Source organism: Callithrix jacchus, chromosome 9 (genome assembly GCF_049354715.1).
Source record: "Callithrix jacchus isolate 240 chromosome 9, calJac240_pri, whole genome shotgun sequence".
Taxonomy (NCBI): domain Eukaryota; kingdom Metazoa; phylum Chordata; class Mammalia; order Primates; family Cebidae; genus Callithrix; species Callithrix jacchus.
This window is the reverse complement of record NC_133510.1, coordinates 24,067,601-24,211,779: the sequence shown is the minus strand read 5'-3', so window position 1 is coordinate 24,211,779 and position 144,179 is coordinate 24,067,601. Positions and strand designations below refer to the sequence as shown.

At 38.3% G+C, this 144,179-nt stretch overlaps 2 protein-coding genes and 1 pseudogene across 4 annotated transcripts; 1 reads left to right on the top strand and 2 right to left on the bottom strand.

Annotated features, from left to right (window-relative positions):
• The first annotated feature begins 28,314 nt into the window (after positions 1-28,314).
• Positions 28,315-58,694, top strand: KLRF1 (killer cell lectin like receptor F1). Its single transcript, XM_002752327.6, has 6 exons — positions 28,315-28,599; positions 48,451-48,549; positions 49,416-49,565; positions 55,644-55,783; positions 56,160-56,272; positions 58,564-58,694. Exons 1-6 carry the CDS (start codon positions 28,515-28,517, stop codon positions 58,670-58,672), a joined length of 696 nt encoding a protein of 231 aa, XP_002752373.1. The 5' UTR covers positions 28,315-28,514; the 3' UTR covers positions 58,673-58,694.
• Positions 56,067-82,111, bottom strand: LOC144577812 (dual specificity protein phosphatase 5 pseudogene; annotated as a pseudogene). The gene is made up of 2 exons (XR_013522429.1): positions 82,102-82,111; positions 56,067-67,396 (listed from the first exon to the last, which is right to left on the bottom strand). The product of XR_013522429.1 is annotated as a dual specificity protein phosphatase 5 pseudogene (transcript).
• A 70-nt stretch (positions 82,112-82,181) lies between these two features.
• On the bottom strand, positions 82,182-123,318 carry CLEC2B (C-type lectin domain family 2 member B). Of its 2 annotated transcripts, XM_009003576.5 has the most exons (6): positions 123,158-123,318; positions 115,717-115,789; positions 98,763-98,843; positions 86,814-86,977; positions 83,379-83,482; positions 82,182-82,382 (listed from the first exon to the last, which is right to left on the bottom strand). In XM_009003576.5, the coding sequence occupies exons 2-6, from the start codon at positions 115,745-115,747 to the stop codon at positions 82,274-82,276; spliced, it is 489 nt and encodes a 162-aa protein (XP_009001824.1). In that variant the 5' UTR covers positions 115,748-115,789; positions 123,158-123,318; the 3' UTR covers positions 82,182-82,273. The 2 variants fall into 2 exon arrangements, with proteins under 2 accessions (XP_009001824.1, XP_009001825.1); XM_009003577.4 differs by lacking the exon at positions 115,717-115,789.
• Positions 123,319-144,179: the final 20,861 nt, after the last annotated feature.

The window sequence follows — 144,179 nt, the reverse complement described above, 5'->3', positions numbered from 1 at the left end:
TAAGAGTTCTTATCTATTTTGGCTTATAGTTCTTTATCTGATATGTCTCTTGTTAAGTATATTCTTTTCATCTGTGGCTTATGTTTTCATTGTTTTTGTTTTTTGTTTTATTTATTTTACTTTAAGTTTGAGGATACAAGTGCAGAATGTGTAGGTTTGAAGTGTGCCATGGGGGACTGCTACACCTATCAACATGTCATCTAGGTTTTAAGCCCACATGCATTAGCCATTTGTCCTAATGGTCCCCCTTTCTGTGCCTCCCATCCCCCGACTCACCCTGGTATATGTTGTTTCCTTCCTTGTGTCCATGTGTTCTCATTGCTCAACTCCCACTTATGAGTGAGAATATGCAGTGTTTGGTTTTCTGTTCCTGTGTTAGTTTGCTGAGGATGACGGCTTCCAGCTTCATTTATGTCCCTGAAAAAAACATGATCTCATTCCTTTTTATAGCTATGTAGTATTCCATGGTATATATGTACCACATTTTCTTTATCCAGCCTATCATTGATGGGCATTTGAGTTGTTTCCGTATCTTCACTATTGTGAATAGTGCTGGAATAAACATACATGTGCATGTGTCTTTATCTTAGAATGATTTATATTCCTTTGGGTATATACCCAGTAATGGGATTGCTGGGTCAAATGGTATTTTGGTTTTAGATCCTTGAGGAATCACCACACTGTCTTCCACAATGGTTGAACTAATTTACATTCCCACCAAGAGTGTAAAAGCATCCCTCCATCTCCACAGCCTCAGTAGCATCTATAGTTTCTTGACTTTTTAATAATTATCATTTTAACTCATTAGATGGTATCTCGTGGTTTTGATTTGTGTTTCTCTTATGATCAGTGATGTTGAGTTTTTTCATATGTTTTTTGGCCCCATAATGTCTTCTTTGAGAAGTTTCTGTTCATATTCTTTACCCACATTTTGAATGGGATTGTTCGTTTTTTTCTTGTAAATTAATTTAAGTTCTTTTTAGATTCTGGATGTTAGACCTTTGTCAGATGAGTAAACTGCAAATATTGTTTCCCATTCTGTAGGTTGGCTGTTCATTCTGATGATTGTTTATTTTGCTGTGCAGAAGCTCTTTAGTTTATTGAGATCCCATTGGTCAATTTTGGCTTTTGTTGCAATAGCTTTCAGCATTTTTGTCATGAAGTCTTCACCCGTGCCTATGCTCTGAAAGGTATTGATTAGGTTTTCTTCTAAGGTTTTATGGTTTTGGGTTTTATGAGTTCATAATCATCCTGATACCAAAACCTGGCAGACACAACAACAGCAAAAAACTTCAGGTAAATATCACTAATGAACATTGATGTGAAAATTCTCAATAACATACTGGCAAACCGAATCCAGCAGCACATTAAAAAACATACATCACAGTCACGTCAGCCTCATTCCTGGGATGCAAGTCTAGTCCAACATATACAAATCAATAAGTGCAATCCATCACATAAACAGAACCAATGACAAAAACCATATGATTATCTCAATAGTTGCAGAAAAGGCCTTTGATAAAATTCAACATCCCTTCATGTTAAAAACTCTCAATAAACTAGGTGTTGATTGAATATATCTCAAAATAATAAGAGCTATTTATGACAAAGCCACAGTCAATATCATACTTATGGTGAAAAGCTGAAATCATCTCCTTTAAAAACTGGTGCAAGACAAGGATGCTCTCTCTAACCTCTCCTATTCAACTTAGTATTGGAAGTTTTTGCCAGGACAATCAGTCAAGAAAAGGAATAAAAGGTATTCAAATATGAAGAGAGGAAATCAAATTTTCTCTGTTTGCAGACAACATGATTTTATATTTAGATAACCCCATTGTCTCGGGCCCAAAAGTCCTTAATCTGATAAGCAACTTTAGCAAATCTCAGGATACAAAATCAATGTGCAAAAATCACAAGCATTCCTACAGGTCGTACCACCATGCCCAGCTACTTTTGTATTTTTAGTAGAGACAGGGTTTCACCATGTTGGCCAGGCTAGTCTCGAACCCCTGACCTCTTGATACACCCACCTCAGCCTCCCAAAGTGCTGGGATTACAGGCATGAGTCACCATGCCTGGCCAAATTTATTTCTAATGTAATCTTTCTATCTGCTTGCTTTAGGCTTAGGTCATTGTACTTTTTACTTCAATATTATTATTCCTTCAGGTAGAAGCTTAGGTTATTATTTGAGATTTCTTCTATTTTAAGAGTATAGCTTTATAGGTATAAATATTGCATAAGAATTGCTTTGTTTGCATACCATAATTTTATATGTTATCTTTATTTTTTATTTGTCAAAAAGTATAATTTCCCTTGTGATTTTGATCCATTGATAAACCTAGCTGTAAATTATTTAAGTTCCACACACTTGTAAATGTCAAAAATTCTATGTTTTTGATATCCAATTTTATTCCATTGTAGTAGGAAGACATAATTTGTATGATTTTAATATTTTTAAATTTGTTGAGGCTAGCCCAGGTCTCTTATATTGGCTGTTCATTTGGTATCATTTTACAGACTTTACTTTCAACTTATTTTTATATGAATCTGAAGTTTCTTATGTAAATGGCATAAGAAATTTCTGCCACAATTAAATGAATTGTGTTCATTTAATCTAGTTTGACAATCTGAGCCTTTTGATTGGTTAATCCATTTCCGTTTAATAGAACTATGAACATGGCTGGTTTTATGTCTGCCATTTTACAGTTTTCTGTGTGTCTCATGCCATTTTTATTTCTGTTTTCTATTTTTTTAGAAATGGGTTCTGATTCTGTTGCTTGGACTGGAGTATAAAGGTGTAATCATGGCTCCTTGCAACCTTGACCTTTTGGGCTCAAGCAGTCCTTCTGCTTCAGTCTTCTTAGTAGCTGAGACTACAGGCACATGCCACTGTGTCTGGCTAGCTTTTAAAAGCATTTTGTAGAAACAGGGCCTTGATCTGTTGCCCAGGCTGGTCTCAAACTCCTGACCTCAAGAGACTCTTATGCCCAACTTATCAAAGTGCTTGGATTACAAGTTTGAGCCACCATGCCTGGTCAATGTCTTCTGTTTTCTATTTACTTAATTATTTTTTGGCATTAATATAATACCTCCTAGTTTAACATTTTAATTTCTTTAAAGATTTTTTTAGTACAATTTTCAGATTTCTTTTTAGTGTGCATTATAGGGCTTCTAATGTACAATTAACTTATAAGAATCCATTTGAGGGCCGTTCAGAGGAACCTCTTGCTTCCCTGTCACCAGGTCCCCGAGGAGGAAGGGGAGGGACGAGGCACGGCTTTTCCTGTGCCGCCTGCCCGGTTTGACCTGCGCAGCCTGCAGCTTCTCGGGAACTCGAGGGCCGCTGCCAGGCCTGGCTCTGCCCACATCCTGGTGGGAGCTGGACTGGAGCAGTTTGGGACTATAAGCCGGAGTAAGAGCCTGCGGGAAGGGGAGGCGGGAGCGCCTCGGACCGTCGGAAGGGCCCTGCGTTGGGGCCAGGATCCCGGAAGCTCGGCGACTGGCAGAAAGCGAGACCCCAGCGCCGAGTGAGGAAGACGTTATGAAAATTTGGTTTTACCAGATGTAAAGGAAAAAACATTTAAGTCCAAGCTGAGAAGTCCTGGACATTTAAAGGACATTTTTCCCATTACTTTTCAAATTTAAGCAAAGAGGCTTTTAAAAAACCATGGCAGATGTGGACCCAGAAACTTTGCTGGAATGGCTACAGATGGTACAGGGAGATGAAAGGGACATGCAACTAATAGCCCTTGAACAGCTATGCATGCTGCTTTTGATGTCTGACAACGTGGATCGTTGTTTTGAAACATGCCCTCCTCAAACTTTCTTTTTTTGAGACGGGGTTTCGCTCTCGTTACCCAGGCTGGAGTGCAATGGCGCGATCTCAGCTCACTGCAACCTCCGCCTCCTGGGTTCAGGCAATTCTCCTGCCTCAGCCTCTTGAGTAGCTGGGATTACAGGCACGGGCCACCATAACCAGCTAATTTTTTGTATTTTTAGTAGAGACGGGGTTTCACCATGTTGACCAGGATGGTCTCGATTTCTTGACCTTGTGATCCACCCGCCTCGGCCTCCCAAAGTGCTGGAATTACAGGCATGAGCCACCGCACCCGGCTCCTCAAACTTTCTTACCAGCCCTCTGGAAAATTTTTCTTGATGAAAGTGCACGAAACAATGTATTAGAAGTGACAGCCTGTGCCATAACATACCACCTGGATGTATCTGTGGAATGTACCCGAAGGATTGTTGGGATAGATGGAGCTATAAAAGCACTTTGTAATCGTTAGTTGTAGTTAAACTTAGCAACGAGACTAGCAGAGACTTAGCTGAACAATGTGTAAAGGTATTAGAACTGATACGTACCCATGAGTCAGGAGCAGTCTTTGAGGCTGGCGGTTTGAATTGAGTGCTTACCTTCATTCCTAACAGTGGACATCTAGTTCATAAAGACACCTTGCACTCTGCCATGGCTGTGGTATCAAGACTATGTGGCAAAATGGAGCCTCAAGATTCTTCTTTAGAAATTTGTGTAGAATCTCTGTCTAATTTATAAAAACATGAAGATCATTGGGTTTCAGATGGAACTCTGTGATGCTTGGCATCACTGGCTGACCCATTTATCCATCGTGGTGTTGACCCAGCTCCATTAGCCAAGCATGGATTAACCGAGGAGCTGTTATGTCGAATGGCTGCTGCTGGAGGTACTGTATCAGAACCATCATCAGCATGCAAACCAGGTCGCAGCACCACAGGAGCTCCTTCCACAACTGCAGATTCCAAATTGAGTAATCAGGTGTCAACAATTTTAAATCTGTTCTCAACACTTTGCAGAGGCTCTCTGGTAGTAACACATGATCTCCTGAGGTCAGAGCTTCCAGATTCAATTGAAAGTGCATTGCAGGGTGATGATGTGTGCTTGACTCTAGGCGTTTGGTTGACCTTCTCTTGGTGCTCTATTTGAAGGACGAAAAGCTTTGCCAAAGTCTAGTACTGGATCTACAGGCAGAATCCCAGGACTCCGAAGATTAGATAGTTCTGTGGAGCGCTCACATCGGCAGCTTATAGATTGTATTCAAAGTAAAGATACTGATGCACTTATAGATGCAATTGACACAGGAGGTCAGAAAAAAATTTTTTTTTTAATGAAAAGAAGGTTGTGAGATAAGCATATATTCAGTTTCTAGTTTTTGGACAGTGCTCTTAGAAATTGTGCCAGATAAGAAAGTGGCACTCCTTCAATATTCTTCACTCTCCCTGTGTATAATTATATAATTATCAGCTTGGTTCATGTTGAAACCTGAATAAATGCTCGTTGACTGAGTAAAACTTCAAAAAAAAAAACAAAAAACAAAAAACAAAGAATCCATTTGAGATGTATGCTACCTTAATTTCAGTTGGATCTAGAAACATCACTCTTATACGATTCTAATCCTTTTGCCTCTTTTGATACTATATATGCATATTACGTCTTTCTATGTTACCAACCAAACAGTAAATTATTATGTTATTACTTTCTATAATTTTGTCTTTTAAAAAAGATAACAAGTATAGATTTACAGACTTTCCTATATTAACCTTCTTATTTACTATTCTGGGTTTTCCTTGTTTCTTCTTCAAGTTATTATCTATTTCTTTTTTACTCAGGTATCTGATACAATTTACTTATTCCAATATAAGTTTTTCTCTCATTTTCCTATATTGTGCAGCTATCATCAAACACATTACATTTCTATTTGTTAAATGCTCAACATTACCATTGTTTGCATGTTGTTTTGCACAACTGACTTCTAATGAGAGGAAAGAAATATGCAATTATACTATATTGTATACTTACCTACATATTTACCAGTATTCTTTGTTTATTCCTGTTGATTCAAGTTACTGTTGGATGTCACTTGCTTTCACTCTTAAGAATATTTTTTAGTATTCCTTATAAAGCAGATCTGCTATCAATGGCTTTTCTCAGTTTACTTTTTTGAGGGAAGAGGTGTTCATTTCACTGTCATGTTTGAAAGATAAAATAAATAGTGTAACCAGACATAAGACTTAGTTGACAGAGTTTTTTTAATTTTTAAAATTTAATTTAATTTTCATTTTTACTCAGCACACTGAATAAATATGTCATTCCCATGTTAACTATTATTAACTAATAAGAACAACAATCAAGCAAAAAGTAAAGATGGGTTGGGACATTTCAACTTACAGTACTAATTTCTCATTAGGAACTGGATTGTATTTATAGGTACTAAAAGGGATAATTATATTTCCCCTCCAATAATGATGCTTCTGTTTTGATATATTGGTTTATTTTGTATGTGTGTACTTCTTTTTTTAACTAAAGTAAAACTTTCATACATCTCAGTGTATAAAATGCACCAATTTGAATTGTGCAGTTTAATACATTTGATGTATGTATTAACCCATGTAATCACTATTCTGATACATTTGTGGAATAGATCCAGTACCATAGAAAACTTTTTTATGTGCTCCTGTCTGGTTAATACTTTTCCCCCAATGTATTTTTAGAAAATATATTCACTTAAAGTTAACCTGCTTAAAGATCAATGACAGGATGATAAGAAAATAGTAGGCTCAAAAAAGACTCACATCCTCCACAAAAGCAGGTGTGAAGGCTCATAGTTGTTTCTCCATGTACCACAGAATGCTGCAATCATGCAGACTTGGGTTGCGACACTTTTGAATCAAAGAGCTTTAGGCAAGAGTGGGCAGAGTGCAATTGTTGGAATTCACTTAGGGTGGTTGGCAAAATATTAAAGAAATATTAGGGAATTTTATAGATTAATCTGAATCATTTTGGAAGGCTGAAAGGTTTTATTGGGACAGGTTGAAGGCAGTCGGTCCATTAAGTTAGGGAGAAGATAGGGACAATAAGAGGTTTTCGGGCTGAGGCAATGGGGTCTTCTAGGTATACTATCATGTCGTCTGCAAATAGAGACAATTTGGCTTCCACCTTTCCTATTTGAATACCCTTTATTTCTTTTTCTTGCCTGATTGCTCTGGCTAGAACTTCCAGTACTATATGGAATAGGAGTGGTGAGAGAGGGCATCCTTGTCTAGTGCCAGATTTTAAAGGGAATGCTTCCAGTTTTTGCCCATTCAGTATGATATTGGCTGTTGGTTTGTCATAAATAGCTTTTATTACTTTGAGATATGTTCTATCAATACCGAGTTTATTGAGGGTTTTTAGCATAAAGGGCTGTTGAATTTTGTCAAATGCCTTCTCTGCGTCAATTGAGATAATCATGTGGTTTTTGTTTTTGGTTCTGTTTATGTGGTGAATTACGTTGATAGACTTGCGTATGTTGAACCAGCCTTGCATCCCTGGGATGAATCCTACTTGATCATGATGAATAAGTTTTTTGATTTGCTGTTGCAATCGGCTTGCCAATATTTTATTGAAGATTTTTGCATCTATGTTCATCATGGATATTGGCCTGAAGTTTTCTTTTCTCGTTGGGTCTCTGCCGGGTTTTGCTATCAGGATGATGTTGGTCTCATAAAATGATTTGGGAAGGATTCCCTCTTTTTGGATTGTTTGAAATAGTTTTAGAAGGAATGGTACCAGCTCCTCCTTGTGTGTCTGGTAGAATTCGGCTGTGAACCCGTCTGGACCTGGGCTTTTTTTGTGTGGTAGGCTCTTAATTGCTGCCTCAACTTCAGACCTTGTTATTGGTCTATTCATAGTTTCAGCTTCCTCCTGGTTTAGGCTTGGGAGGACACAGGAGTCCAGGAATTTATCCATTTCTTCCAGGTTTACTAGTTTATGCGCATAGAGTTGTTTGTAATATTCTCTGAAGATGGTTTGAATATCTGTGGAATCTGTGGTGATTTCCCCTTTATCATTTTTTATTGCATCTATTTGGTTGTTCTCTCTTTTCTTTATAATCAGTCTGGCTAGTGGTCTGTCTATTTTGTTGATCTTTTCAAAAAAACAGCTCTTGGATTTATTGATTTTTTGAAGGGTTTTTCGTGTCTCAATCTCGTTCAGCTCAGCTCTGATCTTAGTTATTTCTTGTCTTCTGCTGGGTTTTGAGTTTTTTTGATCTTGCTCCTCTAGCTCTTTCAATTTTGACGATAGGGTGTCAATTTTGGATCTCTCCATTCTCCTCATATGGGCACTTATTGCTATATACTTATAATAGACTGGATTGGAAAAATGTGGCACATATACACCATGGAATATTATGCAGCAATCAGAAATGATGAGTTTGTGTCGTTTGTAGGGACATGGATGAATCTGGAGAACATCATCCTCAGCAAACTGACACAAGAACAGAAAATGAAACACCGCATATTCTCACTCATAGGTGGGTGATGAAAAATGAGAACACATGGACACAGAAAGGGGAGTACTAAACACTGGGGTCTACTGGGGGGAAAAGGGGAGGGCCAGTGGGAGGGGGAGGTGGGGAGGGATAGCCTGGGGAGAAATGCCAAATGTGGGTGAAGGGGAGAAGAAAAGCAAAGCACACTGCCATGTGTGTACCTACGCAACTGTCTTGCATGCTCTGCTCATGTACCCCAAAACCTAAAATCCAATAAAAAATTAAAAAAAAAAAAAAAAAAAAGAGATTTTCCCAGTTTAAGTCTGTTTACCCCACATCCCTTTGCCTCTACTCTAACTGCTTACTCACGTAAACTTTGTGCTGGATAGTCCTCTCAGGGGGAGATCAAAGGGGAATTACTCGTTAATAGTGTTTACTCTGGGCCCTGAACCTAAAGCTTTTATCATTTGTAAAATCGCTCTTTAACCATGTTAATTATCCACAAGTGTGTTGTCTTATAAACTCTGTTTTAAAACCTTTTACTGAATAAAAGTGTGGGTGTACAGGGAGTCTTGGTCAATTGGCTGCATATTGCCCTTGGAAAGCAGCTAATGACCATCCCTAGCCCACTTGAATCCCTGTAATGGTGTGAGAGTCCATTCATTCATCCATCGTTGAATCAGGGTCTGCAGGCCAGAGCTCCACAGGTGGTGGCTGATGTCTCATGCAATATTAAAAATATAGTTAGCTAAGTCTTAGTATATATCTACATGTATAATATAAGTAAAGAGACAAGTCATGCAGGAATGACTTGGTGTTAAAAGAGTCATCACATTAATGGTTTTGGAAAACAATGAAGATATTATCTATATGGTTTTCATGAGATGTATGGCACAGGATACTATAATATCTACATGAAAGCAGTGTTACCTCAGGTTACATGTCATTAGTTGGGAGAGAGATTATTTTCTATACTCCAGAATGTTTTGCATTTGATTCCCTCTTACTCCACTTTTTATAAATGGTTAGGTAAATATATGAAATGTATAAATGAAATACAACTTGGATAGCTAATACACTGAGTAATAGAATCATAAACTCCAAACATTCTGAATTTCAGAGAAAATTTAGAATTTAACAAGATGAATATTGATGAATATTTTAAATGTGTATTGAAATCTAAAACAAAAACTAACAGGATGGGGAGAATTTCTTTTATTCATAGACGTATGCAAGAACACTAGGGGAAATTCAGTGACCAACAAGCTCAATAGAAGACAAGATTATGTGAAGTGGTAAATCTTAGGTAAAATCAAAAGAAGTATATCTAAAAAGAAAGAGTGGATTTTTTTCCCATCCACTCCTGGCCCAGTTCTTTGAAACAATTGTTATGTGATTGTTTCAAATTATCTTAACTTTCTCTTTGTTTTCTTCTGCAATTGTGCACATACGTAAATGCCTATTTTTTTAAGAGTCCAGAGGAGAACAAACAGGAAGTTGAATTAGTTGAAACCATAACTTAAGTATTATTTCCAGGAACTAAAGCTACATAGCCAGAATCAGAAAAAGGGCTGCTGGGAATAAGTTTGTTAACTTAAATTGTTCCAACAGCTGTCATATCAAGAAGATGTTACACTTGATTTACTGGCTCCAGAAGGGAAAACTGATACAAATTCTTGAAAGAAACATCCATGTACCCCAGTTAATCTTGATTATGTTGTGAGATTTTTATGTAATATTCAAAGAGAAATTATTATTATTGTTGAAAAGCTATGGTTAATTGAATTTAAGCTTAGGTTGAGAAAACTGATTTAAAAAAATAGTTTCCACTTTCCAAAGTTGTTATTCTATTGATAAATCTGTTTTTTAGAGAAAATGATTCTGTTTTATTGGATATAAAACTACTGTTTTAAAAAATGTTGACTGTAGCTATGGATTAATGTAAGTATCTAACAAAATTACCCCATGAATAAATCAAATATTTATTTATTTACTTGAAGTATAAGGAAGGAGAATGACATAAAGATTAATTAGCAAGGTTGATAAGTCAGCAAGAAACAAGCTTCTCAGGCCTACATTTCATCATTGAATTACTGAAACTCGAGTTGTGAATTACACCATCTCAATAGTGAGTGTCAAGATAGATTTTCTACAAGCATGAGGGTTTTTCTCTAGGAACAATTCTGTTTGTAGGTCATCCTGGATATATTCAAGGGCCCATTATTCTTGGAGTTATACAATATAACTTGATGTTCTCATAATTAAATGTGAATGCAATTCTCATACTTTATCTGAGTCCTCTCAAATTAACAACTTGGTCCAAGTATATTCACAAAATTAGAGTTTCTGAGCCTGAGCAGAAGTTAGGCTCCCAGAAATGGCAGGGAGCTGTGTTAATAAGCAGTTAGAATAACCAGGGCTTATCTTCTGTGTATCCTTTGATAAATTTAAACAAATTAGATTCTTCTCCAAAATAAGTTTGATTTGCAAACTTAACGACTGTATGCTTAAATTTTCACCTATAGTATAATGAAATTTTTGTTTTTAAAAGATTTTTAAAGTCTGAAATAGACTCCCAAAACAGTGTCTGACATGTAATAAGTCCTCAGAAAATAATTCATAAATATTGAATGATGAGTAGGATATTAAAATATGGTCATTCCTGTGGTTTACTTTTATCCGAGGGCAGAAATATCAAGAACAATTCTATAGGTGCTAGACCTCATATATAGGACATGCTAACAAACTTACAAACGTGTTTTTTTTCAAATTTTAGTCTATCATCTGCTTTCAGAGCAAATTAAGAATTTATGAGTGTTCAGAAATTAGGAAGTGAGAATTTTTTTTATGAAGGGACTTGCCAGAGGAGTTCACATTTCCCGTCACCTTTCTGTGTCAATAAACAGAACTTCTCTTTTATCTTAAGCGAAGTTCAGATTCTAACATATACTGGCAAGTGTCCTCTGGGAGCTGGAAGTTGCAGAGTTGAACACTTTCAGTGTGTGAGATTGTTAGAACTACACATAACCACAGAGTAAAAGTGGATGTGTAAAGTAAAGCCACACTTCCAGCAATGGTGAGGCTGAAGGGAGTGTTTCCTATGGGCTGAATGTGGATCTCACACAAAGCAGCCAGTCAGGAACCATCCCAAAATAAAATTCACCTGAGGGTGTCCTACCACAGGCAAGTCAACCTCAATGAAAACAAGCTGCAAGTACAGAGTAGGAAGAAAAAAAAATAATACATGGGAAGTTGTGTAGGGTGAGGTACAGTGATATGTAAGAGGATTGATAAAGAGGACATTATACATCAGACAACTGCAGAGTACCCCAGGAGCAGAATTTCTGAAAAACCCATGGAAGCAGTCCAAAAAAAAAAGAAAGAAAGAAAGAAAACACTTGGAGTGTCAGCATACAGATTAAAACTGCCCAGTCTGGTAGTATCTTTCATCCATGTTGATTTCCATTCCCTGTGTTTCACCTTCACTCATTCTGGGGATTAGGGTTGGGGAATGGGAAGAGATAGTAGAGAGGAAAAGAGTCATGCAGAGCCCATTACACTCACTTTCCCCCTTAATGGTTCCAAACTTTAAGCAGATCCAATCCAAGCTGAGAGAGAGGGAAAGGGTTAAATCAGATAAAAGTTGGACTTTAGATATTAGATGGAATTGGCACTTTTATTATCCTTGTTATCAAAAGACCATAAGATCCACACAGGAAAGAAAGAAGAAGACTTTATTTTTAGAGGGAAAAAAAATCCCCTAGAATTAGAGAAATGCAGCTTTCAAGGAAATCCGAAAGTGCACTCTCCAAAGAAAGGAGAGGGGGCTGGCATACATGTCTTACAGAATCAGTTTTATATACATACTGAGCAGGGTTGGGGATATTCTGTCAATATTTATGAATATTCATGAGGGAAATCAAGCACTTGTGCACTGGGTAAACAGATGTAGCATACACTCCATGGTCACTTTGATATGGTGTTTTAACATTAAATAGGGTGGAATTTGGCTCTTTACCTCAAAAGGTAAACTATAGGGCACAAAAATAGTTTGTGCATAGTCTCCACAAGCTGTTTGTAACTGGTTTAAGGTCTGTGGCCTTAAAGAATGCTTTGAAGATTCTCTATTTGTCCAATCTGATTTATGGCAGGACAGTCTGACTTACGGCAGAACAGCACGGCTAGGGAAGAAGGTTGTCTGCTGGCATCAGGCCACCTATCAAGATGTTTTGGAAATTTCCCAACTGTAGTTGTTTCGGCAATGCATTTCAGCATTTCCTTATTGCCTATGATGTGGGAAGAAATCAATATCATTTTCTAATAAGCAGGGGCAGTTTTGAGACAGAATATTGTTGCTGGTTTCTCCTTTAATGCAGTTTGACCCTACTTGTTAAATCAATTAGTTACCTATTCATTTAATTTTGTAGTGTTGTTTAAGCATTTCGAATGCCGTACACTTGGAGGCTCTGAGAGCATTCACCATCAAGGGGTAAAATTTCCATGGGGGATGGGCTGATCACAGAGTGGGTTGGCTGACCACTGGGTTGTCGCCTAGGCTTGGGGGAATGTCCTGCTGCCAGTCTCATGGCATTCCCTCTTTTATGTCTGAACTGACATATAAATCTAACCAAAAATTTCTTCCTAAAAACTTCGTAGGATTTTTAAATTAATTAATTATTTTGGAGACCGGGACTCTTTCTGTTGCCAGGCTGGAGTACAATGGCATGATCAGGGCTCACTGGAACTTACTGACTCCTATGCACAAGTGATCCTCCTACCTCAGCATCCCCAGTAGCTGTGACTACAAGTGCAGGCCCCCATACCCAGCTGGAATTTAAAAAAATAGAATAACAAATATACCATGTGGCAATTTAGACTTTTTTTTTTTTTGCACATCTCATGGTACCAAGGAAGAAAACATTCTTTTCACCCCTTCAGGGTTGCTGACTAGTGGCCCTCAGCACTTCCCTCCACAAAGAAAAACCAAAACAGCCAGTAGAAAATCACACTTGGAATATAGCATCTAACAGAACACACTCGAATTCAGCAGAGAAACGATAGCAACGCTCTGAGGCAGGAAAGAATCAGAAGAGAGGCAAGCAGCCCAGCTGACACTGTCTGGAAGATCTCCTATTGCAGGGAAAGTGTGTCCACATTCCCACTGCAGACTCCTGTGGTCCTAGCCATGGGAGAGTCCTGGGAGCCCCAAGACTAGGATAGGGAGCTTTCTGGAGCCTGCATAAGAGCTGTTCTAGGTCGGAGCTCACGCTAGTCACCAACATCCTGAAGCAGGCCATTTGGAGCCCAGCCCCCACAAGACTTCCTCCTGCCTTGGGTCTCAACAGCTTCTGCATCTCCATACCTGGATCCCCGCAGGCATCCTTCACCTCCCATACAACACTCCACACACCTGGAGGGCTGCAGTGGCACAGGCTGAGTGGAACCCGTCCTGCGGCCGGGTCCCTGGCCCTCTAGCCCAAAAAGCGCCCTACACCCCAGGGAATAGGCAGTGCAGTGTACTGGGGAGGCTGCCCCCAGTCAAAGGGAGCCAAATACTCTCCAGAGCCTGAGAGCCACTTTCATGAGGTCGCTGCCACTGACAGCCACCCAGACTCCCAATAGCAATGCTGCTGCTGCACTAACAGGCTTTCTCCGCCCACCTCCACCTCCACAGCTACCGCTGCTGCTGCTGCTGCCACCCAAGCATGCCACTAGGGGGCCTGGGGATTGTCTACTCTTCCTACCACAGCCTGAGCCCTGTGCACAACTTAGAGGTCTTGGGTGTCTGAGGACAGGGCCACATCACCAAGCGCAGCCTCTCCCAGTGCTTGAGCACACTGTACAGGGGGCCGCGAGATCCATGGCCCTGTCTCACCTGTAGCTCCGTGTATGCTCCTGCACCGTTAGGAGGCCTGAGGAAAGACCTAGCCTGCCTGCCAGCACACCCCACATAGGCCTGGGGATAGCCCCGCCCCACCCGGCCTGGCCCCACCTACCACAGCCTGTGTGCACCATCTGGAGGCCTGAGGTTGGACCCGCAAAGCCTGGCACCTCCCATAAGTGCCGAAGTACATCATTCAGTGGCCTGGGGATGGCCTTGTCCACCACCCGCTGACATCTGCACTCCTCTTGGGGAACCCAGGGCTGCTCGCGCAGCCCATCTTTTGCTGCTATCACAAAAAAGTTGTTGTAGGCTGGGCGTGGTGTCTCACACCTGTAATCCCAGCACTTTGGGAGGCTGAGGCTGGTGGATCACAAGGTCAGGTGTTCAAAACCAGCCTGGCCAACATGGTGAAAGCCTGTCTCTATTAAAACTACCAAAAAATTAGCCAGGCATCATGGCAGGCACCTGTAATCCCAGCTACTTGGGAGGCTGAAGCAGGAGAATCTGGGAGGCGGAGGTTGCAGTGAGCCGAGATCATGCCATTGCACTCTAGCCTGGGTGACAAGAGCAAGACTCTGTCTCAAAAAAAAATAAACTTATTCTAATGGTGATCAACAGTAGAATGATAGTTACTAGCAGCTGTGAAGGATATTTGTGTGTGGGGGGTGGGGGAGGTATACAAACACATTTAGGAGGAGTAAGTTCTAGTGTTCAACAGGACAGTAGAGTGACTATAGTTAACGATGTATTTTATATTTCAAAATAGTTATATGAGAAGATTTGAAACGTTCCCAACACATATCCTATGCATTTATCAAAGTACCACATGTACCTTAAAGATACATAAAAATATTTTATACCAATAAGAATATAAAAAAGAAATAAAACAAAAACAAGAATATTTGTCTTATAACTCATGATGATAACAATAACTATAAAATTGCACTTTCAAATTAACTTACAAGGGAAATCTACCTATTTTCTAATATACTAGTTTCTAGCTTAAATGTAAAAACACGGTTATTTCAATGATTCAAAATTTATTTGTGGAAGTAACAGAAATGTCTCAACATGCTATGGTTTGATTTATCATTTCTACACTAACTTCTGAGAGAATATTTGACAAGAGGACTCTGGGATAGGAAGTATCTTTATCCAGGATGATTCTTTCTGAGCCACAAATGGTCTTCCGCGGTCTTTTGTGTGGTTGAGTTCTTTTTCTCTGTCAGCAGGTACTTCTTGAGTAGCTGGAGACAAGATATAGATTGCTATGTGCTCCATCTTTCTTTTCTTTGTTTCTGTCCAGCTAATTGTACAAAGTGTTTGGCTCAATTAATGACCTAGATAATCATTATATTGCAACTAAGTAATTGGGGTGTTTATTGGTTTAGCTTAGCTTAGCGTTGTATTTACCAAGACTATCAGGAAAGTGGTGCTAAAATATGCTCCTGTAAGTCTCCTGGTGATAAAAGCTTGAGGCTGTCCAGTGGTCTCCATGTAGATAACCTGTGCCACATCAAGGGACTCTGATAATGGCACCTTACTTATTGGGTTCCCCATGGTAATCTTGTGTCTGCAAATCAGACTATTGGATTTGGGAGTCCCTCCAATAGTTGTATCACTTGGTCAGTGTATGGGTTTTCAGGACTAATATTACAGTTAAAAGGGAAACAAGCTTTAAGCCCTGCTCATACTTAAATTTGGAGATTCGGATTTCCCTTTTTTGAACAGGTTCTTTTGCTTGGTGAGTACACTACTAGTGGTGGCAACTACACCCTTTCCTTGCACAGTAATGTTACTGATATGGTCCTTATTTGTACTACACACTCCTGCATACTTCTGTTTTGGCAAGGTGTTCCTAACATAGAGCAGTACCAATCCTTTTATAGTATGACTGTCTCTTCCAGTAGATGGTATGCTACAAGCTTGTCTCATCAAAACATTACAGTTAAATATAACATATGTCATGATTTTAAAATATCTTGCAGAATTGTAGCTGCCTATACATTTAACCCAGAGCTGGGAAGGGGATTCTACCCTGCAGTTATTTAGAAAAGCATTGTCTCATACTAAAAAAAAAAAAAAGATTTCTGGCCACTTTAATTGCTTTTTTAGTTTCAGTTATTATGGTACTAGCAAGTGTCACTACTTACTGCAGCTGTCTCTTTGACAGAATCTATTCACACAGCCTCAGTAGTGGACCACATGTTAACCCATGAATTTCAAGAACAAGTAAACATTGATAAAACTATCCTGTCTCCCTGGAGGCTCTTGAAGCTGCTGTTGAATGGCTGGGAGATCAGCAGCAGGCATTTATTATCTGTCAAAATTTACACTGTGATTGGCAATACGATTCTATCTGTGTCACACCTCTACCATATAAAAGCTCCCAATATGCTTGGGAGAGCATGAAAGCACATCTGGAGGGGCTTATCATGACCACTTTTCTTCTCAAACTTCTCCTGAGTGTAAATTAAAGAAACAGCTTGAAGAATGGTCACAGCAATTACAAACGAATACCCTTCAGCAATTACAAGAACACTTTAATGGTCAAACCGGAACACTTGGTGGCCTGCATTAAACATGCGCATTTGGGTGATGGCTGCTATACTTATTGTTTTTTGTATATGTTTGCTAGGCATCTGCAGATGGCTCTGTGCTGCCACTGATGCATATATGACCAGGGAAGAACAATAGAAGCTTACCTTGCATTGGATCACCAGCATGCTATAAGAGGGTGAGAAAGGAAGCAAAACACACTGCCATGTGTGTACCTATGCAACTGTCTTGCATGTTCTGCACATGTACCCCAAAACCCAAAATGCAATAAAAAATTAAAAAAAAAAGAATTAAAGAATGGGGAGGTGTGGGGGGCGCACGACAACATATTCAAGCTTATGTACAAGGCATTTGAGGTCAGGTTATGGAAAAATACTGAGGCACTGTGTGTACGTTATTTGTGCCTGAGAATGTAACTCCTTGACCCTGAAAACAGGACCGGGAGAGGAGTGTGTGGTGTGATAAGGAACGCTGAAAACAACATCCTGAGAATGTGGTTTGAGTGCTTTTACAAGGTCATATGTGCTTCATGATCCGGCTCTAAAAAGCTATCTAGTGGATGTTTGTGCTTTAACAAGCCCTTTCAATAAATACTTGACGGACGGCTTCTGGAGCAGCACTCTCTCAGAAGAGTTGCTCCCTGCCCTGCTCAGCTGAAATGGTCTGAGTAATCACTCTCAACATTCACTGCAAGCTATAAGCTTCAAAATACAATATTGTGTGAGAAACCATGACAATGGATAAGACATTCTGTAACTCTGTGTACTGATGTTAGTAGAAGCGCTGTAGGCAGAGAAGGCAAATCTGTTCCTAGAATAGGTGATTATTCCTATGAAGACCATGCAGCACCTAGACCAAGATGAAAAGTAATAAATCTTTCATCAGGTGACTGGCTGGTAAACCTCCTGGTTCCAAGCATAGTTTATATCAAAATAAAAATATTTATTTCCCTAAATTCTGCTTTTATTTATTTATTTTTATTTTATATTTAGAATTAATCTTAGAATGCCAAAAAATTGTCAGTATTTCTTTTCTTCTTTAAGTTATCATACTGAGAAAGTGCAGGCAGATGACTAGAAACAGCTGTATGTGGTGTTCTCACAGGAGAAGTAAAAGGAGTGAGTAAATACAGCACCTTCAACTGAAGCATCCAGGTACACACATAGGGATTCACCAAGAAAACAACTCAATCCACGGAGAAAGAAGTCAAGCAAGGCAGGATGACCACCCACCCGGGAGCAACATGGAGCCAGGGAAGTCTTCTCCACGCAGGGAAGTGGTGAGTGGGTGAGCACCCTGGGGGCTCACATTTCTCCCATGGATCTTTGCAACCCTGGGTTAGGAGATCCCCTTGTGAACCTACCCCTCCCTGCAAGGCCTGCAGTCTGACACACAGATATGCAGGGAGTCCTGGCAGAGTAGCCTCTCCGGCACCTCACAGGATAAGATGCACTGGCTTGGAACTCCAGCCAGCCACTGGTAGAAGGGTTATACCTCCCTGAGATGAATCTCTCAAAAGGAGGTGCTAGACACCCTTTTTGCTGTTTTGCAGCCGTAGCCATTGTTGCCTTTGGGCTCTGAAAAATCCAAGGTGACTAAGGACTAGAGAATCTCCCAACACAGCAGTATACAGAGAGGCTGCCAGATTGCTTTTTCATGTGGGATTTGAATCCCATTTCTCTTCATTGAGCAGAATCTCCTGACCATGGTCCACAACCACCTCCACCATTGTTTCTGAGCTGGCAACAGGTCCCTACACTTCTGGGATGTAGCTTGCAAAGGCAAGGACAGACCACCATATTGCTGTCTTACAGCCTTAGCCATTGTTGCCTTCAGGGAGTCTGAAGTGACTGGGTACTGGACGAGTCCCCTGGCAGAGCACAACAGCTCTACAGAAAAATGGCCAGATTGCCTTTCCATGTGAATCCCAGACCCTGTTTCTCTTTACCGGTTGTAATCTCAAAACAGAGATCTATAACCACTGGGTGTTTTCCAGTTGGCAACAGGTTGGTACCTCCCTAGGATGGAGTCCTCAGAGGGAAAGGCAGGCTGCCATCTTTGCTGTTTCACAGCCTTCACTGTTGTCACCACTGGGCATTGGAGAGTCTCAGGCTAGGAGGGGGCTGGTCGGACCCTCAACACAGCACACCTGCTTTATAAGAAAGTGGCCAGACTGCTTTTGTTGTGGTTATTTATTTCTTCTTATTATTTTTATTATACTTTAAGTTCTGGGGTACATGTGCAGAAAGTGAAGGTTTGTTATATAGGTATACACATGCCACAGTGGTTTGCTGCATCCATCATCCCATCATCTCACCTCCTGCTAACCCTTCCCTACCCCTTCACCCTCCTACAGGCCCCAGTGTGTGATGTTCCCCTCCCTGTGTCCATGTGTTCTCATTGTTCAACACCCAGACTGCTTTTTTATAGCAGTCACTGATCCCGTTTTTCCTCACTGGGTGTGACCACTCAAGTGGGGTCACCAGCCACCCTCACTGGTGTGTGGGCCAGCAACAGGTTGGTACCTCCCTGGGATGGAATTCCCAGAAGGAGAAGCAGAGTGCTATCTTTGCTGTTTCACAGTCTTCACTGTTGTAACCTTCAGGTACTAGAATATCTGAGGTAACTAGGGACTAGAGCAGACTCCCAGCTTACTGCAATAGCCCTACAAGAATGGTGGTCAGACTATTGCATGACCAGATTGTTACCTTGATCCCATATCTCCTCACTGGGCAGGTCTTCTCAGCCTGGGCTTCCAGCCACCTCCTGTGGTGGATATTGAGCCAGTAACAGCTCTGCAACTCACTGGGCAGAGTTCCTAGTAGGAGAGGCGGTTTGCCATCCTTGCTGTCTTGCAGCCCTCACTCTGTCTCCAGGCTCTGAAGAGTCTGCAGGCACAAGGGGCTGATCTGGCTCTCAGCACAGAGAGCCCACCTCATGGATAAGTGGCTGGACTATTCTCCACCAACATCCTGGAGCTCACATATCCTCCCTGGGTACAGCTGCTGGACCTGGTACTGCAGCACAACCACCCTGCCCCCACCTTACCACTTCAATCAAAGGCAGCTCCGCATTTGTCTGAGGAGGAAATCACAGAGTCAACCCACAAGCTCTCCACCACTGCAGTTGCAGTGGTGCCACCTAACAGCCGTTGGGCTGGAGAAAGAACAAAGGACTTAGTGACCACACTGGCACCTCCAGCACACCACAGTCACCATACAGAAAGGAGTTCAGCCCCTTTTCCTTGGGAACCCCCACCTCCCAACTCTTCACCAGGCAGGGCCCCTGACTTATGATCACAGAATGGGTGCCCCACACATGGTTGACCATACCTACTAGGAGTGGCCCAGGGTTCCCCTGGGCAGAGGCTCCCAGAGGCATTCAACAGTTCCTCTGCCACAGGGATACAAACAGTGTTATCCCTGCTGCCCTCAGTCTGGGGAAAAACAAAGATCCTGAGAGCTACCACCTAGCTTGCAGAATGCAATAGACACCATACAGAGAGGAAACCAATCTCTCCTTTTGGTGAGCCCTTAATCCTCTGCTCCCTAAAAAGTGGAGTCCCAAGCTCATGCCAGCAATGCAGCCACCCCACCCCACTGGCTGAAAACTCCCAGTACTAGCAACTTTGCATTCCTCAGACATGAGACACCCAGGGGCAACTGAAAGCACATCTGCCACTGCCTCTGCCACGGCATTAATCCTATCTTCAGACTAATAAAGAAGCAAAGACCTGAAGTACCTTATCCATAATCCCAACCACCAACAGTCCACCCAAGGAGAGACCAGTCCATCCCACACAGGTCCTGTACACTCCTGCTCATCACCAAGCAGAGAAATCCTGGCTTGGACCCACAGCATGGATACCCCCATGCTGGGCTTACTGCATTGAGCAATTGCTGACCTACATCTCTCTGGGGTAGAGCCCCTAAGAGATAAGTAAAAGATGCTCAGCCACAAGCACTCCTAAAGTTCTGTCCACAGCTGCCTCCAAGTTGGAAATAAGACTTAAACACTGAAATCACCCCATAGCTGTAGGGGAAAAGCCTGGGAATGACAAGCCATGATCTACAGCCAACACTCAAGTGGAAGAGGAGCCCAAAATTTCAGATCATTGAGAGACAGCATGGCTACAACTGTGAAGAAATATAGGGAAGTCATACAACTGATCAAGAGCCAACCAGCTGAGCACTATACCTATGCACAACCTACTGGATCACACACCAAAGCTTTAACACCAAAATACTTTACTAACATACCCCCCCACTCTGCCATGAGACCAAAGACAAGTCAGCTATGAATAAAGACCCTGCACAAAGCCTCAGCTCTGTGACTACATCCTGAAAAGAAGTCTACCGACTGTACTCAATCTACATCACAGTTAAAGAAACATTTACATACAAATAAAAGAAAGGAGCAATACAAGAACTCCAGTAACTCAAATGGCCAGAGTTTCTTATGTACTCCAAATAACTGCACTGGTTATCCAGTAGAGTTGGCTGAAATAACAGAAATGGAATTCAGAATATAAATAGAAATGAAGATCATCAAGGTTCAGGAATATGGTAAAACCCAATCCAAAAAAACACCAAGAATCACAATAAAACAATACAAAAGCTGACAGACAGAATAACTACTACAGAAAATAATCTAACTGATCTGATAGAGCTGGAAAACACACTACAAGAATTTTACAATAAAATTCCAAGTATTAACAGCAGAATCAACCAAGCTGAGGAAAGAATCTGGGAATTTGAAGACTGGCTTTCTAAAATAAGACAATCAGACAAAAACAAAGAATCAAGAATAAAAAGCAATAAACAAAATCTTTGAGAAATATACGATTATGCAAAGGGGTCGAATCTATAAATCATTGACATCCCTGAAAGGGATGGGGAGATACAAGCTGGCATAATAACCAACAAATAACACAATGACAGGATCAAATCCACACATATCAATACTAACCTTGAATGTAAACAGCCTAGATGCCTCATTTAAAAGGTGCAGAGTGGCAAGCTGGATAAAAAAGCAAGCCCCAATGGTATGCTATCTTTAGTAGAACCATCTCACACACAATGACACACAGGCTTAAAATAAAAGGATGGAGGAAAGCCTATCAAGCAAATGAAAATCAGTTAAAAAAAAAGGTGGGGGTTGTAATCCTAATTTCAGACAAAGCAGGCTTTAAACCAACAATGATGAAAAAAGGCAAAGAAGGACATTACATAATAATAAATTCAATTCAACAAGACTTAACTCTCCTCAATATATATGTACGCAACACAGGAGCACCCAAATTCATAAAGAAAATTCTTAGAGACCTACCAAGAGCCTTAAGGGTTTACACAATAATAGTGAGATTCTTCAACACTCCATTGATAATAGATCATTGAGGGAGCAAATTAACAAAGATATTTGGAATCTGAAGTTAACATTGGGCCAAATGAATAATTTGAGAACCCTTAACAGAACTTCGAACCCTGAAAACTAGAATATACATTTTCGACTTCTTCCTGGCTTAGGCTTGGGAGGGTGCAAGTGTCAAGGAGTTTATCCATTTCTTCCAGGTTTACTGGTTTATGTGCATAGAGTTGTTTGTAGCAATCTCTGATGGTAGTTTGTATTTCTGTGGAATCAGTAGTGATATCCCCTCTATCATTTTTTATTGCATCTATTTGATTCTTATCTCTTTTCTTTTTCATTAATGTGCCTAGTGATCTATTTTGTTGATCTTTTCAAAAAACCAGCTCCTGGATTTATTGATTTTTGAAGGTTTTTTTGTGCCTCTATCTTCTTCAGTTCTGCTCTGATCTTAGTTATTTCTTGCCTTCTGCTAGGTTTTGAGTTTTTTTGATCTTGCTCCTCTAGCTCTTTCAATTTTGATGATAAGGTGTCCATTTTAGATGTTTTCTTCCTTCTCATGTGGGCATTTATTGCTGTATATTTTCCTCTAGACACTGCTTTAAATGTGTCCCAGAGATTCTGGTACATTGTGTCTTCATTCTCATTGATTTTGAAGAACAACTTTATTTCTGCCTTCATTTCATTGTTTGTCCAGTCAACATTCAAGACTGAGTTTCTGTTTCCATGAAGTTGTCTGGTTCTGAGTTACTTTCTGAATCCTGAGTTCTAATTTGATTGCACTGTGGTCTGAGAGACTGTTATGATTTCCATTCTTTTGCATTGCTTTATGAGGAGTAATTTACTTCTAATTATGTGGTCAATTTTAGAGTAGGTGTGATGTGGTGCAGAGAAGAATGTATATTCTGTGGATTTGTGATGGAGAGTTCTGTAAATGTCTGTTAGATTTGCTTGGTCCAGATCTGAATTCAAGTTCTGGATGTCCTTGTTAATTTTCTGTCTCGTTGATCTGACAAATATTGACAGTGGAGTAATAAAGTTTCCCACTATTATTGTGTGAGAGTACAAATCTCTTTGTAGGTTATTTAGAACTTGCTTTATGTATCTGGGTGCTCCTGTATTGGGTGCGTATATATTTAGCAACTCTGCTTTTTTTTTTTTTTTTTAGGCCTTCCATTTGCTTGGTAAATCTTCCTCCATCCCTTTGAGTCTATGTGTGTCCTTACATGTGAGATGGGTCTCCTGGGTACAGCAGATGGATGGGTTTTGAGTGTTTATCTAATTTGCCTGTCTGTGTCTTTTGATTGGGGCATTTAGCTCATTCACATTTAAGGTTAATTTTGTTATATGTGAATTTGATTCTGCCATTTTGATGCTAGCTTGTTTTTTTTTCCTATTAATAATGCAGTTTCTTCATTGTGTTGATGCTCTTTAACATTTGGTACGTTTTTGGAGTGACTGGTACTGGTTGTTCCTTTCTATGTTTAGTGCTTCTTTCAGGAGCTCCTGTAAGGCAGGCCTGGTGGTGATGAAATAGCTGAGCAATTGCTTGTTCATAAAGGATTTTATTTCTCCTTCACTTATGAAGATTAGTTTGGCTGGATATGAAATTCCAGGGTGAAAGTTCTTTTCTTTAAGGATTTTGAATATTGGCCCCCACTCTCTTCTGACTTGTAGGGTTTCTGCCAATAGATCTGCTGTGAGTCTGATAGGCTTCGCTTTTTGGTAACCCGACCTTTCTCTCTGGCTGCCGTTAGCATTTTCTTCTTCATCTCAACCCTGGTGAATCTGATGATTATGTGACTTGGGGTTGCTCTTCTTGAGGAATATCTTTGTGGTGTTCTCTGTATTTCCTGGACTTGAATGGTAGCTGCCTTTTTAGGTTGGGGAAGTGCTCCTGTATGATTTTCTGAAGAGTGTTTTCTAGCTTGCATTCATTCTCTCCATCACATTCAGGTATACCTATTGAACGTAGATTAGATCTTTGCACATAACCCCATATTTCTTAGAGGCTTTGTTAATTTCTTTTTACTCTTTTTTCTTTAATCTTGTCTTCTCATTTTATTTCATTGAGTTGATCTTCAATCTCTGATATCCTTTCTTCTGCTTGGTTGATTCAGCTATTGAAACTTGTGTATGCTTTGCAAAGTTCTTGTGCTGTGTTTTTCAGCTCCATCAATTCATTTATACTCTTCTCTAAGCTGTTTATTCTTGTTAGCATCTTGAGAAACCTTTTTTTCTAGTTTCTTATTTTATTTGCATTGGATTAGAATATGTTCGTTTAGGTCAGAGAATTTTGTTATTACCCACTTTCTGAAGCCTGTTTCTGACATTTCATCAGACTCAGTCTCCATCCAGCCTTGTTTCCTTGCTGGTGAGGAGCTGTGATCCCTCGGAGGAGAAGAGACATTCTGGTTTTGGGTGCCCCCTTTTTGAGCTGGCTTCTTCCCATCTTTGTGGATTTATCTACCTGTGGTCTTTGTAGTTAGTGATTTTCAGATGGGGTCTCTGAGTGGATATAATTTTTGTTGATTATGAAGTTATTTCTTTCTGTTTTTTAGTTTTCCTTCTAACAGTCAGGCCCCTCTGCTGTAGGACTGCTGGAGGTCCACTCCAGACCCTGCTCACCTGTGGACCACCTGAGGTGACTGCAGAACAGTAAGGGTTGCTGTCAGTTTCTTCTTCTGTTATCTTTGTCCCAGAAAGATACCAGCCAGATGTCAGCCTGAGCTCTCCTTTATGAAGTGTCTCTTTGGATATACTGAGGTTGAGGAGCTGCTTGAGGAGACAGTCTGTCCCTTATAGGAGCTCAAGTGCTGAGCTGTGAGCTCCATTGTTCCATTCAGAGCTGCTGAGCAGGTACGTTTTAGTCTGCTGCAGTGTAACTCATAACTGCCTTTTTTTCCCAGATGCTCTGTCCTGGGAAGGTGGGGTTTTATTTATAAGTTCCTGATGTGCTGCTGCCTTTTTTCAGAGATGCCCTGCCCAGCGAGGAGTAGCCTAGTCACAGTCTACCAGCAGAGGCATTGCTGAGCTGCCGTGGGCTCTGCCCAGCTGCTGTATAAACTTCCTTGTGGTTTTGTTTGTAGAGCTATAGTTATAACTGCCTCAGTAATGGTGGTGTGCCTCAGTAATGGCAGAGTGTCTCTGTAATGGTGGACTGCCTTGGTAATGGTGGATTGCCTCAGTACTGGCGGACTGCCTCAGTAGTGGTGGACTGCCTTGGTAATGTCAGATGCCCTTCCATTCACAGAGCTGGACCAGCCCAGGGCCAGCTGTGCTTGCTGTGAAACTCTCAATCCAGAGAGTTTCAGATTTCTGGTCTTTGTGAGGGTGGGACCTGCCAAGCCAGACAATCTGGCTCCCTGTCTTAGCCCCCTTTTTTTCAGTTGAATGGATGACTTTGTCTCCCAGGTGTTCCAGGTGCAAGTTGAAATGGTTACCCAGATTTGTGTGAGTTTTTGTGTGAAGACCCGCTGGCCAGCTGAAATGGCCCTGCTGGAGACTCATGGTGCTTTTCTGCTTGGAAATCTCCTGGTTTGTGGACAGTAAACATTCATTTGGAAATGCGGTGATCATTCACCCTCTGCATTTTCACTGGGAACTGTACTCCAGAGCTGTTCCTATTCGGTCATCTTGGATTGAATGACCCCACTGACATTCTTCACAGAACTAGAAGAAAACTATTTTAAAATTCTTCTGAAATGACAAAATTAGCCTGAATAACCAAGGCAATTCTAAGCAAAAAGAACAACACTAGAGGCATCACATTACCCACTTCAAATTATACGACAGTACTACAATATCCGAAACAACAAGGTATTGGTAAAACAGCAGACACATAAGCCATTGGAACAGAATGGAGCAATGCAGACACATAGACACTGGACAGAAAGCTCAGAAATAGTGCTGCACAACTACAACTATCTTTTTTTTTTCTTTTTTTTTGAGACAGAGTTTCGCTCGTGTTGCCCAGGCTGGAGTGCAATGGCACAATCTCAGCTCACCGCAACCTCTACCTCCTGGGTTCAGGCAATTCTCCTGCCTCAGCCTCCTGAGTAGCTAGGATTACAGGCACACGCCACTGTGCCCAGCTAATTTTTTGTATTTTTAATAGAGACGGGGTTTCACCATATTGACCAGAATGATCTTGATCTCTTGACCTTGTGATCCACCTGCCTCGGCCTCCCAAAGTGCTGGGATTACAGGCTTGAGCCACTGCACCTGGCCCACAACTACAACGATCTGATCTTCAACAAAGCTGACAAAAATAAGCCATGGGAAAGGGATTCATTGTTTAGTAAATGGTGCTGAGATAACTGGCCACCCACAGGCTGAAGATTGAAAGCGGACTCCTTCCTTATACCATATACAAAACTCAACTCAAGATGGATAAAATGTTCACATTTAAAACCCCCAAATATTGAAAACTCTGGACAATAACTGAAATACCATACTGGATGTAGTAAAAGGCAAGTATTTCATGACAAAGATGCCAAAAGCAATTGCAACAAAAGTAAAACAAAATAAAACAAACAAACAAAAAATACTAATTAAATGTGAGATCTTCTTCACAGCAAGAGAAACTATCAACAGTGTAAACAGACAATTTACAGAATGGGAAGAAATTTTTGCAGACTATGCATTTGACAAAGGTCTAATATTCAGCATCTGTGAGAAACTTAAATTAACAAATAAAAAACAAATAACCCCATTAAAAAGTGGACAAAGGACATTAGTGGACAGTTTTCTTGTTTTATTTATCAATTTTAATTTACTTCTTATCCATTTGAAGTGTCAAATAATTGCCAAAGAAACTGGAATTATAAATTAAAGAGCACAATTTAGCAAGGAAAAATAAAAATAACACAACAATGTATTATCTTTTACTTTTGTCATTTAGCAATAAATAAATTTCTGGTAATTTGTCACATATTTTCTCTTTGAATTAGTAGTTTATCTTATTTAAACGGGTATATTATGTTTTTTAAATTTTATTTTAAATTCAGGAGTACATGTGCAAATTTGTTACATACATAAACTTGTGTAATGGAGGTTTGCCATGAAGATTATTTTATCACCAAGATATTAATCCTAGTACCCATTAATTATTTTTCCTTATTTTTTCTCTCCTTCCACCCTCCATCCTCTGATAAGCATTAATCATTAGAGAAATGCAAATTAAGACCACAATAAGATACCATCTCAAACGAGTCAGAATGGCTATTAAAAAGTCAAAAAATAATAGACGCTGACAACTTAGTAGAGAAAAGGGAACACTTATACACCATTGATGTATAAGTTGTTATACATGGGAGCATAAATTGTTCAATGCCTGTGAAAGATAGTATGGTAATTATTTAACCACCTAAAACCAGAAATACCATTCAACCCAGCAATCCCATCACTGTGTACATATACAATGGAATATAATCTTTCTATCATAAAGACACATGCATGCATCTGTTCATGGCAGCACTGTTAACAATAGCAAAGACATGGAATCAACCTAAATGCCCATCAGTGGTAGAATGGATAAAGAAAATGTGATACATGTACACCATGAAATACTATGCAGCTATAAAATAAGAATGATATGATGTCCACTGCAGGAACACGGATGAAGCTAGAGGCTGTTATTCTTAACAAACTAATGGAGTAACAGAAAACCAAATATCACATGTTCTCGATTATATTTGGTAGCTAAATGATGAGAACACACGTACACATAGAGAAGAACAACAGACACTGGTGCCTACTTGAGGGTGGAGGATAGGAGGAGGGGTAGGATCAGAAAAACATAACTATTTAGTACCAGTCTTAATACCTCTGTGATGAAATAAACCCCTGTGACATGATTTTACCTTTAAAACAAACCTGCCATGTACCTCTGAACCTAAACATTAAAAAAAATCAAATTATGTTGTTAAATTATGAGCATGATTTGTAAACTATGTTGTTTTGGGATAAAGAATTTAATTGTTTGGCAATTGCAAATTATTAACTTAAGTACCAATATGTTAGGGAGTGTAATTCAAACAATATAAATAATTAGGCTACAACAAAAGGCAGCTATATATTATTTATCTCACCTCAAAAAGGGAGTTAATTTCCATTCCCTTGACTTTAAGGGTAAATTAAGAGAAATTTGTAAAGCACCTCAAAAAATATTCAATTCAATATGTGGTGGACAGTTGAGAAATAATGTGTTATCTGTTATGGGAAAGCAACTTTTAAGAAGAAAACATTTCCTTTGAGGTTTTCACAAACAAATGAAGCTGTGAACCATCATACATACTGAGAAAGAACAATTTGAAGTGCTTCTCTGACTAGCAGCAGGTTTACTATTCTTTCCTCATTTCATATTATACTTAATAAAACAAAACATATCTGTATACACACGCATTCACTCACATTGAAGATGCAAGATGAAGAAAGATACATGACATTGAATATACAGTCAAAGAAAAGGAGTTCTGCCCAAGCATCTCAACTTACATTTAAAGGTATGGAATTTCATTTTATTTTTCAATTGATGTGAATTAACAGTGCAGTTTCACATATTCTGTTCCAGAGTGTTATTGAACTGTTTCATTATTTGGAGCTTTTCTTTCTCTGTCTCTGTATCTCTCTCTCCTTCTCTTTTAATATTAATAATTATTTAAAAATTACAAACACTCTAACATTTAAGGAATTGCAGGCACTATACAGAGGGTTTTATCTATGTTTCTTCATTTACTCTTACAAAATTCCTGTGAGAGACTTTTGCTCCTATTTATCAATGTGGAGCTAATACATACTTGTATTATTTTGTCTGCCATAATTTCTTACGGACATTCTCTGAGGAAATATGTGCATTCAATTAAAATTAACAATTTCAAATTAGTAAATATTTGGTGCCATTCACCTCCTTATCATTCATAGAATATGGCGTTTTAATGCTTTGTTTTGTTTTGTTTTGAGGCAGAGTTTCACTACTCTCCCCAGGCTGGAGTGCAATGGCAGGATCTTGGCTCACTGCAACTCTGCCTTCTGGGTTCAAGCAATTCTCCTGCCTCAGCCTCCCTAGTAGCTGGGATAACAGGCACCCACCACCATGCCCAGCTAATTTTTTGTACTTTTAGTAGAGACAGGGTTTCACCATGTTGGTCAGGCTGGTTTCAAACTCCTGACCTCAGGTGATCCACCTACCTTGGCTTCCCAAAGTACTGGGATTAGAGGTGTGAGCCACCGTAATACTGGCCATTAATACTAATTTTTATTTTAACCTCTCAAAAGCTTTAAAATATGTTCTTCACCTGGTTAACTCAAAATAAAGTTTATAAGTCAGCAACCAACATTTAAATTTACTACTTCAAGCATAGCTTCCATAGTGCAACTCCATCATGCCACCTTAATGTGATATGGCAAAAGAGATAAGCAGACATTAAAGACACAAATAATCATAGTTATAGAGACTGTCTGTTCTGTGCTATTGCTTTCTAAATGTTTTTGTTTTGATAATTTCACCCATGAAAATATTACTTGTCTCTGGAGTCCTTCTGCAAGAAACATCCATCACTAATATTTTAGAGTTACATACATGCTATGTATACAAACATTTACTGCTTCTTTAATGTGAATTTTTACAGATTCCCATATTTTCAAGTCTTTCTTTCCTATACTCAATTTTCATTTTGTTTTTGGAAACTAGAGACATTAAACCTGAAAGACTTTTCTGCAGACTTTTTTCCACACTCTGTTCATAAATGTCTCTTTGAAGCAAAATGTGCAGATTTTAAAATAAATTTTATTTATTTAAATTTTAAAAGTTTAAAAAATATAGTAAAATACCTTCAGAGAAATTCACCTGGAGTAAATCTGACTCCCTTAATAAGATTGTATAATTTTGTATTTCTGTCTTCTCAGTGTTTACTTAGCTATTCTCACTCCTGTTCTTCCAAATAACCTTATAATACATTACTCAGGCTCACTCACTACAAACAAAAGAAATAAAACAAGCTGATGTAGCTTTTACATCTAAATTACTTCCTAGTTTGTCATTTAACTTAGGTAGAATTTATCTTTATGACTCTTATTTTTCTTATGCAAGAACATGATCAAATTAATGTTATTAAGTTTTTTGTCAGGTTTTTTTTTCTGTACTGGCTTGGGTCACTTGTCGAGTTTCTGTCTAGTTTTCTTTCTTTTCGTTTGTTAACTATCTGGATTTCGTTCATCTATGTTTTCACAGTGGTTACTGGATTTTATTGGACACTGATTTTAGTATGTTATTTTCATAAATGCAGCTACTATTTTTTGTTCCTGGAATTCTGGTATTTTCTTTAGGTTTTACCAAATCTGTACTCACATTATCTTCGAATAATTTTACCTTGTTTTTATAATATTTCTATCTGTGATTAGAATATTTTTTCTTTACTAAATTGTATATTACCTCTTTATATTAAAAAGTAGTGGAGATTTGAGGTATCTTTCTTTTGCTGGACTTCAGCAGAAAAGCTTCTTTCAGTTGTCTCAACTGAATAAGATGTTAGCTTCATTACACATAAAACTTATGTTGAACAAGTATTTATTAATGCCTCTTTTTTAACATAAAGGTAGAAAATCTTATTAATTTCATTTTTTTTTCATTTTTCTTTTATTGTACTTGAGGTTCTGGGGTACATGTGCAGATCTTGCAGGATTGTTGCATAGGTACCTACATGGCAAGGTGGTTTACCACCTTCATCCCCCCATCACCTATATCTGGTATTTCTCTCCACGTTATCCCTCCCCACCCTCCCCACTCCCCACTGTCTCTCCCCTAGCCCCCCCAGATAATCACAGTGTGTGATGATCCCCTCCCTGTGTCCATGCGTTCTCATTGTTCAATATCCGCCTATGAGTGTGAAGATGTGGTGTTTGGTTTTTTGTTCTTGTGTCACTTTGCTTTGAATGATGGTTTCCAGATTCATCCATGTCCCTACAAAGGACACAAACTCATCATTTTTATGGCTGCATACTATTCCACTGTGTATATGTGCCACATTTTCTTTATTCAGTCTATTGCTGATGGACATTTGGGTTGGTTCCAAGTCTTTACTATTGTAAACAGTGGCTCAATGAACATATGTGTGCATGTGTTTTTATAATAGAACAATTCATATTTCTTTGGGTATATATGCAATAATGGGATTGCTGGGACAAATGGAATTTCTATTTCTAGGTCCTTGAGGAATCTCCACACTGTCTTCCAGAATGGTTGAACTAATTTACACTCCCACCAACAGTGTAAAACTGTTCCTATTTCTTCACATCCTCTCCAGCATCTGTTGTCTCCAGATTTTTTAATGATCACCATCATAACTGGTGTGAGATGGTATCTCAATGTGGCTTTGATTTGCATTTCTCTAATGACTGGTGATGATGAGTATTTTTTCATGTTTGTTGGTCTCATATATGTCTTCTTTTGAAAAGTGTCTATTCCTATTCTCCACCCACTGTTGAATGGGTTTTTTTTTTTTCCTTGTAAATCTGTTTTAGTTCTTTGTAGATTCTGGATATTAGCCCTTCATGAGATGAGTAGATTGCAAAATTGTTTTCCCATTCTGTTGGTTGCCAGTTCACTGTTGTGGTTGTTTCTTTTGCTGTACAGAAGCTTTGGAATTTAGTTAGATCCCATTTGTCTATTTTGGCTTTTGTTGCCATTGCTTTTGGTGTTTTAGCCATGAAGTCCTTGCTTATGCCTATGTCCTGAATGGTTTTGCCCAGGTTTTCTTCTAAGGTTTTTATGGTGTTAGGTCTTATGTTTAGATCTTTTATCCATCAGGAGTTAATTTTAGTGTAAAGTGTCAGAAAGGGGTCCAGCTTTTGCCTTCTGCACATGGCTAGCCAGTTTTCCCAACACCATTTATTGAACAGGGAGTCCTTTCCCCACTGCTTGTTTTTGTCAGGATTGTCAAAGATCAGGTGATTTAGATGTGTGATGTTGCTTCTGAGGCCTCTGTTCTGTTTCATTGGTCTATGTCTCCATTTTGATACCAGTACCACGATGTTTTTATTACTGCAGCCTTGTAATATAGTTTGAATCTGGGCAGTGTGATGCCTCCATCCTTGTTCTTTTTGCTTAGGATTGTTTTGACTATGTGGGCTCTCTTTTGGTTTCATATGAAGCTTGAAGTGGTTTTTTTCCAGTTCTGTAAAGCGGGTCATTGCTAGCTTTACGGGGATAGCATTGAATCTATAAATTACTTTGGGCAGTATGGCCATTTTCACAATATTGATTCTTCCCAACTATGAGCATGGAATGTTTTTCCATCTGTCTGTGTCCTCTCTTATTTTGTTGAGCAGTGTTTTGTAGTTCTCCTTGAAGTCCTTTACATCCTTTGTTCATCGTATTCCTAGGTATTTTATTCTCTTTGTAGCAATTGTGAATAGCAGTTTGTTCTTGATTTGGCTCTCTTTAAGTCTGTTGTTGGTGTATAGGAATGCTTGTGATTTCTGGACATTGATTTTGTATCCTGAGACTATGCCTAAGTTGCTTATCAGTTCCAGGAGATTTGGGGCTAAGATGATGGGGTCTTCTAGGTATACAATTATGTCATCTGCAAATAGAGAGAATTTGACTTCGTCTTTTCCTAACTGAATACTCTTTATTTCTTTTTCTTGCCTGATTGCTCTGGCTAGAACTTCCAATACTATATTGAAGAGGAGTGGTTAGAGAGGGCCTCCTTGTCCAGTGCCAGTTTTCAAAGGAATGCTTCTAGTTTTAGCCCATTCAGCATGATATTGGCTGTGGGTTTGTCAAAAATAGCTTTTATTATTTTGTGATACATTCCACTGATACCTAGTTTATTGAGAGTTTTTAGCATAAAGGGCTGTTGAATTTTGTCGAAGATTTTCTCTGCATCTGTTGAGATGATCATGTGGTTTTTGTCTTTGGTTCTGTTTATGTGATGGATTACACTGATTGAATTGTGTATGTCGAACCAGCCTTGTATCCCCAGGGTGAAGCCTACTTCATCATGATGAATAAGCTTTTGATATGCTGTTGCAATCAGTTTGCCAGTATTTTCCTGAAGATTTTTGCATCTATGTTCATCATGGATATTGGCCTGAAGTTTTCTTTTCTTATTGAGTCTCTGCCGGGTTTTGGCATCAGGATGATATTGGTCTCATAAAATGAGTTGGGGAAGATTCCCTCTTTTTGTATTATTTGGAATAGTTTCAGAAGGTATGCTACCAGCTCCTCTTTGTACGTTTGGTAGAATTCAGTTGTAAACCTGTCTGGACCTGGACTTTTTTTGATTGGTAGGCTATTAATTGCTGCCTCAACTTCAGCCCTTGTTATTGGTCTATTCAGAGTTTCAACTTCTTTTTGGTTTAGAATTGGGAGGGTGCAAGTGTCAAGGAATTTGTCCATTTCTTCCAGATTGACTTGTTTGTGTGCATAGAGTTGTTTGTAGTAATCACTGATGGTAGTTTGTATTTCTGAGATTGGCGGTGATGTCCCCTTTACCATTTTTCATTGCATCTATTCCATTCTTTTCTCTCTCTCTCTTTTTTTTATTAGTCTGGCTAGTTGTCTATTTTGTCGATCATTTCGAAGAACCAGATCCTGGATTTGTTGATTTTTTGTGTCTCTATCTCCTTCAGTTCTGCTCTGATCTTAGTTATTTCTTGTCTTCTGCTAGCTCTTGAGTTTCTTTGATCTCACTACTCTAATTCTTTAAATTTTGATGATAGGGTGTCGATTTTGAATCTCTCCTTGCTCCTTATCTGGGCATTTATTGTTATGAACTTCCCTGTAGACACTGCATTAAATGTGTTCCAGATATTCTGGTGCATTGTGTCTTCATTCTTGTTGGTTTCAAAGAAAAACTTTATTTCTGCCTTTATTTCACTGTTTACCCAGTCGCCATTCAGGAGCCATTTGTTCAGTTTCCAAGAAGTTATGCAGTTCTGAGTTAGTTTCTTAATCCTGAGTTCTAATTTGATTGCACTGTGGTCTGAGAGACTGTTATGATTTCCATTCTTTTGCATTTGCTGAGGAGTGATTTACTTCCAATTATGTGGTCAATTTTAGAATAGGTGTGATGTGGTGCTGAGAAGAATGTATATTCTGTGGATTTGGGGTTGAGAGTTCTGTAAACGTCTATTAAGTTTGCTTGGTCCAGATATGCTTCAAGTCCTGGCTTTCCTTGTTGATTTTTTTTGTCTCATTGATCTGTCTCACATTGACAGTGGAGTGTTCAAGTCTCACACTATTATTGTGTGGGAGTCTACGTCTCTTTCTAGGTCATTAAAACTTGCATTATGTATCTGGGTGCTCCTGTACTGGGTGCATATATGTTTAGAATAGTTAGCTCTTGTTGTATTGATCCTTTTACCATTATGTAATGCCCTTCTTTGTCTCTTTTCATTTTTGTTGGTTTAAAGTCATTTTATCTGAGACTAGGTTTGCCACCCCTGCTTTTTTTGCTTTCCATTTGCTTGGTAAATCTTCTTCCATCCCTTTATTTTGAGTCTATGCGTGTCTTTGATGTGAGATGGGTCTCCTGAATACAACATACTGATGACTCTTGTCTTTTTATCCAATTTGCCAGTCTGTGTCTTTTCATTGGGACATTTAGTTCATTTACATTTAATGTTAATATTGTTATGTATGAATTTGATCCTACCATTCTGTTACTGGTTGGTTGTTTTGCCTTTTGCTTGGCATAATTTCTTCATTGCATTGTTGGTCTTTACTATTTTGTTCTTTTTTTGCAGTGGTTGGTACTGGTTTTTTCTTTCTGGGTTTAGTGCTTCCTTCAGGAGCTCTTTAGGGCAGGTCTGGTATCAATGAAATCTCAGCAATTTCTTTTCCATAAAGGATTTTATCTCTCCTTCACTTTTGAAGCTTAGTATGGCTGGATATGAAATTCTGGGTTGAAAGTTCTTTTCTTTGAGGATGTTGAATATTGGCCCCCACTCTTCTGGCTTGTAGGGTTTCTGCCAATAGATCTTCTGTGTGTCTGATGGGCTTCCCTTTGTGGGTGACCCAACCTCTCTCTCTCTGACTACCCTTAGCATTTTTTCTGTCATTTCAACCCTAGTGAATCTAATGATTATGTGTCTTGGGGTTGCTTTTCTAGAGGAGTATCATCGTGGTGTTCTCTGTATTTTCTGTATTTGAATGTTGGCCTGCCTTGCTAGGCTGGGGAAGTTCTCCTGGATAATAACCCAAAGAGTGTTTTCCAGCTTGGATTGATTCTCCCCATCTTTTTCCAGTACACTGATCAAGCGTAGATTAGGTCTTTCCACATAATCCCATATTTCTTGGAGGCTTTCTTCATTTATTTTCACTCTTTTTTCTCTTTGCTTGCCTTCCCATTTTATTTCATTGATTTGATCTTCAATCTCTGATATTCTTTCTTCTGCTTTATCTATTTGGCTTTTGAAACTTGTGTATGCTTCATGAAGTTTTTGTGCTGTGTTTTTCAGCTCCATCAAGTCATTTATGTTCTTCACTAAGTTGGTTATTCTAGTTAGAATTTTATTAAACCTTTTTTTCAAGGTTTTTAGTTTCTTTGCATTGGGTTAGAACATGTTCCTTCAACTCAGACAAGTTTGTTATTACCCACTTCCTGTAGCCTGCTTCTGTCAGTTCATCAAATTCATTCTCCATCCTGCTTTGTTCCCTTGCTGGTGAGGAGTTGTGATCTCGTGGTGGGGGAGAGGCATTCTGGTTTTTGATATTTTCATCCTTCTTGCACTGGTTTCTTCCCATCCTGTTGAATTTGTATAAGTTTGATCTCAGGTAGCTGCTTGGGAAGGCAGCCTTTCCTTTGTCTGCCTGCAGAGGTGCTGCTGGGCTGCCACGGCTTCAGTGGAACTGCTGTGTATTTTTCCTGCATCTTATATTTGCTCAGAAAAATTAGGACAGCTTCTGCAATGGCAGCTGTCCTTCCCCCACGCCGAGCTCATTCATTCCTGTTCACTCTCTAACTGATGTTCTGCATGCAAAACTCTGAAGTGAGTTTTTTTAGCCTCCTAGGCTTTGTGGGTGGAGACCCGTCCTGCCGTATGGCTTCTTTCTCCGGATTCAGTTCCCCTTCTCTCTGGGAAGGCAGGTACCTCTGTCCTACCGACTTTTTGGCTTTCTTGATTTCAGCCGGTGCTTCCACCTAGATCTATTCTTACAACCCCAGAAGCAGCCAAAGTTGCTGTTCTGCCCTGTTCATGCAGCTTGCTGAGGCTTTTCCACTCAGCAAAGATCTCCTGTTCTGTGGGTTGTAGAGGGCTTGGGTGGAGCACTGTGTCTGGATGCCACTCAGTTTCTGCATCTCTCTCCCTGGGAGCTGTGTTCCAGAGCTGCTTCTTATTCAGCCATTTTGGGACCTCCCCCTTGTTTTTTTAATATCTTCTGAGATGATGATAGATTTTTCTCTAACTTACTATACCTATTCAATAATCTTTATATTCCTAGAAAAAAACAAACATGGTTATAATATATTTTGGTTGTTGATAACATATTTAACACTTTTTATAGACATTAATATAGATTTTGCTTTTTTATTTTATTATTTCTGGTTTTGAGTGGTAAAAAAAGGCTTGTGTTTTAACCATTATAAGTCAAATTAAACCACTTCCTTACAAAAGAAACACAGGCTAATAAAAGTGCTATTTTCCCTGTTATTCAGAATCTTAATATGCCTTGAGAACGTACTGTGAAGATCACCTTGTAGTGCTTATAGGAAATAATTGAGTCAGAGTTGAATTTCAAATGCCTTCCATTCTTTTTTCCCCTAATGTTTTCTGATAATCATGTTTTAAGTTTTAAAATAAATGTATGGCATTTTTAACACACATGTTTGATCTCTTGGAATTTATTGCTTATGAATATATCAAAAATTCAAAAATAGTCTGAGAAATGTGGAGTATTCATTAAATAAATTTGTTACATTTTATTTTAATATTTTTGACAGTGTTATAAAAAGAGAAAACCTGCAAACTATTTATCTAAAATATCATTCTATAAGGTTTACCATGTGCTTCCTTGACAAGGCTTGACAACTTCAAATGAAATTTCTCTGTTTTCTCAGGTTTAAAGGGTATTTAGAATATAAATTTCAGGATTAGTAATTAAATTTATTGAACAATAAGAATAATTTCAGCCCTCTATTACAGAGGTGGGCAGGCTTTGCCAAGGCAGTTCTAACTACACCTGTATAAATGGGACTCCATGAAAGTTCACACAGCAGCTGGGAGGAGCCCAAAGCTGCTCAGCAAAGCCTCTGCAGACAGACAGTGACTAGGCTGCTCCCTCACTGGGCAGGGCAGCCCTGACAAAAATGCAGCAGCACAACAGAAACACATAAATAAAGCCCTAACTACCTGGAACAGAGCACCTGGGGGAAAAAAGGGAGGGTTATGAGTTCTGCTGCAGCAGACTTAAATGTACCTGCCCAGCAGCTCTAAATGAAAAATGAAGATCACAGCTCAGCACTTGAGCTAATATAAAGGACAGACTCTCTCCTCAAACAACTCCCTGACCCACATATATCCAAAGACTCACCTCATAAAGGAGAGCTAAGACTGACATTTGGTGGGTATCCTTCTGGGACAAAGATAGCAAAACAAGAAACTGGCAACCACCCTTACTGTTCTGCAGCCACTGCAGGTAATCCCCACGCAAGCAGGGCCTAGAGTGGACCTCAGCAGTCCTATAGCAGAAGGATCAGACTGCTAGAAGGAAAACTAAGAAACAGAAGGAAATAAATTCATCATCAACAATCTGGACGTCCACTCAGAGACCAGATCTGAAAGTCAACAACTACAAAAATGACAGGTGGATAAATCCACAAAGATGGGAAGAAACCAGTGCAAAAAGGATGAAAGCAATCAAAACTAAAACGCCTCTCCTCCTACAAAAAATAACAACTTCTCACCAGCAAGGAAACAAGACTGTATGGAGAAAGAGTGTGATGAATTGACAGAATCAGGCTTCAGAAAGTGGGTAACAAGAAACTTCTGTGAGCTAAAAGGATTTGTTTTAACCCAATGCAAAGAAACTAAGAACTTTGAAAAAAGATTTGATGAAATGCTAATGAGAATAGACAACTTAGAGAGGAATATAAGTGAATTGTTGGAGCTGAAAAACACAACACAAGAACTTCTCAAAGCATGCACAAGTTTCAACAGCCAAATTGACCAAGCAGAAGAAAGGATATCAGAGGTCGAAGATCAACTCAATGAAATAAAATAAGAAGGCAAGATTAGAGAAAAAAGCACAAAGAGGAATGAACAAAGTCTCCAAGAAATATGGGACTATGTGGAAAGGCATAATCTACATTTGATAGCTGTACCTGAATGTGACAAAGAGAATGAATCCAAGCCAGAAAATACTCTTCAGGATGTCATTCAAAAGCATTTCCCCAACCTAGCAAGGCAGGCCAATATTCAAGTTCAGGAAATACAGAGAACACCACAAAGATATTCCTCAACAAGAGAAAACCCCAAGGCACGTAATCGTCAAACTGAAATGAAGGAGAAAATGCAAAGGGAAGCCAGAGAGAAAGGTCGGGTTACCCACAAAGGGAAGCCCATCAGACTCACAGCAGATCTCTTGGCAGAAACCCTTAAGCCAGAAGAGAGTGGGGGCCAATATTCAACATCCTTAAAGAAAAGAACTTTCAACCTGGAATTTCATATCCAGCCAAACTAAGTTTCATAAGTGAAGGAAAAATAAAATCCTTTACAAACAAGCAAGTACTCAGAGATTTCATCACCACCAGGCTTGCTTTATAAGAGCTCCTGAAAAAGGCACTACACATAGAAAAGAACAACCAGTACCAGCCACTCCAAAAACACACCAAATGGTAAAGAGCATCAACACAACGAAGAAACTGCATCAACTAACAGGCAAAACAGCCAGCTAGCATCAAAATGGCAGGATCAAATTCACATATAACAATATTAACCCTAAATGTAAATGGACTGAATGCCCCAATCAAAAGACACAGACTGGCAAATTGGATAAAAAGCCAAAACCCATCAGTGTGATGTATCCAGGAAACCCACCTCACATGCAAGGTTATGCAAAGGCACAAAATAAAGGGATGGAGAAAGATTTACCAAGAAAATGTAGAGAAAAAAAAAGGAGTTGCAATTCTTGTCTCTCATAAAATAGACTTTAAACCAACAAAGATAAAAAGAGACAAATAAGGACATTACACAATGGTAAAAGGATCTATGAAACAAGAAGAGCTAATGATCATAAATATATACAAACCCAATACAGGATCACCCACATTCATAAGGCAAGTTCTTAATGACTTACAAAGAGACTTAGATTCCCACACAATAATAGTGGGAGACTTTAACACCCCATTGTCAACATTAGACAGATCAATGAGACAGAAAATTAACAAGCATATCCAGGACTTAAACTCAGACCTGGACCAAGCAAACCTCATAGACATTGACAAAACTCTCCACCCCAAATCCACAGAATATATATTCTCCTCAGCACCACATCGCACCTACTCTAAATTTGACCACATAATTGGAAGTAAATCACTCCTCAGCAAATGCAAAAAAAATGAAAATTATAACAAACAGTCTCTCAGACCACAGTGTAATCAAGTTAGAACTCAGAATTCAGAAACTAACTCAGAACCACACAGCTTCATGGAAACTGAACAACTGGCTCTTGAAAGTTGACTGGATAAACAATGAAATGAAGGCAGAAATAAAGAAGTACTTTGAAACCAACGAGAATGAAGGCACAACATACCAGCATGTCTGGGACACATTTAAAGCAGTCTCTAGAGAAAAATATACAGCAATTAATGCCCATATTAGAAGCAAGGATAGATCTAAAATTGACACCCTATCAACAAAATTGAAAGAGCTGGAGGAGCAAGATTTTTAAAAAAACCCTCAAAACCTAGTAGAAGACAAGAAATAACTAAGATCAGAGCAGAGCTGAAGGAGATAGAGACACAAAAAACCCTTCAAAAAATTAATAAATCCAGGAGCTGGTTTTCTAAAAGATCAACAAAATAGACAGACCACTAGCCAGATTAATAAAAAAGAAAAGAGAGAATAATCAAATAGATGCAATAAAAAACAATAAAGGGAATATCAGCACAAATCTCACAGAAATTGAAACCATCATCAGAGACTATTACAAACAACTCTATGCACAAAAACTAGTAAACCTGGAAGAAATAAATAAATTCCTGGACACTTGCATCCTCCCAAGCCTAAACCAGAAAGAAGTTGAAACCCCGAATAGACCAATAACAAGATCTGAAGTTGAGGCAGAAATTAAGAGCCTACCAGCCCAAAAAAGCCCAGGTCCAGATGGCTTCATAGCCAAATTCTACCAGACATAAAAAGAGCTGGTACCATTTCTTCTGAAATGTTCCAAATAAGCCAAAAAGAGGGAATCCTTCCCAAATCATTTTATCAGACCAACATCATCCTGATACCAAAACCCAGCAGAGACTCAGCAAGAAAAGAAAATTTCAGGGTCGACTCAAGATGGCGCTGTGAGAACAACCCAGGATCGGAGTTCTCGTTGTGTCTGCGGAGAGGTGAGTCTGAGCTGCATTTCCAGACTGATCTTTGTTGCCCACAGAATGGGGAAATTCCCAAGTGAAGAGGAGACCCAGGACGCCAGGCAGATATTCCGCCTGGCGAAGCCGGCAGCCGGGGTGGCGGCGGCCGGCCCTACCCAGCGCTCCCCACAGGGCGCACTTGTCCGGGTGCCCCGTTGAACTGGCAACCGGAGACGTGAGAGGGCTGGACTTGAGACTGAGCTAGACTTGGACAGTGGGCCAGCCCAGGGGATTGCAGGAACAGAGCGTTAGGATTGGCCCAGTGGGACGAACAAAACCACGATTTCAAACAAGCCCCGTGTAGACGGCCCGAGATGCTCTGAGGGGGAGGGGCGGCCACCATTACCGAGGCAACCCGCCCCAACTGAGATACACGCCCATTGCTGACGCAGCCAGCCGTTGCCGAGGCAACCCGTACCTACTGAGATACACGCCCACTGCTGACTCAGCCTGCCGTTGCCGAGGCAACACGCTACAACAGAGAGACTCCGCCACAGGGCATGGCAGAGAACAACAGAACAGCGGAGCCAGGGAGAGCCTCACAACAGCAGGGCGGAGCCTCAGCAGGCAAACAGTGGCTAGTCTGCATCCTAGCTGGGCAGGACCTCAACAGACATCCAAAAATAAAGCCCAAACCCCTCAACACAGAGAATTTTAGAAAAAAAAAGGGTTTTTTTAATGAGCTCTGTTGCAGCAGAATCAAACACAGCAGCCTAACAGCCCTGAATGAACAACACAGCTCACAGCTCAGCAATTAAACCCCTATAAAGTACAAACTGTCTCCTCAAGCAGCTCCCTGACCGCTCTATATCCAAAAGACTGACATTAGGCAGGCACCATCCTGGGACAAAGATAGCAGAAAAAGAAACTGGTAGCATCCCTCGCTGTGCCACAGCTGCTAGAGGTGCACCCCAGACAAGCAGCGTCTGGAGCAGACCTCAGCAGTCGTACAGCGAAGGAGCTAGACTGGTAGAAGGAAAACCAAGCAACAGAAATACTTCATCATCAACATTCAGGGTGTCCAGTCAGAGACCCAATCGAAAAGTCAGCAACTACGCAGACGACCAGCAGACAAATCCACAAAGATGGGAAGAAACCAGTGCAAAAAGGAGGAAAACACCCGAAACCAGAACACCTCGCCTCCTAGAAAGGACCAAAACTCCTCACCAGCAAGGGAACAAAGCTGGACGGAGAATGACTGCGACAAAATGACGGAATTAGACTTCAGAAGATGGATAATGAGAAACTTTGGTGAGCTAAAAGATCATGTATTAAATCAATGCAAAGAAACTAAGAACGTTGAGAAAAGATTTGAAAAAAGATTTGAGGAAATGATAACAAGAATGGATAACTTAGAGAGGAATATGAATGAAGTAAAGGAGCTGAGAAACACAATACAAGAACTTCGCGAAGCATGCACAAGTTTCAATAGCCGAATTGACCAAGCAGAAGAAAGAATATCTGAAGTCGAAGACGAATTTAATGAAATAAAACCAGAAACCAAGATTAGAGAAAAAAGTGCAAAAAGGAATGAACAAAGTCTCCAAGAAATGCGGGACTGTGTGAAAAGACCTAACCTACGTTTGATAGGTGTACCAGAAGAGGACGAAGAGAATGAATCCAAGCTGGAAAATACTCTTAAGGACATCATCCAGGAAAATTTCCCCCACCTAGCAAGACAGGCCAACACTCAATTGCAGGAAATTCAGAGAACACCACAAAGATATTCCGCAAGAAGAGCAACCCCAAGGCACATAATCGTCAGATTCAATAGGGTTGAAATAAAGGAGAGAATACTAAGGGCAGCCAGAGAGAAAGGTCGGGTCACCCACAAAGGGAAGCCCATCAGACTCACAGCAGATCTCTTGGCAGAAACACTACAAGCCAGAAGAGAGTGGGGGCCAATATTCAACATTCTTAAAGAAAAGAACTTTCAACCCAGAATTTCATATCCAGCCAAACTGAGCTTCAGAAGTGAAGGGAAAATAAAATCCTTTGCGAACAAGCAAGTACTCAGAGATTTTGTCACCACCAGGCCTGCTTTACAGCAGTGTGGCGATTCCTCAAGGCCTTAGAAATAGAAATTCCATTTGACCCAGCAATCCCATTACTGGGTATATATCCAAAAGACTATAAATTGTTCTACTATAAGGACACATGTACACGAATGTTCGTTGCAGCACTGTTTACAATAGCAAAGACCTGGAATCAACCCAAATGCCCATTGATAATAGACTGGATTGGAAAAATGTGGCACATATACACCATGGAATATTATGCAGCAATCAGAAATGATGAGTTTTTGTCGTTTGTAGGGACATGGATGAATCTGGAGAACATCATCCTCAGCAAACTGACACAAGAACAGAAAATGAAACACCGCATATTCTCACTCATAGGTGGGTGATGAAAAATGAGAACACATGGACACAGAAATGGGAGTATTAAACACTGGGGTCTATTGGGGGAAAAGGGGAGGGCCAGTGGGAGGGGGAGGTGGGGAGGGATAGCCTGGGGAGAAAAGCCAAATGTGGGTGAAGGGGAGAAGAAAAAAAGCACACTGCCATGTGTGTTCCTACGCAACTGTCTTGCATGCTCTGCTCATGTACCCCAAAACCTATAATCCAATAAAAAATTAAAAAAAAAAGGAAATTTCAAACCAATATCCATGATGAGCATAGATGCAAAAATCTTCAATAAAATACTGGCAAGCCAATTGCAACATCACATCAAAAAGCTTATCCACCATGATCAAGTAGGATTTATCCCGGGGATGCAGGTCTGGTTCAACATATGCGAGTCTATAAACGTAACTCACCAAATAAACAAACCAAAGACAAAAACCACATGATTATCTCAATTGATGCAGAGAAGGCCTTTGACAAAATTCAACAGCCCTGTAGCCTAAAAACCCTCAATTAACTCAGAATGTATCTCAAAATAATATAAGCTATTTATGAAAGACCAACAACCAATATCACACTGAATGGGCAAAAACTGGAAGCATTCCCTTTGAAATCCGGCACTAGATGAGGATGCCCTCTTTCACCACTCCTATTCAATATAGTACTGGAAGTTCTAGCCAGAGCAATAAGGCAAGAAAAAGAAATAAAGTGTATTCAGATAGGAAACGTGGAGGCCAAATTGTCTCTATTTGCAGATGACATGATAGAATACCTAGAAGACCCCATCTTCTCAGCCCAAAAACTCCTGACACTGATAAGCAACTTCAGCAGTCTCAGGATATAAAATCAATGTGCAAAAATCACAAGCATTCCTCTACACCAATAACAGACTTAAAGAGAGCAAATTCAAGAACAAACTGCCACTCACAATTGCTACCAAAAAAAAAAAAAAAATACAACTTACAAGGAATGTAAGGAACCTCTTCAAGGAAAACTACAAACCACTGCTCAACGAAATCAGAGAGGACACAAACAGATGGAGAAACATTCCATGTTCATGGTTAGGAAGAATTAATATTGTGAAAATGGCTATACTTCCCAAAGTAATTTACAGAATGAACACTATACCCATCAAGCTACCAATGACCTTCTTCACAGAACTAAAAAAAAAAAAAAACCATGAACTTCATATGGAACCAAAAAAGAGCCCGCATAGCCAAGTCAATACTTAGCAAAAAAAACACATCACACTACTGGACTTGAAACTATACTACAAGGCTACAATAATCAAAACAGCATGGTACTGGTACCAAAACAGAGATATAGACCAATGGAACAGAACAGAGGCATTGGAGGCAACACAGCATGTCTACAACCATACAATCTTTGATAAACCTGACAAAAACAAGCAATGGGGAAAGGATTCCCTATTTAATAAATGGTGTTGGGAAAACTGGCTAGCTATGTGCAGAAAAAAGAAACTGGACCCCTTCCTGAAACCTTACACTAAAATTAACTCGCAATGGATTAAAGACTTAAACAGAAGACCTGGCACGATAAAAACCCTAGAAGAAAATCTAGGCAAAACCATTCAGGACATAGGAGTAGGCAAGGACTTCATGAACAAAACACCAAAAGCATTGGCAACAAAAGCCAAAATAGATAAATGGGACCTAATCAAACTCCAAAGCTTCTGCACAGCAAAAGAAACAGTCACTAGAGTAAATTGACAACCAACAGAATGGAAAAAAATTTTTGCAGTTTACCCATCTGACAAAGGGCTGATATCCAAAATTTACAAAGAACTCAAACAGATTTACAGGAAAAAACAAACAAGCCCATTCAAAAATGGGTAAAGGATATGAACAGACACTTTACAAAAGGAGACATACATGAGGCCAACAAACATATGAAAAATTGCTCATCATCACTGGTCATTAGAGAGATGCAAATCAAAACCACATTGAGATACCATCTCACACCAGTTAGAATGGCGATCATTAAAAAATCTGGAGACAACAGATGCTGGAGAGGATGTGGAGAAATAGGAACACTTTTACACTGTTGGTGGGAGTGTAAATTAGTTCAACCATTGTGGAAGACGGTGTGGCGATTCCTCAAGGCCTTAGAAACAGAAATTTCATTTGATTCAGCAATCCCGTTACTGGGAATATATCCAAAGGACATAAATCATTCTATTATAAGGACACATGTACACGAATGTTCATTGCAGCACTGTTTACAATAGCAAAGACCTGGAACCAACCCAAATGCCCATTGATGATAGACTGGACTGGGAAAATGTGGCACATATACACCATGGAATATTATGCAGCAATCAAAATGATGAGTTCGTATCGTTTGTAGGGACATGGATGAATCTGGAGAACATCATTCTCAGCAAACTGACACAAGAACAGAAAATGAAATACCACATATTCTCACTCATAGGCAGGTGATGAAACATGAGTGCACATGGACACAGGGAAGGGAGTACTACACCCTGGGTTCTATTGGGGGGAATAGGGGAGGGCCAGCATGGTGGGGGGAGCTGGGGAGGGATAGCCTGTGGAGAAATGCCAAATGTGGGTGAAGGAAAGGAAGGCAGCAGAACACACTGCCATGTGTGTACCTATGCAACTATCTTGCATGTTCTGCACATGTATCCCAAAACCTAAAATGAAATAAAAAAGATTTATTTTCTCAAACAAATAAAGACAGAGTTTAAAATTTAAAAAAAAAAAGAGCCAAATTAAGAATGAACTGCCATTCACAATTGCTGCAAAGAGAATAAAATACCTAGGAATACAACTAATAAGGAATGTAATGGACCTCTTCAAGGAGAACTACAAACCACTGCTCAACAAAATAAGAGAGGACACAAACAGATGGAGAAACATTCCATGTTCATGGTTAGGAAGAATCAATATCGTGAAAATGGCCATACTGCCCAAAGTAATTTACAGATTCAATGCTATTTTCATCAACCTACCACAGAACTGGAGAAATCCACCTTAAACTTCATATAAAACCAAAAGAGAGCCTGCATAGCCAAGTCAATTCTAAGCACAAAGAAGAAAGAGGGAGGCGTCACACTACCAGACTTCAAACTATACTACAAGTCTACAGTAATCAAAACAGCATGGTACTGCTACCAAAACAGAGATATAGACCAATAGAACAGAACAGAACAGAGGCCTCGGAGGCGACACAGCATATCTACCACCATCCCATCTTTGTCCAATCTGACAAAAACAAACAATGGGGAAAGGATTCCCTGTTTAATAAATGGTGTTGGAAAAACTGGCTAGCCATGTGCAGAAAGCAGAACCTGGACCTATTCCTGACACCTTACACTAGAATTAACTCCAGATGGATTAGAGACTTAAACATAAGACCTGGCACCATAAAAACCCTAGAAGAAAACCTGGGCAAAACCATTCAGGACATAGGAGTAGGCAGGGACTTCATGACCAAAACACCAAAAGCATTGGCAACAAAAGCCAAAGTAGACAAATGGGACCTAATCAAACTCCACTGCTTCTGCATGGCTGAAGAAATAGTCATTAGAGTGAATCAGCAACTAGCAGAATGGGAAAAAAATTTTGCAGTCTACCTATCTGACAAAGGGCTGATATCCAGAATTTACAAAGAACTAAAACAGATTTACAAGAACGAAACAAACAAGCCCATTCAAAAGTGGGTGAACGATATGAACAGACACTTTACAAAAGAAGACATACATGAGGCCAACGAACATGAAAAAATGCTAATCATCACTGGTCGTCAGAGAAATGCAAATCAAAACTACATTGAGATACCATCTCACTTTAGTTAGAATGGCGATCATTAAAAAATCTGGAGACAACAGATGCTGGAGAGAATGTGGAGAAATAGAAACACTTTTACACTGCTTGTGGGAGTGTAAATTAGTTCAACCATTGTTGAAGGCAGCGTGGCTATTCTTCAAGGACCTCAAAATAGAAATTCCATTTGACCCAGCAATCCCATTACTGGGTATATATCCAAAGGATTATAAATCGTTCTACTATAAGGACACATGCACACGAATGTTTATTGCAGCACAGTTTACGATAGCAAAGACCTGAAACCAACCCAAATGCTCATCAATGATAGACTGGACAGGGAAAATGTGGCACATCTACACCATGGAATATTATGCAGCAATCAAAAACGATGAGTTCATGTCCTTTGTAGGGACATGGATGAAACTGGAGACCATCATTCTCAGCAAACTGACACAAGAACAGAAAATCAAACACTGCATGTTCTCACTCATGGGTGGGTGTTGTACAATGAGCACACATGGACACAGCGAGGGCAGCACTACACACTGGGGTCTGTTGGGGGGAATAAGGGAGGGGCAGCAGGGGGTGGGGAGTTGGGAAGAGATAGCATGGGGAGAAATGCCAGATATAAGTGAAGGTGAGGAAGACAGCACATCACACTGCCATGTGTGTACCTATGCAACAATCTTGCATGTTCTTCACATGTACCCTTAAACCTAAAGTGCAATAAAAAAAGAATAATTTTAGTTATGATTAAGAATTCTTATCAATTACCGCAATAGATTTTTGTAAATAGTTTTTGATAAGGACAAAGTGTTTCATAAAGTATAGATATTAACTTAATCAGTATAACATAATTATTCATGTAATTTCATAAGTGCCCAGCAGACCTAAATCCTCTGGAAGAGACTCTCTACTCTCTGTCCAATGATAGCAGTTTCTTCAATAATAGTCATTGAACTGACACTCTTATCTTGAACCTGGCAGTGTAGGTATATAAAAAATAAAATAGTTCTTAAAAGTTTACCACGTAATAGGAAGATGAAATAGTATTCATGGCTTAAGAAGGATTTTAGGATTTTTTAATTAAAATAGCAGGATACTGGAAGCCATATGTAGTCCTGGTTCATCCTTAGAAAATGAAAAAGACTCAAAAGATTTGTAAATATTATGTTAATTATTAACTAGAAAGTGTTTATTTGTGTGGATATACATGCATTATCTATAAATGAATGTGAATATACATGAGTGTGTGGGTCTGCAGTTGGAAAATTATTTGGTGTATAGATTAAAATTCTTTCTACCAGTTAATAATGTTAACATTAACAATTTCTTAAGATTTAATATGATATGTATCATAGCTTCTGATCATTCAGAATGTTATTATTATTAAATAAACGTATATGTTTTTCTATTTACTTAGACTGCATGCTTTTGATTGCCAGCAACCCTTGAAACCCAAAACTAATATTTTGTATAATCCTGTTATTACAATTGCTATTATATTACTTCTTGGAAACACTTTTCTAAACTAATTCATGTGATTAATGTCTCAGATTATTCAGTGATGTTGCACTGGTATAAAATCTTACTGGGAATATCTGGAACCATGAATGGTATTCTGGCTTTGACTTTGATTTCTCTGATCCTGTTGGGTAAGTTAGAAGATCTGAATTTCATAAAAATATGAAAGATGTTTGCTTGTCTCTCACAAATCTTTTTGTAATCATTCATTCTTCATTACATTAACCAAGATTGAATTAGAAGCTACTGCATGTAAAACTCTATTAGTATACTCCACAGTGGTATATTAAATATGCAGTAAAATCAGGTAAATATTTTGTTCTCAAGTGGCATACAGTCTAATACAGAGAAAAGTGTGTGTGTGTGTGCGTGTGTGTGTGTGTGTGTGTGTGTGGTATTTGAAAGCATTATTCTATGTTTCTTAGATACTTATCATAGATATAATTTTACTGTTTTAAATATTTTAATACATTTTATCTAAGGTTGTATTTAGTTTGCATTTCCTTTTGACCAACAAATACTTACTGAGCAACTATAACACTCTAAATATTATTACAAATTCCACAATTTTTTAAAAAAGAGAATAACCAGAGTGAGGAATATATATTCTAGAGGGGGAAGGAGGTATTAAGTAATTATGGTACAATGTACTGAATACAGCGTTGGAGGTTGCAGTTAAACATTAAGAAGGGATGAAAAAAGCCTATATACTTCCAAGAGAAGAAACATTGCTTTATTCACTATTGTATTACCAGTTCATAGGAACATGTGGCATAGAATAGATTCTCACCAAATATGTGTTGTATAATAATTTATTTTGTAATATTGTGAATTCTTTCCATCAGCAGACATAAAAATTTTAAAAAGATCTTAGTGACCCCTTTGATTATTTCTTCAAATCAAAGTTCCAATCATCAGAATAATTCCAGTGAATGTGTCTCTGAAACATTCCATAGAGAAGATATTTACCTAATCTTAAAATAGTCCTGTATTCAAGTTTCTCAGGGAATATTGCTAAAATGCCAAAAAGGAAGTCCTTCAAATATCACCCAGTATGAGGATACTGGAGACCTAAAAGTGAACAATGGCACAAGAAGAAATATAAGTAATAAGGACCTTTGTATTTTGAGATCTACAGACCAGACAGGTATGTCTCAGGCTTTGGCTTATCCTAATTTTAATCTTTTGGACTCTTTAAATGTGAAGTCTTATTGAACAGGTATGAAATAGATTAAACTAACAAGTAAAGATTTGGTATAAATCTACTTTTATTTTATTTTTCATACTTTAAGTTCTGGGGTACATGTGCAGAATGTGCAAGTTTGTTACACAAGTATACACATGCCATGGTGGTTTGCTGCATCCATTCCCCTGTCATCTACATTAGATATTTCTCCTAATGTTATCCCTCCCAAATTCCATATCTTTAAACTTGTTGCAGTGAGATAAGAATTCTCAAACAACATAAGAAATAGGCTCTGCCATCCAGGAGGTTAAAATCAAGTTGATACATATAAATATGGAAAGTTAGTTGTTATTGAAAAGTAGTATGTAAATAGCCCTTCTTGTTTGTCACTTATTTATTCTTCTTTTTCTGAAACACAAACTGGATAAAAGTCAATATTTAAAAAATTATTTGTTATGATTTTAAACTTAGACTTTTAACTTAGAAATTCCAGTCATACAGAATTATTTTGAAAACATAACGTTCTATTTTTAGACATCTAAGTTTAAGTTTTTAATACTTACCTCTGAGAATCTTGACATTTATTTTATTGTATGAGATAATATTTTATTGCTTTCCAGAGAAATGTATAATTATTATCAAAGGATTTTTTTCTAATCTACTGGTTTGTATTGCTTCCTTTATAATATGTGAAAATTTGATATATTTTATCTTCTACTTATTGACACTTTTTTCACTTGCCTTATACATATATTAGTCCCAAACCAACTGAAATTTTGTAGCTCTAACTCATATTTTATTGTCTGTCTGTAATATCTGTCATTATGGTGGGTATCATTGCAATGACACCTTAGAAAAGGTAAGGCAGCTTTAGAGGTAAACATGAAATCATGTACATGTCATTAAACGTTAATTAAAGTAGGTATAAATACTGTATATTAGCTATAATATATTTATTTCATATTCCTTTTCATTTTTTAACTGAGGTACAATTCAATATGTTGAACCTTTCAAAGTAAATAATTTTATGGTGTTTAGAACATTCAAACATTGTGCAACTACCATGTTTACCTAGTTGAAAAACTTTTCCCCAAAAGAAACCCTTTACATACCCACTTAGCAAATCACTCTCCATTCTCCCTCTCCTTAGCCTCTGACAACTACAAATCTTCTTTCAGTCTGTATGGATTTACCTATTCTGGATTTTCATGTAATAGAATCACACAATATTTGGCCTTTGACATCTTTCACTTAGCATGATATTTTTAAAGATCATCCACATTATATTCCTTTTCATGGCTGAATAGTCCATTGCATGTACACACATGCATATATTCATATGTATCTATATATCTATGAATATTTGTAGTTAGATGTATATCTGTAAATGTAGATATGCACAATGTTTGTGTGTACAGAGCTTAAAGGTCAGCCAGAGGTGAGATCTTAGGACCTTTTCAGGTAATTTCTGAGCATGCACTCAACCCAGGGCTTGTGCCTGGCCTTCCAGATTTTCAGGATTATGTGGGAGCTTTTCAAAGTCCTTATTCACTGAAACAGCTCCCCAGCTTTTTCCCTCATGCTTTTCAATTAGTCTATTGTTTGTTCCAACTGCTATACCTTGTCTCAGGTGGCAAAAAACTAACACACTGGTCTTTGATTCTACAAACATGCTTTGGTAGCCTTATGGCAGATATCTAAGTCTTTTTTACTGGCAGTGATATCTACTGCTAAAACAATTCAAGGGCCCATAGATGCTCTGGATTTCATAGAAACTCACGAAGGACTCAGTTACATGTTGTCTGCTAATTCTACAAATAACACCTCACCTGACTTCAGTCAAAATTACTACTGATAGCAAGGCTGCCTCTTTGCTAGGCCATACAAACCACCTATAGCCAGGCCCCTGCTTTAGGGTGAGCCCTGAGAACAAGAGAGTTTATATTGGACCTCGAAAGACAAGTGGGTCCCAGGTTGGATAATCTCTGGTAAATTGATCAAACAATTACAATACTTACTAGGGTTAGATGACAACAGTGGCAATCTTCTCCTTAGCTTCTGGAAGTAATCTTTCCTTCTGCCCCTGCCTCTGTATCCATGAGTTACAGGATCCCGCTCCACACAGGGATATAGTGGGCATGAAAGCAGGCCTCTTCTAGTAGATATTCACTCTGTTACCACATTAATTGAGGTTGAGTCTTCAAAAATTAAACAATTCTGACTGGCTCTGTTAGACACAAAGGCCCAAATTCCCCTTTTTCCATAAGTTAAAGTGATTTTTCTAGTAGGTGACTAGCTTTGCGGGAAGGTTAATTAAAGGGGCAATTCCCTACTCAGATATTAAAATTGGCACCATTTTGCTAAAAGATGTTTCCATCCATGTTGTCCCCCAAGATTATTCATTTGCTCACCCTTGGAATTGACCTTCTCAATCAGCATGTGATCTCATGGAAAGCTTTTACACCATCATCAGGCACCACATGGTGGAAAACTGTTAATCTTCCCCACCAGTGTGAGTGGTAAATACTCTAAGATATCAAGCAAGGCAAAGCACTGCAAGACAATGGTCTGTTATAGGTGACTTTTGCAAAGGAATTCTAGTCTTTACCACGTTGGTTTTTTTTCTTTCATTTTTTTTCTTTCTTTTTTTAAAATTGTGCTTTAGGTTCTGGGGTACATGTGCAGATCATGCAGGATTGTCGTATATGTACACACATGGCAACGTGGTTTGCTGCCTTCATCCCCCTGTCGCCTATATCCAGCATTTCTCCCCATGTTATCCCTCCCCGACCTCCCTACCCCCACACTGTCCCTCCCTTGGCACCCCCAACAGACACCAGTATGTGATGCTTCCCTCCCCATCTCCCTGTGTTCTCATTGTTCAACATCCACCTATGAGTGAGAACAACCATGTTGCTTTTTAACTTCCTGGTATGGCCTATGTTTTAAGCCACTACTAGAGAGTGAAGGCTAACTATAGACTACAGAGAAATAAGAAAAAATATTCCTTTTATTAGAGCACCTCTACTGGATAATTGCTTAAATGAATGACCTTCAAAACAACATGGGTAAATGGTTTGGGTACAGACTTAGCTAATATGTTCCATTTAGTAAAAATTTTGCAGGAAAATCAATCACAATTTGCCTTCACTTTTACTTGGTTGTTGCTATGGACTGAATTGTGCCCTCCCCCAAATTTATATGTTAAAATTCTAACCCCCAATGCGATGGCATTTGGAAATGGAGTCTTTAGGAGGTAATTAGATTTAGATGATGTCAGGAGGATGTGTCTTACTCAGTTTGGGCTGCTGCAGCAAATGACCCTAAACTAGGTGGCTTATAAACCACAGATATTTATTCCTCACAGATCTAAAGACTGGAAGTCTGAGATCATGGTGCCAGCATGCTTGAGTTCCAGTGAGGGCCCTCTTCTCTGTTGCAGACTGCCAGCTTCTTATTGTAATCTCTCATGGCAGAGAGCAGAATGACTCAAGTTATCTCAGGACTCTTACGGGTACTAATCCCATTCTGATCCTCATCTATTCTTAGCTCCCAAATGCCCACCTCCTAACACCATCGTATTGGGAGGTAGGATTTCAGCATATGAATTTTGGGGTATGCAAACATTCAGTTCATATAGTTTTACCTCCAACTTCCAAAATTCATGTCCTTCTAACATGTTAAATGGAAAAGACAACACACCAAAAGAGAAAGATATATTCATAAATTTTGTATCAGTTAGGGGTATTTCATTCAGAACATATAAAGAATGCTTATAACTCAAAAACACAACCCAACTTAAAAATAAGCAAAGAACATGAATAGACATGTCTCACAAAAACACTGTACAAAAGGCCAATAAGCACTTGAAAAGATGTTTAATATGATTAGTCATTAGGGAAATGTGAAATCAAAATCATGGTGGAAAGCCACTGCATACCCACCAGGATGGCTATAATCACACAAAAAGAGCAAGTGTTTGTGGGAATATGGAGAATCACTCATATATTGCTGGTAGGAATGTAAAATTGTATAGTACTGTGGAAAACAGTTTGACAGTTCCTCAAATGATCACATGACCCAACATTCAACTTTTAGGTATATATCCAATAAAAGGAAAGACACATGTCTTTACAAAATTTTGTACATGAATGTTTATAGTCACAATATTCATAATAGCCGAAAGTGGGAGCAGCTCAGTTGTCCATCAGCTGATGAAGGAATAAACAAAATACACCACATACATGTTATGAGATATTCTTACAGCCATAAAATAGAATGTAGTACTGATATATGCTACAACTTTTCTGAACCTTGAAGCATTGTGGTGAATGAATGAAAAAGCCAGATACAAAAAGCCATGTATTGTATGACTTCATTTATATGAAAAGTCTATCACAGTCAAATCTATGGAGACATAAAGCAGGCTAGTGGTTTCCAGGGCTGGGGGATTAGAAGAGGAATAGTGACTACTTAGTGCTTGTATGTGATGAAAATGCTCTAGAGTGAGATAGTAGTGATAGTTGTACAACACTGTGAGTGTGTTAAAAGCCACTGCATTTATACTTTAAAATGGCTACAATAGTGAATTTTGTGCTACATGAAGTAAATTAATCTTGATAAAAAATAAATAATTTAAAAAGAGAGAGATTGTAATGGGCCATAAGTTAAAATAGTTATATTAATCTTTATGTATATTTTTATATATACCTCACTTTTTCTCAATACTATGCCAAAAATTCTCAATATTTTCCATTTAGTTTAATTTAACTTAATTTTAATTTAGGAAAAGCAAAGAACTTCATAATATTGCAGTTATAAAGAGATTGAAAATAAAAAGGTTGAAAATAAATTATCACTCAATATTATTTAATTATTAATTATTTAATATTAAGAGGGAGAAGGGAATACACCTTCAAAACTACAGGGAGAGCAATTTTAAAACTCTGTCTTTCATTTGCATTTCCTCTAATGATCAGTGATGTAAACCATGATGAGGTACCAACTCACACCAGTCAGAATGGCTATTATTAAAAGTAAAAAAACATGCTTGTGAGGATGTGGAGAAAAATGAATGTTTACACACTGTTGGTGAAAGTGTAAATTGGTTCAGCCCTAATGGAAGACTGTGTGGCAATTCCTCAAAGACCTAAAGAAATACTCGACCCAGCAATTCACTGGGTATATATGCAAAGGAATGTAAATAATTGTATTATAAAGACATATGCGTGTTCATCACAGCACTATTCACTATAGAAAAAAACATGGAATCAACGTAAATTTTCATCAGTAGTAGACTGGATAAAGAAAATGTCCATATAAACCATGGAATACTATGCAGTCACAAAAAAAGATCGTTTCCTTTCAGGGACATGGATGGAGCTGGAGGCTATTATCTTTAGCAAACTAATGCAGGAACAGAAAGCCAAATATTGCATGTTCTCACTTATACGTGGGAGCTAAACGATGAGAACACATGGGCACATAGAGGGAAACAACACACACTGGGGCCTACTTGAGGGTGGAGGGTGGGAGGAGGGAGAAGATCAAGAAAAATAACTAATGAGCACTGGCCATGTTGCAACTTGATGTTGCAATAATCTGTACATAAAACACCTATGACACAAATTTACTTGTGTATCAAACCTACATGTGTACCCCTGAACTTAAAAGTTAAAAAAAAAAACTTTGTGTGGATAAATTCTAAGTGATACAAATTATATTTTATCTAATATCTTAAACAGCATTAATGCAATATACATTTTAATTTGTTCATGCTATTCTAGTCAATATAATAGATCTTGGCATTAAAAATCCCATTAAGTCTAGGTTTTCCTTCATCTCATTAAATTAATTGTCTTAGTCCCCAAGGCTTATCATTTGTGTTTTGGCCATCTTTTGAGTCTGGACAATTTGCTATGAATAATTTTGTTGTAGCTCAACTCTTGTTCATACGATATATAAGTATTGTTCTCACTGTCAATTTTCAGAGGTGCATGTGTAATTTAATTTCATTTTGTTTTCTACATTTCTCTGTAGTACTATGCCCATCAGAATGGCTCAAATACCAAGGAAAGTGTTATTGGTTCTCTAATGAGATGAAAAGTTGGAGTGACAGTTATGTGTATTGTTTGGAAAGAAAAGCTCATCTGCTAATCATACAGGACCAACTTGAAATGGTAATTGGCCAGTATCAGGGTTATGGCATTAGTCTTTTTGCAGTTAAAAATAGCTTTCCTTAAATATCTTTCCATCTTTGCATTAAATCATCATTTACCTTGATTATTGAGTTTTGGGCACCCTCTTAAAATTGGGCATGCCTCACTTCTCATGCTAGATATGGCTTAAATTCATATATTCAACTTGCAATTGTGTGTGTGTGTGTGTGTAACATATATATGATATAATGTGTGTATGAGTAAGATATGAATTGATTTGTGTAAGAATCCCCAAGCAGAGTGCTTTTCTTTTTTTTGCAGTGAAATTTAAAATCTTCAGTGCCTCTGAATTACTAAAATATTCTGCTCATTTAGTCCCTCATTGTCCACATTTCAGGCTTTTATACAGAAAAACCTAAGGCAATCAAACTACGTATGGATTGGGCTTAACTTTACCTCCTTGAAAATGACATGGACTTGGGTGGATGGTTCTCCAGTAGATTCAGAGATGTGAGTCTTTCATAAAAGGTGATATCTGATTTATTGTCTATTGTAAAATATGTCTCCAGAATGCACCTTTAGGTCCACCAAATTCAACCCTGAAATAGTTACTGGTACTACAAAATTTGAAAAAATGAAAATTAATTTAGTATTTATAGGAGTAATGATGAATATTTTGATTTGGTTTTTAAAGAAAAAGTATTTGAAAACAATAATGGTGATTTATGATTTTAGAATTTTTTACACTTTATATAGAAAAGTAGAATGTTGCAGTCTCTTTCTTTTTTAAATGGAGTCTTGTACTGTCACCCAGGCTGGAGTGCAGTGGCATGATCTCAACTCACTGAAACCTCTGCCTCCCAGGTTCAAGCAATTCTCTGCCTCAGCCTCCTACCAAGTAGCTGGGATTACAGGCACCCACCACTATGCCTAGCTAATTTTGTTGTAATTTTAGTAGAGACATGGTTTTACCATCTTGACCAGGCTGGTCTTGAACTCCTGACCTTGTGACCCACCCACCTTGGCCTCCCAAAGTGCTGGGATTATAGGCATGAGCCACCGCACCCAGCCACAGTCTCCTATTTTTAAAGTTCCTAATGTTTTCTTTAGCCATCTTCAGTAATAAAATAAAATCATTGTGCAATTTTTGTGTCATGTAATTATCATAATGTTAAAAATGCAAACAATAAATACAACATAGAACAAGATTATCCAAAAGTCTCTGAACAGATGCATGGAGTTATTGATTTTGAAAGTTCCATCAACATTTTTGTGTGCTTTATTTTATAATAAAATATTTAATTGAATATATAAATAGTGAAACAGAAGAATTCAAAATCCTATTATTACATTAGTAGGCAAGATAATGGTCCCCAAATGTCCACATTCTACTCCTGAAATGTTGTGAATGTTATTTCATATGGCAAAAGAGCCTTTGCAGGTATGATTAAATGAAGACTCTTGAGATAGGGATATTATGCTGGATTATCTGCGTGGTCCCAATTAAATCACAAGAGTCCCTAGAAGAAGGAGGAAGTAGAATTAGAGTAGGATTGGGAGATATGAAATGGAACACAGAGATTCACATGATGTGAAAGCGCCTCTGTTAGCCAAAGCACGCAGGTGGCTTCTGATTCCTCCCTCGTGCCCCCTGAAGGTGACTCTGCAGACACTTTGATTTTAGCCCTGTAGGGCAATCTTGGACTTCTGATATTCATAACTGTAAGATAATAAATTAGACTTGGTTTAGGCCACTAAGTTTGTAGTAATTTGTCATAGTAATGATAGAAAAATAATACAGTATCGTAATCAACTTAATGGTGCTATTGTGTTATTTTTCCCCTTATTTCAATTTCATCATTAAATATCACATATTTTCTATATGACTGCACTAAGTCATATAACAAGTGAATAAAAGCATTGTTTGATATGAAGTATAAAATTATGAATGTGTGTCATCTGAGAGCAGAGTTGTGTCACTGAACCTCATGAAGTTGACAAACTTGGTTTTGTCCTCTTGCCAAATCCATTCATCACTACCTTTAGGGTTGAGTTTTAACTCTAGATCATGCCTAGAAATTTTTGTCCATAATGTTTTCAATACAAAACTTAAATCTAAACTTGGACAAAGTGTATTTTCTAATGTAAAAATTCAGTACTTGTCCTTATCAATTTGGAAGCTTTGAAGACCATGCACATCTTTTCCAAGGTTCTTTCTTGAACTTTTTCCACAGGTCAAGCAAATTTATCACAGAATATATCATTAAAACTAAATTATTTTATAGATAACTTTGTTAACATTTTTAATATCTTACATTATAAGTAAATAATGCAATAAATGTGCAATTTATTATTTAGGTAGTACATAGGTTGATTTGTATATTGAATTATTTACAAACATCAATTCATATAACTGCTGTAACAATATCAGGAAATATTATCATTGCTATACAATCAGATATAAGAAGGCAAAAGAGGTTGTTAAGTGAGCTGTCCAAATGGAGTTAATCTTACTTTTTAATCTAACTGAACCATGTGGGCCAAGAAAAGAAATACTAGAATGGGAATGTGGAGGGAAATTTATTCTTACCTCTGTTATTTGAAGACTCTCTGGCAGTTCTTGACCAACCACAGGTAATAAGGCTAAGTTGCAGAGTGTGTAAGTGTTAATGAATCCAAGTATGTGAAAACGCTTTAAAATTTTGAATTACTTTTTTATTTAAAAGAGGATATTAGCAGAAGACACAAATGGATGTCTTCAGCAACAATGATTAACAAAGTATTTATTCTCTCTTCTCCAGATTCTTCATAAAGGGACCAGCTAAGGAAAACAGCTGTGCTGCCATTAAGGCAAGCAAAATTTACTCTGAAACCTGCAGCAGCGTTTTCAAATGGATTTGCCAGCATTAGAGTTCAACAAAATTCATAGTGAAATAATCAATGATCACTATTTTTGGCCTATTAGTTTCTAATATTAATTTCCAGGTGTAACATTTTAAAGTGCAGTTAAATGCAAAAATCTCTTCTCCCTTCTCCCTCCATCATCGACATTAGTCTAACCTCAGAATAACGTCTATTAACAAATTAAAATGTACCCTTCAAAATTTTTACTTGATAGTATAAGCCAATATGACCTCATATAATTATATCCAGGATATCTATTCATTGTTTATTTTATGCCAAATGTGATCAAATGATGCCTGTTTTTCCTGTATCTTGGCTTTTTAAATTCCTAATAATGTCCCAAGCAAAATTTCTTATATTTGTAAGGGTTGAATTATAATGTGGACTTATACATTTCTTACCCTTTTATCAAAGAGAATTAATTTTGTTTCCTGGCTTATGCTACTCTGCACTCATCTACAATAAACATCCTGAATATTTTCTTAAATATTTTTATTTCTTTGATATAAACCCTGAAAGTAGAATTTCTAGGTAAAAGTGTTAAATGTGTTGTTTATTTTATATTTTATACAATTTTTATATGTTGCACTTTTATTTCCAAAGTTAGAAGCTTTCAAAGTTAAAAGAAGGTATTAGGTGCAGAAAAAAGAATCTACTGCTTTTCTTGAACCTCTTGAGAATTAGTTGCCAAATCAATGCGTTTTATTATAACATTCCATTTGTTATTGGATACTTTTTGTGTATTTCCATCTGAAAAGGGGCCTTCTCCTACATATCCACAATAACATTATGAAAATCAGCAAACGTACATTGATATAGAACTATCATCTAATGTCCAGACTTCCTTCAAGATTTGCTGTTTATCAAAATAATGTTTTTTAGAGTAAAAGCATCCCACTCAGAATCAATGTCTGCATTTGATGACTATATCTCTTTAGCCTCCTTCAATATAGAAGAGTGCCTGAGCCTTCCTTGACATTCATGACCTTGACACTTTTGAATATTGCACATTGGTTATTTCATAAAATGTTCTTCAACTGAAATTTTCTGATTGTTTCTCATGGTGAGATTCAAGTTGTATCTTCTTGGCAGAAATTGCATAGAAGTGATGCAGTGAAGCTTTGTTCTATCTGCATCCTTTCAGGTGGCACACAGCTTTATTTGTTCCATTGATGATTACATTTATTTCATTCACATGATTGATACCATTTAATTGTTACCATTTCTGCTTGAATTCACTGTAAAGTTATTATTTTCTTACTGTAGTTAATTCATATTTGGGGAAGTGACTGAGATGGCTTTAATATTCCCTTCAGATTGGGGCTAAATTTTTTTGGGGGGGACAGGGTTTCACTCTGTCACCGAGGCTGGAGTGCAATGGCATGATCTCAGCACACTGCAACCTCTGCATCCTATGCTCAAATGATCCTCCTGCCTCAGCTTCTCAATAGCTGGAACTGCAGGCATGCACTAGCATGCTTGGCTAATTTTTATATTTTTTGTAGAGATGGGGTTTCACCATGTTTCCCAAACTGGTCTTGAACTCCTGGACTCAAGCAATCTGGACACCTCGGCCTCCCAAAGCGCTGGGATTACAGGCATAAATCACTGAGCCTGGCCTTGAGGTTAATTTCTAAACAGGTTTCTTCTCAACTATAGGCACCTAGCCTCCCTTTTCTTAGAGCATTTACTTTAGTAAACTTATAATTGTAAATTTTTACTCTGCCCCCTTGACATATCAAACTTTTAAAAATCCTCTAGCAGATTTTATAACCCGAAAATATCTTTCTAAAGGACCTGGGAGTCACCTTTTTGAGATGTGTTTCCCAAGGATGATAAAGCCCCTATTTTCCAGTCTCTGTGGGAGGGTAGAAGCCTAACTTCAATGGGACACCTTGCTTCACTTTATAAAACTACCACCTGGCCAGGCGCGGTGGCTCAAGCCTGTAATCCCAGCACTTTTGGAGGCCCAGGCGGGTGGATCATGAGATTAAGAGATCGAGACCATCCTGGTCAACATGGTGAAACCTCGTCTCTACTAAAAATACAAAAAATTAGCTGGGCATGGTGGTGCGTGCCTGTAATCCCAGCTACTCAGGAGGCTGAGGCAGGAGAATTGCCTGAACCCAGGAGGCGGAGATTGCAGTGAGCCGAGATTGCGCCATTGCACTCCAGCCTGGGTAACAAGAGCGAAACTCCATCTCAAAATAAATAAATAAATAAATAATAAAACTTCCACCTGTCACAGGATTTGTCAATGTCAAATAAAATATAGAGATGAATCTCTAAGTTTTAAAATGTTTTGATTAGAAAGTAAGAATTGTAAATTGGGGCATATATAGCAACTGGGTAGTCTTAAGTATATCCAAAGAATAAAGAGAAGTGTGGAAGTTTTATTAAGAAATGTCATGTATTGCTTTGAAAGAAAGCATGTTGGCCCTAGTAAAATTCTGGGGAGCTGGCAAGTTCTGATTGGTGAATGACAGTAGTAGGTGAAAGTAGTCTTAGAATCACAGTAGGTTATTTTAGTAGCTATTGGTAAACTGGTTTTAGGTTACACCAGGCAGTTTTAGCAGCCAAGCTTATAGAAAATTAAATTTTTGGAGCAATGATATGTACCTTGAGTGCTTTTTTCCCCCCCTGGCCTGTCTACTCTGCTTTGGTTGAGTATGACAAAATGACCTACTTTGTATGATCAACTTTTACATCTTTCTCTTTTATTCAAGATCTCTTTCTGAAAGCATTGTTAGTCAACCATTTTGAAGTTAGGCTTAATTGCCTCTGGTGCCAGGATAGACCTGTCTTCTTTGTCTCTGTCTCAGATGAGAGGAAGGTATGAAAGTCTATGTCAGGGATCTGGCTCATGTTTGCTCAACAGAAAGACCAAAAGAAAAAAAAAGTTTGTTTGGAGTCTAGCATCAAGTTTATGAGTATTTTAACACTTTGATTGGGATCAAAAATCATCTCAAAGCATTGGGCAAATGTTTTGTTAGGGCAGATGGCTTCATAATCATTTAATACGAAATAAGAATAAAGCTTTAATATAACAATAATTAACAACAATATAACAAGTTTAGTTTATTATTGTTATTATTATTATTATTTTATTGCATTTTAGATTTTGGGGTACATGTGAAGAATATGCAAGATAGTTGCATAGGTACACACGTGGCAGTGTGATTTGCTGCCTTCCTCCCCATCACCTATATCTGGCATCTCTCCCCAACTCCCCACCCCTGTTGTCCCTCCCCTATTCCCCCCAACAGACCCCAGTGTGTAGTGCTGCCTTCCCTGTGTCCATGTGTTCTCATTGTTCAACACCCACCTATGAGTGAGAACATGCGGTATTTCATGTTCTGTTCTTGTGTCAGTTTGCTGAGAATGATGTCCTCCAGGTTCATCCATGTCCCTACAAAGGACACAACTCATCGTTTTTGATTGCTGCATAATTTTCCATGGTGTATATGTGCCACATTTTCCCTGCCCAGTCTATCATCAATGGGCATTTGGGTTGGTTCCAGGTCTTTGCTATTGTAAACAGTGCTGCAATGAACATTCATGTGCATAGGTTTTTATAGTACAACAATTTATAATCCTTTGGATATATACCCAGTAATGGGATTGCTGGGTCAAATGGAATTTCTATTTCTAGGTCCTTGAGGAATCACCACACTGTCTTCCACAATGGTTGAACTAATTTACACTCCCACCAGCAGTGTAAAAGTGTTCCTCTTTTTAGCATCTGTTGTCTCCAGATTTTTTACTGATCAACATTCTAATTGGCGTGAGATGGTATCTCAATGTAGTTTTGATTTGCATCTCTCTAATGACCAGTGATGATGAGCATTTTTTCATGTTCGTTGGCCTCATGTATGTCTTCTTTTGTAAAGTGTCCGTTCATATCCTTCACCCACTTTTGAATGGGCTTGTTTGTTTTGTTCTTGTAAATCTGTTTTAGTTCTTTGTAAATTCTGGATATCAGCCCTTTGTCAGATGGGTAAACTGCAAAAACTATTTTCCAATCTGTTGGTTGCTGATTCACTCTAATGACTGTTTCTTTTGCCATGCAGAAGCTGTGAAGGTTGATTAGGTCTCATTTGTCCATTTTGGCTTTTGTTGCCAATGCTTTTGGTGTTTTGGTCATGAAGTCCTTGCCTACTCCTATGTCCTGAATGGTTTTGCCTAGATTTTCTTCTAGGGTTTTTATGGTGCCAGGTCTTATGTTTAAGTCTTTAATCCATCTGGAGTTAATTTTAGTGTAAGGTGTCAGGAAGGGGTCCAGTTTCTGCTTTCTGCACATAGCTAGCCATTTTTTCCAGCACCAACAAGTTTAGATTTTACAATGCTTTCAAATTAAAACTAGACAAATACAAAGATGTGAGACCTGTCTGCAGACAAGGAGTAGCATTTTGTGATTGGGTTGAATTAAACCAGAGGATGTCACCTTTGTAAGAGGGACTACTAATGCAATTTGAAGAAAAAGTTGTGTTAGGAATATTGTCAAAGATATTCACTAGATTTACTAAAAGGATTTCTTAGGTCAGATTTTGTCAACTTATCTAAAACAGTTACTAATTGTGAATTTTAATTACTATGTTATCTTGCCAAATGAAAAACCTTAAGGAGGAAAACGTGTAGCATTTTGTTCCTCATGGTGTGGCGTTTTGTTCCAATATCTTGGGGAAAGCATGAAAACAATCAACTTTTCATCCTGGTTTATAGTTTGAATATCTCTGATTATGGCATCAGGTGGTTTGGTAAACTTTTTGTGGTCCATACATTAGGCCGAAAATGTGTTTTTAAAATTTATCTAGTTTCAGCTTATTGGGCTTTAGGAACAGAAAAGTTCTCATTTTTGTACTTTGATGCAAGAGAGTTGGATTAGAGAAATGTAGAATAATCTATGGCTTTGCCTAATTTAGAGATGGATAACAAGAACTCAGAAACAATGTACAGAGTTATGATCTAACAACAGATGTATTATAGTTTTTTTCTAGAAACTCAACTTTTTTTCTACATTGATTATACAGAAATATCAGATTTTAAAACCTCTTGAGGGTAGAAAGCCAAACTAAGGCAAACTTTATATTTTATTTATAGTTTTAAGGTCTTTGGAACTTCCAGGAAGTAAGTGTTTATATACTCATTGTAAGGCTGTGAACCTTCAAAGTTAAGCATGTTATGAATATTGTTAAATATGACATTTCAGACAAAACCTTAGTAATGTAACCTGTCTTTAATTGTATTCTGCTATTAAGAGAGAGCAGAATTTTATTGGACTTATGTAAATAACTTTACTTAAATAACCATACCGACATAAGAATACTAAAAAGTACGTTTAAAATGTTGCAGGAATCAAGTAAGGAGAAAAAATAGCAAATGCTTTTATCTTTTTTCACAAAAGTATATTTTATCAAAATACTGTAAGTTATAGATAGCTCAAGAGAGAAAATTTCTTTATACCTGAAAGACAAAACATTTGAGTAAAAACAACCTTCAAATAAATGACGTAAGAACATTATCAGTTCTAATGTTCTATAGCAGAGTAGGGTGACTATAGTTAACAACAACGTACTGTATATTTTAATATATCTAAAGAGGATTTGAAATATTCTCAACACATAGGAATAGTAAACATTGAAGAGGATGGATACCCTAAGTACCCTAACTTAATCCTTATATATTCTATTCATCTACCAAAATATCACATGTATCTCATAAATGTATATAAATATGATGTATAAATTTAAAAACCACTTGATTAAAACAGAAGCACGGGTCACTGTAAAATAATAACTCATCAAACCAGAGTGATAATTAAAAGACTTCAACAATAATATAAAAAGTTACATGAATGGAAAAAATCTCAATTATTTTAAAGCTCAGTTTTTTAAGTAATTAAAAACCTAATAAAAGCAACACAGCATTTATTTTGATTAAATGTAAAATCTTTTTATTTTAAGCCAGCTACCAAAAGGGTAATCTTTTGCAGTGTAATTGTTTTTCCTTAGATAATCTGGAAGTTGGACCTGATTAAAAGGACAGGTGAATTTAATCAAACACAGAAAAAAATGTTTCTAACATTATAAGTGCAACAATTAGATATATCAAGAAAAACAGAGTACAAAATCAAATTACATTGGTGAAAAATACTGCTTTTCTAGGCTTTCATGGTAAGTATTTTACTGTCAGGCCATAACAGCAAAGTTAGAAGCAGAGGAAAAAAGTTGCTGGAGTGTACAACAAAGCAAAAAGGCCTTTTCAAGGTTCTTGTGGTATTCTTTTTTTTTTCCTTTTACTATTTTTATTTTACACTATAAAAAACAACATCAACATACTGCTTTTCTTCACATTCACATGGGTTTTAGAAAATTATTGCCTTTTCCCTTGGAGAAATAACCAACAGACTAAAAGAAAGAAAAAAAAAGTAGTAGCACATTGCAAAATCTGTAAATCCCAGAAGTCCACAGGTTGAAGACAATCTCGAGGGGCAGGGAGGAAAACAACTGTCACAAGAGACATAAGCACACAGGACAGGAAGCTGAGGAAACCAGTGCTCAACACTACTGACTCAGGATACACAGCAAGTACCCTTCTCCTCCAGGCATCTACTGCCACCACCTCGAGGGGATGACTATTTTTGGTCTATGATCTGAAAAACTCTTTTCTCAAATGAAGAGTTGCTCTGAGAAGAGGTGGAATGAGACAAGTTCAAGTATGAATAAGAATCATGGCAAAGTCCAAGAACCCACGGCCAAAAAAAACAACCAAAAAGAGACAGCATCTTGCTACTTCAACCAACTGCCTCACTGGACCCAAGAGGGTATCTAAAAAACATTTCAGGCTTCAAATCAGGATACTGATCATGTCCCTACAAACCCTGTAGGGTTACTTTCCCAACTAGACAGTGATCAGCTTATGCCCTGAAGCAACGGAGACAGACATTGAAACTACCAAAGTTCAAAAAATAAGGTGGAAATTGTGCTTCCTTCAGAATGAATTGGCATCATAACTGCCTTTTCTCTTGGTCCAGCAACTTCTTTCTCCCATGTTGCTGCAGGTATTTATTGCCTTATGCTTGAAATGAAAAGGCAAACTTTGAGGTGCAAGGACTGGGCAGTCTGGAGAGGGAAGGGAGTCTGGAAGTACAGTAGTCAGCACATGCTGTGCTCCCCTAATGGCTTGGCCTTCCTTCAGTCCTGAGAACCTAACCTGAGGTCCGTCTGAAGTTCATTTGCAAGCCTGGTGACCACTCACTATCTCACTGGGGCAGCATGACAGAGTGAGATCTTCAGTATTGCACAGGTATGAAATGTCCATGAGTCTTAAAACCAAAAACTACAGTTGCTCTTGGGGCTGGGCTGGTTCCTCCATCCCAGTTTTAGGGGGATGTGGCCATGGCCACAGGGCTTCTGCTGAGTTCCAAGACTGTCGACTGGGTGGGCACCGGCGCCAGCACCGAGGCAGGGAATGTGCAGTAGGCACCCTGCGTGTCAGGGCTCAGTGTCTGTAAATGGCCTATCAATGAAGAGCCTGCTGCCTCCCCTTGGCAGGAGGGAGGCTGGGGGTTGGGCGTGGAGGGCAGGATCTCAGATTTGCACTGCAGAAGCTGGGCCATGAAGCCAAAGTTGGGTGAGACCATATGCCTCCTCTGCTTGATGTAATCGAAGGCCTCGTTCAGGTGGACCTGCTTGGTCTTCCTGAGGTAAGCCATGCAGATGGTGGGTGAACAGGAGATCCCAGCCTCCCAGTGGACCAGGACCTTGCCTCCCTTTTCCCTGACACCGTCAATGAAGTCTATTGCTTCTTGAAAGTAGGAGCTAATGTCAGCTGTGTGGCTGTCTTTCACAGGGATCCATTTGTAGTGTAGGTGGGTCGTGCAGGCCTCGGAGGTCCGTCGGGAGACATTCAGTAAGGCTGTGATGTGCAGGTTGGCGAGGAACTCGCACTTGGACGCATGGTAGGCACTTCCAAAGTAGAGGAAGGGAAGGATTTCAACTGGGTTGAAATGGTTACCCAGTAACCCATGACCTGGGTTACCCTGGTCATAAGCTGGCCTGTAGCTGACTGGTTTTCCGCACTGGCTGATGAGGGCTCGCTCACTCTCAATCATCTCTTGTGAAATGGGTTTTACATCCAGGCAACACTCGGGATATTCCGAGTAGAAGGTCTCATATCCCCCTTTGAGGAAGTACATCTGCGGGCAGGCAGGCAGGCGACCAGCGAGGTGCACGCAGCGCTCTCCTCTCGCAGCTTCCGCCAGTGGCGGCTACCCTGGTCCAGCACCACCATGGCCGCCATGCAGCCACCGCCCTCCTGCAGGAGCCACGCGACACGCACGCCGCCCCCTGGGGCAGCACGGAGTCCGCCGACACCGTGCCGCCCCGTGCCCGCCACAGCACCACCGAGTTGAAGCTGACGCTGAGCGAGCCACGCTCGAGGCGGGGAAGGCAAGGTAGGGCGGGCAGTCAAGCAGCGAGCACCGTGCCACAGCCTCCTTGCCGAGCATCTTGCGCAGCTGGCGCCGGTCGAGCGATGTGACCTTCAGGCCGCCGCCGCACAGCGGCCCCGTGCCGCGCACCCCGCGGGTGCCCACAGCCAGGGTGCCAGCGGGCGAGGAACAGGAGGGTGACTCGCCCGGTGCCCAAGTGGCAGCGCAACTCCGCGTTCCTGCCCGGAGCGCTGGACAACCACGCTGGCTGCTCACAGCCCTGGAAGCTGCGGATTCCACTGGCCGCACAACATTTTATGTGAATGAGTCTCTCCATGGTATTAAAACTTAAGGTAGGAGGAGGGGACTCAAGATGGCGCTGTGAGAACAACCCAGGATTGGAGCCCGCGTAGAATTCGCAAACGGTGAGTCAGTGCTGCATTTCCAGACTGATCTTTGTTGCCCACAGAACGGGGAAACTCCCAAGTATAAAAAGACACGGGACGCCAGGCAGTAGGTCTGCCTGGCGAAGCCGGCAGCCGGGGCGGCGGCGTCCGGCCCTACCCAGCAATCCCCACAGGGCGCGCTTGTCCGGGTGCCTTGTTGAACCGGCAACCTGAGACTTGAGAGGGCTGGACTTGAGACTGAACAAGACTTGCACAGTAGCCCAGCCCAGGGGATTGCAGGGACAGATCGCTTGGAATACCCAGTGGGACGAACAAAACCGCGATTTCAAACTATCCCGGGCAGACGGTCCGAGACGCTCTGTGGGGGAGGGGCGTCCACCACTACGGAGGCAACCTACCCCAACTGATATACACGCCCACTGCTGAGGCAGCCAGCCATTGCCGAGGCAACCCGCCCCAACTGAGATACACGCCCACTGCTGAGGCAGCCAGCCGTTGCCGAGGCAACCCGTCCCTACTGAGATACACGCCCACTGCTGACGCAGCCTGCCGTTGCTGAGGCAACATGCTACAACGAAGAAACTCCGCCGCAGGGCGTGGCGGAGACCACAGCAGAGCCGGCAGGAACAGCGCGAATCACACAACAGCAGGGCGGAGCCTCGGCAGCCAAACAGTGGCTAGTCTGCCTTTGAGCTGGGCAGGACACCTGATCGGACATCCAAAAATAAAGCCCAAACCCCTCAACACAGAGCATTTGAGAAAAAAAAAGGGTTGCTTAATGAGCTGTGTTGCAGCAGAATCAAACATAGCAGCCTAACAGCCCTGAATGAACAACAGAGTGCACAGCTCAGCAATTAAACCCCTATAAAGTACAAACTGTCTCCTCAAGCAGCTCCCTGACCCCTCTATATCCAAAAGACTGTCATTAGGCAGGCATCATCCTGGGACAAAGAGAGCAGAAAAAGAAACTGGTAGCATCCCTCGCTGTGCCACGGCTACTAGAGGTGCACCCCAGACAAGCAGGGTCTGGAGCGGACCTCAACAGTCGTACAGCGAAGGGGCTAGACTGGTAGAAGGAAAACCAAGCAACAGAAATACTTCATCATCAACATTCTGGGTGTCCACTCAGAGACCCAAATGAAAAGTCAGCAACTACGCAGACGACCAGCAAACAAATCCACAAAGATGGGAAGAAACCAGCGCAAAAAGGAGGAAAACACCCGAAACCAGAACACATCGCCTCCTAGAAAGGACCAAGACTCCTCACCAGCAAGGGAACAAAGCTGAATGGAGAATGACTGTGACGAAATGACGGAATTAGACTTCAGAAGATGGATAATGAGAAACTTTTGTGAGCTAAAAGATCATGTATTAAATCAATGCAAAGAAACGAAGAACCTTGAAAAAAGATTTGAAAAAAGATTCGAGGAAATGATAACAAGAATGGATACCTTAGAGAGGAATATGAATGAATTAAAGGAGCTGAAAAACACAATACGAGAACTTCGCGAAGCAAACGCAAGTTTCAATAGCCGAATTGACCAAGCAGAAGAAAGAATATCTGAAGTCGAAGACCAACTCAATGAAATAAAACGAGAAACCAAGATCAGAGAAAAAAGCGCAAAAAAGAATGAACAAAGTCTCCAAGAAATGTGGGACTATGTGAAAAGACCTAACCTACGTTTGATAGGTGTACCAGAAGGGGACGAAGAGAATGAATCCCAGCTAAAAAATACTCTTCAGGACATCATCCAGGAAAATTTCCCCCACCTAGCAAGACAAGCCAACACTCAATTGCAGGAAATACAGAGAACACCACAAAGATATTCCGCAAGAAGAGCAACCCCAAGGCACATAATCGTCAGATTCAATAGGGTTGAAATAAAGGAGAGAATACTAAGGGCAGCCAGAGAGAAAGGTCGGGTCACCCACAAAGGGAAGCCCATCAGACTCACAGCAGATCTCTCGGCAGAAACACTACAAGCCAGAAGAGAGTGGGGGCCAATATTCAACATTCTTAAAGAAAAGAACTTTCAACCCAGAATTTCATATCCAGCCAAACTGAGCTTCAGAAGTGAAGGAAGAATAAAATCCTTTGCGAACAAGCAAGTACTCAGAGATTTTGTCACCACCAGGCCTGCTTTACAAGAGCTCCTAAAAGAGGCACTACACATAGAAAGGATCAATCAGTACCAGCCATTACAAAATCACACTGAATGCTAAAGAGCTTCAACATAATGAAGAATCTACAACAACTAACAGGCAAAACAGCCACTTAGAATCAAAATGGCAGTATCAAATTCACACATAACAATATTAACCCTAAATGTAAATGGACTAAATGCACCAATCAAAAGACACAGACTGGCAAATTGGATAAAAATCCAAAACCCATCAGTGTGCTGTATCCAGGAAACCCATCTCACATGCAAGGATACACAAAGGCTCAAAATAAAGGGATGGAGGAAGATTTACCAAGCTAATGGAAAGCAAAAAAAAGCAGGAGTTGCAATTCTCATCTCTGATAAAATAGACTTTAAAGCAACAAAGATCAAAAGAGACAAAGAAGGCCATTACATAATGGTAAAAGGATCGATACAACAAGAAGAGCTAACGATCCTAAACATATATGGACCCAACACAGGAGCACCCAGATACATAAGGCAAGTTCTTAATGACTTACAGAAGGACTTAGACTCCCACACAATAATAATGGGAGACTTTAACACTCCACTGTCAATACTAGACAGATCAACCAGACAGAAAATCACCAAGGATACCCAGGGCTTGAACTCAGACCTGGAGCAAGCAAACCTGGTGGACATTTACAGAACTCTCCACCCCAAATCCACAGAATACACATTCTTCTCAGCACCACATCACACCTACTCTAAAATTGACCACATAATTGGAAGTAAAGCACTGCTCAACAAATGCAAAACAACTGAAATCATAACAAACAGCCTCTCAGACCATAGTGCAATCAAGTTAGAACTCAGAATTCAGAAACCGACCCAGAACCGCACAGCTTCATGGAAACTGAACAACTGGCTCCGGAATGTTGACTGGGTAAACAACGAAATGAAGGCAGAAATAAAGAAGTTCTTCAAAACAAATGAGAACGAAGACACAACGTGCCAGAACCTCTGGGACACATTTAAAGCAGTCTCTAGAGGAAAGTATATAGCAATAAGTGCCCATATGAGGAGAATGAAGAGATCCAAAATTGACACCCTATCGTCAAAATTGAAAGAGCTAGAGGAGCAAGATCAAAAAAACTCAAAACCCAGCAGAAGACAAGAAATAACTAAGATCAGAGCTGAGCTGAAGGAGATTGAGACACGAAAAACCCTTCAAAAAATCAATAAATCCAAGAGCTGGTTTTTTGAAAAGATCAACAAAATAGACAGACCACTAGCCAGATTGATTAAAAAGAAAAGAGAGAACAACCAAATAGATGCAATAAAAAATGATAAAGGGGAAATCACCACAGATTCCACAGAAATTCAAACCATCATCAGAGAATATTACAAACAACTCTATGCGCATAAACTAGTAAACCTGGAAGAAATGGATAAATTCCTGGACTCCTGTGTCCTCCCAAGCCTAAACCAGGAGGAAGCTGAAACTATGAATAGACCAATAACAAGGTCTGAAGTTGAGGCAGCAATTAAGAGCCTACCTCACAAAAAAAGCCCAGGTCCAGACGGGTTCACAGCTGAATTCTACCAGACACACAAGGAGGAGCTGGTACCATTCCTTCTAAAACTATTTCAAACAATCCAAAAAGAGGGAATCCTTCCCAAATCATTTTATGAGACCAACATCATCCTGATACCAAAACCCGGCAGAGACCTAACGAGAAAAGAAAACTTCAGGCCAATATCCATGATGAACATAGATGCAAAAATCTTCAATAAAATATTGGCAAGCCGATTGCAACAGCAAATCAAAAAACTTATTCATCATGATCAAGTAGGATTCATCCCAGGGATGCAAGGCTGGTTCAACATACGCAAGTCTATCAACGTAATTCACCACATAAACAGAACCAAAAACAAAAACCACATGATTATCTCAATTGACGCAGAGAAGGCATTTGACAAAATTCAACAGCCCTTTATGCTAAAAACCCTCAATAAACTCAGTATCGATGGAACGTATCTCAAAGTAATAAAAGCTATTTATGACAAACCAACAGCCAATATCATACTGAATGGGCAAAAACTGGAAGCATTCCCTTTGAAATCTGGTACTAGACAAGGATGCCCTCTCTCACCACTCCTATTCAATATAGTACTGGAAGTTCTAGCCAGAGCAATCAGGCAAGAAAAAGAAATAAAGGGTATTCAAATAGGAAAGGTGGAAGCCAAATTGTCTCTATTTGCAGACGACATGATAGTATACCTAGAAGACCCCATCGCCTCAGCCCAAAAACTCCTGAAACTGATAAACAACTTCAGCAAAGTCTCAGGATATAAAATCAATGTGCAAAAATCACAAGCATTCGTCTACACCAATAACAGACTTAAAGAAAGCCAAATCAAGAGCGAACTGCCATTCGCAATTGCTACAAAAAGAATAAAATACCTTGGAATACAACTCACAAGGAACGTAAGGGACCTCTTCAAGGAGAACTACAAACCACTGCTCAACGAAATCATAGAGGACACAAACAGATGGAGAAACATTCCATGTTCATGGTTAGGAAGAATTAATATCGTGAAAATGGCTATACTGCCCAAAGTAATTTACAGAATCAACGCTATCCCCATCAAACTACCATTGACTTTCTTCACAGAACTGGAAAAAACCACCATGAACTTCATATGGAACCAAAAGAGAGCCCGCATAGCCAAGTCAATTCTAAGCAAAAAGAACACAGCGGGGGGCTTCACACTACCGGATTTCAAACTATACTACAAGGCTACAGTAATCAAAACAGCATGGTACTGGTACCAAAACAGAGATATAGACCAATGGAACAAAACAGAGGCACCAGAGGCAACACAACATACATACAACTATACAATCTTTGATAAACCTGACAAAAACAAGCAATGGGGCAAGGATTCCATGTTTAACAAATAGTGTTGGGAAAACTGGCTAGCCATGTGCAGAAAGCAGAAACTGGACCCCTTCCTGACACCTTACACTAAAATTAACTCCAGATGGATTAAAGACTTAAACAGAAGACCTGGCACCATAAAAACCCTAGAAGGAAATCTAGGCAAAACTATCCAGGACATAGGAGTAGGCAAGGACTTCATGAACAAAACACCAAAAGCATTGGCAACAAAAGCCAAAATAGACAAATGGGACCTAATGAAACTCCACAGCTTCTGCACGGCAAAAGAAACAGTCACTAGAGTGGATCGGCAACCAACAGAATGGGAAAAAATTTTCGCAGTCTACCCATCTGACAAAGGGCTGATATCCAGAATTTACAAACAACTCAAGCAGATTTACAGGAAAAAAACAAGCCCATTCAAAAGTGGGCAAAGGATATGAACAGATACTTTACGAAAGAAGACATATATGAGGCCAACAATCATATGAAAAAATGCTCATCGTCACTGGTCATCAGAGAGATGCAAATCAAAACCACATTGAGATACCATCTCACGCCAGTTAGAATGGCGATCATTAAAACATCTGGAGACAACAGATGCTGGAGAGGATGTGGAGAAAAAGGAACACTTTTACACTGTTGGTGGGAGTGTAAATTAGTTCAACCATTGTGGAAGACAGTGTGGCGATTCCTCAAGGCCTTAGAAATAGAAATTCCATTTGACCCAGCAATCCCATTACTGGGTATATATCCAAAAGACTATAAATCATTCTACTATAAGGACACATGTACACGAATGTTCATTGCAGCACTGTTTACAATAGCAAATACCTGGAATCAACCCAAATGCCCATTGATAATAGACTGGATTGGAAAAATGTGGCACATATACACCATGGAATATTATGCAGCAATCAGAAATGATGAGTTCGTGTCGTTTGTAGGGACATGGATGAATCTGGAAAACATCATCCTCAGCAAACTGACACAAGAACAGAAAATGAAACACCGCATATTCTCACTCATAGGTGGGTGATGAAAAATGAGAACACATGGACACAGAAAGGGGAGTACTAAACACTGGGGTCTATTGGGGGGAAAAGGGGAGGGCCAGTGGGAGGGGGAGGTGGGGAGGGATAGCCTGGGGAGAAATGCCAAATGTGGGTGAAGGGGAGAAGCAAAGCAAAGCACACTGCCATGTGTGTACCTACGCAACTGTCTTGCATGCTCTGCTCATGTACCCCAAAACCTATAATCCAATAAAAAATTAAAAAAAAAAAAAACTTAAGGTAGGAATGTGTGCCTGCAAATCATGTGCAGTGAGATACAGCAAAAGATGAACCACTAGAATATTGCTCTGAGAAATTTGGAAATGAAACTTTTATTTCAACAAGTGAAATTATCATGTAAATGAATAGGAGAGCATTTTTAACCTGTAGCTAGGGAAATTGAATAGATTTCCAGGAAAGAAATGGCAGAAACAGAAACTGTAGTTTAGAATAAGGATGTTAAAGACACAGATTTGTGCTTGTAAATCAAACCCCTTGCAACTTTATGAAGAGCAAATACATATTTTAAGAAAGTTTCATAGTTTCAAATGTTGAGGATCAGATTCTGGTCAGGTATCAGTGTACGCTTGCTACCAATGTTCACTTTTTAGAAAAACACATAGTTTTTCTTTTCACAACACGAGAACTTCATGAAGCATGCACAAGTTTCAATAGCCAAATTGACCAAGCAGAAGAAAGAATATCAGAAATCCAAGATCAACTCAATGAAATAAAACAATAAACAAAGATTAGAGAAAAAAACGCAAAAAGGAATGAACAAAGTCTCCAAGAAATGTGGGACTATGTGAAGAGACCTAATCTACGATTGACAGGTGTACCAGAATGTGACGAAGAGAACAAATCCAAGCTGGAAAATACTCTTCAGGATATTATCCAGGAAAATTTCACCAAGCTAGCAAGGCAAGCCAACACTCAAATCCAGGAAATACAGAGAACACCACAAAGATATTCCGCAAGAAGAGCAACCCCAAGGTACATAATCATCAGATTCACCAGGGTTGAAATGAAGGAAAAAATACTAAGGGCAGCCAGAGAGAAAGGTCAGGTCACCCAGAAAGGGAAGCCCATCATACTCACAGCAGATCTCTCAGCAGAAATTCTACAAGCCAGAAGAGAGTGGGAGCCAATATTCAACATCCTTAAAGAAACAAACTTTCAACCCAGAATGTCATATCCAGCTAAACTGAGCTTCATAAGTGAAGGAGAAATAAAATCCTTTGCGAACAAGCAAGTACTCAGAGATTTTGTCACCACCAGGCCTGCTTTACAAGAGCTCCTGAAAGAGGCACTACACATAGAAAGAAACAAACAGTACCAGCCATTCCAAAAACACACTAAATGCTAAAGATCATCAACCAAATGAAGAATGTGCATCAACTGACGGGCAAAACAGCCAGCTAGCATCAAAATGGCAGGATCAAATTCACACATAACAATATTAACCCTAAATGAAAATGGACTAAATGCACAAATCAAAAGACACAGACTGGCAAATTGGTTGAAAAACCAAAACCCATCAGTGTGCTGTATCCAGGAAACCCATCTCACATGCAAGGATATACAAAGGCTCAAAATAAAGGGATGGAGGAAGATTTTCCAAGGAAATGGAGAGCAAAAATAAAAAGGAGGAGTTGCAATTCTCATCTCTGATAAAATAGACTTTAAAGCAACAAAGATCAAAAGAGACAAAGAAGGTCATTACATAATAATAAAAGGATCGATACAACAAGAAGAGCTAACGATCCTCAATATATATGGACCCAATACAGGAGCACCCAGATATAAAGGCAAGTTCTTAATGACTTACAAAGAGACTTAGACTCCCACGCAATAATAGTGGGAGAATTTAACACTCCAATGTCAATATTAGATCAACCAGACAGAAAATTAACAAGGATATTCAGGGCTTGAACTCAGACCTGGAGCAAGCAAACCTGATAGACATTTACAGAACTCTCCACCCCAAATCCACAGAATATACATTCTTCTCAGCACCACATCACACCTACTCTAAAATTGACCACAAAATTGGAAGTAAAGCACTCCTGATCAAATGCAAAACAACTGAAATCATAACAAACAGTCTCTCAGACCATAGTGCAATCAAGTTAGAGCTCAGAATTCAGAAACTAACCCAGAACCGCACAGCTTTATGGAAACTGAACAACTGGCTCTTGAATGTTGACTGGATAAACCATGAAATAAAGGCAGAAATAAAGAAGTTCTTCCAAACCAATGAGAACGAAGACACAACATGCCAGAATCTCTGGAACACATTTAAAGCAGTCTCTAGAGAAAAATATATAGCAATAAGTGCCCATATGAGAAGAGTGGAGAGATCCAAAATTGACACACTATCATCAAAATTGAAAGAGCTGGAGGAGCAAGATAAAAAAAAACTCAAAACCTAGAAGAAGACAAGAAATAACTAGGATCAGAGCTGAACTGAAGAAGACAGAGACACAAAAAACCGTTAAAAAAATCAAGAAATCCAAGAGCTGGTTTTATGAAAAGATCAACAAAATAAACACACCACTAGCCAGACTGATAAAAAAGAAAAGAGAGAACAATCAAATAGATGCAATATAAAACGATAAAGGGGAAATAACCACAGATTCCACAGAAATTCAAACCATCATCAGAGAATATTACAAACAACTCTATGCACATAAACTAGTAAACCTGGAAGAAACGGATAAATTCCTGGACACCTGTGTCCTCCCAAGACTAAACAAGGAGGAAGCTGAAACTATGAATAGACCAATAACAAGGTCTGAAGTTGAGGCAGCAATTAAGAGCCTACCACCCAAAAAAAGCCCGGGTCCAGATGGGTTCACAGCCGAATTCTACCAGACACACAAAGAGGAGCTGGTACCATTCCTTCTAAAACTATTCCAAATAATCCAAAAAGAGGGAATCCTTCCCAAATCATTCTATGAGACCAACATCATCCTGTTACCAAAACCCAGCAGAGACCCAACAGGAAAAGAAAACTTCAGGCCAATATCCATGATAAACATAGATGCAAAAATCTTCAATAAAATACTGGCAAGCCGATTGCAACAGCACATCAAAAAACTTATCCATCATGATCAAGTAGGATTCATCCCGGGGATGCAAGGCTGGTTCAACATATGCAAGTCTATAAATGTAATTCACCACATAAACAGAACAAAAAACAAAAACCACTTGATTATCTCAATTGATGCAGAGAAGGCATTCAACAGAATTCAACAGCCCTTTATGCTAAAAACCCTCAATAAACTCGGTATCGATGGAATGTATCTCAAAGTAATAAAAGCTATTTACGATCAACAGCCAATATCATACTGAATGGACAAAAACTGGAAGCATTCCCTTTGAAATCTGGCACTAGACAAGGATGCCCTCTTTCACCACTCCTATTCAATATAGTTCTCGAAGTTCTAGCCAGAGCAATCAGGCAAGAAAAAGAAATAAAGGGTATTCAAATAGGAAAGGTGGAAGCCAAATTATTTCTATTTGCAGACCACATGAGAGTATACCTAGAAGACCCCATAGCCTCAGCCCAAAAACTCCTGAAACTGATAAGCAACTTCAGCAAAGTCTCAGGATATAAAATCAATGTGTAAAAAACACAAGCATTCCTATACACCAATAACAGACTTAAAGAAAGCCAAATCAAGAATGAACTGCCATTCACAATTGCTACAAAAAGAATAAAATACCTAGGAATACAACTCACAAGAAACGTAAGGGACCTCTTCAAGGAAAACTACAAGCCACTGCTCAACGAAATCAGAGAGGGCACAAATAGATGGAGAAACATTCCATGTTCATGGTTAGGAAGAATTAATATCGTGTGAATGGCTATACTGCCCAAAGTAATTTACAGAATCAATGCTATCCCCATCAAGCTACCATTGACTTTCTTCACAGAACTGGAAAAAAACCACCATGAACTTCATATGGAACCAAAAGAGAGCCCACATAGCCAAGTCAATTCTAAGCAAAAAGAACACAGCGGGGGCATCACACTACTGGATTTCAAACTATACTACAAGGCTACAGTAATCAAAACAGCATGGTACTAGTACCAAAACAGAGATATAGACCAATGGAACAAAACAGAGGCATTGGAGGCAACATAACATATCTACAACCATACAATCTTTGATAAACCCGACAAAAACAAGCAATGGGGAAAGGATTCCCTGTTTAACAAATGGTGTTGGGAAAACTGGCTAGCCATGTGCAGAAAGCAGAAACTGGACCCCTTCCTGACACCTTACACTAAAATTAACTCCAGATGGATTAAAGACTTAAACGTAAGACCAGGCACCATAAAAACCCTAGAAAAAATCTAGGCAAAACCATTCAGGACATAGGAGTAGGCAAGGACTTCATGACACATATACACTACGGAATATTATGCAGTAATCAAAAATGATGAGTTCGTGTCATTTGTAGGGACATGGATGAATCTGGAGAACATCATTCTCAGCAAACTGACACAAGAACAGAAAATGAAATACCGCATATTCTCACTCATAGGGGGCGATGTAAAATGAGAACACATGGACACAGGGAAGGGAGTACTAAACACTGGGGTCTATTGGGGGGAATAGGGGAGGGACAGCGGGGGGGGTGCTGGGGTGGGATAGCCTGGGGAGAAATGCCAAATATGGGTGAAGGGGAGGAAGGCAGCAAAACACACTGCCATGTGTGTACCTATGCAACTGTCTTGCATGTTCTGCACATGTACCCCAAAACCTAAAATGCAATAAAAAAAAGAAAAGAAAAACACATAGTTTTTTTAATTCAGTGTCACTCAATCACACACAAAACCTCTTTTATAACACCCATCTTATATAACTCTTCTTTAACTTGCCTAGACCTTTTATAATGTTTTTAAAACCTCCAGTCTTAGTCTTATAATTTATTTTTGGGGACAACCAATTATTTTATCTTAGGACAGAAAATTAAGTAAGATTTTTTTCATACAGAATGATATTTTAAAATTTGTATTTTGATTAAAAACCTAGATATCATTAGTCTTTTTATAAAAAAACTAATAAATCTTTTTTTAAAAAGACTAATTTTTTTATAAAAGTCTAATAACTTTATAAAATTTAAGATGTTAGAAGAAACTTATTTAACAATTTGTTTTAATTTTTTAACTTATTTGAATATTATCTGACATTTAATGAGTATCTAATATTTAACTTAACATAAGGTAACTTTTAAGATTTTAAGTTATATGAAAACTTAATTTACAAACATTATTTTATTAGTAATTATCCAGCTTATTTATTAACAATTATATCTGGATTACTTATGAAAATGTAGATATTAGAGCTACTCATTTTAAGTTATTTTTTATTAACCAATTTGTAGCTAGTTAATATCAGATGTTTAAGCAAGAAGATTAGAATTAAATAAGTGTACACCTCATTGTTAACTCAGAAAATATATTTTTATTATACTGTAATTAACTTAATTAAATGTATTATTAACTAATTATAATCCATTAAATTTTAATAATGCCTAAATATAACCCTAACCCTATTCAATTATTAAATTAATACTATTATATTATTAATTCAATATCAATTATTAAATTAATCTTATTTATTAAAAAATATACAAACATTATTTTGTTTGAAACTGGGTTTATAGGTTTATGACTAACATATCTAGTAGGGGCAGATATAAAACTGACCAGTTAACTCAGGCAAAAATGTATGTTGACAATTTTGAAAACATTTCTACTTTTATTTTATTAACAACTTAAAAACAATCTATTTATTTGAAATGTATTTAAGTCATGTGAACTAAATAAAACATTTGTGTAATTAAAATGTATTTTATATGCATGCCCATTTATCCTAATAAAATTTTTAAAGAAATTCCTGGCCAAAAACAGCACATTTTATCATTTAGACTTAATATATAATGTAATATATGTACATATGTAGAAACACTTCTAAACATATATCCATAGAGAGAAAGAGACCTTATAGCTTAGATTTTAGTCATAAAGTAGTAAAACATTTAACTCATCAGTTGATTACAAACATTTGAATCTAAATCTTTTTTTTGTTTGACAAAATGGGATAAGGCTAAACCTTAAGTTTTCTTTTCTTTTAGTTTGGCTTTGTCAAGACGCAGTTTTACAAAGGCTGTGAACCAAATTTTGGAGACAGACAGTTGAGTCAGTTACCAACATTCTGGATCAGACAAGGAATAGTTAACTTTGCAACTGTGACTCGATTATGTGAGGAGGCCCCCAGAAGATTTTAACAAGGTTCATACTGTATTTTCTTGATCTCAACTACTTGTCTTCAGTCATAATAATGTTGCTATTCCTTTTGGTACAAGAAAGGGTGTCTTTTACATGGGAATTTCACCTTTTGCTTTTAAGAAATGGCATAAAAGTAAAAACGATTTTATTTTATATTTTCTGACTTTCAAGTGTTCAAGTGTTTTTGTTTTGGTTTGGTTTATTTTGTTTGAGACAGTCTCCCTCTGTTGCCAGGCTGGAGTGCAGTGGTGTGATCTTGGCTCGCTGCAACCTCTGCCTCCTGGGTTCAAGTGATTCTCCGGCCTCAGCCTCCCGGGCAGCTGGGACTACAGGCATGCACCACCATGCCTGGCTAATTTTTGTATTTGTCGTAGAGAGGGTTTCACCGTGTTGGCCATGATGGTCTTGATATCTTAATGTTGTGATCTGGCCACCTCAGCCTTCCAAAGTACTGGGATTACAGGCGTGAGCCACTGTGCCTGGCCCCAAGTGTTTCTGTTTACATAACCAGTATACCAGAATATTTGAGGAGCTTGGAAAAAAAGTTTAGCTTAGAGAAAGATAAAGAGGAGGAATTATAAGAGAAGGGGAAAGCCCTGGAGAGGAAAGCATGTCAGCTAGCTTTGAGATACTGTTTTGTACCAAGGCACTCAATTAAGACATGAGGCTTATTTGGAGTACATAATTTTATAGCTGTGGTCTTTTAGTTGAGATTTAAGAATAGACTTTTGAATGATCTCTGCAAGTTTTGAATATGTTACCAGCTGGAGTTCCAGAAAATATGTTGGCATGGCTTTAAACTTTGAGAATCCATTTGTAACTAAATTTATCTAGGTGATTTTGTTTAATGCCAAATACACAAAAGCCAATTAAATGCAAGCACTGATTATGAAAAAGCCAAATAAACCCAAGAAGGAAGATCAGCTGCCTTCTCCAACTGAAGGAAAAAAGAAAAATGCTTTTGTAGAGGCTTCAGTCTGTAAAGAGAAATCCTGTCACCCAGACCTCACAGCTGAGATCTGCTAGGAGGAAAATAGTTCTCCCTAACAGGAGATCTTCCAATCAGAGGGAGAAAGACATCTCCAAGCAAAATCCAAATAAAACAGAAGTCAACTAAAATTGGGAGTTGAGTCCAAGAGACTCACCAGGGAGAAATGAGGCAACCTGCAGAAGCAGTGGAGTCATGAGAGTCAATGAGCCCCTGTGTGAGTACATCATGCCCTAGCACTGTGGACCAGTGATTCTCCCAAACTGAGTCAGCTTTGGAACTCAGCTTGACACCAAGTAGGTCAAAATCAAAATAAAATATAGAGACAGATCTCTGCATTTAAAATGTTTTACTAGAGAGTTGAGAATTGTAATTTGGCATAAATGCAGGGACCAGGGGGGTCTTTGGTTTGTCTAAAGAACAAAACAAAGATTGGAGGTGTTATTAAAAAAAGAAAGTTATGTATTGTTTTGAAAGAAAGTTTGCTAGCTCTAGTAAAGTTTTGAGGAGCTGGCAAGTTCTGATTGGTGTCTGACAGTGGTGGGTAAAACCAGTCTTGCAGTCACTAAAATAATAAAAGTTATTTTAGTAACTGTTAGACAAAACTGGTTTTAGGCTACAACAGGCAGTTTTAGCAACTAGGTTTGTAGAGAATTGTATTTTTGAAGCAACGCTATGTGCCCTGAGTGCCTTTTTCCCCTGGCCTGTCTACTCTGTTTTCGTTGCATATGACAAGAATGACCCCATTTGTTTCATTAACTTTTACAGATCAAAGAAAGTATAATATTCTTTTGGTTAAAGCCAATTAGCAAATGCAGATGGTGTATGATCTCCTTTTCACCTTCACTCTTAAAGCCCTTCCCCATTTTGTTTTGGCAGATTTAATTCAGACCGAACTAAAATTTTAGTTCAGACTTTTCCCTGTGGTAATAGTCTTGAAAAAAATAGCCATTGTCTGTGTGACACTGTTCAGTGCAATTCTTGCTCTGTCAGAAGGTACTTCATCTTTCCAGTTATATCTTTGTGGGCTCCAGTTTTACACTTTGTTCAATAGGTTATAATCTCCTATTCTGGTACTCAAATTGTTTCAAATTCAGACATGAAAGTCCTGTCAAAGTGCCATGTCTATCCTTGATCTCCAAAATCATTTTCTGGCTTAAAGTTTAAAAAAACTCAGCAGAATACCTGTAACCATTTTTGCCAGTGCTTGAAGTGGGTTTTATGTGTAGCCTGATTCATAAGAATAAATTAACCAGACAGATACAAAACTTCAACTTTGTTTAATTAAAAAAAATACTTTGTTTGTTTCATCCTTAATAATTTTATTTCTTGTTGCCCTATTATCTAAGACGTTAAATTAGTGTATTTTTTTCCTGCAAATCCATTTTCTTTCTGTGTAGCATCTAGCTGTTGCTGTACCATCGTCACTGAGGTAGGCACATCCTTCACTCCCTTTCATGACAAACCTGCAACAAAGGGATTAACCATTATGTAGTCATGTGATTTCTTCCTTGCCCACTGACAGCTTTAAACAAAGATTCTACTTGTTTAAAGTGCTGAAAGGTGTGCTATGGCACAGTTCTCTCTTGCTAGTGTTGAGATACCTATACTAGTTTGGAGCAAAAGAGTTTCTTTTCAAAGAATTTGTATATGTTAAACTGGCATTAGGTTAGTTACATGTAATCAGTGGAGCTACCAGTTCATATAAACCAATGGTTTTCAATTAGGGGTGATTTTGCTTCCAAACCAAGAAACACTTGACAATATCTGGAGATTTTTTTTTATTGTCACAATTGGAGGAAGAGGTTGAGTAGGGTGTATCGTTTCTGTCATCTAGTGGGTAGAATCCAGGGATGATGCCTACATCCTACAATGCACAAAGAAAAGTACCCCTTTTCCATGACAGAGAAGTATTCAGCACAAAATATCAGTAGTATTTCTATTGAGAAACTCTAACATAAACTAAGTGGCTGAGTGACTGAGAGTCACCATTTAGGGTGTGGACACACATTTTGCAAATTATAATGCTAAGATAGGAAGCCCAGAACAAATTGAATAATAGTGAAATTGCAAATGAAACCAGATTAAAATGAACATCAAATCTAAATTGATCTGTAAAAGACATCAGAAAATCAGCAATAAAAAGTTAAAAGAAGAGGCATATAATTGGACAGGATAGTTTATAATCAGACAAAAATTTAAATTGGGGTGGGGGGAATTGTGTATATGAATCTCAGGTCTTTATTTTCAAAATTGCCAACTAGGAGATTTGTTCCCTTATATCTTAATTTCCAAACTTCATGGTTGATTCCTTAAATAAATCTCAATATATACTCAATCTCTCCTTCATCTTTCTAACATGTACAAAAATACTGGGCTCTAGAGAAATTTAGTTAAAGCATACATTCTAGAGAAGGCTGCACTATCTAAATATAAGTAATTCCAGAAAGAAATAAACTCACGATTTCTTAAATTTAGCTCCATCTACCCATTGTCCTGTTTGATTTTTTGCCATCTTCAGCCCAATCCAGTGATCAGAACTGCATTTGTAGCGCCTAAGAAAATCCTTTAGAGACAAAATTAATTTCAAAATTATACATGTCAATTTTTACTACAACCTATTGTGTACCTCTTGTTTTGTAGGTTGTAAAGTGCAAGGCAACAACTGTTCATCTCCTGGCTTCACTAGAAAATAGCTATAGAATTTTTTTTTAACTACTTTATTTTTTCTCTGACCTTCATTTTTCTGATTTGTGAAACAAATATGTGAGATACATTTTCTTTAAATATGATTCTAAATTGATAAATGTTCAATTTGAATATCTATTCCTTCACAATTTTCAAACTGTAAGCTACAAGAAAGCCAAGGTTTGAAATTGAGCCCTTGCATAGCATTTCTAATATTTGCTTATTCTATTTGTCCACTTCCCAGTAAACAGTAGAAGCTTCATTGTAGTGTTATGTCTTACTTCAGTTTATCTCCCCAAACTACATACGTAAACACTCACAACACACACCCTCATATATCCAGTTTCTTTGTAATCTAATTATCAATTTTTATTTTTCTGCTAAACATTTAAATTTCCAAATACATTATTCAGAAATAAATACAATGTTTTTATCCTGACATTTCTCCTGCTGATGTATTGTTTAACTTACTAATACCCTCCAATTTTTCTTTAATCATAGAATTATATGAGAAAGTCCTTGAGGCTACTCTGCTGCTAAATAGCTTAGAAATTACAAGCTTCACATTGTATCACTCTACTTTTGAATTTAAGATACATATAAAGAAATTAAGCCAAATCACAACACTATGGTCAAATTCCGTCTACCCCAACAGTGACACCTGTAGCTTTTGGCGTTTTAATACACCATCTTCACAGCATTGAATAAACCAATTTGAAAAAAATTAATTAGTTGAGCTAAGTTTGGGTTTGCAAATAGACAGATTAATAAAAACACTGTCATACATTCAAAGGCCTTCATTTATAGTGAGGAAAATAATGTAAGCATAATGTTAGAAAATATTCTACTAGATATGGAGAAGTTACAAGTGTAATGAATACAATGTGAAATTGGAATTTACAGAAAAAAATATATGAGTCTTTAAGGGAAACTTTGATACAGGATGTGCTCCAAGAGAGGAGTAGAATATTCCATGTAAATGCAGATGCCCAAGGAAAAGAGGGTAATTCATAGTCTAGACTCAGGAAAGAACTTCAGGAAAGGCTTCAGGAGAGAGCTTGAGTGGTCCTGGTGACAGAGAACTGGGAGATTTCCTAGGCCTGCTCTATGAAAAGTGTTAGCATTATTTGCTCAGTGAAAGCTTGCCCCATTTTAGCCCTTTTTTAGAAGTGAAATAATTCTAAATAGGTGGAAATAGATATAAAAGTATTTTGTAAGACAAACTTTACTACCACATACTATTTTGTAATCAAAATGCACATTTAAACTATTTTAAATAATCCTTTAAAATTCTTATGTAAATTTCTTCTCCACTCCACAGACAGCTTTACTTCACTCTCTTTGTCACTTAGATTTTGCCAGTGTATATATTACATAGTAGTAACCCATGATATTCAAAATATATTAGGATATTTTATGATCAGTGTTTTTTCTTCATCCAAACAATACAAGCATTCTTCCCTGATAAATTTGAAGATTTCTCTTAAGTTTAAAACAAATTATTTTTATGTACTCCTGGTCTTTACATTCCATGATCCTCACTGTTTAGTCAGTCCTCACTGACAATATTCCTAGAGTGAATGTATTTATTTGAATATTGATTGTCTTTACATTTCTTCATCTTTCCTTTTATTAACATTCATTATTTTTCCATCTTGCTGCTTGTATAGCTTTTTTTCCCACCAAGAGGAACTGTAAGGAACAGAGGATTTCATAGAATGTTCATTTTCTTTCTTTTTCTTTTCTTTTTTTTTTTTTTTTTTTTGAGACAGAGTTTCGCTCTCGTTACCCAGGCTGGAGTGCAATGGCGCGATCTCAGCTCACTGCAACCTCCGCCTCCTGGGTTCAGGCAATTCTCTTGCCTCAGCCTCCTGAGTAGCTGGGATTACAGGCATGTGCCACCATGCCCGGCTAATTTTTTTTTTTTTTTTTTTTGTATTTTTAGTAGAGACGGGGTTTCCCCATGTGGACCAGGATGGTCTTGATCTCTTGACCTCATGATCCACCCGCCTTGGCCTCCCAAAGTGCTGGGATTACAGGCCTGAGCCACTGCGCCCAGCAGAATGTTCATTTTCAAAGGTCTTCCAAAATTCAGCAGCAACACTTTTGACTAAAGAAGCCCTATGATGTTAAGCTTGCATCTTAATTCTTGATTTACAGTATCTACTCCTAATCCATCTAGCTTTTAACATTTTATTACCTTTTGTTTCTTGCAAAATAATTTTGTTTCCTTGCACTGACCTATAAACTGGCCCTGCCTGATTCACATGCATTTAAATATGAACCAATCTTCAGGCAGATTGCATAAATAAATTTTGTTTACCACAAAGGCAACACACAACTGTCTTTTAACAATGTGGACTCTTGTGCTACCCTGCTTTTCATTGAAACGCTTAATAGCAAATTATTTGCAAAAAAAAAATATTTTTAATCAAGCTATACGACCTTTTATATTTTCTTTTCTTGCTTAAAGAGACCAAACAAAGGTAAGTAAAAATGTATGTTTACAATATAAGTGACTAGGGGAAAGAATAAATTTCACGAATGCAGAGGTGTGGTTTTATAATCCCATTTTAAAGTTCTTGGAGAGTCTCATTACTCATCAAGATTTTGTCATGTAAATCAAAATTTATTCGACAAGGATTCGTTAGACTTTTCATTTGTACCTGATTTTGTGCAGTAATGATATGGATAAAATTTCAGAGAAGACATGGCCATGCTCACTGAAAATTTATACTCTGGGATAGGAGGAAACTTTTGATTTTCCTCTTTATTGCATTACTGGTAGAAAGTGTTCCAACGGAAGCTGCATGGGACCTCAGAGACAGGCAGCAAAACAAAATGGGGAAGTCAAAGCAAAGTTTCTCTCAGAAAGTAGAATGGAGATTCCCCTCCTTCCTCAGACAATTTTCCATTCTTGGCAGACTACTGGCTTTTAAAAAGTTTCCAAACATTTTCAAGCTCTTCTATGTATGCTCTTTAAAATACAAAGATAGTTACTAAGTCTACTACTTGATGTCAGTCTTACATTCTTCAAACAAAGTATCACTAGGTTTTTAACCTTTATGTCACATGGCATATTCTGAACACCTTCAATATTCTGCATACATAGGCATGAGTGAAAAGACTTCAAAATTTTAATGGTATTTGAATATTTCTAATGTTTCAACTCAAGATAATTCACAAAGAATGTATACTAAATTACTTACCATTTCTTCTTTGCTGTCAATTTTAGTTAGGTCAGCATGTTGAGTAGAACACTTGTATTTACTTGAATTCCAATCTCCTTCTTCTTTGGAGAAATAATAGCATTTGTTTTGGAAACCAATCCAATCATATGGGCAAAATCTTTCAGAATCTGGAGTTAGTTTAACTGGCAATAAGACAAATATGTGTCTTAAGGACCATATAGAATAACATATATTTTGAGATCACTGGACACAGAATTTTAATGTAAAAGATTATGGTCACTATGAAATTTGTATAACTATCACATAACAGGTTGAAAAAATGTTATGTCTTGTCATGTTAGGTCAAATGACAGTAGTTTAGGATTCACTGAGGCATTTACATTTCTTTCAACTTCAACTTCAGTGATATATAGGCCTTTGAGAAGCCACCAGAATTATTCTACTTGTGTAGGGTACCCTTACCATTTCTGGGTAAATGAAATGAAATGAAATTCTAGCATTATTAAGAATAGTCCAAATAATAATGTATTAATCAGTAATGAATCTAGATACATGATTTAATCTACAAAGAAGTAAGAAAAATAATAAAACAAAATACAAAGTAAGGTGGATTGTTTTTGTCCGCTAGGTATTACCATCATTGTATAAATCTGTGCTAGCCAATGAATGGAACTTGCATGAAATTTGGAAGTAAAGAAGAAGATATAATTTCTGGAGACCATCAGCCTAGGAACTTCACAGGTCTTTCCATGTGTTTCCCTACTGCAGTCTTGTCAACTTCTTAGGCTTTCTTCCAAATGCATTAGTGTGTTATGCCAATATAATTAGTCATCATTTCTCTTTCAGTTACACAGCCCCAGTCTTCAATTATGCATCAGTCCCAGATCTCCCCACATTCATGTTATCCCTAATTTCTATATTAAAGCCTTATTCTCATAATATGTGTTTGTTTTTTGGAACACACCCAGACTGAACCAGTTTTTGGTACCAAACGTAATTCTAAGGAAACAGACCTTGAGGATGAGATACGGTGTTAGTTTTACCATATTCACTTTAAAGGCATTGATCCAACTACCAGTTAGAAATAGGATGCTGATGACAGTGGAGCACAGTGGCAAAATAATTAGTTGAATTATCACCTATAGTCATCTGGGGCCAAGAGTCTATAGAAGATAAAATTTTATATGTATATGCAGTGTGTATGTGTGTGTATATATATGTGTGTGTGTGTGTGTACAGATAAGTGTGTATATATCTACATACACACATATGCATATATATCTCTCTCATAGGCTAATAAAAATTAGTGTTTGTATTACTCTTAGATAATACTAGGATTTAATTTTATTTCATTTACCTAGAAATGGTAAAGGAGACCTACACAAGTAGAATAATTCTGGTGGCTCCAGGGAGGCCTATACATCACTGAAGTTGAATTTGAAAGGAATATAAATGCCCTAATAAATCCTAAACTACTGTCATTTGACCTAACACGACAAGACATAAAATTTTTTCAACCTATCATATGATAGATATACAAATTTCGTATTGATCATAATCTTTTACATTAAAATCCTGTCTGCCTTCCATGGTCTCAAAACACTGTAGCATTCAGACTTAACGGGATGCAACTACACTTGTGAGATACAGCAACTCTCTTAAAGCTTACAGGAAAATTTATTGCCTTAAATTTATGTTTTTGAAATGATAATTATTCTATTTTACAAATAATAGCGATAAAACCAAAGTAGAAAGGCACAATTAAAAAAACAAAAAGAATAGAAATCAATTGAATAAAAAGTTAATGCCAAATAGAAAAAAATTTAAGTCATAAGATGACTTTTGTTGAATACTCTAAAATAAGGTTGGGGCTTCGCGAGTTGGGGCAGCTCCTAGCGCTTGGAGGCGAGAGTTCCGCCCGGGCGCTGGGTTCCCACAGCCACGAGAGATGGCGGGTGCCAAGGGGAAGGGCCGACCTCCGCTCACCCTTTTCCGGCCCCAGGCGGGCGGGCGGGCGGGCGAGCGTTGAGCGCCCGGGAGAGCGGAGAGCCAGGCCAGCCCGGAGCGCGCCGGAGACACGCGGAGCGCCCCGCGTCCTGGCACCATGCGACCCGCCGCGCGTCCTCCTCGCGGGCCCGGGGCTTAGCTCTCCGCTCTCTGAGCCCCTGCGCTCGCCCCCACGGAAACTCGGAAAGAGGAGACGAGGCTGTGGGGAGCGGCACGCGGACAGACTAGACTTCCCCGCCGTCCCCAGGAGGCTGCCGGTCCCCGGTTCCCTGGGCTTCTCCAGCTTTATCATGAACCTGGCGCAAGGTTGGCTTTAGGAGAAATTCAGGAGCCGAAGGGAGAGTGAGGGCAATTCTTTGGTTGCTAAGTGTGAGTGAAGACACTCAGGATGGCTCAGGGATCTGGGGATCAAGGAGCAGCGGGGATTGCTGACCCAGAGGAGAGTGCTCCCAACGTGATCGTCTACTGCAAAGTAAGGCATCCGGTCAAGCTCTGTGCGTGCTGCCCCTGTAAACTGATGTGTTCCGTGTAGGGTTGACAAAAAGACAAATGTTTTCTGCCTAAACTGCCTTACTGATAAATGAATATTTTCTTCTCACATCCACTGCTTCTCTAGTTCTAAAATTCAAGAAAGTTCGTACTTGAGCAGTTGGTATTTAAGACTTGAAAAATATTATGCCATTTCGTTTTCTTTAAACCCAAAGGTTGCCTAAACTATGCAGATGGGGAAGACACATTCTCCTTCAGTGGAAAGTCCTTAGTGTAAGATGTATGAACTGAAAGTTCTTCAGACTTGTAGTATGTACAAAATCTGGGCTGAATGCTGTGGGAGATAATGGCTTACAGTTATGAGATGCTTACAGTTGGTAGGAGACATAGGATGTACCTAAGTAACTGTTATAGAGTCTAAATGTTAATTTCCAAAAGAGACATCCAAGTAGTGTTATATAATTTTAGAGGAGGAAGCCAGTTCTTCTCCCAGCCTCAGAGGTGAGAACGGGCTTGTGGAGGAGTGGTCTTTGAACTCAGTTTTAAAATACGTGCAGGATTGCTTTATGTGGAAAGCAGAGAGGAAGAACATACAAGGTGATGAGATGTTTCAGCAAGGGCATAGAGCTGGGGAAAGTAACAGCAACTGGAACTGGTTAGCTTGGACATAGGATACATTATAAGGAGTAAATGAAGGTAGGATTTTGGGAAGAGTGGCTGGCTGGAGCTAGACGTTATATAGGCAATTTAATTATGAAAAACTTGTGTGCCAAGAGTTGTAAGATCAACATCTCTTTGAGATTATGAATGTTGCCCCAGTGTATTGAATGATGGCTGTCAAGACAGAGCAGAGGCTCTCAAAGAGAGATTTCTGAGTCTGTGTAAAAGATAAGGAGAGAAAAGAGAGACACTAATATAGCCTGCGAAATCACCTTCAGAATTGAGAGGAACTAATAAGAGGAATTTAAAAGTCTGGATTAAAAATGACTCGGAAACTGAATGAATATAGGCGGCAAGTAGAGGGTCAAAGGTGACTGGGTTTTTAACCTTGGATGAATGAAAATCATTGGTGCTATTAATTTGAAATGGGATATTTGGAAAAAGAATACATTTTAAAGGAAGAAAATATGACACATAAGTTTATTTTAGTATATGCTGAATTTGAGGACATAATTGCTTCTTATTATACACCTTTTTAATGTTTGCCATGTTTGTGAAAATTTGCCCTATTGTATGTTAATAAGGAAATAAGTTAATGATCATTTATTTCACTAACTACTTGAGTTTCTGCTCACTTCTGTGCATTGAAAGGCTCTGTGTGCAGTCTACATTACTTATGTGGGCAAGTGGAAATAGATATTCCTGGATGATCGATACGGTGAATTTTTCTCTTTTCCTTGTAAAAATAGAGTTCTCAAATTATTCTTGCTTTGAGTGTAAAATTCTGTAATTCTTTGCTTTGCAAGAGAATACTTAGATAATCCATCGCTAAGAATGATGCTGGTTAAATTGCAGTAAAGAAAAAAATAGATTAATGGAGCTGAGCAATTAGTGAAGCATACAGAATAATAGAAAGACATTGAGTCATTGTTACTTTCTTGACCTATCCCCAAACTGGGAGACACCATGCCAGGCTGGTAGGAACATGGGCTTTGGAGTGAGATTTAGGTTAAAATTCCAACTTGACCACTCTTTAGCAGTGTGACTGTAAGTTAGCCCTTTAACTTCCATGAGCCTCAATTTTTTCATCAGTAAAAAGAAAAAAAATGTGGGAGGAAGGTAATTGTGAAGATCAATTTAGATAAATCGAGTGAGGCATCGTCTATCCTACTTGGACCACAATGTGGTCCATAATGAATATTTCTTTTTCTTTACATGTTTAGATCTTGTAGAGACAGTGACAGTTGGAAAGAAAATAAATCATAAAATTTCTAAATGTTGGTGCTTGTAATAAGTTGTCTAGAGCAAATTTATACAGTGTGTTTTTTTAAGACACAGGAAAACAATAAAAATGTTTCTATATGCTTCCAAAAAAATAAAATAAGATTGATCACTTGAAAACCTGATTTAGAACAATTTAAAAGTGAGAGATAAAAACATAAATTAGCAACACAAAGAATGAAAATGTAGAGAAATTTCTAAAATACAATTTAACACAACTGACAAGATAAAAGTAGTATATCTAAGTAATTCTGTATCTAATTAAAAAATTAAGTCTTTAATTTAAAAAATTACACTAAAAGAAATCTCCCAGTCCAGATGGCTTCTGTAGAAATATATCCAATCATTTAGGAAATGTATAACACCAAAGTTATACACACTCTTTCAGAAAATAGGAGAGGAAGGAATACTTTCCAACCGAATTTAAGAAGCCATTATAATCACATCAATACCTGACAATAGTATTAAAAGTCAATTAAAAGATTATAAGTCAATCTCTTGTGAATGTATGTGCATATATCTAAACAAAATACTATTCAGTTAATTGAAAAATGTTAAAAGGTTAATAGGTTATGATCAAGTTGAATATATCACAGAAATTGAAGATTATCTTAATATTATAAAAATCTGTGTAGTTCAACCTATTCGCAGAAAAAAGAGACAAAGTATCTCAATAGAACAAGATAAAGCATTTGATATTTAAATTAAATTAAAGAGAAGTAAAGAGAATACCTTTAATCTGGGAAATATTAAAAACTTTTTAATTGATATTCAGAATGAGACAAACACGTAAACTGTCACTACTTATACTCAACCTTGTACTGGAAGTTATAGCCTGTAAAATAAGGGAATACAATGAATAAAAAAGGCCTAAGGATTCCAACAGAATAAGTAAAACAATTATTATTGGGAGATAATCTAAATTTTTACATAGAACCTGCAAAAGAAACTGAAGACAACTTATGAAAATGGATAGTTAACTACAGCAAATTTGCTATACAAGGCTCATATAGATATATATTAAATACATATAGACAATTTTTATATGCCAGCAACAGACTGAATAGGAAAATAGAGTTAATAAAGATACTTCTATGCTACTTACAATTGCATTATAGAGCACTGAGTCTTTTAAAAATAAATTCTGAAAATGATATGTGTGAAATCTATTCTGAAAGCTATAAAAAATGCTGGCAGAAATTATGGAACACCAAATGAATATTTTAAATGTACGATTCGATGTTAAGATAAGGTTCCATGAAAATTGACTATGGTATATTGAAATTTCAATCAAAATTACAGATAGTTTATATGGCAGCATAAAGGATCTAAAATGCTCCAGCACACTTGAAAAAATAAAAATAAAACTTTTAAAAGATTTAAGCAACCAGACATCAAGACTTATTATAAACCTGCTGTATTAAGACAGAATGATACAGATACAAAGATAGATAAAAAAGAGTAACTTAATATAATAAAATTTTAGCAAAAATTATCTTCAGCTACAAAGTTGATTGATGACAAAGACCAGCTGCGGTTAAGTAGGGAAAGTATAGTCTTGTTAATAGTTGTTTCAGGTTGAAAGATTACCTAAATGGGAAAAAAATGCATGCTAATATCTGTCTCCTAATGTTTATAAAATTCAACTTTAAGAGGACTATATTTTGGAAAGTGAAAGGAAAGTAGAAACCCTATAAAAATATTTTTATATCTTTGAAGTGAAGAGAATTTCTTAGAATGAAAAATATAGATATAGTGACAATAGACAAGGACACTATTACACTACTTTAAAATTCAGAAGCTCTGTTGATTGAAAGGCATGATACGGAGGATAAACTTAAGCTTCATAATTAAAAAAGATATTTGCAATACCTCTAAACTAGTCTCATCTAGAATATTAAAGAATTCTTATGCTCTTATGAACCAAGCAGAAAAAGACAGCTAACACACTAAAATATGGGCAAAGTATTTAAACATTCCCATCAAAAATAATTCATCTAAATCAACAGTAATTATGAAGGTACTGAACAGTATTGATCATCAGAAAACTGTCAAAGCCAAAATTGGGATGGCAAAAATTGATAAAACCAACAATAAAGTAATGACATGGCATGGAGCTATTGGCATTGTCATACACTTCTGCTGAGATTATCTACTATTTGTGGTAAATCATACTTGGGTTAATCTATGAATATTCTGTGCTTAATAATTCTTCTTATAAGTAAATATGTTATATCCAGTATTCATTAAAAGCAAAAAATATATAAAATATGCAGTTGTTCCAAACCACCCTAATTGCAAGAGTCAAAATGTGGCACAATCCAAATGTTGATCAAAAATGGAAGATATATATGGTGGTATATGAAAGGCATAAATGGTGGTATATACGTCACAGTGAATGAACTTTAGTAAACATCTGCTAAAACAGCCTCAGACCAACAGCTTATCTTCTGCTTTTGTACAACAACAAGCTAAAAATGATTTTTTTTAGTTTAGATTATTTATTTTTTTTTTTATTATACTTTAAGTTCTGGGGTACAGGTGCAGATCCTGCAGGACTGCTACATAGGTATACACATGCCATGGTGGTTTGCTGCCTCCATCTCCCTGTAACCTACATTAGGTATTTCTCTTAGTGTTATCTCTCCCTAACTTCCCCACCCTCTGCTATTGCTCCCCTAGCCCCCAACCTCCCAACAGACCCCAGTGTGTGAGGCTCCCCTCCCTGTGTCCATGTGTTCTCATTGTTCAATACCCACTTATGAGTGAGAGCATGTAGTGTTTGGTTTTCCGTTCCTGTGTCAGTTTGCTGAGAATGATGGATTCCAGATTCATCTGTGTCCATGCAAAGGACATGAACTCATGCTTTTTTATGGCTGCATAGTACTCCATGGTGTATATGTGCCACATTTTCTTTATCCAGCCTATCCTTGATGGATATTTGGGTTGGTTTCAAGTCTTTGCTATTGTAAACAGTGCCACAATGAACATACATGTGCATGTGTCTTCATAATAGAACAATTTATAGTGCTTTGGTTATATATCCAGTAATGGGATTGCTGGGTCAAATGGTATTTTTATTTCTAGATCCTTGAGGAATTGCCACACTGTCTTCCACAATGGTTGAACTAATTTACACTCCCACCAACAGTGTAAAAGTGTTCCTTTTTCTCCACATCCTCTCCAGTATCTGTTGTCTCCAGATGTTTTAATGATCAACATTCTAACTGGCATGAGATGGTATCTCAATATGGTTTTGATTTGAATTTCTCTAATGATCAGTGATGATGGGCATTTTTTATATGTTTGTTTGCCACACAAACGTCTTTTTTAAAGTGCCTGCCTGTTCATATTCTTTGCCCACTTTTTGATGGGGTTGTTTGTTTATTTCTTGTAAATTTGTATTAGTTCTTTGTAGATTCTGGATACTAGCCCTTTGTCAGATGGGTAGCTTGCAAAAAATTTTTTCCCATTCTGTTGGTTTACTCTAATAATTGTTTCTTTTGCTGTGCAGAAGCTCTTAAATTTAACTGGATCCATTTGTCTATTTTGGCTTTTGTTGTCATTGCTTTTGGTGTTTTAGTTCTGAAGTCCTTGCCTATGCCTAAGACCTGAATGGTACTGCTTACGTTTCCATTTAGAGTTTCTATGGTATTAGGCTTTATATTTAAATCTTTAATCCATCTGGAGTTAATTTTTGTATAAAGTGTAAGGAATGGGTCCAGTTTCGGCTTTCTGCACATGGTTAGCCAGTTTTCCCAATACCATTTATTAAACAGGGAATCCTTTCCCCATTGCTTGTTTTTGACTGGTTTGTCAAAGATCAGATGGTTGTAGGTGTGTGGTGTTGTCTCTGAGGCCTCTGTTCTGTTCCATTGGTCTATATCTCTGTTTTGTACCATGCTGTTTGATTGCTGTAGCCTTCTAGTATTGTTTGAAGTCAGGTAGTGTGATGCCTCCAGCTTCGCTCTTTTTGCTTAGGATTGTCTTGGCAATGTGGGCACTTTTACAGCTGCATATCAAGTTTAAGATTTTTTTTCGGTTCTGTGAAGAAGGTCAATGGTAGCTTGATGGGGATAGCATTGAATCTATAAATTATTTTGGGAAATGTGGCTATTTTCATGATATTGAGAACCAGAAACCACTGCTCAAGGAAATAAGAGAGGACACAAATAGATGAAAAAACATTCCATGAACACGGAAGAAGAGGTCCTTCACATCCTTTGCTAGTTGAATTCCTAGGTATTTTATTCTCTTTGTAGCAATTGTGGTGAATGGGAGTTCACTCATGATTTGGCTCTCTGTCTGTTAGTGGTGTACAGGAATGTTTGTGATTTTTGCACATGGATTTTTTATCCTGAGACTTTGCTGAAGTTGCTTATCAATTTAAGGAGATTTTGGGCTGAGATGATGAGATCTCCTAAATATACAATCATGTCATCTGCAAATAGAGACGAATTGACTTCCTCTTTTCCTAATTGAAAACACTTTGTTTCTTTTTCTTGCCTGATTGCTCTGGCTAGAACTTCCAATACGATGTTGAACAGGAATGGTAAGAGAGGGCACCCTTGTCTAGTGCCAGTTTTCAAAGGGAATACTCCCAGTTTTTGCCCATTCAGAATGATTTGGCTGTGGGTTTTTCATAGATAGATTTGATTATTTTGACATACATTCCATTGATACCTAGTTTATTGAGAGTTTTTAGCATAAATCGCTGTTGAATTTTGTCAAAGGCCTTCTCTGCACCTATTGATATAATCATGTGGTTTTTGTCTTCGGTTCTGTTTGTGATGGATTACGTTTATAGATGTGTGTATGTTGAACCACCCTTGCATCCCAGGGTGAAGCCTACTTGATGGTGATGGAGAAGCTTTTTATGTGCTGTTGCAATTGGTTTGCGATTTTATTGAAGATTTTTGCATCTATGTTCATCATGGATATTGGCCTGAAATTTTCTTTTTTAGTTGAGTCCCTGCCAGGTTTTGGTATCAGAATGATGTTGGTCTCATAAAATGAGTTAGAGGGGATTTCCTCCTTTTGTATTGTTTGGAATAGTTTCAGAAAAAAATGGTAGCAGCTCCTCATTGTACGTCTGGTAGAATTTGGCTGTGAACCCATCTGGACCTGTACTTTTTTTAGTTGGTAGACTTTTAATCGCTGCTCAATGTTGGACCTTGTTTTCGGTCTATTCAGGAATTCAACTTTTTCCTGGTTTTTTCTTGGGAGGGTGTAAGTGTCCAGGAATTTGTCCATTTCTTCTAGATTCACTGGTTTATGTGCACAGAGTTGTTTGTAGTCATCTCTGATGGTAGTTTGTATTTATGTAGAATCAGTGGTTATATCCCCTTTATCATGCATCTGTTTGATTTTTCTCTCTTTTATTTTAATTAGTCTGGCTAGTGGTCTATCTATTTTGTTAATTTTTTTAAAAAAATGAGCTCCTTGATTTACTGATTTTTGAAGGGTTTTTTGTGTCTCTATCTCCTTTAGTTCTGCTCTGATCTTAGTTATTTCTTGTCTTCTGCTAGCTTTTGTATTTGTTTGATCTTTTTCCTTTAGTTCTTTTAATTTTGATGATAGAAGTGTTGATTTTAGATCTTTCCTCACTTCTTCTTTGGGCATTTAGTGCTGTAAATGATCCTCTAGACACTGCTTTAAATGCGTCCCAGAGATTCTGGCATGTTGTGTCTTTGTTCTCATTGGTTTTGAAGAACACCTTTATTTCTGACTTCATTTAATTATTTATCCAGTAGTCATTTAGGAGTGAGTCGTTCAGTTTCCATGTCATGTGGTTTTGAGTGTGTTTCTTAATCCTGAGTTCTAACTGATTGCACTGTGGTTTGAGAGACTGGTTGTTATGATTTCTGTTCTTTTGCCTTTGCTGAGGAGTAATTTACTTCCAAGTAAGCAGTCAATTTTAGAGTGAGTGCGATGTGGTGCTGAGAAGAATGTATGTTCTTTGGATTTGGGGTGGAGAGTTCTGTAGACTTCTATTAGGTCTGCTTGGTCCGGATCTGAATTCAAGTCCTGAATATCCTTGCTAATTTTCTGTCTCATTAATCTATCTAATACTGACAGTGGAGTGTCAAAGTCTCCCACTATTATTGTGTGAGAGTCTATGTCTCTTTGTGGGCCGTTAAGAACTTGCTTTATGTATCTGGATGCTCTTATATTGGGTGCATAGATATTTAGGATAGTTAGCTCTTCTTGTTGCATTGATCTTTTTACCATATGTAATACCCTTCTTTGTCTCATTTGATTTTTGTTGGCTTAAGGTCTGTTTTATCAGAGACTAGGATTGCAACCCCTGTTTTTCTTTTGCTCTCCATTTGCTTGGTAAATCTTATTCGATCCCTTTATTTTGACTCTATGTGTGTCTTTGCATGTGAGATGGGTCTCCTGAATACAGCACACTGATGGGTCTTGACTTTTTATCCAATTTGCCAGCCTGTGTCTTTGATTGGGGCATTTAGCCTGTTTACATTTAAAGTTAAAATTGTTATGTGTGAATTTGATCCTGCCATTTTGATACTAGCTGGTTGTTTTGCTCAATAGTTGATGCAGTTCCTTCATCGTGTTGATGGTCTTTCCCATTTGGTATATTTCTGCAGTGGCTGGTACTGATTGTTTCTTTCCATGTTTAATGCTTCCTTCAAGAGGAAGGAATGCAGGTTTGGTGGTGACAAAATATCTCAGCAGTTGCTTGTCTTAAAGGATTTCATTTCTTCGTTGCTTATGGAGCTTAGTTTGGCTGGATATAAAATTCTGGGTTGAAAGTTCTTTTCTTTAAGGATGTTGACTATTGGCCCCCACTCTCTTCTGGCTTGTAGGGTTTCTGTGAAGATATCCACTGTTAGTCTGATGGGCTTCCCTTGTGTAACCCAACCTTTCTCTCTGGCTGCCCTTAGCCTTTTTTCCTTCATTTCAACACTGGTGAATCTGACAATTATGTGCCTTGGGGTTGCTCTTCTTGAGGAATATCTTTGTGGTGTTCTCTGTATTTTCTGGATTTGAATTTTGGCCTGACTTGCTAGCTTGGTAAAGTTCTCCTGGATAATATCCTGAAGAATGTTTTCCAGCTTGGATTCATTCATCCCATCACATTCAGGTACATTGATCACACGTAGATTAGGTCTTTTCACATAATCCCATATTTCTTGGAGGCTTTGTTCATTTCTTTTCACTCTTTTCTCTAATCTTGCCTTTGTTTTTTATTTCATTTAGTTGATCTTCAATCTCTGCTATCCTTTCTTCTGTTTGATCAATTCAGTTATTGAAAATTGTGTATGCTTTGCAAAGTTCTCATGCTATTTTTCAGCTCCATCAAGTCATTTATGTTCTTCTTTAAGCTGGTTATTCTAGTTGGCATTTCATCATGTAATTAATAAAATGCAATCATTGGTACCAATTAATTGTTATCATGAATAATGGGAAAAGAATGAGATACTGAGAAAAGATCATAATTGAGACAGAAAGGAATAGGATCACACATAGAATACCCTGAAAAATAACATGAAGAATGTAACTTACCTATTAGTACAGTAATAGCATTAGATATTATTATCAAAATAGCACCCATTATGAAACACTTTTTATGTCTGCTCATAACACCTGAAAAATAAAAATAAAGACATTTAGGAGATTTCTGGCTCCAAAATGATGGCACAAAAACAAGTTGGCTTTAATGAAAGCCAACTTTTAGAAAACAACAACAACAACAACAAATTAGTGCTGTGATTGTCACCAGCAATATCCCAGAACTCAAATATGAGAAAGAGACAGTTCCTGGAGCCACAGAAAAGTGAAAAGACAAACAAACACAATACTCTGTACAAATAATAAGAGAATTAGACTTCCATATCCATAATGCCTCTCCTTGCAATCTACCCAGTACCAAAGTGCATGGCAAAATCATTTCTATACTGGAAAATGTGAGATTAAGTTGGATAACTAGCTTCCCCACAAGCTGGACTTCCCTGGAAGGAAACTTGCCCCTGCCCCTGCCTTAACCCTTGAGGAACATTAGGCATGCCTGAAGAGAGACATACCTCTGAGGACAAGCAGAGACAAAGTGATGAGGAAGAACTACCATCCCCAGTACCAGAAAGTCTGCTCTATTACTTGGCCAAAGAAGTTGTCAACTTAGAGAAGCTGCTGAGCAGCAGCATGCTATAGGAGGTCTGTTCCACAAATCCTGTGGGCTGGAATCCTAGTCAGTCTTCCAACACTACTGCCATAGCCACTTTGGAACCTCTCCCATTTGGTATAGGGGGCACTCTGATTGTTTACTAGGATCAAGGCAAACATGGGTTAAGGTACCATGTAGTCATAAAAAGGAGGTCAAAACATAGTCCCCCAACCCCCAAAAAATCAACAGGTAAATTACAAGGAATATTTAAACAAATATGTTCAATATAAACCAAAATAAGCCATATAAAATCCTTCAACACAAAAACATAGATGCATGCCCATAAGAAACAACAGCAAACAGGGAACTGTGATATCCTCAGATGGAGAAAGTTGGAACCAGAGACAGATGTTAACGAGATGGCAATATGTGAGCCAAGCATTCAAAATAGTAGTTTTAAGAAAACTCAGTGGTCTCTAAAATAACACATAAAAATTCAGAAATTTATCAGAGAAATTTGACAAAGCGATTGAAATACTTTTTGAATATCAAAAAGAAATACTGGAACTGAAAATTACATTTCCTTAACTGAAAATTTTATTAGAGTCTCCCAATAGGATAATAGATCAAGCAGAAGAAATAATCAGTGAGCATAAAGACGGGCTTTTGAAAATACACAAGAAAAGGAGAAAAAAGAATAAAGAGGAATGAAGAATACCAACATGTTATTTAAAAATTACTGTAAAAGACCACATCTAAGAATTATTGGTGTTCAAGAGAGAGTCCAGCCAGACCAAGGGGTAGAAAGCCTATCAAAGAAATAATAATACAAAGCATTCCAAATCTTGAGAAAGAGATAGTCAGGTAGATAAAGGTCAGAGAACATCAAACAGATTTCAACCCAAACAAGACTCCTCCTAGGCATTTAATAAATAATTTAATTATCAAATGTCAAGGACAAAGAGAGGATCCTAAAATCAGCAAGAGAAGAGAAGCAAATAACACCTGGAGCTCCAATTTATCTGATGACAGACTTCTCAGTGGAAACCATACAGGCAAGGAGGAACAGAGATGATATTTTCTTAAGTGCTGAAAAAAGTAAAAACCTGCCATCTAAGAACACTGTATTCCTACAAAGCTATCCTTCAAATATGAAGAAGAGATAGTCTTTCCCAGACAAGCAAAAACTGAGAGTATTCACCACCACCAGTCTTATCTTATAAGAAATGCTAAAGAAAGTTTTTCAACCTGAAAGAAAAAAATATGCCAAAAGAAAAAAGTGGAATATATATAGAATACACTGATAAAATTACATGTATGGACAAACCCAGAATACTCTAAAAACTATAATTGTGATGCACATCTGTATTATGAAGACCAGAAGATAAATCTATCAACAATAATAGCTGCAGAAATCTGTTATGAGGTAGGCAATAAAAATATGCAAGTTGAGACAACTAAAAAATGTGTGAGGGTAGAGTAAAAGTATTTGTTACCTTGTTTCTATACTTTTTGTTATAATGTAAGTTGTTATCTCTTTAAAATAACTTGTTATATCTATAAGCTGTTTTTATAAGCCTCATAGTGATCACAACACAAAACCTATGATAAAGTCACTAAAAATAAAAAGCACCTAATTAATATGTACTACCAGAGAAAATTATATGACCACAAAGAATGACCAAAAGAAATCAGAGATAAATTTAAAAACAACCATAAAACAAGCAACAAAATAGCCATAATAAGTATTTACTTAACAATAATAACACTGAATTTAAATGAAGTCAACTCTCCAATTAAAAGGCATAAAATGCAGGTCAGGTGCAGTGGCTCATGGCTGTAATCCTAGAATTTTGGGAGGCCAACGCAGATGGATCCCATGAGGTCAAGAGCTCAAGACTAGCCTGGCCAACATAGCAAAACCCCATTTCTACTAAAAAAAAAAAACAAAACTTATCTAGGTGTGATGGTGGATGCCTGTAATCCTGACTACACAGGAGGCTGAGATGGGAAAATCACTTGAATCGAAAAGGTGGAGGTTGCAGTGAGCCAAGATCATGTAACTGTACTCCAGCCTGGGCAACATTGCAAGATTGTTCCCACCCCCCACCCCACACCAAAAAACAAATGCATATCAGATAAAATAGACTACAAATCAAAGACTACTTTAAAAAGAGTCAAAGGTCACCATATAATGCTAAAGGGGACATTTCATCAAAAGATATGACAGTTCTAAGAATCTATAGACCCAACACCAGAGCTCCCAAAAATATAAAGCAAACTTCACTGATCTAAAGGGAGAGGTAGACTGCAATGCAATAATATTAGGAGATTTTAACACCATATTCTCAGTAACTGACAGATCATCTAAACAGGAAATCACCAAGAAAATATTAGAATTACACTGCACACTTGACCAAATATATCCAACTGACACATACAGACGCACTGTTGCAGAATACTCATTCCTTTTATCAGTACATGGGACAATCCACAGAATAGACCACACACTTTAGGCCAAAAACAGATCTCAATATATTTAAAAAAAAAAAAAAAAGAGTAGAAATCACATCAAGTATCTTTTCTTACCACAATGGGATGAAACTAGAAGTCAATAACTCCAGAAACCTCAGAAACTACACAAATACATGAAAATTGAATAACGTGCTCCTTAACAACCAAAGAGTCAATGAGGAAATTAAGAAGAAAATTTTTAAAATTTCTTGAAACAAGTGAAAATGGAAGCACAATAAACCAAAATCTGTGGTATGCAGATAAGCAGTACATAGAAGGAAGTTTAGAGTAATAAATGCTTTTTTAGAAAACGTAGAACGACTTCAACTAAATAATCTAATGATGACCTAAAAAGATTTAGAAGAGCAAGAACACACCAAAACCCAAATTAGTAGAAGAAAATAGGTAATCAAAATCAGAGCAGAAATAAATGAAATGAGACTAGAAGAACAGCATAGAAGATCAAGAAAATAAAAATGAAAAGCCACTTTTTAAAAAAGATACACAAATCAGCAAACTTTCTACTAGATAAAGAAAAAATAGAAAAACACTGAAATAAATAAAATCACAAACAAAACAATCAAACAAAAGAAAATGGAGACAAAACAGCTTATATCACATAGGGTCAGGCAGGGTGGCTCATGCCTGTAATTCCAGCACTTTGGGAGACTGAGGTAGAAGGATTGCTTGAGGCTTGGAGTTCAAGACTAGCCTGGGCAACATAGCAAGATCCTATCTCTATTAAGATAACACCACCATGAACAACAACAACTGATACCACAAAAATACAAAGAATCAGTAGAAATTATTATAAAAAACTATATGCTAAAAATTGGAAATGCTAGAAAAACTGAATAAAATGCTGCACAAATACAATCTACCAAGATAGAACCATGAAGAAACAGAAAACTTCAATTAACCAAGAATGGGTAATGAAGTTGAAGAGGTAATCTTCCTATCTTTAGTACAGCAAAGATCAAGAAAGGGAAGAAACAGAATATATGTATATGACTGTCATCCTTTTTGGGATTGTACACGCCTCAGTTCAGAACTTCTGTCATTGACATGGCATGCAGCAACTGGAATACTCACACACTTCTGCTGAGATTATCTACTATTTATGGTAAAATATATTTAAGTTAATCTGTGAATATTCTGTGCTTAACAATTCTTCTTATATCTCAAGTTATTTCAGTATTCACTAAAAAGACAAAAAAAATATAAAATATACAGTTGTTCAAAACTACCTAATTTGCAATAGTCAAAATGTGGCACAATCCAAATGTTCATCCAAAGTGAAAAGATTAATATATGGTAATATATACCTAGCAGTGAATGCACTGTAGTAAACATCTGCTAATACAGCCTGAAGCCAAATTAACTCACCTTCTGTTTTTGCACAACCACCAGCTAAAAATATATTCCGTATTTTAAAAATAAAGAAAATAATGAATAGAGGAGCAATATTTTGTGACACATAGAATTTTATAATACTTACATTCCCTTGTTCAATTTTATTGACACACAGCCATGGTCAATGTCTATGCATTTTCTATGGCTGTGTTTCTGTGTAGAATTCAGCAGTTGCAGCAGAGACTGGATGTTTAATAAAGCTTAAATATTTGCTATCTGGCCATTTTTATTTAAAAAATTCAATGCTTTCTATAATAGTGAGTTAATGAACTTCTGCTATATATTATGACATTGAAAAATCACACCAGCATGATGAGGGGAAGATGACACTGTAGGACCAACTCAGGATTGCAGCTCCCAGTGAATCTGCAGAGGGTGAGTGGATGCCGCATTTCCATATGGATCTCTATTGCCCACAAACCAGGAGATTCCCAGGTGTAAGGGCCCCACATGCCACCAACGTGGCAATTTGGGCTGGTGCGGCAGTTTGGACCGGCGCAGCTGTTTAGGCCAGTGTGGCTGTTTGGGTTGAGGCCGCAGCGCAGCGGCACACCATACAAAATACACTGGTTTGGTTACCCTGTTAAACTGGGAATTGGAGATATTGGAAGGCAGATTAGCACTTTCATCTGATTAAACAGGACTTAAACAGAAAGCCAGGACAGGAGATTCCCCGGCAGCAATGTGGTATGAGCTGGTGCAGTGGGTTGCTGCATGGGAAATCACACAGATTCCGGCAACCTTGCAGCAGGCGACTGGAACACCTGGGACAGAGTCAACCGTTCAACTTAAAAAAAAATTTTTTTAAAGGGGGGGAGCTCTGAGGCAGGGAGGCAGGTGATCAGGCTCAGCGGGTCCCACTGCCACAAAAACAAACAAAACAGCAATTGGAAATGCTCGGGATTGAAAGTTTCACGGCAAGCACAGCTGAACCCAGGAGAGTGCAGCTCGGTGGGGAAGGGGTGTCCACCACTACCGAGGCACACGACCCCTACGCAGATACTCTGCCATTGCTGAGGCAGCCTGATGTTGCCAAGGCAACCCACCATAACAGAAAGAGTCTGCCACTACAGAGGCGGGCCACCATCACCACTGCAGTTCTAACCACACCCATATAAACAGGACTGCAGGGAATTACACATGGCAGCAGGGCAGAGCCCATGACACCAGGGCGGGGCCCACGGCAGCAGGGCGGAGCCCATGGCAACAGGATGGAGCCCACAGCAGCTCATGATAGCCACTACAGGCAGGCAATGACTAGACTACCTCTTCGCTGGGCAGGAAAGTGCAACGGATAATCATAAATAAAGCCCTAACTCCCCAGGACAGAGCACCTGAGGGAAAAAAAGGGGGCTTTATGAGTTCTGCTGCAGCAGACTTAAACGTACCTGCTTAGCAGCCCTGAATGAACAACGGAGCTCACAGCTCAGCACTAGAGCTCCTATAAAGTACAGACTGTCTCGCAACAAGCTCCCTGGCCCCCGTATACCCAAGAGTCACCTCACAAAGAACTCATCAAACTGACATATGGCAGGCATCATTCAGGGACAAAGATAGCAGAAGAAGAAACTGGTAGCAACCCTCATGGTTCCGCAGATGCAACAGTAGTTCCCCAGGCAAGCAGGGCCTGCAGTGGACCTCAGCAGTCCTATAGCAGTGGGGACAGATTGGTAGAAGAAAAACTAAGAAACAGAAATACTGGGAGAGCACTCAAGATGGCGCTGTGAGAACAACCCAGGATTGGAGCTCTCGTTGAATCCGCAAAGAGGTGAGTCGGAGTTGCATTTCCAGACTGATCTTTGTTGCCCACAGAACGGGGAAACTCCCAAGTATAAAAAAGACACGGGACGCCCGGCAGTAAGTCTGCCTGGCGAAGCCAGCAGCTGGGGCAGCAGTGGCCAGCCCTACCCAGCAATCCCCACAGGGCGCGCTTGTCCGGGTGCCCTGTTGAACCGGCAACCTGAGACTTGAGAGGGCTGCCCTTGAGACTGAACGAGACTTGGACAGTAGGCCAGCCCAGGAAATTGCAGGGACAGAGAGTTCGGGGTACCCAGTGGGACGAACAAAACCGCGATTTAAAACTATCCCTAGCAGATGGTCCGAGACGCTCTGTGGGGGAGAGGCATCCACCACTACCAAGGCAACCCACCCCAACTGAGATACACGCCCACTGCTGACGCAGCCAGCGGTTGCCGAGGCAACCCGTCCCTACTGAGATACATGCCCACTGCTGACGCAGCCTGCCATTGCCAAGGCAACATGCTACAACGAAGAGACTCCGCCGCAGGGCGTGGCAGAGACCACAGCAGAGCCTGCAGGAACAGGGCAATCACACAAGAGCAGGGCGGAGACTCGGCAGGCAAACAGTGGCTAGTCTGCCTCCTAGCTGGGCAGGACACCTCAATGGACAGCAAAAAATAAAGCCCGAAACCCCCAACACAGAGAATTTGAGAAAAAAAGGGTTTTTTTAATGAGCTCTGTTGCAGCAGAATCAAACATGGCAGCCTAACAGACCTGAATGAACAACAGAGCTCACAGCTCAGAAATTGAGCTCCTAAAAAGAACAGACTGTCTCCTCAAGCAGCTCCCTGACCCCTCTATATCCAAAAGACTGACATTTGGCAGGCATCATCCTGGGACAAAGATAGCAGAAAAAGAAACGGGTAGCATCCCTGACTGTGCCACAGCTGCTAGAGGTGCACCCCAGACAAGCAGGGCCTGGAGTGGACCTCAGCAGTCGTACAGTGAAGGGGCTAGGCTGGTAGAAGGAAAACCAAGTAACAGAAGTACTTCATCATCAACAATCTGGGTGTCCACTCAGAGACGCAATCGAAAACTCAGCAACTACGCAGACGACAAGCGGATAAACCCACAAAGATGGGAAGAAACCAGTGAAAAAAGGAGGAAAACACCCAAAACCAGAACACCTCGCCTCCTAGAAAGGACCAAAACTCCTCACGAGCAAGGGAACAAAGCTGGACGGAGAATGACTGTGATGAAATGACGGAATTAGACTTCAGAAGGTGGATAATGAGAAACTTTTGTGAGCTAAAAGATCATGTATTAAATCAATGCAAAGAAACTAAGGAAATTAAAAAAAGATATGAGGAAATGATAAAAAGAATAGATAACTTAGAGAGGAATATGAATGAATTAAAGGAGCTGAAAAACACAATACGAGAACTTCACGAAGCATGCACAAGTTTCAATAGCCGAATTGACCAAGCAAAAGAAAGAATATCTGAAGTCGAAGACCAACTCAATGAAATTAAACGAGAAACCAAGAATTGACACCCTATCATCAAAATTGAAAGAGCTAGAGGAGCAAGATTAAAAAAACTCAAAACCCAGCAGAAGACAAGAAATAACTAAGATCACAGCTGAACTGAAGGAGATTGAGACACGAAAAACCCTTCAAAAATCAATAAATCCGAGAGCTGGTTTTTTGAAAAGATCAACAAAATAGACAGACCACTAGCCAGATTGATTAAAAAGAAAAGAGATAACAACCAAATAGATGCAATAAAAAAATGATAAAGGGGAAATCACCACAGATTCCACAGAAATTCAAACCATCATCAGAGAATATTACAAACAACTCTATGCACATAAACTAGTAAACCTGGAAGAAATGGATAAATTCCTGGACTCCTGCATCCTCCCAAGCCTAAACCAGGAGGAAGCTGAAACTATGAATAGACCAATAACAAGGTCAGAAGTCAAGGCAGCAATTAAGAGCCTACCACACAAAAAAAGCCCAGGTCCAGACGGGTTCACCACCGAATTCTACCAGACACACAAAGAGGAGCTGGTACCATTCCTTCTAAAACTATTTCAAACAATCCAAAAAGAGGGAATACTTCCCAAATCATTTTATGAGACCAACATCATTCTGATACCAAAACCCGGCAGAGACCCAACAAGAAAAGAAAACTTCAGGCCAATATCCATGATGAACATAGATGCAAAAATCTTCAATAAAATATTGGCAAGCCGAATGCAACAGCAAATCAAACAACTTATTCACCATGATCAAGTAGGATTCATCCCGGGGATGCAAGGCTGGTTCAACATACGCAAGTCTATCAACGTAATTCACCACATAAACAGAACCAAAAACAAAAACCACATGATTATCTCAATTGATGCAGAGAAGGCATTTGACAAAATTCAACAGCCCTTTATGCTAAAAACCCTCAATAAACTCGGTATCGATGGAATGTATCTCAAAGTAATAAAAGCTATTTATGACAAACCAACAGCCAATATCATACTGAATGGGCAAAAACTGGAAGCATTCCCTTTGAAATCTGGCACTAGACAAGGATGCCCTCTCTCACCACTCCTATTCAATATAGTACTGGAAGTTCTAGCCAGAGCAATCAGGCAAGAAAAAGAAATAAAGGGTATTGAAATAGGAAAGGTGGAAGCCAAATTGTCTCTATTTGCAGGCGACATGATAGTATACCTAGAAGACCCCATCGCCTCTGCCCAAAAACTCCTGAAACTGATAAGCAACTTCAGCAAAGTCTCAGGATATAAAATCAATGTGCAAAAATCACAAGCATTCGTCTACACCAATAACAGACTTAAAGAGAGCCAAATCAAGAACAAACTGCCATTCACAATTGCTACAAAAAGAATAAAATACCTTGGAATACAACTCACAAGGAACGTAAGGGACCTCTTCAAGGAGAACTACAAACCACTGCTCAACAAAATCAGAGAGGACACAAACAGATGGAGAAACATTCCATGTTCATGGTTAGGAAGAATTAACATCGTGAAAACGGCTATACTGCCCAAAGTAATTTACAGAATCAATGCTATCCCCATCAAGCTACCATTGACTTTCTTCACAGAACTGGAAAATACCACCATGAACTTCATATGGAACCAAAAGAGAGCTCGCATAGCCAAGTCAATTCTAAGGAAAAAGAACACAGCGGGGGGCATCACACTACCGGATTTCAAACTATACTACAAGGCTACAGTAATCAAAACAGCATGGTACTGGTACCAAAACAGAGATATAGACCAATGGAACAAAACAGAGGCACCGGAGGCAACACAACATACATACAACTATACAATCTTTGATAAAACTGACAAAAACAAGCAAGGGGGAAAGGATTCCCTGTTTAACAAATGGTGTTGGGAAAACTGGCTAGCCATGTGCAGAAAGCAGAAACTGGACCCCTTCCTGACACCTTACACTAAAATTAACTCCAGATGGATTAAAGACTTAAACATAAGACCTGGCACCATACAAACCCTAGAAGGAAATCTAGGCAAAACTATCCAGGACATAGGAGTAGGCAAGGACTTCATGAACAAAACACCAAAAGCATTGGCAACAAAAGCCAAAATAGACAAATGGGACCTAATCAAACTCCACGGCTTCTGCACGGCAAAAGAAACAGTCACTAGAGTGGATCGGCAACCAACAGAATGGGAAAAAATTTTTGCAGTTTACCCATCTGACAAAGGGCTGATATCCAGAATTTACAAAGAACTCAAACGGATTTACAGGAAAAAAACAAGCGATCCCATTCAAAAGTGGGCAAAGGATATGAACAGATACTTTACGAAAGAAGACATATATGAGGCCAACAATCATATGAAAAAATGCTCATCATCACTGGTCCTCAGAGAGATGCAAATCAAAACCACATTGAGATACCATCTCACGCCAATTAGAATGGCAATCATTAAAAAATCTGGAGACAACAGATGCTGGAGAGAATGTGGAGAAAAAGGAACACTTTTACACTGTTGGTGGGAGTGTAAATTAGTTCAACCATTGTGGAAGACGGTGTGGCGATTCCTCAAGGCCTTAGAAATAGAAATTCCATTTGACCCAGCAATCCCATTACTGGGTATATATCCAAAAGACTATAAATCGTTCTACTATAAGGACACATGTACACGAATGTTCATTGCAGCACTGTTTACAATAGCAAAGACCTGGAATCAACCCAAATGCCCATTGATAATAGACTGGATTGGAAAAATGTGGCACATATACACCATGGAATATTATGCAGCAATCAGAAATGATGAGTTTGTGTCGTTTGTAGGGACATGGATGAATCTGGAGAATGTCATCCTCAGCAAACTGACACAAGAACAGAAAATGAAACACCGCATATTCTCACTCATAGGCGGGTGATGAAAAATGAGAACACATGGACACAGAAAGGGGAGTACTAAACACTGGGGTCTATTGGGGGGAAAAGGGGAGGGCCAGTGGGAGGGGGAGGTGGGGAGGGATAGCCTGGGGAGAAATACCAAATGTGGGTGAAGGGGAGAAGGAAAGAAAAGCACACTGCCATGTGTGTACCTACGCAACTGTCTTGCATGCTCTGCTCATGTACACCAAAACCTAAAATCCAATAAAAAATTAAAAAAAAAAAAAAACAATGAACAGAAATACTTCATCATCAGCAAGCTGGACGTCCACTCAGAGACCCAATTGGAAAATCAGTAACCACTCAGACAATAGGCAGATAAATCCATAAAGATGGGAAGAAACCAGCGCAAAAAGGAGGAAAACACCAAAAACCAGAATACCTCGCCTCCTACAAAGGACCAAAACTTCTCACCAGCATGGGAACAAAGCTGGACAAAGAATGAGTGTGATGAAATGATGGAATCAGACTTCAGAAGGTGGATAATGAGAAACTTCTGTGAGCTAAAAGAACATGTTCTAAATCAATGCAAAGAAACTAAGAACGTTGAAAAAAGATTTGAGGAAATGATAACAAGAACGGACAACTTAGAGAGGAATATTAGTGAATTGAAGCATCTGAAAAACACAACACAAGAACTTCGCAAAGCATGCACAAGTTTCAACAGCCGAATTGACCAAGCAGAAGAAAGGATATCAGAAGTCGAAGATCAACTCAATGAAATAAAATGAGAGGCCGGGCGCGGTGGCTCAAGCCTGTAATCCCAGCACTTTGGGAGGCCGAGGCAGGTGGATCACGAGGTCAAGAGATCGAGACCATCCTGGTCAATATGGTGAAACCCCGTCTCTACTAAAAATCCAAAAAATTAGCTGGGCATGGTGGCGTGTGCCTGTAATCCCAGCTACTCAGGAGGCTGAGGCAGGAGAATTGCCTGAACCCAGGAGGTGGAGGTTGCGGTGAGCCGAGATTGCGCCATTGCACTCCAGCCTGGGTAACAAGCGAAAACTCTGTCTCAAAAAAAAAAAAAAAAAAAAGAAATAAAATGAGAAACCAAGATTAGAGAAAAAAAACTCAAAAAGGAATGAACAAAGTCTCCAAGAAATGTGGGACTATGTGAGGAGACCTAATCTACATTTGATAGGTGTACCTGAATGTGACGAAGAGAATAAATCCAAGCTGGAAAAAACTCTTCAGGATATTACCCAGGAAAATTTCCCCAACCTAGCAAGGCAGGCCAATATTCAAGTCCAGGAAATACAGAGAACACCACAAAGATATTCTGCAAGAAGAGCAACCCCAAAGCACATAATCGTCAGATTCACCAGGGTTGAAATGAAGGAGAAAATGCTAAGGGCAGCCAGAGAGAAAGGTCGGGTAACCCCCAAAGGGAAGCCCATCAGACTCACAGCAGATCTCTGTGCAAAAACCCTACAAGCCAGAAGAGAGTGGGGCCAATATTCAACATCCTTAAAAAAAACTTTCAACCCAGAACTTCATATCCAGCCAAATGGAGCTTCAGAAGTGAAGGAGAAATAAAATCCTTTGCGAACAAGCAAGTACTCAGAGATTTTGTCACCACCATGCCTGCCTTATAAGAGATCCTGAAAGAGGCACTACAGATAGAAAGGAACAATCAGCAACAGCCATTCAAAAAACATACCAAATGCTAAAGAACATCAACAAAATGAAGAATCTGCATTAACTAATGGGCAAAACAGCCAGCTAGCATCAAAATGGCAGTATCAAATTCACACATAACAATATTAACCCTAAATGTAAATGGGCTAAATGCACAATCAAAAGACACAGACTGCCAAATTGGATAAAAAGTCAAAACCCATCGGTCTGCTGTATCCAGAAAACCCATCTCACATGCAAGGATACACAAAGGCTCAAAATAAAGGGATGGAGGAAGATTTACCAAGCAAATGGAGAGCAAAAAAAAAAAAAAGCAGGAGTTGCAATTCTCATCGCTGATAAAATAGACTTTAAAGCAACAAAGATCAAATGAGACAAAGAAGGACATTACATAATGATAAAAGGATCGATACAACAAGAAGAGCTAATGATCCAAAATATATATGGACCCAATACAGGAGCATCCAGATATATAAGGCAAATTCTTCACCACTTACGAAGAGACTTAGACTCCCACACAATAATAGTGGGAGACTTTAGCACTCCACTGTCAATATTAGGCAGATCAAACAGACAGAAAATCAGGAAGGATATCCAGGGCTTGAATTCATACCTGGAACAAGCAAACCTGATAGACATTTACAGAACTCTCCACCCTAAATCCACAGAATATACATTCTTCTCAGCAGCACAACACACCTACTCTAAAATTGACCACATAATTGGAAGTAAAGCACTCCTCAGATAATGCAAAACAACTGAAATCATAACAAACAGACAATAGTGCAATCAAGTTAGAACTCAGAATTGAGAAACTAACTCAGAACTGCACAGCTTCATGGAAACTGAACAACTGGCTCTTGAATATTGACTGGATAAACAATGAAATGAAGGCAGAAATAAAGAAATTCTTCGAAACCAATGAGAATGAAGACACAACATACCAGAATCTCTGAAACACATTTAAAGCAGTCTCTAGAGAAAAATATATAGCAATAAGCACCCACATGAGAAAAGTGGAGAGATCCAAAATTGACAACCTATCTTCAAAATTGAAAGAGCTAGAGGAGCAAGATCAAAAAAACTCAAAACCTAGCAGAAGACAAGAAATAACTAAGATCAGAGCAGAACTGAAGGAGATAGAGACACGAAAAACCCTTCAAAAAATCAACAAATCCAAGAGCTGGCTTTTTTTAAAAGATCAACAAAATAGACAGACCACTAGCCAGACTGATAAAAAAGAAAAGAGAGAATAACCAAATAGATGCAATAAAAAATGATAAAGGGGAAATCACCATGGATTCCACAGAAATTTGCACCATCATCAGAGGATACTACAAACAACTCTATGCACATAAACTAGTAAACCTGGAAGAAATGGATAAATTCCTGGACACCTGTGTTCTCCCAAGCGTAAACCAGGAGGAAGCCGAAACTATGAGTAGCCCAATAATAAGGTCTGAAGTTGATGCAGCTATCAAGAGCCTACCACACAAAAAAAGCCCAGGTCCAGATGGGTTCACAGCTAAATTCTACCAGACACACAAAGAGGAACCGTTACCATTCCTTCTGAAACTATACCAAATAATCCAAAAAGAGGGAATCCTTCCCAAATCATTTTATGAGACCAATATCATCCTGATACCAAAACCCGGCGGAGACACAACAAGAAAAGAAAACTTCAGGCCAATATACATGATGAACATAGATGCAGAAATCTTCAATAAAATACTGGCAAGCCAATTGCAACAGAACATCAAAAAGCTTATCCATCATGATCAAATAGGATTCATCTCGGGGATGCAAGCCTGGTTCAACATATGCAATTCATCACATAATAATATAGTATAAATGTAATTTATCACATAAACAGAACCAAAAACAAAAACCACACGATTTTCTCAATTGATGCAGAGAAGGCCTTTGACAAAATTCAACAGCACTTTATGCTAAAAAAAACCCTCAATAAACTCGTTTTTGATGGAACATATCTCAAAATACTAAAAGCTATTTACAACAAACTAACAGCCAATATCATACTGAAAGGGCAAAAACTGGAAGCATTCCCTTTGAAATCTGGCACTAGACAAGGATGCCCTCTTTCACCACTCCTATTCAATATAGTACTGGAAGTTCTAGCCAGAGCAATCAGGCAAGAAAAAGAAATAAAGGGTATTCAAATAGGAAAGGAGGAAGCCAAATTGTCTCTATTTGCAGACGACATGATAGTATATTTGAAGACCCCATCTTCTCAGCCCAAAAACTCCTGAAACTGATAAGCAACTTCAGCAAAGTCTCAGGATATAAAATCAATGTGCAAAAATCACAAGCATTCGTCTACACCAATAACAGACTTAAAAAGAGCCAAATCAAGAATGAACTGTCATTCACAACTGCTACAAAGAGAATAAAATACTTAGGAATACAACTTACAAGGAACATAAGGGACCGCTTTAAGAAAAACTACAAACTACAGCTCAATGAAATAACAGAGGACACAAACAGATGGAGAAACATTCCATATTCTTGGTTAGGAATAATTAATACCGTGAAAATGGCCATACTGCCCAAAGTAATTTACAGAATCAACACTGTCCCCATCAAGCTACCATTGACTTTCTTCACAGAACTGGAAAAAACCACCATGAACTTCATATGGAACCAAAAGAGAGCCCGCATAGCCAAGTCAATTCTAAGCAAAAGGAACACAGCAGGAGGCATCACACTACTGGACTTCAAACTATACTACAAGGCTACAGTAATCAAAACAGCATGGTCCTGGTACCAAAACAGAGATATAGACCAATGGAACAGAACAGAAGCATCAGAGGAAACACAACATATCTACAACCATACAATCTTTGATAAACCTGACAAAAACAAGCAATGGGGAAAGGACTCCCTGTTTAATAAATGATGTTGGGAAAACTGGCTAGCCATGTGCAGAAAGCAGAAACTGGACCCCTTCCTGACACCTTATACTAAAACTAACTCCAGATGGATTAAAGACTTAAACATAAGACCTGGCACCATAAAAACCCTAGAAGAAAATCTAGGTAAAACCATTCAGGACATAGGAATAGGCAAGGATTTCATGACCAAAACACCAAAAGCATTGGCAACAAAAGCCAAAATAGACAAATGGGACCTAATCAAACTCCACAGCTTCTGCACAGCAAAAGAAACAGTCACTAGAGTGAATCAGCAACTAACAGAATGGGAAAAAGTTTTTGCAGTTTACCCGTCTGACAAAGGGCTGATATCCAGAATTTACAAAGAACTCAAACAGATTTACAAGAAAAAAACAAACAAGCCCATTCAAAAATAGGCAAAGGATATGAACTTTACAAAAGAAGACATACATGAGGCCAACAAACATATGAAAAATTGCTCATCAACACTGGTCATTAGAGAGATGCATATCAAAACCACATTGAGATACCATCTCAAGCCAGCTAGAATGGTGATCATTAAAAAATCTGGAGACAACAGAGGCTGGGGAGGATGTGGAGAAATAGGAACACTTTTACACTGCTTATGGGAGTGTAAATTAGTTCAACCACTGTTGAAGACAGTGTGGAGATTCCTCAAGGCCTTAGAAATAGAAATTCCAATTGACCCAGCAATCCCATTACTGGGTATATATCCAAAGGACTATAAATCATTCTACTATAAGGACACATGTACATGAATGTTCATTGCAGCACTGTTTACAATAGCAAAGACCTGGAACCAACCCAAATGCCCATCAATAATAGACTGGACTTGGAAAATGTGGCACATATACACCATGGAATATTATGCAGCAATCAAAAATGATGAGTTCGTGTCCTTTGTAGGGACGTGGATGAATGTGGAGAACATCATCCTCAGCAAACTGACACAAGAACAGAAAATGAAATACCACATATTCTCACTCATAGCTGGGTGATGAACAATGAGAACACATGGACACAGGGAAGGGAGCACTACACACTGGAGTCTATTGGGGGGATTAGGAGAGGGACAGTGCAGGGGAAGCTGGGGAGGGATAGCATGGGGAGAGATGCCAAGTGTGGGTGAAGGGGAGGAAGGCAGCAAAACACACTGCCATGTGTGTACCTATGCAACTATCTTGCATGTTCTGCACATGTACCCCAAAACCTAAAATGCAATAAAAATAATTTATAAAAAGAAAAATCACACCAGCATAATGTTGAATGAAAGGAAAAAGATACAAAGATGCATGCAAATTGCATGCTTGTATTTATGATACATGCAAATTGCATAAAGTATTTTATAGATATTTAACTTTGATCATATTTATATAGTTTTTTAATAGCCAAAACTAACCTATAGTAATAGAAGTCAACATACTCATTAACATTGACAAGAAAATGTTGAACAGAAGTGAGATTATCATGGTAAATAATTTTATCATAATAATTTTTGTATATCTGGATGCCTTACATAGGTCATGTAATTAATAAAATTGATTAACTGTAAATGTTATGAATAATGGAAAAAGAATGAGATACCGAGAAAAGATCATGATTGGGACAAAAAGGAATAGAATCAAACATAGAAAGCCCTGAATAATACAATAAAGGATGTAACTTACCAACCATTACAACAATAAAATTAGATATCATTGGCACTGATTATAAAACACTTTTTATGTCTGCTCAGAACCCCTGAAAAATAAAAATAAAAACATTTAGGAGACTTCTTGTTCCAAAATAATGGTATAAAAGCAAGTTGGCTTTAATGTTGCCCACAGAAAACAACAACAACAAATTAGTGCTGTGATTATTACCAGCAATATCTCAGAACTCAAATATGAGGAGACAGCTCCGAGAGGCACAGATAAGTGAAAAAAACAAACAAAAAATCTGTACAGATAATGAGAGAAGTAAACTGTCATATCTATGATGCTTCTCACTGTAATACTCCTGGTACCCAAGTGCATGGAAACATTGTTTCTATACTGGAAAATGTGAGATCAAGATGAATAACCAGCTTCCCCACCAGCTCAAGTTCCCTGGAAGGAAACTTGCCCACCTGCCTCAACACTTGGGAAAATCAGGGGTGCCCTGTAGGGAGACATATCTCTGCAGAGACAAAGTATGGTGGGATGGCAAGACTACCATCCCCAGTACCAGAAATTCTGCTACTACTTGGCCAAAAAAGATGCCAACTTAGAGTGGCTGCCAAGCAACATTATGCTATAGGAAGTTTGTTCCACAAGTCCCGTGGGCTGGAATCCTAATGAGTCTTCCAACATTACTAGCATATCCCATTTGGATCCTCTCCCATTTGGTATAGGTGGCACTCTGATTGTTTACTAGGATCAAGGCAAACATGGGTTAAGGTACCATGTAGTCATAAAAAGGAGGTCAAAACATAGTCCTCCAACCCCCAAAAAATCAACAGGTAAATTACAAGGAATATTTAAACAAACATATTCAATATAAACCAAAATAAGCCATATAGAATCCTTCAACACAAAAACATAGATGCATACCCATAAGAAACAACAGCAGACAGGGAACTGTGATATCCTCAGATGGAGAAAGTTGGAACCAGAGACAGACATTAACAAGATGGCAATATGTGAGCACTTGTACCAAACATTCAAAATAGTAGTTTTAAGAAAACTCAGTGGTCTCTAAAATAACACATAAAAATTCAGAAATTTATCAGAGAAGTTTAACAAAGGGATTGAAATACTTTTTGAATATCAAAAAGAAATACTGGAACTGAAAATTACATTTGCTTAACTGAAAATTTTATTAGAGTCTCTCAATAGGATAATAGATCAAGCAGAAGAGATAATTAATGAGCATAAAGATGGGCTTTTGAAAATACACAAGAAAAGCTGAAAAAAAGAATAAAGAGGAATAAGGAATGCCTACATGTTATAAATAAATTACTGCAAAAGACAACATCTAAGAATTATTGGTGTTCAAGAGAGAGGCCAACCAGAGCAAGGGGTAGAAAGCCTATCAAAGAAATAATAATACAAAGCATTCCAAATTTTGAGAAAGAGATAGTCAGGTAGATAAAGGTCAGAGAACATCAAACAGATTTCAACCCAAACAAGACTCCCCCTAGGCATTTAATAAATAATCCAACTATCAAACGTCAAGGACAAAGAGAGGATCCTAAAATCAGCAAGAGAAGAGAAGCAAAGAACACCTGGAGCTCCAATTCGTCTGATGACAGACTTCTCAGTGGAAACCATACAGGCCAGGAGGAACAGAGATGATGTTTTCTCAAGTGCTGAAAAAATAAAAACCTGCCATCTAAGAACACTGTATCCTTCAAATATGAAGAAGAGATAGTCTTTCCCAGACAAGGAAAAACTGAGAGTGTTCAGCACCACCAGACATACGTTGTAAGAAATACTAAAGAAAGTTCTTCAACCTCAAAGAAAAAAACACACAAAAAGAAAACAGCTGAATATATATAGAATACACTGATAAAATTGCAAGCATCAACAAACCCAGAATAGTCTAATACTATAATTGTGATGCACGATCTACTGACATCTGTAGTATGAAGACCAGAAGACAAATCTATCAATGACAATTATAGCTGCAGAAACCTGTTAAGAAGTAGGTTATACAAATATGCAAGTTGAGACAACTAAATTAGAAAATGTGTGAGAATGGAGTAAAAGTATTTGCTACCTTGTTTCTATTCTTTTCTTTATAAGTTGTTATCTCTTTAAAATAACTTGTTGTATTTATAAGATGTTTTCATAAGCCTCATAGTGATCACAACACAAAACTTATAATAGAGTCACTAAAAATAAAAAGCACCTAATTAATATGTACCACCAGAGAAAATTGTATGACCACAAAGAATGACAATAAGAGAAAAAAAGATTTAAACAACCATAAAACAAGCAATGAAATAGCTGTAGTAAATCCTTACTTAACAACAATAACACTGAATTTAAATGAAGTCAACTGTCCAATTAAAAGGCATAAAATGCAGGCCAGATGAGGTGACTTATGCCTGTAATCCCAGAACTTTAGGTGGCCAAGGCAAGTAGATCACTTGAGATCAGAAGCTCAAGACAAGCCTGGCCAACATTGCAAAACCCTGTTTCTACTAAAAATACAAAACCTAGCTAGGTGTGGTGGTAGAGGTCTGTGATCCTGGCTACACAGGAGGCTGAGTCAGGAGAATTGCCTGAATCCAAAAGGTGGAGGTTGAAGTGAACCAAGATCATGCCACTGCACACTAGCCTGGGCAACAAAGCAAGACTGTCTCAATAAATAAATAAATAAATAAATAAATAAATAATAAAATTTATAAAAGGGGCTGAATTGGTAAAGAAAAAAACCATGACTGTATGCAGCCTACTAGAAATCCACTTTACCTCTAAAGGCACACAGAGAATGAAAGTGAAGGGATGAACAAAGATATTTCATGCAACTAGAAACCATAAAAGCAGGAGTAGTTATATCAGATAAAATAGACTACAAATCCAAGACTACTTTAAAAAGAGACAAAGGTCACTATATAATGGTAAAAGGGTCGATTCAGCAAGAGGATATGACAGTTTTTAAAATCTATGAACCCAACATCAGAGCTCTGAAGTGTATAAAGCAAACATTCATTAATCTAAAGGGAGAGGTAGACTGCAATGCAATAATATTAGGAGACTTTAACTGTCAGTAATGGACAAATCATCAAAACAGGAAATCACAAGGAAATATTGGGGTTACACTGCACACGAGAGCAAATATACCCAACTGACGTGTACAGAAGCACTGCTGCAGAATACTCATTCTTTTTATCAGTACTTGGGACAATCTGCAGAATAGACCACAATTTTAGGCCAAATAAAAGCCTCAATAAATTCAAAAGAGTAGAAGTCACAGTATCTTTTACCACAATGGGATGAAACTGAAGTCAATAACTCCAGAAACCTCAGAAACTACACAAATACATGAAAATTGAATAACGTGCTCCTTAACAACCAAAGAGTCAATGATGAAATTAAGAAGAAAATTTTTAAAATTTCTTGAAACAAGTGAAAATGGAAGCACAATAAACCAAAATCTGTGGTATGCAGAAAAGCATTGAAGGAAGTTTATAGTAATAAATCCTTTTTTAAAAAAGGTAGAAAAACCAAATAAATAACCTAATGATGACCTCAGAGGATTTAGAAGAGCAAGAACACACCAAAACCCAAATTACTAGAAGAAAAGTAATCAAAATCAGAGCAGAAATAAATGAAATTGAGACTAAAAGTACAACATAGAAAGATCAAGAAAATAAAAACAAAAGGTATGGCTTTTGTTATCAGTGCAGCACAAAATAGCAGAGCTATTATAAATCACCAAAGAGGTGATTTATTTTGGAACATGGTCTTCTCAGACATACTTAGTGGAAACTGATGACCAAAGACCATTGTAACACTTTGGTGTCTTATGAAAAGATAAACAAAATATAAAAAAGATAAACAAAATCAACAAAACTTTAGCTAGACAGAGAAAAAATATAAAAAACTGAAATAAAAAAATCAGAAACAAAAACATGGAGACATAACAGCTGAAATCATATAGGGCCAGGCATGGTGGCTCATGCCTGTAATCCCAGCACTTTGGGAGGCTGAAGTAGGAGGATTGCTTGAGCCCAGGAGTTCAAGACTAGCCTGGGCAACACAGCAAGACCCTATCTCTATTAAAAACAAACCACCACCACCACCATGAACAACAACTGTTACCATACAAATACAAAGAATCATTAAAGATTATTATAAAAGAGTATATGCTAAAAATTGGAAATTCTAGAAAATATGAATAAATTGTTGCCCAAATACAATCTACCAAGATTGAACCATGAGGAAAAGGAAACCTCAAGGAAATGATAAAGAGTAATGAGATTGAAGATGTAATCTTCCTACCGTAGTACAGCAATAATCAAGAAAGAGCAGAAACAGAGTATGTATGTATGACACTCATCCTTTCTTGGGATTGTACATGACTCAGTTCAGAACTTCAGTCCAAGCTCTTTCTGATGATGCTTCTTATCATCTTTTATATATGACCTTATTAATTTCATGAATTATGTATTAGTTTTCTTTAAACCTCAGGTATCAAAATGACAGGAACTTGTACCCCCTATTCCATGCCACAAATCAAGTAAATATGTCAGTAAATCATTCCATTTTTCTGCCCATAAATTGGCATAATGTAGAAAGGGGTTTTAATGTTAGAGAAATCATGATTTCAAAATCTTGATCAAACATTTGTGGCATATAATTGAATTTTCTTACCCCCATCTGATCCTATGTCTCTTCATCCATTAACTAGTACCACTTCTATTTTTTTTTTCAAATTAAAGAGCATATGCGTGTTGTGTTTTTAGAAAATCTAGTTAAAATGGGAAGTAAAAGGTAACTTTTGCTCTTTTTTTTCTTTTGTTCTAGTTGTCCTGTTTTTAAATATTTAATCATTGTGTGTATGTTAAGAGTGTAAAGATTACTGATATTTGCAGCAAGCAGAAGTATTTTTTTTTTAGTCAGTTTCATGTCCCTTATTTGTAGAAGGTAGTCAGGCCATTTTGACATTCTTTCTTACAGAATGACTTTTGAAAAGAAAACCCCAAGCTGCTTACTAAATCAACAGCCTTTTCAACTTAAAAAATCTAGCTTATTGAAGTCATGTTTCTGAGAATTGTGAAGGGATTTTAAAAAGAGGAAATAACTCTGAGCTAAAAGGAAGAAAGAAGGGCAATGCACATCCTGACCATGTGAGAAATTACAATTTGCAAAAAACGGGAAAATAGGAGCCCTTTCCACTCCAAAGTTGGCTAGATATTAGTGTATAAAAGGCTTGGTGCTGTCAACAAAGATGCTAGATCTTAAGTACAGATGACCCCCAGCTTCAAAAAAAATGTATTTTTAATGTGGCAAAGAGACAGTGTGGCTTTTGTTGTAAGCGCAGCACAAAATAGCAGAACTAGACCCAAAGAGGTAATTTATATTGGAACATGGTCTTCTCAGATGTAATCAGTGGAAACTGATGACCGAAGACCATTGTAACACTTTGGTGTCTTATAAAACCTGGGAAGCTTCATATAACCTTGAAGAAACCTCTCACTCTCAATACCACCAAATAACCGAAAGTAAGTAACCTGTTCTGTCCACTCAGTGAGATGGAGAGTTGAAGTGACATTTAATTTTATTTAAATAACTAATGAATTGAACATTATTGCACTTCTGAACATGTAGGTCCAAATTTAAATCTGCTATGTGTTCGTTCTCTATATAACTTACTCCTGAGCTCCGAAATCTAGTTTTTAATCTCAGTAAAAATTATTTTCACTGCCATTATTTTTATTATTTCCCAGAATCTTTTCATTGTCACTGAATTCTCAGTACACATTTAGGAGGCTGCAATTATTTACATGAGTTATCAAAAAAATTAGTTGCATTGGTAGAATGTGGTGAGCATAGCTGCCTTTCGAAACAATGAAAAAATCGTGATTTCCCTCTATGAAGCTGATATTGAAACATAAATTTCAAAGTTGCTGAGCCTTATTAATGTTTGATGAAGCTATGTATAAAAGGACACATCCCCAAAGAGTTCAAGAACAGTTTATTTAATTAACAGTGTAGCTAAAATAGTTCTATATTCAATTTGATAATCTAAACAGCTAAGGACTACAACTGTTTTTCCCATAGAGAAGTTTCAATGACTCAACCATTTTCTGTTTGATTCTGATCTCTAAGGAAATATAAGAAAGATACAGAGTGACCAGTGCATTTAAAATCAAACAAAATATTATTTTTCTTAGCTAATAGCTGTAGAAAAATTCATAAATGATTTTTTATGATAAGCAGAGCAAATAAAATATTTGTTAAAATGTATATAAAATTATTATGCTGCCCTAAATTACTACTATTAAAATGATGTTTATAATTTCAGATTACATATGTACATATAATATATACAATATTATACAGAATATATTATATTTAGTAACTTTTAAAATATATTCACATATAATAAGATACATTATATTACATAATGTATTTATATACAAATGTATAAATTTATACAATTGATTAAAAGTAGAAAATTACACTGGCATTACTAGTGGCTGGAAGGCATTCTTAAAGCTTTTGATCAGGATGATATTTTGTGCTACCATCAAATATTCATCTTATACCCCCAAACCTCTTTTATTTAATTTTAGGCAGAATTATAAAACTGGCTAAAATAAAGGAGGAAGGATAAATATGCATTCTAATGTACCACAGCATAATTTTTTTGACTGTAGCATACACTGGTAGGTTGACATTCAGCTAAATGGGAAATGCTTAAAGCTCATCATAGTCCCTAAATCATAGATTGTTGTATTGAATGCATTTAGTTTCAGCCATTCCTCCTTCATATATTTTGACATAAATAAACCCTGTTGAAATCCCAAAGATTTAGTTAGGATCTTACATAATCTGAATTTGCTATTTAATAAATCCAGTGCTACCAGGGTGTTTCGTAAATGTATTTTGTCGAATATTTTTTTTCTGTGTCTTTCCTAGGGTTGGTAAAGACATCTCTGTGGATATTGGAGTACTAGCAATTACTTAGTAAGAGTAGGAAAGGGATATATTTTTTTCTATTAAGTACTCCTAAAGCCTGGTCTATCTTTACACTATCTAATAAAGCAATCTTTAAAAATATTAGAAATATTGGCTAAATTTTTCATATTATGTATACATTCCAAAAATTATGAGTGTCAGGATCTTATTTAACATATTTGCAAGTATTTTATAAAATATTTGGCAAAAGTGAAACTAAATCTTGAGCAGTTTTAAGTCACGGTTAACCCTTCTCCATTATAATTCAGACAATGTAAAGTAAGTGAATTTATTAAGACAAAACAGTCACATACAAATCTCAATCTTGTTATAAGAAGGAATTTTCTAGTTTCCCAAAATAAAACACAAAATTTAATTCTTTTCTTCAAAGGCTTAACATTACACATTACAATTTCAATAAATAACAGTCATTCTGAACAACCAGAAATGTTCTTACCTTTCTTCTTTTAATCAGTTTCTTGATTTGCTGCTAGCAGCTTTGTGTCATATCTTCCAGAACCTCTCTTAAAAGCTATAACTTTATTTAATATAAAAATGTTACATTTGTTTTTACAGCACAGCTGCAAACTAGAGTTATACCACTTTTAAAGAGTAACTGAAAGTTTAAGCAGCATTTCCCAAACTAGAAGTGACCATGTGACTATCTATTAGTCATACTGTTGTTAGTCACAGTTTTCTTCCTGTTCGAAAAGGCTCGCCAAAAAGGAGGAAAGTTGGGGAAATAAAAATTCAAAGTTGAAGAACAAACACATACTTTCTTTCTTATCGGGGATTCTCATCTGAACAACAGAACACAAAATTACTCACGTGGCTGTTTTCTGATTCATCTACTAGCGGTTCATAACTGGTGTCCATCCAAAGCTGTAGGAGAGGCTGAGACTGATTAATTAAACAGCATTCTTTAGGACACTACTGCTTTATTAACTTGTGTTAAGAAAGATCACCTTAAAAGTGATAGAATCAAAGAAAAAGCAATGCTTAAAACTTTGGCTACTGAAAGAAAAACAAAAACTATTCTCTGTCTCTCAAAGACAGATATTTGCACAGTCACACATGTAGGTGTGGGAACACACATACACAAGCATACACAGAGGGAGAAAAAGAAAACAGAAGTAACAAGGTGCCCAGAATGTTATCATCAACATACAAGACGAGGCTACTATGTTTTGCTAAGTTACGAGGCCACAATTTTTTTTTCAGATCTGCTCCAATCAGTTTTCCAGTGATTTTGTATTCCCCCTCAACAAATAGAGAGGAAATGAGAAGCAGCCAGCGTCCCACAAGCAGCTTTGGAATTAACACCGCATTTGTTCTGAGAGAAAAACTTTAAGAGGAAAAGGAAATGAAAATAGAGAAGAAACTGTAGTACGAAGGAATTAAAAGAAAGAAAATGTGAAGAGAATAAAAAACACAGGTTTAATCATTTCTGGGTGTCCTTACACATACCTCGGGTCACTTCCGTCAGCTCTCAGAAAGAAATTATGCAAAATAAGCTGCAGAAGGAAAGGACAGATAACAAAATTGCTCTTTTCATTTTTGGACAGAAAAAGAAAATTTTGGAGGAAATGAATACATTCTACCTTTGCTGTTAACAAAAGATTGTATCCAAAGAACTATTAGAAATGCATGTAAAGAAAAATATAGAGATTACACAGTTATAGTTAAGTGAAATTTAGTTTCATTCCAAAAAGGAAAAGGTCAAGATATAACAGTCAAGATATAAAACATTTTCAACATGGCAAAATGTTCTCTACTGTTGCTTTGCAGTTCGTTCTCACCCCTGAAACCAGGCAGCAGCCAACTAGTAAGCTTTGCTGGTTTTAGACATTTCTGTAAATAGAATGACACAATTGGCAATTTTGGTAAGTCTGATGCTTTTCACTGAGCACATTGTTTTTGAGTTTTATCCATGTTGCTGCACAGATCAGCAGTTAGTTTTTATTACTGATTAGTATTTCATTGTATAGACATATAATAACTTTTATCCATTTTATAATAAAGTGTATCCATTACTACACTGAGCTTTTTCCACTTCATGGATATCATAAGTAAGGTCAAAATAAACCTTTATGCAAAAGTCTTCCTATTGACACATTTTTCAATCCTTTGAAGAAATATTTAGAGGTGAAACTGCTAAGATAGATAGAAAATAAGTGTTTTATTTTATAAGCATACATTTTTCCAAAAAGTTGTGCCATTCCCAACATTAATATTGAGTGGCTCTATTTGCTTCACATCAATAGCAACATTAGATATGCCCAGTCTTTTTAAATTTAACCATTTAAATTTAACCATAGGTGTGTAGTAGAATCTAAATGTGATTTTAACTTGTACATCTCTGATGTTATATTGAACATTTACTCATGTGCATATTGGCAACTCATACATCTTTTTTCAATGACCTATTTAAATATTTTGCCTATTTTATGGATTTATTTGTTTTCTTATGGTGATTTGTACATATATGCAAATATATAGAGAAACACAGATACACATAAAATGTGTATCTAAAAAAGTAAAATGGGTTGTAAAATAATACAGAAAAAAATCCATTTTTAGATATATGTATTAAAAATACTTTCCCTCATTTGTAAGTGCATTCTCAAATATTTAAAAAATCTAGAATCTTCTAAATGTTGTACTCTCCAATCCTGACAAATTTACATATTCTTCCTTGTTGAGGTCATGCGTTTTTCCTTACTTAAAGAAAATACTGAGTCCTTCACACCCTTCTTACAACTCTCCCTTCCTTTCCTTTCTTAGTTATTGGTCATAAAGCCAGTAACTATGGTGATGTGTTAAGCTTATAAGAAAGATAAAAGGCTATACTAAGAATGAATTTGGACCTAATTAATATATAATAACAACTTGGAGTGCATACAATGGGACTGGATTCTGAGAGTGGCTAGATCATAAGAGAAACATAAAGCTGGATAAGGGAGATTTTATCAACATTGGGAATTCAGTTGCAATATAGAATTTGATAACTTGGATAAATGCTGTGAACAGTGCTGATACACTGCCGAAATAACTCGAAGAAGATTAGAGAAAGCAATGGCTCACGTTAAATAGAGTAACATTCCAGATTTCCCATGGCAGGTAGCTGAAGAAATGATAAAAATGCTTAGAGAAGTGGGCATGCTATAGTGGATAAACTATATAAGGACAGAAAATCCACCAGTGGACTCTGTTCTATGGGATGGTATAATGGGCACCATAAGGAAGGCACTGGCAAAATGACTTAAGTCCTACATAAACATCACTGAGAAGCTTAGCACTACTCTCCTCTGCATGCCAAAGATTACAGTAGGAGATGTTCCCACAGAAGTGGATTCAGAGAGTATTGGGAACGACAGGGTTTAAAGTAGGAAAGGCCAAGTGTTAGAGCTCCACTATGAAACAAGCTGGGCCCCATTATGGTAATAAGGGTCAAATTGCAATAGCAGCTGGGATTACTCACCCACAGAGCTATAGCAATATCAGATAAAGCTCAATGTTTGCAGAAGTACTACAGAGAGCAAAAAGGTGCTTCTACTTCTGTGCTTTCCTTTAACAACTGGTGGCACAGAGAAAAACACACACGCAACAAGCCCTGGTTTGTAACACCAGCTGATTTCCATGATGTGATTATTCCCACCATTGCTGATTTCAAGGTACCTAGGTGACATCATTGAACACAGAGTTGGAAATTAATGTGCAGTGGTACAGCATTACTTATTATTTTCACTATACAGACATAACAGATGCTAATAATTTCATGCGTGGATAATGGCAAAATGCACTACAAATCATCGCATATTAATGAGTTCTAAGCAATTGTTTTATTAGCTCGGTGTTAGGTCCACAACTATGCTAAATGTCATGACCTGGGTTAGGTTCCAGCCAGCGCTGAGGTCTGAAGGGAGTGGGTGGATGGACGATAGCTGAAGGAACACTTGGGGGCCATAGGCAGGTGAAATGGAGTTTAATTTAGCAGCTCTCTCATCTCACAGTCTGCCTTTATCTGGGCTGTCTGCTCCGGCTCTGTGGCTCCTGCCACTCCCACACCTGCAGCAGCACTCGCTGGCCTGCACGCCCAGCTCTGTCAGGGCCAGCAGCTGAACCCTTTCCCTCTGGGCACAAGCTAGTTCCTGGTTCCCCTCTGCTCGCCTTCAAGGCGACTGGCTCTCCCCTACAAGGGTCAATACTGTTACTCTCTCCTTGGGCACCAGTGTGAGCCATATCATGACATGCCATGCAATGCTGAGCCAAGCCAAGCCAAGCCCAAGAGTGCCTGTACAGCATCAGCAGGGTTATTGTATTTTTTCCATGGCTTCCAGGCAAGCATGAACTTATACAAACAGGCTATACGACACGTGGAGTTACATGTCTACGCTCCAAACTCACTGAGTCACTTGTCTGGATGTCTGCCTCAGCCTGCTTCTTGACCAAAGCACATTCATGTACCTTACTGTTGGTGAAAAGTACCTTTTAATATTATTTTTATATTTTATGTTTTTGCTTTTAATATTATTAATTCAAAGTTTAGATAACGCAATTTTTCAAAATAACTATGTTTAACAGTAGGCTCGAAAACCCTTGGAAATTTAACAATCAGCTCTTGCAAATATACCACTGGCTTTGCTGGACGTGTGCAACAGGAAAGAAATCAAAGGTAGATTACTAGTAGGCTAAGGGCAACCATGTCCTCAAAACTTATAAACTATTACCCCAATCTAGTTTGGCCAAAGCCATTTTTTGACAGAGGACCGAATAATGGGAGAACTCATTGTTAAAAGGAGGCCCTCTTCAACACCAAGACTAGAGTAAATGGTAAGTTTTCCTCCAGTCCATCCCTGGTGGGACTTACATTAGTCTTCTCAAACTGCCATAACGAAATAACATAGGCTGGGTGGCTTAAACAACAACAAGAACTTAGTTTTCATCATTTTGGAGACTCAAAGCCTAAGATCAAGGTGCTAGCCAGGTTAATGTTCAGTGATGTCTCCCTTCCTGGAGCCGACTACTGCCTTCTTACTGTGTTCTCACATGACATTTTCTCTGTGTATATGCAGACAAAGAGAGCTCTCGGATATTTTCACCTCTATCTGTATGTACACCAGTCTTATGAGATTAGGCCTTATCCCTACGACCTTATTTAACCTTAGGTTCCTCCTAAAGATACTCTCTTAAAATATAGTCACATTGGAGTTAGGTCTTCAGCATATGTGTTTGGATGGGAGCACAAATCAGTTCTCAACAAGATTCAAGGCCATTTATTTGAATAACTGGGAAAAAATCTAGGACATACATTTCTAGGATTACAGAATGCAGGGATAAGTTGACATTGATTCCCAAGAAAGGATCATGACCCTCCTGTTAGAGTAGAAGCTTATAGAGTCCCAGTAATAGAGTACTTGTTTATGCCTCGTTCACAGTAGGTCCAAGGACTCACCCAGTAGACATTCTTTGGCCTTCAAATACTCAATTGGGCATCACATAATTAAGAATTGGTATAAAGTTTACATTGGTTCCTTGGCCAGCTTGGTACATACTGTAGTGAGAAAAACCAGGGCTCCTGAAACTGTTCTCCTCCCCTCCACTGGGCATGATAGTAAACCCAAACTAATTTTGAATTATAGAGTGAATGACAAAGGTTATTTCCACCCATAAATACCTCAAAGATGCAAGGATACTGGTATCCATTTATCTCTATTTTATTAACCAGTGTAGCTCTTACAGAAACTATATGGATTCTGGATGATGACAATTGATTATTGCAAGTTCAATCAAACAATAATTCGAAGTGTAGCTGCTGATTCAAATGTAGTATACTTGTTAAAGCAAATTACCCTACTCTCAGGTACAAAAAATATGGTCACTAATTTGGTGAAAGTTTTATTTTTTAATCTCTTTAAGAAATGAGTACCAGAAATATTTGGTATTTATTTAGGGCTGACATGAGTAAATCTTTTTTATATTCTTACCCTAGATCTGTTAATTCTCCCACTGTATATCATAATATAGCGAAGAGACCTGGACTGCTTTGACATCCCACAAAATTTAACTCTGGTTCACTACGCTAATGACATTATACAAATTGGACCAGATGAGAAAGAAGAAGAAGTACATTGGAGGCATCAGTAAGATGCATACACTGCAGTGAGTTGTGAATACAATAAAGATTGAATGGCCACTGCATCACATCAGTTAAATTTTTAGGTTTACATGGTCTTGGTGCATGCTGGGGCATCTCTTTAAAAAAGCAGAGGACACAATGTGTGGTAGGCCTCACTGGATACTGAGGAAGCATTGTTCATACCTGGAAATAGAATTCTGACATATATATTAGGGGATATAAAGGGCTGCAAGGCTTCTATCATGGCTCAGAGAGTAAGTGTGGACTCCTCAGCGAATCTGCTGCAGTGGAAGAATCTCTACCACTGGAGCCATGCAACTTATGGCACACTGTGGTACCAGAGGTATCAATGGTGAGAAAAAACTTTGTGTAATTTATGGCCAAGTCCTAACAGGGGAAACAATTTCTACTGATCCCTTGAGCCCTAGAGCAAGACCAGATCAATTATATCTAAGCATTTATAGAGCTTTTATAAATAGCTCCTGGCATGCTACTGGACCTTGTAGAAAGTGGATGTGAGTCATCAGGCATACATACGTTCTGAGCTGCCGTTAACAAAGTGAAACCCAGCCAGGCACAGTGGCTCACGCCTGTAATCCCAGCACTTTGGGAGGCCAAGGGAAGCAGATCATTTGAGGTCAGGAGTTCAAGACCAGCCTGGCCAACATGGTGAAATTTCGTCTTTACTAAAAATACAAAAATAGATGGGCTTGGTAGCAGGTGCATGTAATTCCAGCTAGGGAGGCTGAGGCTGGAGAATCACTTGAATTGGGAGGCAGAAGTTGCAGTGAGCCAAGATCCCACCATGGCACTCCAACCTGGTGACAGAGCGAGACTCCATCTCAAAAAAAAAGAAAGAAAGAAAGAAAAAGAAACCTGTAAGACTCACCAAATAAGTTCAAGCACTCCCGGCAGCAATTCATTATAAGATGAATTGGTACATTCAGAATCAGCACAGGCAGATTCTCAATGCAAAGACAAGCTGAAGGCCCCTATGCCAACCAGAGAGGACAGGCAAGCTTCAGAAATAATACTATCCAACTGTCTCACTGGCACCTCTCCCTTGGCTCATGTTTATGGCTGTTTAAGATATTTCCTATAACCTGCAAATAAACAAGGAATAAAGTTGAGTTGGTTCTTAGAAAGGTCTGTTTCGGATATAGATGAAAGCTCTAAATGGACTATGGTTACACTATAGCCCCACTAACTGAGATTCATAAGGCAATAAAAGTAACCCACATTTAAAACATATATAAACTCTTGGGCAGTGAGTAATGTGTCTCTGCTACTGGAATGAAAGCTCTATTAAGCTATGAAATCAGAGGTGTTTTTCTGTTTTACTTGTTGATGTCTTCTCAGTAGTTAGAACAGTGCCTGTAGCATAACATGTTCGAAAAGTCTTATTGAATGAATTAATATATGAATGAAAATATATGGTGGAATAGTCATAAATACATTAGTAATAGAAAATGAACATAGGCACAAATAGTTAACCCATAAAAAGGCATACATAGTGAATGTATCCAAAGTTGTCTAAAAACAATGAAAATTCAAGAACTCTAAACTGAAACAGGCGGAGCGCAATGGCTCACACCTGTAACCCTTGGGGAGGCTAAGGCAGGTGGATTACGAGGTCAGGAGTTCAAGTTCAGCCTGACCAAGATGGAGAAACCCCAATCTCCACTAAAAATACAAAAAATTAGCTGGGCATAGTGGCAGGTGCATGTAATCCCAGCTACTAGGGAGGCTGCAATCGGAGAATTGCTTGAACCCAGCAGCAGAGGTTGGAGTGAGCCCAGATCACACCACTGCACTCAGCCTGGGTGACAGAGTGAGACTCTGTCTCAAAAATCAAATAAAAAATAAAGTGAAACAATACAACAGCCTATCAGATTGAAAATGTGTCTATAATCACTTGCGCTCAGGAGTTTAAGGTTACAGTGAGTTATGATCACACCACTGCATCCAGCCTGGGCTGTCTCAGTTAAAAAAAATCCTATATAAGACAAAATAATAATCTCATATAGGTCTTGGAAATTCTGAATTTCAGAAATGTAAAGTTGTAACATTTCTGTAGAGAATAAAGACTTCCTTTTACTAACCTATTAATACATGAGGATATGAATTTTGTAAAAGATGCACATTTTCTATGTCTATTTTGGATTTTCTGGGCATCACATTTATTAAGCATCTCAACCCTTAAAAATATTCTTTTGTTTTTCATGGGACAAGGGGAGAGGGCAAAAGGAGATTAAATGCCATGAAGGAATAGTGTCAGCCCACATGGTGGTTGAGCCAAGATGACGGCTTTTAAAATGGGAAGTAATGAATTTACTAGGGAAATGCGCAGGGAGGTAAAAGGACAGAATTTCATTACTAATTATGTAGGAAACACTGGATAAATCTATAGTTTGGGAAAAGCATTAAGATGTAAATTTTAGACATTTTCAAGTTTTGATACTCTAAAATACTTCAGCATTCAATCCCACCAAATGTGTTAGACCCATACTGAGAGAATCCGACTCATACTGAGAGAATTAGCCCAGGCATAGAAGGTAAAGAAAAGAGAAGTTTCTGAAGCTACTTGATGGCCCTGGGGTAGAACTGAGGGGTCTGGAGTTCAGCATGGGCATGGGGGAGCAGTTTCAAGGTCACCACCTTTTATACAGTGAGGAGGCTAGGCAGTCGTTGATCTTTCTACAGCCTCCTCTAGGCTTTGATTTCCTCTCCTCGAGGCCAGTTTTGTGAGTTGATTTTTTGGAAGGATAAGGGGTGGAGAATGCTGTGGTGAGAGAAACTTGTGACGGTCTGTTGTGGCAACTGTTCTCTGTTGACTACAGATGTAGTGGGAGATGCTATAGTGGAAATCAGGTAATAATTTGATTCTAGAGGTCAAGGGGTTGAATTTGACACAATAAGCCAGAGGGAATAAGCCAGAGTTTTCATCCACAGAAATCTGTGACAATGATTAGCTTATTTTTGAAGTTTGGGGAAAGGAAAAAAAAAAGAAAAAGAAAAAGAAAAAAGAAAGGCTATTTCACTAAGGAGCTGCTGATATGCTAAGGAAAAATCCATGTATGTTGGCTGGAAACTTAACACATATTCTCAGAGAGCAGACTCATTGTGTTTTACCCAGTCCCCAGACTTCAACGCAGTTAGTAGGGAAAGCTTTTCCCAGACCAGGAACCACTCAACTGGAAAGGAGATAGGTTTGGTCTCTTGGTTAAGGACATTGTTACATGGTCACAGATATAATTATGACATTTATTCTCCAACACCTGAACCAGAGGAAACTTCAGTCATTTTCTTAAACGACTATATACTGGGAAAATGCTGAGAACATGTGATGGTTTCCGGCTTGTATTTACAAACAAAAATAACAAATACTTCTTTGCTGCCTTGCCCAGGTGTATGTCAGCACTCCTGATCTCTATTATAAGATGGACAGAGAGAACTAAATCATCTTGATATAGCTCCCAACATGATATACCTCAGAACTGGTTGCATACAGTAGCTTCATTACATTGATGCAATCATGCTAACTATTCCTGGTGAAATGTAAACAGTAAGCATTCTACATATTTTTATAAGATAATATGTCCACCAGCATGAAATTGATCTAACTTGACCACTTTGACCCAATGAACCCTAAGTTTACAACTGCACAGAAGCATTTTATCATAAACATAATTGTGGCATTTTGGAGGCCAGGCCTGAAGAGTTCCAAACAAGCTCAGTAAATTGCATGAGCAGATGACTCAGACTCCAATGGCACATGTTCACATTCCTTTGCTGTCTCCACCTCAAACATACCTATGGTCCAGGTTGGGGAATGGGGAAGAGCATTCTGTATGATCTTATACTGAAGTAGTTGAAAAAAGAGGTTTAGAAGTGGATATGTAAAATATGGCAACTGGAAATAGATGCCGTAGTATAATCCCATTCAGAAGAAGACTGTGAAAGACAGAAGTGAAGGTAAACCTTCCCAATGAACTGAAGTTTGGGTGATATGTCTGGTTGTTCACCTGACAGAAAGGAAGCACGCAGAGAAGTAATCTAAATTGTCTCATCAGAAATTAATAGGTGAGATGCCTTATCAGAAACTCAAAAAGAACAAAACAGAAAAATTAATGAGAAGCTAAGAGGTACATATAGAGATCATGCAGAAAGGACATGGAGTGCGTAAATATTTATTCCCATGTACATACTGACAAGTGACATCTAGTGTTGAGGAGGAGACTCAATAACCAGGTGGACACATGTGCTATGGGAAAAAGTCAGTCATTTTCCCCAGATACTCTGGTGTTTAATCAATGAATTGATATTGAGTGGCCATGTAGCAGAAACTTAACTCACATGTATGTGAGTTAAGTAAAAAAAAAAAATATATGTGTATATATGTATATATATATACACATATATATAATAAGGAATGTGATTATGGAGGCTGGTAAGTCAAAATTCTGCAAGTGGGCGTGGACATACTGGGTACCTAGGAAGGCCTGTGTTTCAATTCAAGTGAAAAGTCTATTTATTGTCTGTAGAATCAGGAAAAGCCAAAGTAGCAGATAAAGTCTAAAGGCCATTGCTGGAGAATTCTTTCTCACTCAGGGAAGATAAGTCTTTTTGCTCTATGCAAGCCTCCAATTGACTCAATGAGGCCCAATCACATTACAGCAAGGCAAATCTGCTTTACTCAAAGGCCACCAATGTAAATATGAGTCCCTTCCAAAAACACCCTCACAGAAATAAACACAATGATGTTTGATCAAGTATCTGGACTCTTTGTGACTTAGCCAAGTTGGCACAAAATAAACTGTCACATCTACTGAAGGAAAATCTGTCAGGCATTTTCTGAAAAACAAACAAACAAACAAAAAAATTAAATTCTTTTAAAGCAATTCCTATTTTCACTAACTTGAGACTTGCTGATCATTTGTTTTACTACTTTGGCCCATCTAACCATTGTTATCTGGATCCTGCAAGTCAAATATGTCCCAAATAACAAAATGGCTATTTTAACTTTTTTTAATTTAAAATTTGAATTTGTATTTACCTAGAAATTTGTGTTTTTTTTTAGATTATTTGGTTTAATTTATTTTTCTCTTACTTGGTTACAAAAAATATGAAGGAAGGAAGGAAGTACATCTATCTTGTTCACTATTAAGTTTCTAATACACTGCATGCAAGTGGCAAGTACACATAAGTCCATTTGTTGGAAAGAGTAGAATACACTAGCTACCTTTACCTTGAGATACACAGAATAACAAGCTTATGTCCATTTTCATTTACCAACACATCCTGTGTGGTTTTAGACATCTGAGTCTGAATAAATTTTTACTATTTTTGGTCTTCCTTTTAGTTTCTTTTGGTATCTTGTGCCTAAGAGACATATCCAAGGTTGAGATTAGTTTCCATTTTCTTTGTACTATCTTCTGGATAATAATACATTAAACATTTGAAGAGACGGAGAATGAAGATGGGTATATGATGCTGAATTTCAAGGATCGTAAATCCAAGCAGAAATCTAAAGGTAGGAATATTGTCTCCCAGCCCCCCATTTAGTTTAAAATTGCATTATTCTACTAGAAGGATTAAATAAACACCAAAGGGTACTATTTATTGCTGCTTTCTTTCTACAAAAAATGTGCTACAGACTTGAGCAGTTGACAAGAAACCTTATAACCTGAAAAGCTAAAAATTCTTATTGTCTGGCCTTTTACAGAAAAAATGTAGCCGATTCCTATGCCTCACAATTCTTAAATTCTATACACTTTAAAAAAGTAAAAAAAAAAATCGCATTATTCTTGTAGGAAGAGAATTATCTTTGAATATTTTTAACATCTTAAAATTGATCATAAGAAGAAACATAAAAATGGTCATAAATTATCTGAGATAGATTATTTAGATTCATGAAAGCATCAACAATAAAAATGCAGCATTTTCAGAGCCATGAAGTAAGAGAAATGCTAATATGACAATGTATAATCCTGCATGTTGTAGCATGCAAAAGAGTATAACTTTCAAAGAAAAGGCTGAAAAATTATGTTTTTACAGAAACTTCCTCCTAAAAAACTTAAAGTTTATGGAAACACTTATGTTGGTATGGTATCTATGAAAACATGTTTCATGAAGTTGCCTATTACAGTTGGAAGGTAAGATCTAGCGGTGGTGGTGGGAGTAACAGTGGTCCTGTAGTGTTTTACAGCTTAAAAAAGCATATATATATTAGTTTTAGTCTTCATAAAAGCTCTATAGGATTGGTAGAACAATCCACTGGGAATGAGAGAAGAGGGAGAAAAGAAAAATGTTAATCTTTGCTCCTTAGGGCTGCTCTGTGGTTGGTTTTTGCTTTTAAGGTCTGTTACAGGTTCTATAGACAAGTTTGATAAACAACAGGCTCGTGCCTGAATTCAATTTGTCTAAAAGGAATTTTGAAAACAATCTTGTTGAAATAGTCAAGACCTAAGTTAAGATGACATAGGCCAGAAATTCAGAATTACCAGCCACAGTGGCAGTTCTGCCATATGTATCAAACATTCTGGTGTACTACCTCATTTTATATCTAGCAAACGCAAACACCGCCGCCCCCCAAAATGACACTTTTGTCATTATCTGAAGACTCGGGATCTTTTTGTGTTTTAATATCATGAAACAAATGTTAACTTTTTCAATAGTAACCTACTTCCATGCAGCAAAAGCTAGTACCAATGGTATTAAATTGACTGAGTCAGGCCAGGCACAGTGGCTATTCCTGTAATCCCAGCACTTTGGGAAGCTGAGGCAGGTGGATCACCTGAGGTCGGGAGTTCGAGACCAGCATGGCGAATATGGTGGAACCCTGTCTCTATTAAAAATACAAAAAACTAGCTGTGTGTCATGACATATACCTGTAATCTCATCTACTTGGGAAACTGAGCAGGAGAATCACTTGAACCAGAAAGTGAAGATTGCAGTGAGCTGAGACCATGCCACTGCACTTCAACCTAGGTAACAGAGTGAGACTCCATAGCAAAAAAAAAATTGAGTCAGACCCTCTAGCTCACAGACTAAAAGTACAGCTTTGGGAAGAAGCATTTAGTCTTCTTAAATCTCAGTAGATTGATTTATAATAAGAAAAATCTATCTAATGATGCTTTCATGTGGATATTAAACTAAATTTATAATTTTTCATCTATAAACTACTTTTTAATACACAAATATGTACAGAGACTTAAAATCTGAGGATTGATACATAAAATATAAGATAATATCCATTTAAATTATAAATGAATGATAGGGGTGGGAAAATAAATTGGGTCAGAAAGGTTACTGTAGGAATGTTTGTTCTTGCCATACATTTGCTTCTAAGCTTCCTTGTTATTATTCAGATAAGGGAAGCCTGACTAGTTGTTCAATTCACATTGTGTATAAGATAAAGTGACACCTATTTCTTAAGAGAGCTATGATTAATCTTGATCCTAATTCAGAAAAAAAATATTTTCCTGAGTTCTCATGAAGCACATAAAATAATACAATTATTGTTCCTGCAACAGTAGCCTTAAAAGATTTTGAAGGGCAATTTCTTCATATAGCCCCATATAAGGCAATGGCATCTAGCCAAGCATTGCTAGGACAGGCCAGCATACTGTGCTTCAGATACTCAGCTCTCTGTTCACTGGCTTGATATAGTATGTAAATCATGGCTTACATAAAAATATTAATTTTTGATCTATTGTCAGGGTTTTTATAAATCTTATTTAGCAAGAACTTTAAAGTCTCCCTCCCTGGCGTGTATGGAATGTGCACTTGTTCTTTATTACCAGTTAACTCAGATCCATATACCTATGATTGCTATTTCCTTATAAAATTACAGAAATATATTTTGATGACTTTCAGTTAAGTAGAAGTCATTCCATATTTCCTTAAACAGCAGAAATATCTACAGGTAAGAAAAGGAAAGAAGATCGAGGACTCAAGATGGTGCTGTGAGAACAACCCAGGATTGGAGCTCTTCTCATTGAATCCGCAAACAGTGAGTCAGAGCGGCATTTCCAGACTGATCTTTGTTGCCCACAGAACGGGGAAACTCCCAAGTATAAAAAAGACACGGGACGCCAGGCAGTAGGTCTGCCTGGCAAAGCCGGCAGCCGGGGCGGCAGTGGCTGGCCCTACCCAGCAATCCCCACAGGGCACGCTTGTCCGGGTGCCCTGTTGAACCGGCAACCTGAGACTTGAGAGGGCTGGACTTGAGACTGAACGAGACCTGGACACTAGGCCTGCCAGGGGATTGCAGGGATTGGGATACCCAGTGGGACGAAAAAAACCGCGATTTCAAACTATCCCGAGCAGACGGTCCGAGACGCACTGTGGGGGAGGGACGTCCACCACTACCTAGGCAACCCGCCCCAACTGAGATACACGCCCACTGCTGACGCAGCCAGCCGTTGCTGAGGCAACCCGCCCCAACTGAGATACACGCCCACTGCTGAGGCAGCCTGTCGTTGCTGAGGCAACACGCTACAATAAAGAGACTCCGCTGCAGGGCGTGGCGGAGACCACAGCAGAGCCGGCAGGAACAGCGCGAATCACACAACAGCAGGGCGGAGCCTCGGCAGCCAAACAGTGGCTAGTCTGCCTTCTAGCTCGGCAGGACACCTGATCGGACATCCAAAAATAAAGCCCAAACCCCTCAACACAGAGCATTTGAGAAAAAAAAAAGGGTTTTTTAATGAGCTCTGTTGCAGCAGAATAAAACATAGCAGCCTAACAGCCCTGAATGAACAACAGAGTGCACAGCTCAGCAATTAAAACCCTATAGAGCACAAACTGTCTCCTCAAGCAGCTCCCTGACCCCTCTATATCCAAAAGACTGACATTAGGCAGGCATCATCCTGGGACAAAGAGAGCAGAAAAAGAAACTGGTAGCATCCCCTGCTGTGCCACAGCTACTAGAGGTGCAGCCCAGACAAGCAGGGTCTGGAGCGGACCTCAGCAGTCGTACAGCAAAGGGGCTAGACTGGTAGAAGGAAAACCAAGCAACAGAAATACTTCATCATCAACATTCTGGGTGTCCACTCAGAGACCCAAACGAAAAGTCAGCAACTACACAGACGACCAGCGGACAAATCCACAAAGATGGGAAGAAACCAGCACAAAAAGGAGGAAAACACCCGAAACCAGAACACATCGCCTCCTAGAAAGGACCAAAACTCCTCACCAGCAAGGGAGCAAAGCTGGACGGAGAATGACTGTGACGAAATGACGGAATTAGACTTCAGAAGATGGATAATGAGAAACTTTTGTGAGCTAAAACATCATGTATTAAATCAATGCAAAGAAACTAAGAACCTTGAAAAAAGATTTGAAAAAAGATTCGAGGAAATGATAACAAGAATGGATACCTTAGAGAGGAATATGAATGAATTAAAGGAGCTGAAAAACACAATACGAGAACTTCGCGAAGCAAACACAAGTTTCAATAGCCGAATTGACCAAGCAGAAGAAAGAATATCTGAAGTCGAAGACCAACTCAATGAAATAAAACGAGAAACCAAGATCAGAGAAAAAAGTGCAAAAAGGAATGAACAAAGTCTCCAAGAAATGTGGGACTATGTGAAAAGACCTAACCTACGTTTGATAGGTGTACCAGAAGGGGACGAAGAGAATGAATCCAAGCTGGAAAATACTCTTCAGGACATCATCCAGGAAAATTTCCCCCACCTAGCAAGACAAGCCAACACTCAATTGCAGGAAATACAGAGAACACCACAAAAATATTCTGCAAGAAGAGCAACCCCAAGGCACATAATCGTCAGATTCAACAGGGTTGAAATAAAGGAGAGAATACTAAGGGCAGCCAGGGAGAAAGGTCGGGTCACCCACAAAGGGAAGCCCATCAGACTCACAGCAGATCTCTCGGCAGAAACACTACAAGCCAGAAGAGAGTGGGGGCCAATATTCAACATCCTTAAAGAAAAGAACTTTCAACCCAGAATTTCATATCCAGCCAAACTGAGCTTCAGAAGTGAAGGAAGAATAAAATCGTTTGCGAACAAGCAAGTACTCAGAGATTTTGTCACCACGAGGCCTGCTTTACAAGAGCTCCTAAAAGAGGCACTACACATAGAAAGGATCAATCAGTACCAGCCATTCCAAAATCACACTGAAAGCTAAAGAGCTTCAACATAATGAAGAATCTACAACAACTAACAGGCAAAACAGCGACTTAGCATCAAAATGGCAGTATCAAATTTACACATAACAATATTAACCCTAAATGTAAATGGACTAAATGCACCAATCAAAAGACACAGACTGGCAAATTGGATAAAAAGCCAAAACCCATCAGTGTGCTGTATCCAGGAAACCCATCTCACATGCAAGGATACACAAAGGCTCAAAATAAAGGGATGGAGGAAGATTTACCAAGCTAATGGAAAGCAAAAAAAAGCAGGAGTTGCAATTCTCATCTCTGATAAAATAGACTTTAAAGCAACAAAGATCAAAAGAGACAAAGAAGGCCATTACATAATGGTAAAAGGATCGATACAACAAGAAGAGCTAACGATCCTAAACATATATGGACCCAACACAGGAGCACCCAGATACATAAGGCAAGTTCTTAATGACTTACAAAGAGACTTAGACTCCCACACAATAATAGTGGGAGACTTTAACACTCCACTGTCAATACTAGACAGATCAACCAGACAGAAAATCAACAAGGATATCCAGGGCTTGAACTCAGACCTGGAGCAAGCAAACTTGGTGGACATTTACAAAACTCTCCACCCCAAATCCGCAGAATACACATTCTTCTCAGCACCACATCACACCTACTCTAAAATTGACCACATAATTGGAAGTAAAGCACTGCTCAACAAATGCAAAACAACTGAAATCATAACAAACAGCTTCTCAGACAATAGTGCAATCAAGTTAGAACTCAGAATTCAGAAATCGACCCAGAACCGCACAGCTTCATGGAAACTGAACAACTGGCTCTTGAATGTTGACTGGGTAAACGAAATGAAGGCAGAAATAAAGAAGTTCTTCGAAACCAATGAGAACGAAGACACAACGTGCCAGAACCTCTGGGACACATTTAAAGCAGTCTCTAGAGGAAAGTATATAGCAATAAGTGCCCATATGAGGAGAATGAAGAGATCCAAAATTGACACCCTATCATCAAAATTGAAAGAGCTAGAGGAGCAAGATCAAAAAAACTCAAAACCCAGCAGAAGACAAGAAATTACTAAGATCAGAGCTGAGCTGAAGGAGATTGAGACACGAAAAACCCTTCAAAAAATCAATAAATCCAAGAGCTGGTTTTTTGAAAAGATCAACAAAATAGACAGACCACTAGCCAGATTGATTAAAAATAAAAGAGAGAACAACCAAATAGATGCAATAAAAAATGATAAAGGGGAAATCACCACAGATTCAACAGAAATTCAAACCATCATCAGAGAATATTACAAACAACTATATGCGCATAAACTAGTAAACCTGGAAGAAATGGATAAATTCCTGGACTCCTGTGTCCTCCCAAGCCTAAACCAGGAGGAAGCTGAAACTATGAATAGACCAATAACAAGGGCAGAAGTCGAGGCAGCAATTAAGAGCCTACCTCACAAAAAAAGCCCAGGTCCAGATGGGTTCACAGCCGAATTCTACCAGCCACACAAGGAGGAGCTGGTACCATTCCTTCTAAAACTATTTCAAACAATCCAAAAAGAGGGAATCCTTCCCAAATCATTTTATGAGACCAACATCATCCTGATACCAAAACCCGGCAGAGACCCAACAAGAAAAGAAAACTTCCAGCCAATATCCATGATGAACATAGATGCAAAAATCTTCAATAAAATATTGGCAAGCCGATTGCAACAGCAAATCAAAAAACTTATTCATCATGATCAAGTAGGATTCATCCCGGGGATGCAAGGCTGGTTCAACATACGCAAGCCTATCAACGTAATTCACCACATAAACAGAACCAAAAACAAAAACCACATGATTATCTCAATTGACGCAGAGAAGGCATTTGACAAAATTCAACAGCCCGTTATGCTAAAAACCCTCAATAAACTCGGTATCCATGGAACGTATCTCAAAGTAATAAAAGCTATTTATGACAAACCAACAGCCAATATCATACTGAATGGGCAAAAACTGGAAGCATTCCCTTTGAAATCTGGCACTAGACAAGGATGCCCTCTTTCACCACTCCTATTCAATATAGTACTGGAAGTTCTAGCCAGAGCAATCAGGCAAGAAAAAGAAATAAAGGGTATTCAAATAGGAAAGGTGGAAGCCAAATTGTCTCTATTTGCAGACGACATGATAGTATACCTAGAAGACCCCATCGCCTCAGCCCAAAAACTCCTGAAACTGATAAGCAACTTCAGCAAAGTCTCAGGATATAAAATCAATGTACAAATATCACAAGCATTCGTCTACACCAATAACAGACTTAAAGAAAGCCAAATCAAGAGCGAACTGCTGTTCACAATTGCTACAAAAAGAATAAAATACCTTGGAATACAACTCACAAGGAACATAAGAGACCTCTTCAAGGAGAACTACAAACCACTGCTCAACGAAATCAGAGAGGACACAATCAGATGGAGAAACATTCCATGTTCATGGTTAGGAAGAATTAATATCGTGAAAATGGCTATACTGCCCAAAGTAATTTACAGAATCAACGCTATCCCCATCAAGCTACCATTGACTTTCTTCACGGAACTGGAAAAAAACCACCACGAACTTCATATGGAACCAAAAGAGACCCCGCATAGCCAAGTCAATTCTAAGCAAAAAGAACACAGCGGGGGGCATCACACTACCAGATTTCAAACTATACTATAAGCCTACAGTAATCAAAACAGCATGGTACTGGTACCAAAACAGAGATATAGACCAATGGAACAAAACAGAGGCACCGGAGGCAACACAACATACATACAACTCTACAATCTTTGATAAACCTGACAAAAACAAGCAATGGGGCAAGGATTCCATGTTTAACAAATGGTGTTGGGAAAACTGGCTAGCCATGTGCAGAAAGCAGAAACTGGACCCCTTCCTGACACCTTACACTAAAATTAACTCCAGATGGATTAAAGACTTAAACATAAGACCTGGCACCATAAAAACCCTAGAAGGAAATCTAGGCAAAACTATCCAGGACATAGGAGTAGGCAAGGACTTCATGAACAAAACACCAAAAGCATTGGCAACAAATGCCAAAACAGACAAATGGGACCTAATGAAACTCCACAGCTTCTGCACGGCAAAAGAAACAGTCACTAGAGTGGATCGGCAACCAACAGAATGGGAAAAACTTTTCGCAGTCTACCCATCTGACAAAGGGCTGATATCCAGAATTTACAAAGAACTGAAACAGATTTACAGGAAAAAAACAAACAAGCCCATTCAAAAGTGGGCAAAGGATATGAACAGATACTTTACGAAAGAAGACATATATGAGGCCAACAGTCATATGAAAAAATGCTCATCGTCACTGGTCATCAGAGAGATGCAAATCAAAACCACATTGAGATACCATCTCACGCCAGTTAGAATGGCGATCATTAAAAAATCTGGAGACAACAGATGCTGGAGAGGATGTGGAGAAAAAGGAACACTTTTACACTGTTGGTGGGAGTGTAAATTAGTTCAGCCATTGTGGAAGACAGTGTGGCGATTCCTCAAGGCCTTAGAAATAGAAATTCCATTTGACCCAGCAATCCCATTACTGGGTATATATCCAAAAGACTATAAATCGTTCTACTATAAGGACACATGTACACGAATGTTCATTGCAGCACTGTTTACAATAGCAAATACCTGGAATCAACCCAAATGCCCATTGATAATAGACTGGATTGGAAAAATGTGGCACATATACACCATGGAATATTATGCAGCAATCAGAAATGATGAGTTCGTGTCGTTTGTAGGGACATGGATGAATCTGGAGAACATCATCCTCAGCAAACTGACACAAGAACAGAAAATGAAACACCGCATATTCTCACTCATAGGTGGGTGATGAAAAATGAGAACACATGGACACAGAAAGGGGAGTACTAAACACTGGGGTCTATTGGGGGGAAAAGGGGAGGGCCAGTGGGAGGGGGAGGTGGGGAGGGATAGCCTGGGGAGAAATGCCAAATGTGGGTGAAGGGGAGAAAAAAAGCAAAGCATACTGCCATGTGTGTACCTACGCAACTGTCTTGCATGCTCTGCTCATGTACCCCAAAACCTATAATCCAATAAAAAATTAAAAAAAAAAAATTTTGGCCTTCAGAAATTCAACTAAACATGTTGATCTTCCTTCCTTCCTTTCTTCCTTCCTACCCCCCTTCTTCCTTTCTTTTTTCAGCAGAGCCTTGCTTTGTGGCCCAGGCTGGAGTGCAGTGGTATGATCATAGCTCACTTAATAATGCAAGTCTTCCACCTCAGCCTCCAGAGTAGCTAGGACTACAGGTGTGTGCCAATACACCTGTATTGGCTGTTTGTATGATTTGTAGAGATGGGTTTTCTCCATGTTGCCCAGGCTGGTTTTCAACTCCAAATTATCACCCACCTCAGCCTCACGAAGTGCTGAGATTACAGGTGTGAGCCACCACTCCCAGCCTGATACCTGTATATCAGTATAAAAAGAGCAATGGTACTTTCTTTACATTGTTCTTATGTGAACAACATGAGGTATTGCATGTAACAGTGATTTAAAATTCTGAAGTATCACATTTAGACATTTTCTTCTGTGCTTTCATTTACTAGTCATATTACCAGAACATTTGAGATATGGTAAGTTTGGAAAAAAGAACATAGAGTATTAGTTCATTTCAGTTGATAGTTATCTACTTCTAGGTACATCTATTCTACATTTATTATCATCCTTCATAAACATAAAACTAACATATGAAGTTGTATCCATTTCCTGAACCTGCTTTTAATATAATCTTTGAAAAATAAGTAATGTTTCTTACTAACTTTTATTATAATTTATATTAATTTTATTTTGTTTTATTTTTTTGGAAACTAGTATTGTTATAAAGGTAACATATCCCTTTTAAAAGATTTTATCTTATCATTTAAAGGAAACAAAATACATGCAGGTGGTTATAATAGTGTTCAGTTTGTATTTTCTTAAATTATTATTAGTAACTAGAAAAAATAGTTTATGAAATAGCTCTCTTCAAAGTCATTCCATTCATGCATCATGCATCGTCCTACCTTATACTGTGGAAGTTATATAAGAAATTTAAGACTCATCTAATAGTTTTTACTTTGACTTAAACAAAGTCCTGGGTGGCTGCCTCCCAACTCACATTGTTATAGCATA

Excerpts from the sequence above, each read along its gene's own strand:
- KLRF1 (XM_002752327.6), top strand. The coding sequence starts at position 28,515 with ATGCAAGATGAAGAAAGATACATGACATTGAATATACAGTCAAAGAAA. Across the intron at positions 28,600-48,450 it reads ATCTCAACTTACATTTAAAG|ATTATTCAGTGATGTTGCAC; the intron begins GTATGGAATTTC and ends TTAATGTCTCAG. Across the intron at positions 55,784-56,159 it reads TACAGGACCAACTTGAAATG|GCTTTTATACAGAAAAACCT; the intron begins GTAATTGGCCAG and ends TCCACATTTCAG.
- CLEC2B (XM_009003576.5), bottom strand. The coding sequence starts at position 115,747 with ATGATATCTAATTTTATTGTTGTAATGGTTG. Across the intron at positions 98,844-115,716 it reads TTTTATTGTTGTAATGGTTG|GTGTTATGAGCAGACATAAA; the intron begins GTAAGTTACATC and ends TTTATTTTTCAG. Across the intron at positions 86,978-98,762 it reads TGCTATTACTGTACTAATAG|TTAAACTAACTCCAGATTCT; the intron begins GTAAGTTACATT and ends TCTTATTGCCAG.